At 35.8% G+C, this 130,549-nt stretch overlaps 2 protein-coding genes across 14 annotated transcripts; one reads left to right on the forward strand and one right to left on the reverse strand.

The window, feature by feature from the left end:
* Positions 1–1,668: 1,668 nt before the first annotated feature.
* On the forward strand, positions 1,669–80,015 carry FN1 (fibronectin 1). 13 transcript variants are annotated; one of them, XM_074191432.1, is made up of 46 exons: positions 1,669–2,050; positions 3,107–3,235; positions 4,245–4,382; positions 6,448–6,579; positions 6,868–7,005; positions 10,177–10,335; positions 13,417–13,608; positions 14,885–15,064; positions 16,201–16,377; positions 17,403–17,555; positions 19,145–19,273; positions 20,439–20,582; positions 28,551–28,672; positions 31,908–32,088; positions 32,299–32,475; positions 32,826–32,954; positions 33,062–33,151; positions 34,509–34,703; positions 35,283–35,555; positions 37,888–38,154; positions 42,462–42,556; positions 43,894–44,062; positions 44,510–44,596; positions 46,784–46,975; positions 48,558–48,830; positions 49,918–50,100; positions 52,998–53,087; positions 55,055–55,324; positions 56,369–56,485; positions 56,983–57,147; positions 57,585–57,740; positions 59,073–59,186; positions 60,108–60,377; positions 61,627–61,814; positions 63,103–63,190; positions 63,897–64,073; positions 65,211–65,300; positions 65,764–65,943; positions 68,058–68,147; positions 69,025–69,485; positions 71,235–71,373; positions 73,170–73,334; positions 75,823–75,948; positions 76,549–76,655; positions 78,134–78,244; positions 79,213–80,015. In XM_074191432.1, exons 1-46 carry the CDS (start codon positions 1,879–1,881, stop codon positions 79,294–79,296), a joined length of 7,464 nt encoding a protein of 2,487 aa, XP_074047533.1. In that variant the 5' UTR covers positions 1,669–1,878; the 3' UTR covers positions 79,297–80,015. The 13 variants fall into 13 exon arrangements, with proteins under 13 accessions (XP_074047533.1, XP_074047527.1, XP_074047532.1 ...); XM_074191426.1 differs by having other exon boundaries at positions 1,864–2,050; positions 69,094–69,485; XM_074191431.1 differs by having other exon boundaries at positions 1,864–2,050; positions 69,379–69,485.
* A 13,857-nt stretch (positions 80,016–93,872) lies between these two features.
* Positions 93,873–128,753, reverse strand: ATIC (5-aminoimidazole-4-carboxamide ribonucleotide formyltransferase/IMP cyclohydrolase). Its single transcript, XM_074191439.1, has 16 exons — positions 128,661–128,753; positions 128,307–128,433; positions 117,801–117,877; positions 116,736–116,802; positions 114,282–114,370; positions 113,872–114,023; positions 113,640–113,796; positions 110,679–110,804; positions 109,675–109,782; positions 108,212–108,297; positions 102,935–103,024; positions 100,860–100,988; positions 98,583–98,675; positions 97,159–97,341; positions 95,415–95,570; positions 93,873–94,943 (listed from the first exon to the last, which is right to left on the reverse strand). Exons 1-16 carry the CDS (start codon positions 128,677–128,679, stop codon positions 94,824–94,826), a joined length of 1,779 nt encoding a protein of 592 aa, XP_074047540.1. The 5' UTR covers positions 128,680–128,753; the 3' UTR covers positions 93,873–94,823.
* Positions 128,754–130,549: the final 1,796 nt, after the last annotated feature.

Here is a 130,549-nt window from a genome sequence, read left to right on the forward strand (position 1 = left end):
CTGAGAAGATGCAATGTTCTTAAACTAGCAAAAAAGAAAGAAAGAAAAAGAGAAGAGGGAGAGGACAAAAAAGGGGAATAGTCTCACTTCATACAATTTATTTTCCCATAAATACCATTTGCAGTGAGTGGCCTTTTTTTCTGCTGAGGTGATGTGATCCTTCTTAAGCTAGTGAAAGAGAGAGAGAGAGAGAGAGAGAGAGAGAGAGAGAGAGAGAGAGAGAGAAGAAGAAGAAGAAGAAGAAGAAGAAGAAGAAGAAGAAGAAGAAGAAGAAGAGGAAAAGTAGACTATTCCCACTTCACAAAAAGAAAGAAAGAAAAAGAGAGGAGGAGGGAGAGGACAAAAAAGGACTACTCTCACTTCACACACAATTTGTCTTCCCATAAATACCATTTGCAGTGAGTGGCCTTTTTTTCTGCTAAGGTGATATGATCCTTCTTAAACTAGCAGAAAGGAAAGAAAAGAAAGAAAGAAAGAAAGAAAGAAAGAAAGAAAGAAAGAAAGAAAGAAAGAAAGAAAGAAAGAAAGAAAGAAAGAAAGAAAGAAAGAAAGAAAGAAAGAGAGTAGGAAAAAGTAGACTACTCACTTCACACACAATTTGTCTTCCCATAAATACCATTTGCAGTGAGTGGCCGTTTTTTCTGCTAAGGTGATATGATCCTTCTTAAACTAGCAGAAAGAAAGAAAAGAAAGAAAGAAAGAAAGAAAGAAAGAAAGAAAGAAAGAAAGAAAGAAAGAAAGAAAGAAAGAGAAAGAGAGAGAGAAGGAAAAAGTAGACTACTCTCACTTCACACACAATTTGTCTTCCCATAAATACCATTTGCAGTGAGTGGCCTTTTTTTCTGCTAAGGTGATATGATCCTTCTTAAACTAGCAGAAAGAAAAGAAAGAAAGAAAGAAAGAAAGAAAGAAAGAAAGAAAGAAAGAAAGAAAGAAAGAAAGAAAGAAAGAGAGAGAGAAAGAGAGAGAGAGAGTAGGAAAAAGTAGACTACTCTCACTTCACAAAAAGAAAGAAAGAGAGGAGAAGGGAGAGGACAAAAAAGGTGAATATTCTCACTTCACCCCATTTGTCTTCTCAGACACCACTGGAGTCAGTAGACTTTTTTCTGCTGAACTGATGCGATGATCTTAAACTTTAAAAAGAAAAAAGGAAGAGGGAGAGGAGGGGGGAACAGCTTACTCTCACTTCACCCCATTTGTCTCCCCATAAATACCACCGCAGTGCGTGGACTTCCCCCCCCCGCTGAGGTGATGCGGTCCTTCTTAAACTAGCAAAAAAAGAAAGAAAAAGAAAAAAAGAGAGAGGAAGGGAAAGGAGGGGGGAAAATCGGGCTACTCTCCCTTCACCCAACCCCCCCTACTCTCTTTCCTGCTTCTTTCCTGGCCCCCACCTCGGAAGGGGGCAGGGGGGGTAGGGAACGGGTTGAGGAAAAAACTTTGGAGACAGTTAAAGGAAACAAAAAAGTTGTCGAGTGGCCGCAGCCTGGCCCGGGATCAGCATCTCTTTTGTTAGCGGGCCGGCACAGCCTTCCCTCCCTGACGTCACGGAGCCCCTGGCCCAATCGGGGGCCGGCTGGCTCCGGCTCGGGCATCGGGCGGGTCCCACCTCCCCCCGGGTCGCCAGTGGCCTGGCGGGGGTCGGGAGCGCAGGGTCCCATATAAACCCCCGCGCGCTGGGGCTCTGGCGCTGGAGCAGGCTGCGGGGTCCGAGGGGGGCTCGCTGCATCGGGGGCGCACAGGGACCTTCGTCCTCCCCTTCCCCACAAAGTCCGGGGCGAGCCGGCGCTCCACCAACTCGTGCCCCCCGCGGCTTGCCAAGTCAAGCAGCAAGTTGGGGCGGGGGCGCAGCGGGTCTCTCTCCCTCCCGCTTTTGCAAAGATGCGCGGGGTCTCGGACCCGGTCCCGGGCCGGCGGCGGCGGCTGCTGCTGCCGCTGCTGCTCGCGCTGTGTCTCGGGGCATCGGGGCAGGCAGCAAAGTCGACCAAGCACCGGCGGCAGACCCAGCAAATGATCCAGCCCCCGTCTCCGGTGGCTGTCAGCCAGAGCAAAAGTGAGTGAGTAGTGTCCCGGGCTGGCACAGATCGCCCAAAGCGGCTGCAGGAAACTTTCCTGGGTCCGACCGGGCCCAGTCCGCTTCGGGGGTTGCTGCTTTCTAAGCCTGGGCGCCCCTCTCTAAGGGACCTAACAATTCACCGGGAATAGGAGAAGGTGGGGTAGGGTCTGTTTCCCTGGAAAACCCATCAGTCCTGCAGGGTGCATGCCTTTTCCATCTAGTTCGGTACTGAATCTGAGCAATGGGCGTTTTCTCAGACAGTCCCACTCAGGATTTGGGTGACCCTTACAGATAAACGCTGCCTTTTCTTCCTTTCTGTACTTTGAACTTCCAAGATGGTAGGGGGTGGAAAGAGGGATGGCCTGCAAAATCTGCTACTGTTCTTGAGCCAAGTCTAAAACTCCGACATTTGGTTCAAATTGCCTTCAGCCCCTGGAGATACTTCACCGTGTAAAGAAGATGGAATTTCTTTTTCCAGCTTTGAGGGTGAACAGTTTTTCAATGGCCTAATGGAAAGCACTAAAACTTGCTGAGTGGGACATGTTTCTGTCATTAATCACTGCTCCATTTACCTCCACAATAGCAATGTGGCTTAAGGAAACTTTTTTTTTTCTTTTTAGTCCAGCCTCTGTCTGCTTTTTGAAAAACGTTTTCATTTCTGATCAGTTGGAAATCATTTCGCCAAGTCACAATTAAAATCCATCCCAGCTCCCTAAATATTGATTTCTCCAAAGATGATTGGTAGACAACTTTTAAAACTTTTTTCCGCCGCTCTTAAATAATCTTCTCTCTCTCTCTCTCTCTCTCTCTCTCTCTCTCTCTCTCTCTCTCTCTCTCTCTCTCTTTCTCTCCCCACTTTTGTGCTCTAAAGGCTGGAGATCACTTCTCCTATTTCCTTTTTCATTCATCATTGTTGATTTAGTGTCTTATTAACCCTATTTAGTTTCTTTATTTCATTATTGTCACTTTAGTTCAGTAGAAATGTTTCCCTTTCCAGACATGAAATGGAAAGTTAGTAATAGTTAATATTTTTTCCCTATGAATTCATTGCAGCTGGCTGTTATGACAATGGAAAACACTATCAGATCAACCAACAATGGGAACGAATTTACCTGGGCAATGCACTGGTTTGTACCTGCTATGGAGGCAGCAGAGGTTTTAACTGTGAGAGCAAACCTGAACGTAAGTGAGAAAAATAATTATTCACTTTCTGTTAGAGTTTGTTCATTGACTTAGATGGAGAAATTTCACATTGAAATTCTAAAGGATTTTCCTTAGTTCAGAGTATTTTTAGTGTTACAATCTATAATTTTAACATCTAAAACCATTTAAGTACATATCTTTGACATGGAGATGACAGCTAATGTCAAAAGTAATTTTTACTTTTGTAAAAATTTCTACTTTGAAAAAGAATAAAATATATTGCTTCCTAGGCCTCCTTTTATTCCTTATTGAAAAAAATAAACATTATTTGCCTTGAGAGTGACAGCAAATTTTAAATATGTAAGCGATAGGGACTGGACCTATGAATTCAGGTGAGAAAACTCCCTCAACCATGCAGGTTGGCACCTTCTTGCAAACTTAAAGTCTTAAAGTTGTAAATGTTTAAACTGCATAGAAGTAATTTTTGAGGACAAGAAACCACATTAAGAGGATCAAATATCCTTATATATGGAAAGCAATTTGTCAATTAAAGTTTTAAATCTGACCTTTCAAACAAAATTTTCCCCTATGTAATCACTGATTTTTTTCCTTGTAAAAAATCACCAAAAAAAGGAAGCATTAGCATATATTGGAAATAGTATTAAATAATATGTTTGGTTGCCCCTGGGGGGAAGGGGTGGGGCAGGCATCAATAAACTGTAGACTTGTTTCTGGCACTCCAGTTTGACTTCCTGAGTCAAGCATCTATACCTCAAATCTCTTTCATATTAGAATAGTCTGTCAAAAGCATAATATCTTTTAAAGGCATTTAATTTTAACAATGAAAATCAAATCATTAAAAAAAAACCTTGAGGATCTAAGGCCATAGACGTACTATCTGGACCAAGGGGAGAATGTGCTCCTCCTTAATCCATGTCTTGGCTTTTCTTCATCCATTCTGTCATGTTTTCCTTTAGAATGGGAAATGGGTCTTGTACAGATGGGATTCTGTGAATGGAAAAGTTATTCCTTTTATCTTCTCTCTCAGCTGAAGAAACATGCTTCGACAAATATACCGGAAACACCTACCGGGTTGGGGAAACTTATGAGCGCCCAAAGGATTCAATGATTTGGGACTGTACCTGTATTGGGGCAGGTCGTGGGAGAATCAGCTGCACTATTGCAAGTAAGGAACACTCCTTTATGACTTCTTTCTCTTTAACACCCAATGCTTTCTGGACAAAGTGTGGTCAGACAGAGTGTGGTATTCCCTACAACTATGAACTTGGTTCCTATCATAGACTACTTTCTACTATTGGTTAAGTAGATGATTCATTTTGTGAATATCCATGAACATCCTGGGCTTCTTTTACATAGCTACCCAGCTAGGAGATGGGCTTCTGAACACAAAGTGGGCTGGATGTGTATGTGTGTATGTGTGTGTGTACATACCTGTGTCTGCATCTTTGTCTCCATTTCAGAAGATAAATTAATTGAAAAATGATCTAGTACTTCTCTACCTAGAACAGATAAGTCAGTTGTCTCTGTGCATCTTAGATTTAAGAGAAAAATGTTTATTTTAGTAACTTTATATATCACAGATTAACCTAATCACTACTGTGATTGAGCCATACATTTGTCTTTTGTCAAAATCCAAATTGCTTATGATACTCAGAAGTTGTTAAACTTCATTAAAAAATACATTCCTTCATAGATTCCTTTTGTTTTCAATTACTATAGCTCATGAATACACTCTATTTCCTTACTGCTTAATACGTTACTCTGAAAATTGAATTTTTTGTATTTATGAAGGGAAAAATATAATCGCATGTCCCAAAGTGTCTAATAGTGAGGATACTTTGAAGACTGCTACTTCTCATTAGTTCTTAAAGTCAAGGAATCCATTTTAGTTTGATCTGCTACTTCTTAATTGCTGGCTCAATGAGGTTATATATGTATACATTTATATCTTTATCAATTTAAAAGTCTAAGATACCATATTCAAGCATTCATTTATGATTAAGACAAGCCAGTTTTCTTAATACTTCAATTTGAGGATGTACAAATTTAAGGCTTTAAGGTTTTCTCTAAAATTTCTCCCCCTTCACTCCATCTCTTTCTCTGTCCTCTTTCTATTCATCATTATCTCTGCCTCTCTCTGTCTGTCTCTCTCTCTCTCTGTCTCTGTCTCTCTCTTTCTCTCTCTCTCTATCTCTCTGTCTCTCTAATGAATATTTCATATTTATTATTGTTTCTTGATTTAGGATCATCAACTTAGACATAGAAGATTCCATCAATACCCTCTAGTCTAACCCCCTCATTTTACTGTTGAGCCTCAGAGAAATTAAGTGATTTACACAAGATAATATTGTCTATAAGCTTATGATTTGCACACAGGATTCCAAATACAGTGAACTTTCTGCTACATCAGTAATGTTCTGAGAAAGTAAGAACCTATTATACTGTTAGGGTTAGCTTTTTATATTATAATTATAATTTTTATACTATAATTATAATTCTATTTCCAAGCTTGCTAGACTAAGATAAGTTGAAAAATAACTCCCTAGTCTTGTTTCTGTTCACTCTAGAAAAGAGGAGTAATATATGTGTGAACATCAGAATTAGAATTAGGATCAGTCTAACTGTGCTATGCTTATGGGGGAGGGGATTCACCCCATCCAACTCATTCTTTTTTTCTCACTTCAATCTGATCTTAGCAATTAGATTATCTGTTATCTTCCCAAGGAAGGTCAGATTGGAGATATATTTTAGGACTAGGGCCCCTACTAACAATTCAGATTTTCTAGGCAGAATTCTATTGTGAAATGACTAGAAGAATTAAAGACAATTCATGCTTTTCAGCATCTCTAACAGGGATGCTCAGATTTCTGGAGCAGTTCATAATCTCACATAAGAACTTCATCATAACTCCATGAGATAGAGTAGAAATTTCATTATCTCCATCTTACAGTGAAGAAGTTGAATTTCAAAGTTAGGTGACTTACCCAAGGTCTCACATCTTATAAATAGATGTATATTCAATTCAAGGAATTTAGTTTTCAAGTCCAAAACTGTTTCCATGTCATACTGCTTTGCTGTCTATAAATTAACATGTTTATGTGTTATGTCATATGTTTTCAGACTACATTTCTACTTACATAGAAAATGATCCTGAAGAGTACCTTTACTTCTTCTCCTCTTCATAACAAGAAATTAATTGAATTTTCTTTTTAAACCAAAAAAAAAAACAGATCGTTGTCATGAAGGGGGCCAGTCCTACAAAATAGGTGACACCTGGCGCCGTCCACATGAGACAGGAGGCTACATGCTTGAGTGTGTTTGTCTTGGGAATGGAAAAGGAGAATGGACCTGCAAACCTGTAGGTATGTGATTCTTTTTAAAAAGGAATGGTTTTCAAGGAGAGATGGACAGAAATTTATTCAAATGGACCAAACTAATAGGACAAAGACTTATGTCCAGTTGGAAAAAAAATGGAAAAAAAATTGAGCTCCCAACTTTCTGTTATCTCTATTTTGCTGGGTAAAATTGATGAAATGGTGATTGGAATCATAAGTGTATAGAATTGGAAGAATCTACAGAGACCATCTAATCCAATTAACTCATTTTACAATTGCACAATTCCAAATAACCCTTTTCTATTTGTTCCTTAGCTGAAAGGTGCTATGACAACACTGGTGGGACCTCCTACGTTGTTGGAGAGACTTGGGAGAAGCCATATCAAGGCTGGATGATGGTGGATTGTACCTGTTTAGGAGAAGGCAGTGGACGTATCACCTGTACCTCTAGAAGTATGTTTGTTTGTTTTTAGAACCTTCAAGTATAGTAATAGATATCTGATCAATGCTCAAAATGCTTAAATGTTTACTATGAACCAGAGGTCAGACACTAAGGTAAAAGATCTGCATGAAGAAGAATGCATCCAGAATTACTTTAACCAGTCCAGTAACGATAGCGTGAAGAATGAACAATGAGCAGAGATGTTTTTTGCCAGGTTAAACTGGTTGTACCTGGACACAGTTTCAAGTCAGTAATTTAAAAAAATTCCGTACAGTCCACAAACCTAGTGTCTCCCCAGTTTTGGAAAGGAATAAGTAAGGCAGGAGAAAAGAAAAATATGGGTATTTAATTCAGAATTTGGTTCAGAACAAAAGTTGAACTTGATATCCCAGATGTTCAGACAAAGATGTGGATAGCAACTCAATATCACTAGTCTCCTTCCTCTCCTCTCTTTAGGGAGCCATTCTGACTTCTTTAGATCCATTTCATATGCTTAGCAGCCAGTCTCCCCATTCCTGCCCTATCCTTCTTCATATTGCCCTTTTTGAAAATCCAAACTCTGTGACTCAAGAGTTGAAAAAATAGTCCAAGAAAAAAATGCAATCTGATATAATTCTTAAAACTCAAAAAGACTTCCACAGATTTTCAGAAGCAAGGTTTTAGTTGCAAGAAGCATCTATCACCTGGTCCCATGGTTTGCAGTAAAGCAAAACAAACACGATATTCAGAGAATAATGAACTAATCATCCATTAAAAGGGAGCGGAAAAGGGGGGGCCTCAATATTTATTCAAATGTCCTGATAACTTGAGTTGGAAATTATCAATGATCTTCTCCCTCTTTTAACAATGTGGGACATTTTAAGTTTAGCAAATAGAAGCAAAGCTCTAAAATGTGAGTCTTCTTGGTAGGGATTTGAACTTTGAATGGTGTCTATCTCTTGACTGAATTGTTGGGAGAAAAATTAACCTGGAAGTCAAAACAAGTTGTTTGAAGTGGTTGACTTCAGTGAGGCATGACTTCTCTTCTTTGGGGCCTTAAATAGACTTGAAAACAAGTCGTAAAATATCCAATCTCCCAAATCTTTGTCATTCAACTTCCCTACAACTTCCTTGTGAGATCATTTGTTGCATTAGGGATTCAAGGTTTTGAACTAATGAAAACTGTATGGTTTTGCAGAATTGATCTTAAGCCTCACAGGGCAACTTGTAAATATAAATCTGGATTTAAGAATTCATTGCTGATTACTCCAACCTCATTTTTTTTAAATCTTGGATGATGTAGTTAGTTACCTTTTGAGCAGCTTTGGCCTTCTAAATTTGATTTTTTGATACATGTAAGCAAAAAAAAGGCTTAAATTATGACACATATTCAGAGAAGAATGTTGCATTTGAAGTCAAAAGGATTTGGGTTAAAATTATGGCCTTGATACTACCCATATCACTTGGACAAAACATTTCATCTCTTTCTGCCTCAGTTTCCTCATGTATAAAATGAGAACCTTGAACTAGCTGCTTTCTATTGAGTGCTAACCCTTGAGCCTACTTGCTGAAGAAACATTATATAGCATGACAAATTGTAAACTGTACAATATTTGTTCTCTTCTGGTTGGTTCTTTTAACTGTAATTGAACCATGTCATAGTTCAGGACCATATTAATCCTTTGTAATTATATAATATTTAGAATTTCCATACCTTATTGAGATGTTCTAGCTTTAGAGTAAATGGTATGTTCTAGAAAGAAAAAAGAAACCCAATTCCAATGCTAATTTTTTAATCTTCTAAACTTATAAAAGGGAAGGAAATGTAGAGAGAGAAAAACTATTTGACAAATAGCCTTATTTTGTGTGGCAGATGTGGAAATTAATAAGACACATCTAGTAGAGGAGATGAGACACCAAAAAAAGGTTATTATAAAAGTGAGAATATAGTAAGTGCCACAAAAAAGATGCCACAAAGTACTATAGGAACTCATGATATCATAAGTTTAAAGATGGAAAGGATTTTAGAGACCATCCATTTTAGTCCAATTCTCACATTTTACAGATAAAGAAGTTGAAATCTAGAAAAGAATATTCTTCTAGAAAAGAGTATTTTTCTACTTGAGGAGAAAGCTGTGGAGTCAGAGCTCAGACTCAAGTCTTCTAACTTCAAATCTTTTACTCATCCAACTCATCCCCAAATGGAAGTGAGGGAGAGGTGGAAGATAGATATCAGTTCCTAGAGAGTAGGGATTGTTTTATTCTTTGTGTTGGAACCCCCAGCCCTGAATACAGTGCCTATCATACTTGGCAGGGGCTTAATAAATGCTTGCTGATTGATTGATTTGAACTTTTACCTCATTCTGGGGATTTTTCCAAGTCAGGATCTAATCTCTAAATACATAAGGACACCATGCATCAAACAGGCTGAACTCGTTTTTTACCTAAACCCAACAGTTTTCCATAAAATCTGGGCTAGCAGTGTCAGCAAATTGTACTACATAATGAAAGCTCTATTCCTTTATATTTAAACTTCTCTTTTAAGCTGAGGTGCTTGTTCATTTCCACCTTTTCAAGATTGGTGGTTGCTTTGTTACCTGCTGCTAATATGCAATAATGATCCTGATCTTTCTTTGGCCTAAGCAGAGAGAACATTTGACCCCCATCTTTAACTCTTAGTCTCTGAATAGAGATGGCTTTTCTGGGATTTGGAAGATATTTTCGGTGGGGGGGGGGAGGCAATTGCTGCCTATACAATTGTTGGTCCCCTGTGGTTTTTACATAAAAATGGGAAATGAATCTCTTCTATCTTTTGAATCTGCTTCCTTTGGGTTTAGAGAAAACCTGCTGTCTTCATTGTTTCTAATTCCTCAAACAAAGGTTCTTTAGAGAAAGATCAGGCTGTAAAGAACAGTTAAGACCTGACAGAGTATTTGCAAGAAAGACCAGTCTGAGAAAGATAACAAGTTACTACATGAACAGGAAAAAAAGCTTTTGTTTTTTCCAGCCTCTGAAGAGAATCCAATCCTATTGCTCTCCTCTCTCACCAGGAGACTTTTAGGAGGCTAAAGCTGGAGGCTGTAATTCTTACAGAGTTATGCTGAGCTTGTGGAGCTATTGTTGGAACTTTCCTGTGTGCTCATCATTTCCCAGTGGGTAGGCTGGTCTAGTCATTGAAATACCCTCTTGCTTTTCATATGCAGATAGATGTAATGATCAGGACACTAAGACATCCTACCGAATTGGAGATACCTGGAGCAAGAAAGACAATCGGGGAAATCTGCTTCAGTGTATTTGTACTGGTAATGGGAGGGGAGAATGGAAATGTGAAAGACATTCATCTTTGCAAACAACTGCTACAGGTAAGAGGCACCTTCCAATGTCATGAAAACTTGAATTACAGGAACATTTTGGGGAAGATGCATGAAAATTATCCTTGCCACTGCATTTACCCACTCACAAAGTGTGACTTTTCCATACAGTTCATTGGAACATCTGAGTGGATGTGCAGATTGACTGGGCTTGTTTTTAAATACCAATTTTTCATTTCTAACAGTAAAAGTTTATATTTATATGATGCATTAAGGTTTACAAAGTGCTACCTACTTGAACCTTACCCTCCCTCCAAATAAAAGTTTGTAAGAGTACGGAGTGCACTAGACTATCTCAGTATTGGTTTCCTTTGTAATTCAAATTATTTTATTCTACTCAGGTTAAAAAAACAAGATTATTTTGAGAAAGTATCAATAGGTTTCAAGAATCCCTATCCTAGAAGGATGGGATACTCTCAAGGAAAAAAATCTGAGAATACAATCACACACAAAAAATCTCAGTAGTAAAGGTGAGATATTTAAAACACTGGTGTAACTTCATTAAATGATGCTCCTCTAAACTTAAATTTTTTAACAAATTCAGGACTTAAAGTTGGAAGGGACCTTCAAGATCCAACTTTTTCATGCTATAGAGGAGAAAACTGGAGGTCAAAAAAGTCCTCATGACATCCAGCCTCTTTGGGTTGTGAGGATGGAGAAAAGCTAGGTGGACAGTTCCATTCATAGATGATGAGCCATCAGTGTCAACCCAAAGGATGGCTGCCATTAGTGTCGAGGAGGGATCTGTTCTCAGCCCCAATCTGCTTTCATTGATCATTAAGATAAAACTATCAAAAGCATGCTTAGAAATCTTGTGGAGAACATAAAGGAGAGGGCTAGCTAATACCATTATTGACATGGTTCAATAATACATAGCGAATACACTAAGACTCCAAAAGATCTAAAATGGAAAGAACGTTGGGTCAAATCTAACAAGGCAAAATTGAAAAGAGATCAACTGCTGCACAAGTAAAGAATGAGGGAGATCAGTTAAGAGTAGTTCATTTGGAAAAAAATATTTTTACAGTTGACTGCAAGTTCAGTTGTGATTAGCAAGGCTGCTTTAAATGTAAACCCTAGTTTACCTTCATTCATAAAATCAAGATAGTATCTAGATGGGGGGGGGGGGGAGTGCCACTATGTTTTGTGCAAACCTGAAGCATTGCATTCCAATCTTGGAGTCATATTTTAAAAGAAGAATTTTAGTTACTATCATATGAAGATTGGCTAAAAGAACTTGGGTGCTATTTAGTTTGAAGATTTAAGGGTGACGTGACAGTTAGGCAGATATTTGAAGGATCTGTGGAAAAGAAATTAATTGTATTCTAATTCATTCAAGAGGTCAGAACCAGAACAAATGGGTGGAAATTAGAAGACAGAATAAGGACAAATGGTCAAAATAACAGGAAGGTAGACTTCAGTTTATAACTAGAACTTCCTAACAATTTGAGATATATGAAAATGAAATGAATTGACTAATGAACTAATGATCCCCGGAAGAGTTCAAGGAAATTCCAAATGATATCTTGGTTTGTTAGAGATATTGTTGAAGAGATCCTTGCATCAGAAGAAGGCTTGAGTAGATAAACAATCCTTTCTGTTACTTTTTCTCTTCTTAACTAATGTGTTTCTCAAATCCCTTGACACTAGGCTCAAGGATTTCTTCCATGTATATATTGTTGTCACGTAGTGTGACCTTTTAGCACTTACATATTTCAAGCTGCCTAGAACATAAAATGTGATAGAGATAAAAATTCATTACACTAGTCAAGAGTGCTGTATTTTTAAGCTCAGTGTTGTTACCTATTAATATGACATTGAACAAATCTCCAGGTACTCCAAGTTCCCCAGATTTCTCATCTCCATAGTAAGGGATTGGTATTTGTTTTGCTTGACTATTCATATTTGTTACAAAAGTTCCTGTTTTCTTTTTCTTTTTCTTTTTGGTTTTTGGGGTTAAGTGACTTGCCCAAGGTCATACAGCTAGGGAATTATTAAGTGTCTGTGGTCAAATTTGAACTCAGGTCCTCCTGACTCCAGGGTCAGTGCTCTATCTAATGTGACACCTAGCCACTCCTTTTTTCTTACTGGGAGTGGAGGTTATAAAAATAAATTTTATTAATTTAATAATTAATTTACTAGTAAAAAGTAAGGAAGTAAACTTGGTCTCCCCCCAACTCTTATAGTTCTCCAGTTTTGTGATACATTGAATATTTTTTCAGCTGTTTCATTAGGGATCTTCTTATCTCTCCAGTGAGACTATAAAATCCCTCAGGCAAAGTGTTTTTTTTCACACAATTTCCTGATAGCTTCTACTTCAGAAGTCTGCACTCAGTTTGTGCTTGTGAATTTTTAATCTCAGAAATATTATGATTTTAAAGTCCCTCAGGGCTATTGAAAAAATTCCTATTGTTTTAAGTAATCACTGGCTTCTATAGGACAAGAAAGGTATTGTAAAGTTTTTCAGATATTGTAGTTGTTACCACATTTGATCTTTTACTAATAAGGCTGGATTGTTATCTACATTTTAGCTTTGAAGAAGCTAAAAGTCAGAGAAATTAAAGGATTGACAGCCTTAGTAGGTACAAAATGGAAAACATTTAGCCCTCAGACTTACTTTTTTTATAAAGACACTCTTTACATTCAACCTTGCTTCCTCTTACTCTATAGTAAATGGTTAAAACTTTTCACTGAGGAAAGAAAAAAAGAAAAAAACAAATTTACATGACAACTTTATTATATATTTAAAAGGAATATAAAGTTGTTATATAATATAGTAGATTTTCAACTTCATGTATAATATTTTTATTATACTATATTATGGAAAACGTTTTATTCCATAAATTAAAAATTAATTTTTTAAAAATCAAATATAAACCTCTAAAGCATTATTTAAATGCTAGATATTATTTAACATTTTATAGTTATCATTAAGATCCATAATGTTAATAATTTATAGTAGTAAAAATAATTATAATAATTATATCATTTATAACTATAATAATAATAATTATTATTATTATTATTATCATCATTGCTATCATTGTTAACTTTCCTCTACTTTCCTCTTAGGGCCCGGCTCTGTCACAAATGTTCAAACAGCACTGTACCAACCCCAGCCTCAGCCCCAGCCTGCTCCATATGGCCATTGCATCACTGATAGTGGTGTGGTCTACTCTCTGGGGATGCAGTGGCTCAAGACCCAAGGAAACAAGCAAATGTTATGCACGTGTCTGGGCAATGGAGTCAGCTGCCAGGAGACCTGTAAGTATGACTAGTCATAACCCTTTGCAGTGGATAAATAGTGGATAAATAGAATTATTAGATTTTCCTTTAAATAATAGCTAATGATTAATATATATATATAGTATATTATATATATATGTATATAAATGTATATGTATAATATATATGTATATTTAAGTATGTAGCTTATATATTTTCTAATACCTAATTTGGGATAGCTGATGATGTGAACTTTTCTGATTGTTCCAACATGACTATGTGTGGTAGTTTGTTTTTTCATTAGTTTGTCACAGGGACCCCAACTATGGAAGGTTATGGATACCATATGAAGCATAGAATGAATAAGCATAGATGAGTTCTGATCTGAATTATTGGGGGGAAATGAATGAGATCACAGATCCCTGAGTGTATATGTGTGTGTGTGTGTGTATGTATATATATATATATATATGTATATGTATGTATATATATATATATATATATGTTTGTTTTTTAGTCATGACTTGTCAAAAATTATATGTTTATGTGGATGATGCATGTTTTAACCTTAAGGCTAAAAGCCAGTGGTTACCAAAGAGGAATGCATGACCACATCAGATACAGATTTTTCCCTTCTTGACATTATTATAAAATGTGCCTTACTGGCCCACCCCCATCACATTGTCTTCTATACAGTGAGCAGGGACATATCAACAATTAGTTTGAAATTAGTGATGCAAACAGGAACATATCAGCAATCTGTTTGAGATTAGTGATGTGACAATCCATTGTGGGTCAAACATTGGAAGTTTAGTTCAATGTCATGGTTTGGACAATATTGATTAACATCTGAAAGTTGTAAACATCTCTTTTCTTTTTGATTCCCAAATTAATTTAAAATCAATTATTTTAAAATGTTCAATCTGCTGTTTTTTTTTTCTCTTTTATTATTGGGAAATGTACAAACATGTATTTTGTGTTTTTTCTAATGAAAAAGCTTATAAAAAGAATTTCCCTCTCCACTAAAATCTTTTGCAGGGTGCTCTTGCAGACACTAGGATAGATCCTCCAAAAACCTTATGAGGGACATTCAGGAAGCAATTAGCATTCATTTAACAAAGAAAGGCATAGCAAGTCTGCAGAATCTAAAGCAAAATTCTACATTGCCTAGTAAAATAATGTTATATGCAAAATGAAGCAGATGAGCACTTAAACTCAGTCTTAATGCTTTAAACTGAAGGGCAGTGACTTGTCTCATTACTTTTTTGTGGTAAAATGCAACTCTTTTTTTTGTTTGTTTTTGCTTTCTTTGCAGCTGTAACTCAAACCTATGGTGGGAATTCCAATGGAGAACCATGTGTCCTGCCATTCACATACAATGGCAGAACATTCTATTCCTGTACAACTGAAGGTCGTCAGGATGGACATCTTTGGTGTAGTACCACTTCAAATTATGAAGAAGATCAAAAATACTCTTTCTGTACAGATCAGACAGGTAAGTTTCCCCCAAAAAGTAGAGGGGTATGCTCAGAAAAACATAAGCAAGCTTTGAATTCTCCATTTCTCATATGGAATTAATAGTGTTTTATATTCAAATTATATAGATTCATAGAAACTCATAGACACTTCAGAAATTTTGTTTTGATAAATAGATGTCTTCTTTGCAACATTTCTGACAAGTGATCATCCAACTGCTTATTGAAGACATTCACTGGAAAGTAGAACCAGATGGGTAATCCATTTTCACTAAACAACCCATTCCACTTTTAGGAAAATTAATTGCTAAGAACACCAAGCCTAAATTGATCTCTTGATTACTTTTACCCATTACTCCTTAACAGAACAAGTCCTTCTACAGAGGAGACTTGCAAATACTTAAAGACAACTCTCTTATATCTTGCCCAAGTCTACTTTCATTAAGGCAAAAAAAAAATCCCTAGGTCCTTCAGCTGGTCTCCAGATGGCATGCTCTCATGCTCCTTTTACCATCCTTACTAAGTTATTGAACATTAATTCAGCTTGTAGTGTAGGTCAGATAGGTATTGGGTCTCAGTATACTCCAGCTGATGGATGTCCTTCTGTATAAAATGTAGTACCTAAAATCAAGCCTAATGCTCACCTTTTTGCTTTCAATCTATCCATTGGTTTTTAGTACCAATTTTATTCAGACATCTGGACTCCTTAACAACTCTAAAGCCAAAAGTTTAAAGAACTAGCTGTGAGACCAAACTGTATTTTCAGATCCCCCAGCTCTCTTGAGAGAATAGCATCTACAAGAAAAATCTTTTCTGATTTATTTAGTTTGGCAATGCTATTTATTATGATTGCAGAACCGTTAAAGATATTTGTAGTGTTATCCATAGACGATCCCACAAAGTTGAAGAATACTCCAGATAGAATGTCTGCCTCTCTTGGCTCATTTTCTGTTTATAATAATGAATTTCTTGAAAGTTAGAGCTTTGTTCAAAACTATTATTTTAATTTTCTTTGCTTAGTAGTTAAGAGTGACAGTGAAATTTAAATCTAATTTGAAGGTTAAGATGGATATATATAGAGAAAATGAGCTCCATATCATCTCTGTGATCTAAAATCATTATCTTTTTTTTTCTATCATTACATTGTTCTCAATAGTTTTGGTTCAGACTCGAGGTGGCAACTCCAACGGTGCCTTGTGTCACTTCCCATTCTTGTACAACAACCGTAATTACACTGACTGTACCTCAGAGGGACGGCGAGACAATATGAAATGGTGTGGAACCACTGTCAACTATGATGCTGATCAGAAGTTTGGATTCTGTCCTATGGCTGGTAAGATGAATTCCTCAGCTTGGAAACTGATGGTGGGTATGGTGTCCATCCTTATTACCTACCTCAATTGAGATGTTAAGAGGTTCATATGAGATATACTATGAAAACTTTAAAGCACTATGCTAAAGTTCATTATTAATACTAAATGTATGCATAAGTACACATCTTAGGTCATTCTTAATTTATATCTTTTAAGATATGTTTCAAGATTTTTCTTATAGTAATAAAGTAAAAATATTTAGAAATAAAAATCTAGAATCAGAATTCTTATATTATTTTCTCCTTTGAATATTTTGCACATATATAGACTATTATAACTATCATTATGATTACAGACACCCTGCCTACTTTACTGTGTTGAAGACTGTAGTAATCACTTTGTCCAATATTAGTATTCTGTTCCTTATTTTTACAATAACGAATTGGAAGACACAAATTTGGTTGGCATGAAGGAAGATACATGTACTGAAGCCCTTTATTATAATGCTAATGCAGTAAAACATTTTATTTAGGGCTCATCCTTCGATATGCATTCAGTATAAAAAGAAAGCTAATTCTATTCAACTCCAATCTACCACTTGGGTCCATAAAAATGGCAGTCATGAGTTCTTCTAGATATGGTAGTCATGAGTCATCCTATAAAATTTCCTTTTGGGGTTGAATGAATTAAGTTAGAATGCATTAATACAGAAGGAACAATGCTAACGGTAGTACTCTCAATGCAGGCTATATAGGTAGTCAGAAGGTCTATACCTATCCTTTATCCTTTTGCCTTCCTCTAGCCATAGCCTTAATTGAATTCTGGGATCTGTACCAGGTCATTCATTGACTTACAGATATGAAGTAGAAATCCCACTTAGTTTATATCTGTTTCTATTCTTAGAGAGCTATATAAGGTTCTTATTCTACTTGTCTCTTCCATTTTGTCCACAATAGAGACAACCACTTTTATTTCTAATATAAAAGTTCTTGTTTTCAGATTATAGTCTTTCTCAGTTTGTCATTATTCACTTTTTACCAAATAGCCCATGAAGAGATCTGCACTACCAATGAAGGGGTCATGTACCGCATTGGAGATCAGTGGGACAAACAACATGACATGGGACACATGATGAGGTGCACATGTGTGGGAAATGGTCGGGGAGAATGGACCTGTGTGGCGTACTCACAGCTCAGAGGTACGTGGACCAGCCAACGGGATCTTGGTCATTCTGCTATACTGAAATACCCTTCCTCTGGTTTACATTGAAATGCCCTACCTCTGGTCCACATTGAAATGCCATTCATCTGTTCTATGGCTCTGGGTGAACAGATTGGGGCAGACAGCCAATACCATAGCTGCTTCAGCAATTCCGGGACACCCTGGTGTGTGAGCATTTCGGTAGAGCCAAAAAATGACTTGAAAGGGCAGAATACAGACATTTGATCATCCTCCTGCTAGTTTTTACCATTGGAGTCATGTCTAGAAAAGGGGTAGAGTTACTATGAAGGCTAAAAGAGAAGGAAAAAACAAAAGGCTATGCTGTTGCTATGAGTACACTGATGAATATCCAGTTTCAAAAAGATAAATGAAAAGGAATATAGATGAGGAATCTATTGCTTAGAAAAACAACCTTAACCATTTGGTGCTTCAAGACAGAGGATCAGTATTGTGCCACTAATCCACTGTCTCTTGTTTTTATCCATGACCACCTGACAAAAGGGGCTTTGGACTGAGCATTATCCTTTATATATCCATTCCATACATTAATATGGTCCTGTTGGCATTAACATCGGACTTTAGAACTTCACACTTCAAGGGGTCTGACTGTATACTACAAAAATCCTACTACATATGCAAACTCTGTATAATAGAGGCACTCACATACTTTTTAAAAAAATGGTCTCTTTTACTATCACATTGTGGGAAAGAATTAAAGAAAACAGTCAAATGGAAGAGATCTTTTTTCATAAAATAAGTAATATATTTGTGAAAGAATAAGTAAGCACACATTATTTCAAGTTTCTCAAGTATGCATATTATCTTGATTCTAAATCCCCTATATTTCCATGGTTCTAAGGAAAATAGTATATTTTGCATAGGTATTATGGTTTTTTGTTTGTTTATTTCTGTTTTTATTAAAGTGTTCATTTAATATCCTTTTCATGTTCATCACATACCAGTAAAAAAAAAAAACACCATGTGGATTGGGAACCTGAATAAGAGGGAGGAATTATTTACTCTAAGAAAGAGTAACTTTATTGATTCTTTGTGAACATTTTATTTTTAATAATATCCTTCATTGATCCAGACCTATAGTTTTATCTTTGCAGTAAACTCTTATATAAACTTTATTATTATATTAATAATAGGCTTCTGGGGCGGCTAGGTGGCATAGTGGATAAAGCACCGGCCCTGAAGTCAGGAGTACCTGGGTTCAAATCCGGTCTCAGACACTTAATAATTACCTAGCTGTGTGGCCTTGGGCAAGCCACTTAACCCCGTTTGCCTTGCAAAAACCTAAAAAATAAAATAAAATAATAATAGGCTTCCTATTCCAAAAGTTCCAAGACATTAGAATAGTGGAAGTTCCCAAATCAGACATAGATTAGTAAACAATGCAAAAATTTCTTAGTGACTCGGAGATTAAGTGACTTAATCAGAGTCATATAAACAAGATATGTCAGTGGAAGGATTTGAATCTAGTCCTCCTGACCTTAGACTGCTTTTCTCATCATAATGCTATTCTGACTCCAGATCAAATCATTTCTGATATTTCCTCAACAGATCAGTGTATTGTTGATGGCATCACCTATAATGTGAATGATACATTCCACAAGCGTCATGAAGAAGGTCACATGCTGAATTGCACATGTTTTGGTCAGGGTCGTGGAAGATGGAAATGTGATCCTATTGGTAAGTTAAACACTAACTGATTTACATATTATATATATACATATATATGTATATATTAAAAGGACCCATGGTAATAAAATACTCCCCACCTTCCAAATAAATTTGGAAAGATTACATGGATTGCTTGATGTGACATGACTCAAGTTGATTGAAGCCATTAGTAGATGATTGAAAACTCATGGACTTAAATGGGCCAGTGGTCAGTAGGAATTAAATACACTTTTACATGTCAAGGTCCTGTTGTGTGAGTCGTAGAATTGTCTAGATGGGGTAATAGAGATGTGTGACTTCCATTATGCTTTCTTTCCTTAAATGATTATTTGAAAATTTCTGAATGAGAGGGGAAAAAAACAAAAATTATGCCAAACAACCTTTCTCTTTAGGGAAAAAAAAAACATTTTTTATTTGTCCATTTTAATTCTTTGCACAGAGTTATAAAGGAATTTTTAAAAATATAAATATTTTCTTGAAGTTTTTTTTTTTATTTTTTTGTATATCATCCCCAAAATGTTTTTGCGGAGAAAAGACTGAAAATAGAACAATTGTGTTCATTGGTTTCTTAAACCATAGACCCATATTTCTTTAGTGGAAGAGGTAGCCCTCAATGTTTTCTCACTAACAAAACAAACTTTGAACTGATGATAAGATCAGTTTGTTTAATCTAAGATTGCTAAACCCCAAAAAGGTGCTTATAAGGTATTCTGGGAAGTTGTTTGGCAAGCACTATGGAGTTAATAAACTTAAGTCATTCAGTTTACCTTATGGAGAGGCCAATGTTGGGGGGGGAGAGTGGAAAAAAGATACTATTTGAAATTATTGCAAGCTTTTACTTCTAATTTACCAACTGCAAGCATATTGTGATGAAGGGATAAAATTCATTTCCATATAAAGTCAAAATAAAAATGAGTTACTTGCATAAGCTAAGGGGATTATGTTTAGTAATATATAACCACCAAAAAATACAAGTAACAAGAAAGACTTTTATGTATTTTGAGGGAGAAAGTTTTAATTTAAAGAAAAGATGAATTAAGATAGAAAATGCCATTTTTAAATTCAAAATTTGAATATATAATACCATATGTTCAAAGTTTAACACTAATCTTTGATCTTGAAAAACATGAGCAAATACATGTTATTTTGATTCTATTCACTGTACGTATTTTAGACCAATGTCAGGATTCAGAAACCCGTACATTCTACCAGATTGGGGATTCATGGGAGAAATACGTTCATGCTGTTAGATATCAGTGCTACTGTTATGGTCGGGGAATTGGAGAGTGGCATTGTCAACCTTTGCAGAGCTATCCAGGTAAGACTCATTAATAACAGCTATATTATCACCAATGTCAATACCTGCAATTAAAAGGAAACTACCTATCATGTAATATATTTTCATAGATTGAGAGCCTGAAGGGACATCAGAAGTCATATGGTATAATTTACCTATTTTATATCTGAAGAAATTGAGGCTCAGATAATTTAATGTCTTTCCTAGGGATATAAAAGGCAATAAAGGTAGTAAATAGAAAATCTGAATCCAGAAAGCCAACACTTTTCTATTATATCACTGTTACTCAGACTTTTAAGTAAACTTCTTAATCTTAAAAATCATGAAATAAGGGTAGAGCCATAAAAATCAATCAATTATGAACATTGGAGACCATTTTAGAGATCAGGAAACTGGACCCCCTAAGAGGTTCAATTTCTTATCAAAGATTATATAGTTAACAATAGGTGAACTATGGTCCTCTAAGTTTATACTCAACACTTTTTATGCAAAACCATAGGGTTCCTTTTTACTTCACAAAATAACTAATTATCAACCAGCATGTTTCCAGAGTGATTTTTCCCTGGTTATTGAAAGCTACAGAAATGTGTCTCTCTATAGTTTAGGTATGAACCTTGGAGAAAATTCCATTTGAATCAATCATTTCTGTTGTATTTTAAAGCAGAATCTTTATTGCTCTAAAGGCATCTAGATAGATTACTCAAATGAACATTTCTCAGAAATTAAGGGTCAATAGGGTCAATTTTCTAAATAGGTTAATTACAATTAAATAAACAGCAGGTAGTCTTTGACAGCCAGATTTCTGACTTAAGTTCCTACCTATTTCTCCTCTAAGAGACATTTCTCAGTTTGACCTGATGAAATCTAGGTCAAAGGGTTCATGATCACTCGGTATTTGAGTAACCTTGGCAGTTCAAACTGCCCTCAAATGATTTACTAGAGTCAATTTGGGATCTTTTTGAGAGAGAGAGAGAGAGAGAGACATAAGGTACATCCATCCTTATTAGTTGATTTCTCTAAAATTTGAACCATCTTTTGCTCCTTAGTGATTAATAATGAATTATAGTAAAAACTTGTGAAGTATGGCATCAAGACCAAAATTTCTCATTCCCATTTAAATTCACTTTGATGTTCAAACAATGGAGTTTGAACAAGAGTATTTTTGAGGATTTTATGTTGAACAAGCATAGTCATAGGAAATTTTGGAGGAGATGAAATCCATGAGGAAAAGGAGATTGAATTAATTAGAAACCCTCCATGATGATGATGAATTAAGTATGCTGTAAAATATGAAGTGGACAATATAGAATTGAATCAAAAAAGTCATATCCTACTCTCAGCTTTGGCTATGTGACTTCTGAATAAATTGCTCATGTTTTTGAGTCACTTTTTCTCACATGGAAAAATCTGAGTTCTGAAATTCAATGACTTATTTTTTTAATTTAACAATCATTCATTAAAACACAACTTTATGGAAAACATTGGGATTCTAAATAGTAACTATGTGGTATTTCCTTCACTGTGCAAGGAGGCAAGGAGTCCCTCTCTTTTTCTAGACCCCCAAGTACTTCAGAGACTGTTAAATTTATGCTTTTTAAGACATAGCATGAGGGCAGTTAGGTGGCGCAGTGGATAGAGCACAGACCCTGGAGTCAGGAGTACCTGAGTTCAAATCCAGTCTCAGACACTTAATAATTACCTAGCTGTGTGGCCTTGGGCAAGCCACTTAACCCCATTTGCCTTGCAAAAAAACCTAAAAATAAATAAATTTTTAAAAAAAGACATAGCATGAGATAAGGCCAGTCTTAACTCCAGGGTCTGGGTTTAATCATAGCAACAGATAAGTAAAGTGGATAATTGAAGGTTTATTCTCTTCTTAACTTGCTAAATGTAAAATCTGATGGACAGATCTCCTAAAATATAGTCTTTATTCATGTTAAAAACATGCCCAGGGGGTAGCTAGGTGGCACAGTGGATAGAGCATCAGCCCTGGAGTCAGGAGTACCTGAGTTCAAATCCAACCTCAGACACTTGATAATTACCTAGCTGTGTGACCTTTGGCAAGTCACTTAACCTCATTTGTCTTGCAAAACCTTTAAAAAAAATACCCAAATATATTCATATAATTTTCAAAGTATATATATATGTGTGTGTGTGTGTGTGTGTTTGTGTGTGTGCATGTGTGTATGTGTATGTGTATGTGTATATATGTGTGTGTGTATATATTTATATATTTATATATATATATATATATATATGCCATGAAAAGATTGTTGAATTTGGTAGGTACTAGATCAAAATTTCTACTTATTGTTTTGTTCGAGTTATTTAACCTTTTCTCAATCTTAATCTTAATTTGCTTATCTGCAAAATAAAAGGGTGGGCTAGATGATCTCCAAAGGCTTTTTTCAATCTCTTCAATCCTTTTTTTTTGTAGAGTACTCTTTTAGACTGTTAGGATTGTAATAAGTGCTTTATAGGTCATTCATTCATGATAGTATAGATTTAAAGTTGACTGAGACCTCAGGGATCAAATAGATCAGTTCCCTCATTCACACATAGTAACCATAGAGATTAAGTAATTTGCCAAAGATTGCTTCCAAACCCATCATTTTACAAATGAGGAAACTGTGGCTCAGGGATATAAGGAAAATTAACCAAAGGTCACACAGCAAAGTAGTGGGAGAGTCATGACTAGAATTCAGATCTCTTGAGGTCTAGCAATGCTCTGGCCTCAATATCATGTTCAGCCTCAGAAGGAAACTGTATGTTTGTTTATTTTCACACAAAACATAAAATAAAAGTTGTTAGTAATATAGCTCTACAATCTTAATATGGTTTTCTAAACAGAGGTGGGAAAATGAACTTTTCCCATAGTTGCCCATAAGTTTACATAGATTGAAGTAAAAACGTCGAAGACCTAGAACCACAGATGAGGAAGAAATCACTGTCTTGGAGACCCAAGAGAATGACATTTCTCCCTTCTAGATTCTAAAATCTAGAAGAAAGCACCAAGCATCCTATGAACCATAAAAGATATAGATATGTGATCTTTTGCCCTTTGCTGTGCTGCTGAGTAAATAGACATATAGGTAATCAGTTTTTCTCTCTGTTTTAAGATAACTCAATATATTAAACCATATCTGGTTTCAATGGGAAAAAAGATGAACAGATAGATGAGTAATAGGTAGATAGAAAGAGATGTAGCTATCATATATATATATATATATATATATATATATATATATATATATATATATATATATATATATATATTGCACTCTATAATAGTCACAGAGAACAGCGATAAAGATCATGACCCCAAGGAACTTCCATTCTTCTCAGAGAGGTCTGTTAGGGTAGCAGAAGGAAAGAATAGCAAACAAAAGTACAAATTCCTGTAACAAATTATCTCTAAGCTTGCTCTGTTTGAAGAATTTTGTTTGACCCTCTGTATGAACAAACCAAAGGAAGATAAGGGACATTTGGTGTGTAAATAAGCAAATAGGAAAACACAAAGTTCAGCAAAATAAAGGGGAAGATTTTGTAATGGGGAAAAAACCTGGATAGAAGACTCATGAATGTTTAACTTCTCCTGGATTACCTCTGTGGGTTTTTTATTTGAACAATTTGTAAAAATGTACAGATTTCACATATCTTAATAGTTTTGCTGATCAGGACCAAAAAGGTCAGTAGAATCCATGAAAGGGTTTTTTTTAATTATATGGATTACAATGGAGAGACTTGACCAATGACTGGACCAAAAGTCCAGTCATTTAGCAGAATGCAAGTAATAGCAAAGGCAAGATAGGTCAGTAGACTGACATTCATCTTTAAATACTTTACAGCAAATAACACATCTTATGAGGCTTACCATAACAAACTTACATGGTTCAGCTCTCCATCTACTCTGGGTATCCCACACCCTAGATCTTGCACAATATAAAACACAGAGAAGTCTTAAAGCATTACTTTGCTTTAATTTAAGAAAATTTAGTTGACTTTGGGGGTAACCCTTGACTTGAATTTTAGATAATCATGATTGCACCAGTGTGGTTCCCACTTTTCATTGAGATAGTCTGTAACTGTCTTAGTAAATTTTGTGACATCTTAGTAAATGAAGTGATGTGGTCAAAAGAAACAAATCATTCCTTAGTAGCCAACCTTCTGGTTATGAGCCTGTCTGAGCATAGATAGCTAGACTCGTCCTTAAATGATAGCTGTGCAGTGTGACATTGGATTTATGGGAGGAGCCTTTCTAAATGGTCAGACTTACTAGAGCTTGGTCTGTCTTGTATAAGCTGGAAGAAATTCAGAGCCATCCCCATATGATGAGGAATGTCAAAGAAGGAGATAATTTGGATAATCAAGAATTCAGTTCTTCCTTAATTTTCTAGTCATGAAATCTGACTTAAATATAGATTTTTTTTGTTTTTTAGGGTTTTTTTCAAGGCAATGTGGATAAGTGGCTTGCCCAAGGCCACACAATTAGGCAATTATTAAATGTCTGAGGCTGGATTTGAACTCAGGTATTCCTGACTCTAGGGCCAATGCTCTATGCACTGTGCCACCTAGTTGCCCCCTTAAATATTAGATTTAGACTTTCTATTGTTTTTAAAGGTATAACATCTGACTCTAAGGTCCATTTGCCCATGTAATTGAGAATAAAATAAAATTGAGGCCAATGTGGAAAGTAGAAAGAGCAAATCTTGGGTGGTTGCAGTTCTAATTCCTCACTTTGGAGTAGTTATTAATCATTTGAGAGCCCTTTTCTAATTAAATCCAATTCAATAAAATCATACCATGTGTGGGAAACAATGATATGTGCTAGCAAAAATAAATACCAAAAATAAAACAAGGTAACAAGCCAAGAAAAAAACCCATAGCTCTCAGGGTGCTTACATTCTCCTGGAGACATAACATGTATAAACATAGGCAAATCTATGATTATTTGAAATGGGAGATATCAGGAAAATCTTCCTATAGGAGGTGATAAATGGGATTATTCTTGAAGAATGGCAGGGAATAGAGTTGAGAAGGAAATGTTCCAGGACAGCCTGTACAAAGGTACAGTAGTGAGAGAAAGAATACTTGGTTCACAGAATAAGTAAACCAGTGTGGCTAGAGCTCCATCGGGGAGCCTGGAAAAATGAGAATGGGGCCAGCATGTAAAATAAGTTTTCAGTGGGAAGGTAACTAGAGGGTACAGTGCATAGAACACTGATCCTGGATTCAGGAGGACCTGAGTTCAAATCCATCTCAGATACTTATCAACTGTATGACTCTGGGCAAGTCACTTAAACCCCGTTGCCTCAAAAAATAAATTTAAAAAAAAAGTTTTAAATGCCAATTGTGGGGTTTGATTTTTAATTTTAGAGGAAATAAGAAGCCCCTGGAGATTCTGGAGTAATGGAATGGCATGTTCAGACTTGTGATCTTAAAAAAGTTATTCAGAAGTATTGAAAAGGAGAAAGGCTAGAAGCCAGGAATCTAAAACTACTCCTTGATCCTCTTTCTCTTCTCAAAGCCTGAATTTGGCCACAGTGGTTGGGTCAAGTTTGACTGAGGGTAGGGAAGCAGAAGGGGAAATATCACTGGAGGAAACCATTCTGGTTACTTTCTTTTCCCTTGTTAAATCCCAAAGCAAATACACATGGCAGGAATGCCAACCATTTGCTTCATAGTTGAAAGAGAGTCAGTCATACTGAATTTCAGTGGTAAGAAGGCAACTAGAAATCCACTAAAATTCTTAACATTTAAACAACATGGGTGCCAAACACAAGTAATGTGTTGGCTTTCTGTGTTTGATTCCCAGATATGAGAGTAATGTTATATTAAAACATTCCTAGTCTTCACATCTTTACCATTCTACACAAAAAGTCTGTTCTTCCTTGAATTTTTTGTTACATTCCTTCATTCAACAAACATGTATACAGTATTGACATCCTTCCTTAATTATCAGTTCTGATAAATCTGCTTTGTGAACAAGGAAGCTCAACTGAATTCTTGCTTGAGGTTTTTTGCCCGGTATCCCTTAGGGCTACTGCTTGGCTCCACTAATATCTTTCAAATGACTTAAGAAAGCATTTAGGGCAGTTAGGTGGCATAATGGATAAAGCGCTGGTCCTGGGGTCAGAAGGACCTGAGTTCAAATCTAGCTTCAGACACTTAATAATTACCTAGCTGTGTCACCTTAGGCAAGTCACGTAATTCCATTGCCTTGTGGGGGAAAAAAAAAAGAAAAGAAGGTCCACTATGATACTATCTGCCTATTATGCTGGGAAACAAAGGATTTTGCTGTCCCATTTTTGGTAGTTGAATGGTTAGGAAGTATGTGAATAAAATGAAATACAGATGAGAGCACTGCAGCTTTTTGATCTACCAGACTGGAATTCTTTCCAAATTGGGGGTGGATATGTTTTTGTGGATTTCTGAGTTCATACAGGTATGCAAGTTGGATGTTTGTTCTGACAGGGAATTAAAGGAAACTTTGAGTCTAAAAAGACCATAAAAGCTAAAACAACAATTAAGATTGAAAATGAAGACTCTCTTTTTTGGTGTTTTCAGATAACCTGTCATTAAGCTAGCAAAGTTCTTCATTTAACAGCTCTACTTTTTCTTTATTTGACTAAGGAAGGGAAAAGCCTACCTTCTGGAAATGGTTAAAGAAATAGGGTTTTTCAGTTGTGTCTTAATGAGTTTTAGATACACTAGTGCTGGAACCTGAAAAAAAAGATTTCATGTTGAATTCTGATTTGTAAGAATGTATGTTCCAGATAGTCTCTCTTTCTTCATTTAGGGACATAAACACTCTTAAAAAGTCGACTTATCCTCCCTTAATTCAGATTTCTTCAAATGGGATCCTTAGGGTTTTTCTCATTTGTTTTACTAGCCGTGTCTAACAAGATTTAAAGGCTGTCATATTTGCCATGTATTTTATAGTATGAATTAGAGACTTTTAATTGCTTTCTAGATTGGGGGAGGTGGGGGGAGGGAGTCAGGGAGATGTCTCTTCTCCCTTCATTATTTGAACAATGAAACGGTGCAATTTGAGAATGTGTTTTCTAGGAAGAAAAATGAGACCTGGCTTTTTTCCAACAAGTATTGTAAACTGCTTAGAAGGTTTAGAAGTAAGGCTAGTTCCTTAATTCTTTTGCTATTCTTCTTGTTCAAGATTCAACCACATCCAGAAATGTATTAATGTATATGTTTTGGGATAGAGCTTGTGCTAGAATTACTTGATAATGTTTCCCTAGTTTCTTACAAACTTTTTTTCATGGTATATTTGGCTAAACAACTACATATCTGTAGAAATAAAATTAGGCAATAATATATACCTATGCATACATTATAGGGAATAATGATTAACAAATTAACAGACTATTATTTTGGCTATATTTCTTAGGCTGAGAATCATCCTTTGCTGACTAAAGCAAGACTGACTTGATTTAAAGACTTAATATTTTTAAAGCATTTACCAAATTGATGTAAAATACAAGACTTTGAAAATTCAAAGACAAATGCACAAATATCACTTATTTAGATGCAAAATTTTGGTTCAATTCATAAAAGTTTATTGTCTAGTCCTGACCTAGGATATGCTTTAAGCCATCTGTGATTTCATAAATGTGGACACTCCTTCACTGAGACAAATCACAGTCTATTGCATCCCTGATCAGATAATTTCATGAATTATTATTCCTCAAAAATCTGACTGGTGGTCAACCTCCTGGAAATAAACCTCTCCAAATTTAGGTAGGTTGATTCCTGAATGAAAAGATGCTTATAATCCATCATTTCACCCAAACTTTTCTGACTTGGTAGAAGCTTCCAAAGCTGGAACATTGCTGACATAATCTTTAAAATTCCAGAATCACCTTTATCTATTAATGAGATATCAGATTAGAACTCGAGTGTAGAAATCACATCATACCTATTATATTTGAGGCTATGAATTCTGAATTCTGAATGCCAAATGTTCATTTTCAGGCACAACTGGTCCAGTTCAAGTAATCATCACTGAAAGCCCCAGTCAGCCCAATTCTCATCCTATCCAATGGAATGCACCTGAGCCATCTCACATTTCCAAGTACATTCTCAGATGGAAGCCCGTAAGTACCAGACCCAGGAACCTGGAACCATATTTATCTAGTACCAATAAATGAACCAGTTAAAAAGTTTGCACTATCATCATTGTGCTTCATGAATTGATGGTGGAATACTTACTATATTCATTTTAATGTATTCTAGCTACATTAATTACTTGGATTGTCAACCAACTTGGATTGACCTTTTATGATCCACTTAATTTTTTAGCAATCAATCTAGAAATGAACTACCAGACCTAACATGAAATTGAGAATTCTAGACTAGATAGTTTTTTCTCTATTTTCTCTATTTATGACACTTTATAAAATTGGTAAGAAGGGGGTTATTAATAGTGATGCTGAGAGAGACAGAAAGAGGGAGAGTCACCTATTCCTTATTATAAACAGAAGAAGAATAATTTTCCTAGATTCATAGAATTTAGAGCTAGTAAGGCTTTTGACATTGAACAAAACTCTTCATTTTTTATGAAGGGAAACTGAGACTCATTGATGTTAACTGGTGCCCAAGTTTATAAATCTTGCTTGTGATAGAAGGGAAGCTAACTGTCCTTTTTCATTCTGGAATCTCATGAATCCATAAAAGTAAAAAAAAGGGTATATTAGTTTCTCCATGCTTTGATAAAAGGAGTTCATCCTTTATTTAGGTAATCAGCTGGTCACCAAGGATTTACTAAGCAATTATTATGTGCCAGATATTGTCCCAAATTCTAAAGATGTAAAGAAAGATGAATATAGTCCTTCATTCAAGGAACTCACATTGTAAATGGAAGATTCTTTTAGAGGGAAGGCATTAGCAGAAGGGTGAAAGGAAATTAAGAAATGCCACATCTAAAAAAAGTCTGCTGAAAAGAAGACATAAACTTTGGGCTCCAGATCTCTCTTAGTACCCTAATTTCTATGCCTTCCAAGGGTCATGTTTCCATTTCAAATTGTAGCTTTAAACCAGTAGGTAGGAAGTCATAGAGGTCAAAGATATAGTCTTTGCTTTCAGTTCCAACATCCTAAAACATTCAGATGGCAAAATTTTACTTTATCCTCACATTATATTTAACCCTTTTAGAGAAAATTAAAAGGATTTATTGAATACATATCTTTTCTTCACTTATCCAAACATCTCAGTGTCTGAAACCTCTTAGAATTTGGAACTTGAAAGAACTTTGAAAATCATAGAATATTAGAGACAGAATCTTAAAGATTACCTAGCTCCAACATGTTCATTACATACATGAGGAAACTGAAGTTTGGTATCATAACTAAGAAATTAAGGAGCAGGTACCAGAGTCCAGGATTCTTAATTCACCAACCCATACTCTGGAGCAATTTATTGTTTCATTTTTTTATGGTGTCATTTCTGTATGTTCTAGTCTATGTATTCCCACATTTGGACTTTTGGCTATGACAGTTTAACAGAGATTAAAATCCTGAATTGAATTAAATAGATATAAAAGTGAGCAACTTTTAGGGCAATTTTTAAAATTGAAAGGTTTTTCAAAGTACTTCAATCTTAGAAACTTTGAAATAGGTTTTGAATAAGAAGGAAAAGGTGAATGTTTCTATCCTTGAACCAACTGAAAGCTCATTTTTCAATCTATTCTCCCTACACTCACCAGCAAAGATACAAATTTTTAGAAGAGATCTTTGAATTTAAGATATAACATTGATGGGAGAAATGTTTGAATTAAGGTGATAAAAGTTATACTGTAAAAATGCTTGGTTTAAGGTATGTTTTTTTTCCTTTTGAAAATATGAGCTATACTTTAAGATTGAAGAAGGTTATGATAATTTCCATTTATTCAACTAATTTTGATATTTGAATATTTGAGGTATTTATATGCTGACTGATTTGATCAGAATTCTTAAGATATTAGGCATTTCAAGAAATATTTTGGCCTCTCAGTTTTGGTCTATTTACAAATATTCAAATGTCTTCCTGTTTTAAGTAAGGTTGGTTCCACATTCCACATTTATCTCCCGACTCTGATTTGTGTGGTCAATACCACATGAATGAAACTGGGCAGAATATGAATGTGTAATCATCAGTAAAGAACTGAATAAACAGGAATTGCTTACTTTCTACAGACATGTCCAAAGTTGACTAACCACTTTTTGCTGGGACTGCTCATTTTCTTTGAACTAGTTCAAATAAACCTGGTTTGTGATGACCCCAGAAGCAGGTCTCATAAAGACAAAAACTCTTCTAAGCTAGGTAGACCCTCTATTTTTCTTCCCCTTTTCCCTTCAAAGTAAGAACTTCAATGGATCTTGTCATCTTAAAAAAATAAATTGGAATATTTTGGTCACTTTAATCTCAAAAATAAAAGATTTCTCCTTTAGTGGTGTTGATATTAAGCATGAGTTCATGTCAAACTGAAGATTGTTCATCTTCAGTTTGCAAATTAAAATACTCTAGCAAAAATGAAGGTACCCTTATTGAAACTGCCCACTCTCTCTTCATCTCCTAAGGATCATTTTGGTAATAATCTTCATAAAAGGGCCTAGTCCTGATGCTTGTCATCAGATAGTTTAAAATATACTCTCATGGCCATATCCCTGTATATTTTGTATGTATTCAATTGGTTAATCAATAACTATATATTAAGCTCCTATAATATACTATCACTATGGTGGATACTCAAGATAAAAAAAAACAAAAATAAAATAAATGAGAGGAAAGAAGCAAGGGAGGAAGGAAGGAAGGAAGGAAGGAAGGAAGGAAGGAAGGAAGGAAGGAAGGAAGGAAGGAATGGAGGGAGGAATGGAGGGAGGGAGGGAGGGGAAGGAAGGAAGGATAAATATTTATTAAATGTTTGCTGAGTGTGAAGCACTACAAACACAAAAACAAAAAGTGTGAGTCCTAAATTGGGACTGATAAATGAAGATAGACTCTGGCAACATTGGATGATGGTAACTAGAAACAGGCAAGGTGAGTCTGGGTCTGATGTAAATAAGAGAATTTTCACCAGTCAGCAACCCAGGACCACAAGGTAGGAGCTGGAATGTCTCAATGAAGGAGGAGGCTACAAATGTGATAAAAGCCATAGAAAATAAAATTATTTTTGCACTCAAGCAAATTATATTCTAACAGGAGCAATACCATGTCCTCAATGCTGAGGCTAAACATAATTTTTAAGGAGGAAGATCACCAATAGCTGGGGAGATCAAGAAAGACAATGTAGAAGATGTCACCTTAGCAGAATTTTGAATTACCAATATTTATCAAACTTTTTTTGTTTTAAAGAAAAATTCTCCAGGTCAGTGGAAAGAGGTTACTGTTCCTGGTCACTTAAATTCTTATACAATCAAAGGTCTACGGCCAGGTGTGATTTATGAGGGACAGCTTATCAGTGTCCAACAATATGGTCACAAGGAAGTCACTCGCTTTGACTTCACTACCACCAGTACCAGCCCTGCTGTATCCAGTAAGTAACTCCCAAATCTCTGTGATTTCTGCCCAAAACTTTGAGAAATGAGCTCTTGCTAAAGATACTCTTCCTTTTGCTGCCCAAATCCCTCCAGAGATAATCTTCGGCATTGTTTTCCCTGGGGATGCAGAGGGAGGAAAATGTTCTGGGGAAGCCAAGGATAGTTCCTATTTTATGCATAACCTGTTTGTTCCCTTTGCAATCTAGCCAACACAGTCACAGGAGAGACAACACCATTTTCACCTGTTGTTGCGACTTCGGAGTCTGTTACCGAAATTACAGCCAGCAGCTTTGTGGTCTCCTGGGTCTCAGCCTCTGACACTGTTTCTGGATTCCGGGTAGAGTATGAGCTGAGTGAAGAGGGTGATGAGCCACAATACCTTGGTAAGTTTACTTTTGACTCATTCTGTAATTTAAGGGTCCCCTAAAGAACTTAGGAGAGAAAGAATTTTTACCTGCGAAGATACCACAGGTATGATTTGCTATTTTGCACAGAAATTGGAGGCATAGGCTTCATCCCATAGTGACACTGAGGGAATCTGGTATATATGTAATTTTCCTAATCCTCCTTATGATCAATGACATTCATTTGCAAGAAGTCAAAGAACTTTTTTATAATTGTAGGGGCCTCCTTCCCACATGTTGAAGCTTCTTGGAATCCTATTCTTGTAATCTGTGGAATTAAAAAGTTTTTTTGATCTTTGAACTATTTCAATACATTTTTCTTTTCAAAGATCTTCCAAGCACAGCCACCTCTGTTAACATCCCTGACTTGCTTCCTGGACGCAAATATATTGTAAATGTCTATCAGATATCTGAAGAAGGAGAACAGAATCTGATCCTGTCTACCTCACAGACAACAGGTGTGTTTGAACTTCACAATAACCCAAGACTTTTTTCTGTAAAACATAATCTCTGATTTTTTTCAGGACATGTTTCTTATTTCTTCATTATTCCTTTCACTTATCAGCACCTGATGCTCCTCCTGACCATGCAGTGGATAGAGTAGATGACACCTCAATTGTCATTCGCTGGAGCAGACCACAGGCCCCCATCACAGGTCAGTTTACCCTTATTTCTCTTGGCTGAAAGGGTTTCTTCTGAAATTGTAGTGAAAGGGGAGAAGAAATTTTGAACCAAGATCAAGTAGTTATTTTAACAACTCAGGATTTAGCTGAAAATGTGGTTATCTGCATCAACAGAAAAGTGATCAGAACCGTGTGTTACAACATTGGTTCTTCTTAAACAGAATAACCAGAAGACCCAGAGGTGAACAAAAAAGAGTTTATTTGCTCAAGGAGAGAGCACAACCTCTGTAACACAAGTTCCAACTCTAGGAGGAGTGCAGTGTTGAGAAGTGCAAGCCCCTCTAGAACCTAACACAGTCCCAAACTATTGGCTAGATAGCTGGGCTCACAATATTTCCACAAATATCTAGTCAATCATTTTCAAGTCTAGTTGCATAATTATTCAAATTCAGTTTTACCCTATCAAAGGAAGATAATTCATTTTACCCTATCAGAGAGATAATTCTGTATCCTTCCATATATGGGGTCAGTCAGCACACAGTGCAGTATAATCTTTATTACCACCTGACCTTGGGGAAGTGAAAAACTTTGCAACTCTTGTTGATGTGGTTTTGGGAAAAAGGAAGACTCATTGAAACCATATGGGAGGCTTCATTCAATTATAGTCCCAGTCACAGCCCATGATCAACGAGCATTTTTTACCTCCTGTATGTAAGGGCTGAGATATAATACCTAACCTAAAGAGCCTTACAGTTACTCTCCTTTCATAAAGCAACCAATTATTCCAAGTTCAAAAATTTTTAACCCTACTATTAAGCATTCATGATTGTCTATAAACCTTTATATGGTATATTTTGAGTTATTGCTGTGTAAAGAAAATTAGTCTCAATACCAGGATGATTTGGGGTCATGTCCCACCCTGACACATGTTGACTGTAACCTGGGCAAGAAATTTCACATCTCAGTACCCCAATCTACAGGCTTCAAGCTCCCTATTGCAGAGAAATTGCACTGACATAGGGAATTTCTTATCCCAATGAAATTTCATGTCTAAGAAAAAGTATATTTTATAATTCTTTAATGTCTTTCCTTTAGAATTCTCTCCTTTTTGGTTTCTGATTTATCCCTATGTTAAAATATAGGATCGGGTGGTCATTTTTGACAAATGACATCATTATATGCATTCAGTTCAATTTAGCAAATTTAAGCTCTTATTATGTCCACAGTAAGGTACTAAACAATACATTTTGAAATGCAGTCCCTGCTCACTAGAAGCCTAATAATAAAAGAAGGGCTATGACCTTTTCATTTAGGAAAAAAATTATCCAATGTGTTATTGTTGCTTTTTAAGGAAAAGTACCTTACTTTCTCTTTTTTTTGGTCTTGCAGGTTATAGAATAGTCTATTCCCCATCAGTTGAAGGAAGCAGCACAGAACTCAATCTCCCAGAAACTGCTAATTCTGTAACCCTTAGTGACTTGCAACCTGGGGTTCAATATAACATCACTATTTATGCTGTGGAAGAAAATCAAGAGAGTGTCCCTGTCTTCATTCAACAAGAAACTACTGGAGTCCAGCGTCCAGGTAACATTCAAACTGTGATCTGCAATAACATTATCTAACATGTTCTATTCATTCGGTAAGCTTTTGTGTTATTCAAAAGAAAGAAACAGCATTGTCCCTGTCTGTCAATACTTTATATGTGCAAGTAGTCTTGGTGACAATTTAGCTAAAATGGCCACTTTGTGGTTTCATGTAACCAAAGGGTTACAGGTGAGCCTGATTAAGTGCTCTTAAAATTGTATCCCATGGCTTAGTAAAAGCAGAAAGCACAATGCATGTAATAATGAATTTGTTTTGCTTAGAAAATATTACATGTTCTAGAAAAAGATAAAAAATTAAACTATATTGGCAAACTGAAAAAAGTATTTAGTAGAACTTTTTAATGGAAAAATGTCATATTCAATTCAATTTAACAAATTTTGTTTTAAGCACCAACCACGTACAAGGGCTGAGGATACAAAGATGTAATCCTTGGCTTTAAGAAACTTAAAGTCATTTATCCCTTTCTTCCTTTCCTTAGATCATTTATTTTTTTTAAAATAGCAATTTCACCATTGATTTTAAATGACAGTTTATTGATCTCTCATTTCATATATTTAGACAAGGTTCCTCCCCCCAAGGACTTGCAGTTTGTGGAAGTAACAGATGTCAAAGTCACCATCATGTGGACCCCCCCTGAAAGTTCAGTTACTGGTTACAGAGTGGATGTGGTCCCTGTCAATCTCCCTGGGGAGCACGGGCAGAGGCTGCCAGTCAGCAGGAATACTTTTGCTGAGATCTCTGGGCTCTCCCCTGGAGTCACCTACTATTTCAAGGTCTTTGCAGTGAACCATGGAAAGGAGAGCAAGCCGTTGACAGGAGAACAGACCACCAGTAAGTTTTGTACCCAAATTACTCTTTCTTTTTTATTAACTCTTTTTTTATTTTTTCCAATTACATACAAAGAATTATTCTTTCTTAAAGTACAATATGAAACACAAAGTCATTTGGTTCAATAAAGAGTATGTCAAATTTGAAGTCAGATCAAATCTGAATTGGATTCTTAACACTGCCATCTGACTTTGGTTGGTTGGTTAATTGGTTGTTGTTATTAATTATTAATTGTTATTCTCAAAGAGAATCAAAATGACATCACTATATTGTGGTCAAAGTATAATGTGTCCCTCTTTAACTGATCAGATCAGTACAAGCTCAGAAGGTTCTACCACGGGTTGTGCACAAATGGGTCGCATGAACATTTGGAATGGAGATGTCTCTAAATTGATGCATCTCATGTTTCTTTTGAGCTCCTGCCATTCTTTGCTTTTATAGCACAGAACCTTCTTGGATGCAGGTCTGTCATACTGGGTGCTCCTTTGCCAGTGTCTCACTTTGGATAAATCACTTGGTAGAAGAGGGAACTAGTTGTCCTCTAGCATCCCTTTTAGTTAATCTATCTGCAAAGCATTTTGCACACCTTAATTATTACTGTCATCCTCTGCTGCTATATGCATCATGATCAGATGCCCAACCCTAGGAGTCATCCCAGACTCCTCTCTATCTTTGATCCCCCATGCCAAGGCCTGTTGGTTTCACCTTTGTAGTATTTCTGGACTACAATTCCCCAACATCCTTCTGCCACCACTCTGATGGTATCCCTTATGGCCTCACCCTTGGACTATTGTAATAGCCTGTTGGTGGCGGATCAGTCCAGCTCAAGTCTCTCCCTATCCTCCAATTTAGTCACTAAAGTGATTTTCCTAAAGTACAAGTCTGATAATGTCACCTCTACTCATTAAACTCCAGTGGCTCCCTATTGTCCCTAGGATCAAATGCAAAATGCTGGGTTTGGCATTCAAAGTCCTTCACAACCTAGCTCCGTCCAATTCCATGAATTCTGCATAGAGCTCATTTTGTAAACATCTATTTGCAAGTTGCAAGTTTTCCATTAGATGGTAAGGTCCTTGAGGGTATAGACTATCTTGTCACTATTTCTATTCCCAAAGTTTAGTGCAATGCAGAGAGAGATACTCAATAAATATTTATTTTGACTGATTGAAGAGATTTATCCAAAGTAATACAGATTTAGTATTAGATTCCCATATCTTGTGATTCTAAAGCCAGGACATTTTCTAATCAACCAGAAAATTTTAACTTGGGTTTTGTGAATTTTTAAAAATATTTTAATAACTGTTTCAAAATATTGTGGTTTCTCTCATAATTTTATATATTTAATTTTATGATTTGAAGACATTATTCTAAGGAGTCTGTAGGTTTCACCAGACTGCCAGAGGTGACTCTTACCCACACACACACACCCACACACCCACACAAAACTTCTGGGATAAATCATGGAGTAAAATAAGCAATAAATTTTATCATTAATAGTTCTTAACTCTGAAGGCAGATGCTGGTTATATTGCCACAAATGAAAAGCCATAGTTTCTGACTATGTAATTATAGGTTTAAGCATATGCTATTATTATAGCTGGCTTTGTTTTAAATTGGAAGCAATATCTTATTTGAGTCACATGAAGAAAATATTTAATTTCCCCAAATGATATGATTGTAAAAAGAAATGTAATAAAAAGTTTCTAACGTAGATTTTTATTTTTATTTATTTTGGATATACAATGACAGGAAAATTATACTTTAAAATAAATGCAATAGAAAGTATTATTGGTCAGCAATTCTATAAGATGCGAGTGAAACTTAGCAAAACTGTTTCAATCAATAAATCAAACAGCTGTTTATTAACCCCTTGCTACTGTGTGCTAGACACTGGCTAAACGCTTAGAATACAAAGGAAAAACAAAGACTGTCTCGGCCATCATGGAGCGTATAGTGTAACATGAGAGATGGATGGATATACACAAGATAATAATAACAATAATATCTAGTATTTATGAAGATTTTTAAGATTTGAAAAATATTTTACAAATCACTTATTTTATCTTCACATCCACACTGGGAGGTTGGGTTATGTTATCCCCATTTCGAAAATGAAGGAACTAAGACTGAGGGAAATCAAGCCCAGGGTTTTATCCTCTGAGTTAAATTTGTCTAAATCAACAAAGAATTGCTGGGTTTTTTTTCCTTTTTTGGTTTGCACACAAAAATTTAGGCTTTCTTGGGACACATAAATTAGGTATATGTACTTATCTTTAATTAATTGCTCATATAAATACTGCCTAAAACCCTATTATTCCTTTGTCTTCTTTCTTAGAACTGGATGCTCCTACTAACTTAAGGTTTGTCAATGAGACTGACACCACAGTCTTGGTTACGTGGACTCCACCTCGTGCCAGGATAGCAGGATATCGACTGACTGTGAGCCCTACTAGGGGAAACCAACCCAAGCAGTATAATGTGGGTCCATCTGCCACCCAGTATCCATTGAGGAATCTGCAGCCAGGATCTGAGTACACTGCTTCCTTGGTGGCTGTCAAAGGCAATCAACAGAGTCCTAAGCAAACTGGAATCTTCACTACCTGTAAGCCAAACCTCTATAAAAGTGACATTGAATTGGTCATATTCCAATATGTAGATCTCTCCTATTTGTAAAGTCATCTTTCTTTTCTCTTTCTTTTTTCACTTTTTTTACAAAGTCATTTTTTCTACACACACAAAAAAAAACAACCAAGATCATCAATAATGCATTTTATATTGGGATACAATTTATGGCACAGATGGTTATATGACTGGTTAAAAATTGAATCGAGTTCAAATAGATGACCTCTAGTTAGTTTTGTCATAGGAAGAATTCCTTTCATGTATGCCTTGGGTTAGATGGCTGCTGAGGTCACTCCCATCTCTCAAATCCTATGATCCCTTTGTAACCAAACACGTCCTCAAAGACTAGTAAGAGCAGGATATGGAGGAATAAAAGGGGGGAAAAACAGAATTCATGCCTTTCCATGAATAGTTTGGAGGTATTGGATACTACCCAATGGATATAAGGCAGAGACTAACAGCTACATTGAAGAATAAAAAAAGATTAAAAATATTCAAAGTTTAATTTAGCATTTACAAAGCACTTTCCTTGTAAGAATACTTTAAGTAATACAAGGAATATTATTATCTTGATTTAAAAGATGTGAAATTTAGGCACAGAGAGGTTAAAGGACTTGCCCAAAGTCATGTAAGGTACAGGCAACATCAGAGTAACCAAAGCAAAAGGCAATCCATTTTTTTTAAAATTAGGGTGGCATTATCTGGAGCAGATTCTAAGAAACATCAGATATTTTTTAAAAGGCTCTTAAATTCCCTAGCAATAAAAAAGGTGACAATAAATTGTGAGCATATGCATAGCTGCTCTTATCTTGAAATTGTTTTATAGAAAATGGTCTTAAATCTCCACCCTAAATGCAAGGACATTATAATAAAGGGACTTATTCACTAAGTGATTTCTATTAAGTACCTTCCCTTTGACATTACAAAGGGGAGTGCACACCTTCATTTCTAGCTAAATACTATGTGTTTCATTGAGATGGATATCTTGAAATATAGCTGCCTATACACCCACACTTTTTCTAGGGCAAATTGAAACTCACTGATCTGCATGAATGATGTATATTGTCTGCCAAATGCTTTCAACAGATCATGTTCATTGAAGGGAATTAAATGGATGAGGATGACAGGCAGCCTTCATTAAGCATGTGTTGTTTTTAGTCAATAACATTCATTTTTGACCTAATGAAAATAGATTCCCTAGGATAAGGGCCTTTGAGTTTCCTAACTGCAGCCCACTGATTTCTATTGATTGCATCTGGAATTGGAGATAGGTTTGTACGTGAGTATATACTATATAAGACCTGACTTAAATTTTCTTGAAATCATTGCAAGTGTGAACTGGTTCCCATCCACCCCTCCTGGGAATTTCTGATGTGATTCAAAATTTATTCCAAATTTAAATTTGATGTATGAGATTTGGTTAGGGAGTTTACCTTCACCCCTAGTTATTGTACCTTCACCTAATGTAAAGGACATTTCCATTTAATCATGTTAAATGGTGCCTTATTATAAGAGAAAGTCAATGAGTCCATATACCTAGACATACTGTAGTAATTTATCACCAGAGGATCAATTCCTCTCTTGTGATGACCTATAGGAACTATACCATTAAGAGAACAGATTCCTCTACAGAAGGAGCAGCTAGCATTGATTCCTAAAATATTTTTTAGAAGTTAATTTTAAAAATGCTCAGAGAACTATCATACTTATTTCTGAGAACTCTATTACAGAAATTTTTGTAAACTTTCCTTATTAGATACAGCCCCCATTAAAGGAAATTTATTTTCAGTTATGATAAAACAGACAATATTTTCAATTATGAATGTTCATCTCAATTTGTAGAGTATATTTTAGACCTCTCACAAATGTGAAGTAATGGTGACTTGTTCAGAAATTGAAAGCATAGTCAAAAGCAAAGGCACTTGTTTGAGAGATGTTAAGTGATTCAGAAGCTTAAGGGGAAGGAAGTCCTAGGTTAAGGTAGAGTAGTCCCAGATTATGAAGGGTCATGAAGTCTAAAAATATTAAACTATACTCAAAAGTTAATAGTGAGCCATTGAAGGGTTTTGAGCAAAGGAGTGATATGACCAGAAAATTTACCATAGAATAATTCTGTCATCAATGTGAAGATTGGTTTAGGGTAGGAGAGAGTGGAAGAAAAGGAATGAAAATTCCTGCAAGAGGCTATGAAGATTGTAATAGAGACTTCAAATTGGGCAGAAGCAGTAGGACTAGAAAGAAGATGCTAGATATGAGATGTTTTTTGTAAGTGGAATCTACTTCATGCTGAGTTAGAGCTGTTGGTGGGATAGATTAATACAGGTAAGATTCTGATTTCCTTGGTATGGGTAGACACCAGTGAGGCAGCACTTAACTCTGACTTTGTCAATAAACTCTAGAAAGTAGCAGAGCAGTTAAGTGACTTCCTCAGGTCCACAAAGCCCATGATCAGAAATTGTATTAGAATCCACAGATTTCTGATTCTAAGTCTGTACTCCTAGGAGTACTCCTTTAGGCAGCAACTAGCATTAATTACTAATTAATAATTAGGCAGTAAGCTCCTAGAATCCATAATATATTGTTCAAGTCAAAACTTTTGTTTGACATCAAAAGTTTTGACTTGGACAACATGGTAGAAGTTTGTAATTTGGGATTTGTTTCCCATGAATTACCTTTTTCACAGAAGTTTCTCATCAAATCACAGTTTGAAACTTTACAAGTAGGTAGACCAGGTTTCTATAAAGATATCCAATGTTAGAACCTTGGCCACATGAGGAGGAGGTCACAACAAAAAGTTATCATTCTTGACTTAGATGTTTTTTGGCAATTATTCTTGCAATTATTAGATGGTATTAGTATCTAAAAGGAATTCACCAAAGCTGACTGAAGTTGTGTTAAACCAAATGGTCCCTATCTGTAGGCAGACAAGGTTTCCTGAGATGTGATTTGAAGAGCAGCATCAATTCTGCAATTAGAGGTGTTTTTTTCCCCCTTTAAGATGGTGGCTTTAGTCCTTTTTAAGATGCAAATGCCTTTAAGAAGGTCAATATTTAAAGCCTTTAACAGACATTTGTGCTTGAGTGGGAATGGATTTATCACATTTTCATAGGAGACAGTTTTTATATGAGAAACAGTAAGAGCCTAGGAAAAAACACACTTGCGCCAATGTTAAGGGGTTTCCCCAAATAGGATGGAGAGTGCTGAAGACAAGTTTTGTCTGGTTAACAATTTTCCTTCAGAACTGCCCAGTTAACAGATTGGATATTCTTCCAATTGGCTAGTACTCCCTCTGAGAACCTAGGAACTTCCTCACTGAGTCCAAGAATATTTCTCTCTAGGTTAGAGATGAGTTGCCTTTCCTCCCTGAGATGGAAAGGATGAGTCACTGGAGAGCCTGCCCTCTTCATTAAAAACCTCCTTCTACCATTTTATCCACATCTTTTCCTAAGTTCTAAATGTGGGGTGATATTTTTAAGAGTGTTGGAAATGTCTACCTCAAGTCATCCTTCTACAAAGCCCCTTTCTGTTCTTATTGTAAACAGCAGGTCTCCACAAAAGCAAATAGGCATGTGGTCAAGATTCTGGTAGACTCAAATAACAAACTTCTGCTCTGTTCCCTAATTTTAGGGTGATCATATAGATGCTATTTCTAAACAAGATGTGGCTCTAAGGGAGACGTGATGATGATAATAATAGAGATGTAAATACTTGCATGACATAGGCAGAAAATGTCCTATTAAAAAAATGTCCCATGTTATCATCATCTTCATCATCATGACTGACATTTATATAACAGGGGAAAGGGAATAAACATATAGATAATGTTTCCTATGTTCTAGTCATCATGCTAAGTGTTTTTATAAATATTCTCTCATTTATTTTCAATTCACATATGTTAGCAAATAAGAGTTTCGTAATATAAAGACACAGACAACAGGAAAAAGGTAGCTAAAAATGTTATTTAAAAAATCTCAATCTGCAAAGTAACAGGCTTATTATTTTTTAGTTGTTCATTGAAAGTGTAAACTCTAAAATTATAATCATCATTTGTTGTAGCAGACTTGACTTAGAAAAGGTTGTTTATTTAAGTGAAGCCTATAGAAGAAGAAAATATACTGCTGCCTAAACTATTAGCTTGGCCATTAAGAAATCAAGAGAAATGGAATATTTAAGTGAGGTTGTAAAATTTCAACAGAGGTTTAAAACATTTATGTAGTTTATGTTGTGTTTTTGAAAGTCCAAAGTGACTGGACTGACCATGGTTCATCCACTGATTTCACTCCACAGTGCAACCTACCAGTTCCATTCCTCATTACAACACTGAGGTGACTGAAACGACGATTGTCATCACCTGGATCCCTGCTCCAAGAATTGGTTTTAAGGCAAGTTGAGCCAGATTATAACCTGAAAGAGCTCTGGGTTACTAATATTTTAAGCTTTTAGAAAATAGAAAAGTGTATCTTTGATAATTTAACATGAGTATCATCCCTAAGTTCAAGAAAAATCCACTTAGAACTTCTTTGACAATAAAATTTTCACCGATTTAAGATTTTCTTCACTAGGTGATTCTTGTTCATAGTACCAAAAAATTGAGATCCTCTATGTAAATAGATGATTAAATGTTTTGGCTTATTTTTTTAAGAAGATGGAGAGGGGAGAGCTGAATACCAATGAATACTATCATCATCATCATCATCATCATCATCATCATCATCATCATCATTAAATTCTTGGCTTAGAATAAAAATGTATTAGGGATGGTAGAAATCTTTTAAGTTGACTAAATCAGGACTGAATGCATCTATGTAGTATTTGGGGGCTTGAGGGATATTTTATTTGGAATATTTACAGTCATGAAAATGTTATATCTAGCTAGGTATCCAGAGAAAACTGTCATATGTTGCCAATGTACCATCTGAGTCCTTTCTCCATAATGACTTCCAGAAACCTTTTTTATATTAAAAAAAAACCATGTTCATAATTAACACTAAAAAAGATAACATGCTAAAATCAGTATTTAAAAGGACTTTTATTCCATAAAATTCCAAAACAGTATAGGATTTTTCACTTATTATACATCTTTCTATAATGGAAGGAATTGGGGTGGCTAGGTGGTGCAGTCAAGGTGGCTAGGTGGTGCAGTAGATAGAACACCAGCCTTGGAGTCAGGAGTAACTGAGTTCAAATCTGGCCTCAGATACTTAATAATTACCTCGGTGTGTGGCCTTGGGTAAGCCACTTAACCTCTCATTGCCTTGCAAAATACCTAAAAATAAAAAATATAATGGAAGAAATATTCATAGCTTCAAAGTGTTTGGGGCCAGGTATGATGGGATACATATGTATCAGGGCTTATCATGCCTGTCATACATATGAAAAAACTGAGCTAAAGAGGAAGTTGATGATTTTCCTATGCTTATACCACTACTACGTATTGCAAGTGACATTCAAGCTATGTCTTCCAGATTCAATATTCAGTCCTCTTTCCACTGTACCATGTTGTCTCTTTAGTCTCATTTTGATCTTTCTAGTCATTAGCTTCCTAACAGACAAATAAGCTAATTATCTGTACTTTTAGGATTTCCCAGTGGAATTATATTACATGAAGTTATATGACTTTAAATCTTCATAGCTGTAGAGGGATTTTCTTGACATTGGTCAATCAAAAACTAGATAAATTAACCACTATCTTCTTTTTAACTTGCTTATTTTCTTTCAGTTGGGTGTACGACCAAGTCAAGGTGGAGAAGCTCCCCGTGAGGTGACTTCAGAGTCTGGAAGCATTGTTGTGTCTGGCCTGACTCCAGGGGTGGAATACGTATACTCAATTTCAGTTTTACGAGATGGCAAAGAGAAAGAGGCTCCAATTGTAAAGAAAGTGGTTACACGTAAGGAGATTTTATTTTTTAGTATTGTATTTCCTAAATGGTAACATGTATTTCTTTACATCTAGTTTATTAACATAAACAATTCTCTTTGCCTTAGTCTCCCATTTTATAGATGGAACACTAACATTTGTTTTATCCCCAATGATGAGCAGCCAGATAAAGTCATCTTACCTATTTTATGGCTTCAAGAAATGGTCATTCCTTGCCTAGACAGAATTTTAGTCAAAAACACAAAGAGAACTGCTGCTCACAAGAAATATTAGAGTTTCTATAATATTAGATTCTTAGAATTTTATAATGTTAGATTTTCTATAACTTTTCCCAGTGGTCAAGTTCTGGAATTATTTGTTAATTCGGTGATCATGTGCCAGGTTTTCCTAAAAACTAGTTAATAACTGAATGACATGCTAATTTTCAACATCAATTTAACTTCCTTGTTTTGTATAGCACTATCTCCACCAACCAACCTCCACTTGGATGCAAACCCTGATACTGGAATCCTAACTGTTTCTTGGGAAAGAAGCACCACCCCAGGTAAAAAGATACTGAAAACAGTAGTACAAATAGTCTCCTGTGACAAAAGTTTCATTCATTGCTTTTATTTCATAGAAAGTGGGTTCAGAATTTTAAATATTCATTTCTTTATAGAAACAGGGGAGTTAAGATAAAGCAAACTCCAAAAGAATAATAATGCTCTATTAGAATATTTAAGAGTATATTTTCAGGGGCAGCTGGGTGGTGCAGTGGATAGAGCACCGGCCCTGGAGTCAGGAGTACCTGAGTTCAAATCTGACCTCAGACAATAATTACCTAGCTGTGTGGCCTTGGGCAAGCCACTTAACCTAAAAACAAAAAACAAAAAAAAAGTATATTTTCTATAGCAGTGAAATGAAGCTCAAATCTAGGAGAAGTACTAAACTATACAAATTGATAAAAAAATGCATGTATTAATATTATCTACATTCTATTGCATTTTTATTTATTTTATTAAATATAGTCTAATTACATTTAAATCTGGTTTGACCCACACTCTGGAATGGAGCGTGTATTTTGACAATTCTGGTGTAAATCTATGATCATGTTTTAGATGGGGGCTATTAGCAGAAACAGAGTCACACATAGAATACTATCTGAGGATATGGAAAAGAGGGAGAGAAAAAGATGCAGAGAATCATGATCAGAACTACTATGGTTCATTTCTTTTTTCCTTAATTCAAAGTACTCACAAGGGCTGAGAAAAGTCAAGAGAGTTATGCTTTTCAGCTTGATGGCATCCACAAAGGGAAAATGTTTTTTGAGTTCCATAACTGAATAGGTTCCACTTTTCCTTGATTCTGAGTGTTTTGCACAGATCCTTGATACAATTCCATCTGAAAGGTTCCCTGGCACTTTCTAAAACTTGATGAAATGGCTCTGAACAGTTTCCTTTTTCTATTTTCTCTTGAAGCTAAGTATTATTGCAAGCATAATGGAAATGTAACTTGACATATGAAGATAAGAGCAAATTTGCAGATAATCATCTCAAATTGAAATGATTTATATATGGTTTTTATTCATCACTGAAAAATTGGTCAAGGGAATACACACAAGTGACTCTTAATGTGACTACACACACACACACACACACACACACACACACATGCACAGACACGTAAATTATTGAGAATTAACTAACCCATTCCCTTTAACCATTCTGAAAATTTTTCCTTAAATTATCTTCTAGAATAGGACGTTGTCTTCTATAATGAGATAATGGAAAGTCTATTTTTTGTTTTTAAATATATATGAGATGAGAAAAATTCAAAGATAATTATACATTTAATTAATTTTAATCTGCTTTATATTATATTTCTAAAATTTTACTTTCCATATAAGGAACCCCTAGGACACCAAATCAAATTTAAAAATTATTCTATTTCTAAAAAATAGAAAAATAATGATCAGTCTTAATATTAACAATAAGATGTACTCTGACATACTTTATAAAATTATGGATATTTTTGTTTCAAATCTCATTCACAAAACACAAAGAAAAGAATAACATTGTTACTTAATGCTTCAACTGTTGGGCAAATCAAGCTAAAACAAGAAAAAATGCTTTCATGAGAATTATTGGCATATTTAATGTTCCCTGCCTCACTGATATGATGGTAAGAATGATGATACTGATACACTTTAAAGTTTGCAAAGTACTTGATTTAGATCAATCTCATTTGAGGTATGATTATGACTCTCATTTTGCAAAAGTAATACTACTTATATTTCTGGGGCTTGAAAATCCAAAAGTTAGAACTGAAAAAGTCCTCAGAAACCATGTTGTCCAAATCCCTCATTTTACTGATGAGGAAACTGAGTCCCAGAGAGGTTGAATGACTTACCTTATATCATGCTAGTAAAGAACCAGAAGCAGTATGTGAATCTGTTTATGATTTCATTCATATGAGAGGACTTCCCTCATTGAAAGGGACCATGATCGTTTCATGGTTTAGCAGATGGTTTCATGAACTGTTGTGGCCAAGATTCATTCCATGGAGGAGCCAGTCTTGTGCTGAGAAATGTTTGTAGACTGGTTCTCAGGTAATAGGCACACTGTCTCTCTGCAGGGCTTTACAGAATGCCCTTCCAACCTGGTAGGACACTCCAGAATTTAGACTCGGCTTGTAGAACTTCTGAGAATATATTTCTCCAATTATTGACTATTCCATTTTGGTTTGTATTTAGACATCTCTGGGTACAGAATAACCACAACACCCACAAATGGCCGAGAGGGTTATTCTCTGGAAGAAGTGGTCCATGGAGATCAGAGTTCCTGCACTTTTGAAAACCTGAGTCCTGGTCTGGAGTACAATGTTAGTGTGTACACTGTCAAAGGTGACAAGGAAAGTGTCCCCATCTCCGATACCATCATCCCAGGTAATGGCAAAACAAGTTGTAGTCAAGGCTCTTGATTGCAGATGAGCAGTTTCAATAGCAGTGGGGATTTGGCCCTTAATCCCAGAGGGGTTCTGTATATCTGGTATGTTTGGGCTTCGACTTTTTTGTCTCTTCACCAAGCCAAGAAATTACACCAGCTGTTTGGACAAATGCTTGCTGATAACGCAGCTTTAAATGTCTGTGCTTTCCTGGGACCCCTATTTGCTCCTCCAGATACCTGATGCAGTGGCATAATTACAGCAGATACTGCCATTAACCCTGCACTATTCTCTAAAGTGGAAATTTTACTAAAATGTTGTTATTTGTGCATATTCAATATTCACTCAAAGTAATATGGTAAATGCATCCTATTTATAGTTTTCTTTTACAGATAACTCTTATTTCTCATGTTTTATAAAAAATATAATTGTTCCCAAAACTAAGCCCCAACTTGAGCTCAGTTATTAAACAAACAAGTATCTTGTAACTTCTCAGCCTATATAATTTTTTTCACTTAAAAATATCATGTTGGGTATAGAAAACACCTTCAGGGTATGATATGACAGCTAGCATGACTTTCTTGGTCAAAGAATCAAACAGAAGATCTATCCAACATGAAGTTGTTACAGAGTGCTACGCACTAGACAGGTAGGCATAGAATGTTGTCTTCCATAGTTTTTAGAGTATTACTTGCTGATTATAATTGATTTTGATGACTATGTTAAACATAGAGGCAGCATGTGGTATTGGCTGGAGTGTGGACTTGGCTCTAGAAGACCTTGTTTCACCTCTCACTTGTAAGGCTGTCTAGATGTGTGGCAAGTTATTTAACCTGTTTATAGCTTGGACAATTCCCTAGTTCTTCTCTAGGGAGTTAAAGAAGGATTGAAAGCAATACTGATGAAGGGAATTCCCACACCAAGAATTCCCCCACAGTGGCAAAACCACAAATTCTGAGAATATTCATATTATTTGATAAAACAAACTGGTGTTGAAGACCTATAATACAGATCCATCTATTCTATACTTACATTCATCTTTGGATGGCAGGTTTGATATATAAATTAGAGTATTCTGAGTATAGTGTTACTTTGAGTTTTCTATAGAAAACCTGTCATCCAGACAACTTCTTACAACAACAAACAAGTTTTTTTCCAAGCAAGTTTCTTGTAACTACTCTGAAAGAATTTGGATTTCACTTCCAATTTTCTCTCTCTTTTTTTTAGTAAGTAATACATGTTGAAGATGTGATATTGGGATTCCTGGAATAAGTTTGGCTTCCTAAAGAGTTTTATTGTTTCCTATGTGGCTCAAACTGTACAGTTGGGGTGGGGAACATTTTTAAAATCCATAAGACTTTAAAACAGCATGCTTTTAATATGTTTTGTGCTGGAAAGAAGCCAAAAAAAATGTTGATCTGGAAATCATTTTTATATAATTTTGACAAGAAAAGTTTGCATATTACCATCATTGCTTTAGTATTCCATCAATTTTACTACTTGTCACCTGATAAACACTGCTTTATTTTTCCTCTTTTTTGCCTCTATTTTCTTTTTGCCCTTTTTGCTTTATAACCCAATAGAGGTACCCCAACTCACTGACCTAAGCTTTGTTGATATAACCGATTCAAGCATCGGCCTGAGGTGGACCCCGCTAAACGCCTCCACCATTATTGGGTACCGCATCACAGTAGTTGCGGCAGGAGAAGGGATCCCTATTTTTGAAGATTTTGTGGACTCCTCAGTAGGATACTACACAGTTACAGGGCTGGAGCCTGGCATTGACTATGACATCAGCGTTATCACTCTCATTAATGGCGGAGAGAGTGCCCCTACCACTCTGACACAACAAACGGGTGAATTTTGAAAACTTCTGTGTTTAAGACATGGATGGTGTTGCATGTTGGTACCAGCTGCTTTGGTCAAAGATGTGGCAGTTTCAAAGGAGAGCCAAATAATTTGCCAAAGTTGAAAAGAAGGAAAATATGCCTTCATTAAGATGGATTAAAAAGGGAAGGGAGGCAGAAGATAGTGGCATTTTAAATGCATATTTAAAAAGAATGTGAAGCTACCTCTAAAATTTGATTTCATTTGAAGCTTTGTAGAACAAGAAAATCCATCTGATGCCTTTTATATTTATGTCTGAGTAACATAATTAGTTATATTTGCATATTGCTATGCTGCTCATTATAAACCTGGGCCCTGAGGTCCCAGATGAGCTTTACTAAGAAATCTAAACCTGCTTCCAGAAGACTGTTTTTTAAATATATTGGTCTGTTTTCCTCTCTGCTTCCCAGCAAGTTTCTATGATCTCTCCTTTCATACTGGCTGAGTCAAAGAACACATATAGTACCTCTTTTGAAAGAAAACCACTCTTTAACCAAAGGCTAGTGACAGGCATGCAACACTGTAAAGGTTCTCTGCTATGCATGGTTTAAAAAAAAAAACATGCTGAGAACCTCTTTGCATGAGTAGAACCCACTGACTCAGAAAATATAGTCATACCTGTAGCTGTAGATGGACCGGTCATGGGCACATATAGGATACTTTTCTCTTTTTTTCTGTGTGCATGCATTTGTATTTGGAAGTCTTGCTCTGTCTCTCTTTGCTGTGTGGCGACTTAAGCCTCTCTTAGCCTTGGGTTCAAAAGTGTCTCCAATGGCACTGATAATGTATTTGAAATTTGTTATTGTGTTTACAAAATAGGTAAAAGTCATGTTCTAAATATCAAAGATGGCAGAAAGGTTAAAGGAGCCTAACAGTATTCTGTGTGTGATTTTTTTTTTAATAATAGTAGTGAATAATATGTAGATTAGAAAAGTGTTTGCATGATTGTCGTTTTTCCTTTTTTGCATGAAATGTTTTTTGTAATTTCCATGTAATTTCATTTTAAATAAATTCCATTCTTCAATTTAACTCATTGCTGTTCTTATCTGAACTTAGCTGTCCCTCCCCCCACTGACCTGAGATTCACCAATGTTGGCCCAGACACCATGCGTGTGACCTGGGCTCCACCACCATCTATTGAACTTACCAATCTATTGGTACGATATTCACCAGTGAAAAATGAGGAAGATGTTGCAGAGTTGAGCATTTCTCCTTCAGATAATATGGTGGTTCTAACAAGTAAGTGATTCAATTAAGTCTCCCAGTAAAACCTGGTCCAGAGCATACTGAATATGTTATTAGCATCCCAATATAATTGTAATTAAAATCAAGAAATTTGTTGGAATACTTACAAATTCAACTTTTATATTCCAAGCAGATTTTTTGTCTTCATAATCTTTATAAGTATATTTAGCTTTCTTTGTATGACTTTGATTATATTGGCAGAGCTTCTTTGTGGCTTGAAAACGTTGGTGGTCAGGACCTAAAATATAAACCAAGGAAACACTTGCAACTCAAGCTAATATGGGAAGGCATTACATAAGATTTGAGTCAAATATTTTGGGGAGAAAGGAATATATCTAAACTATTGTCACTATATCCATTTTATTAAAGTAAAAGTGTGTCATTGAGTCAAATGTTTAGCACTTGAAAACTCAGAATGAACTTTTTAGAAAGACGAAATGAGTGATTGTAGAATGTGTCTTTGCTTATTTTAAAGAAAGAGAATAGACATTTAAATTCAGACAGCAGTGAGCAGCTGTTAGCTGGAAATTTCAGGAGAATAGGAACTCAGAGAAATCACTTTGCAAAACTGACTTCTAGAGGCAGTATGTTTTTCTCGCCTAAACCCTTACAAAATAAAAACAAACACAACTTACTATAAAACAAGGAGTTATAAGAATATTTAACTAAAATTATATGGATTCTTAATAAAATTTAAAGAGCTAGAAGATGTATACCTATATATATATATATATATATATATATATATATATATATACACACACATATATATACCTCCCATATATATGTATACCCCATATATATATATATATATATATATATATATACACCTATATATTGCTTTTATAATTACACATGCACATGTACATATATACATATGTCTTTTTGTTGTTCTCTTATTTCAGTCATGTCCCCATTTGGAGTTTTCTTGGCAAAGATACTGGAATGGTTTGCCATTTCCTTCTCCAGCTCATCTGATAGATGAGGAAACTGAGGCAAACAGGGTTAATCATACATGTGTGTATGTGTATATCTAATTATTACTGAAACTATCACATGAGTCAAAGAAAGTTTAACTTCTAGGCAAGTAACCTAGATAATAGCCTTCTCTATTTCCAACATATTTAGAGATTGGCAGTTTCTCTTCCATTCCCCATCATGGTCCTTTGACACTGGCTGAGTTGAAGAACCAGTTAGTATTTCTTGGGGGGTGTTGCTTTAGGGAACAAAGGATCATTGAAGAGCACTCTGGTCTTATTTGCCTTCATATGGTTAAGATGCATCACTCTGTAATTTAATCACAGGCTAAGGATGCCACACCATATGAGCTCTATATCATCCGTGGTAAGCAATATGCTGGAAAAACCTGTTTGGCATTATTATTATTATAAAAACAGTCTCAGGTTTTCTGTGTGTAAAAGGAAAAATATGTGTTCATGTATATGTGGCTTTTTCCTCTCATTAACCTAGTTGTGGTACTTTTAAGCACACTGCAAAGGTACTTTGTAAGTCAGCACATTGCCACCAAATGACCTCTTCCTAATTGATATTTTATAATAAACACCTAGAATAAGTGAAAGATGCACATAGATCTTAGATCTCAGAAGTAGGCAAAATTTCAAAATATCTTGCCTTCTTTAAACACATATGGTATTATTAGCCTACATTTTGCACTTGAGGCCCAATGATATTAAATGTGGCTTAGAGAGTTGAGGATTAATCATAGAGTCCTCAGACTGGGAGAAGGAAGGTCCATGGAGGTCAATCCAGCCTTGGGAATGGGAAATGGTAAAACCATGTATGAGGCATTTTCAGTCTTAACTAGCTAGCTTCCTTAGAAGTTATTAAAATTAAAAGTTATCTACTAATACTATATATATATATATATTCTACATCTATTTAAACATATGGTCTTTCCCAGTGGAACATAAGCTCCTTGAGGGTAGGAACAGTTTATTTTTGTCTTTGTATGAATAATGTCTAGTACAGTGACTGGTACAGAGTAGCCTTAAATAAATCCTTATTTGATTAAACATTTGTCTAATTGAAATCAATGTGATTAATTTATCCAAAGACTTGATCTGAGTAAGTAACAAGAGTCAGGAATCCCTGCCTCCTCATCTGGCATCTGTCATAACATGCAGGATCCATCTAGGAACATATTAATCCAAGAGGCTGTAAAAATTCAAAAAAGAGAGTGAAGATCTAATGATTTCTGGATCTATTCCTTAGCCCCCACTTAGATATGTTCAAAACAAAAACAAACAAAACCCAGAAAAGGAGACATCACTGAATATACAAGTGACTTCAAATACAGTAGGATCTGGATTCAGGTCCTGCCTCTGATACATACTGACCAAGTCACCCTGGAAAATCACTGAACTTCTTAGTACCTTATATTACACTATAAATTGGAAAGTGTCAACCTTTATTGATAAAGGAGAGTACCTTCATCTAGGAGTTGCCTATTCCAATGAAAACCCATTTTCAACATAATATAAGATCTATCCTTTGTCCCTTTCATTTTTTTCCCTGTGCAGTGGCCAAAAACAGGGAAATCCAAACTAATGACAGTGGCCTACCAAGTCTGGGATTAGTCTCAATTCCCTTCAGAGTAAGGTTTCTTCTCAAAAAGATCTTCTTGTGACTTAGATACTGGGTGAACAGATGTTGGGCTTTGCTTGAACAGATCTGCCTTCCCATGACACCTGGCTATAGACACCACAACATGGCACCGGGGAGATAAGCTTCCCCTCTCCCAAATACTTCCAAAGTCAATGTCCAATCAGAAATGGGAAAATGGGTCAAGGATTTGTTCTCTCCTCCACTGAAATGATCAGGGAATGTTTATGATGTCTATGAAAATGGTCTTTTTTTCTTCAACTTTTCAGATCTCCTTCCTGGTACTGAATATTTGGTCAGTGTTTCCAGTGTTTATGAACAACATGAGAGCATACCTCTTAAAGGAAGACAAAAAACAGGTGGGTCACACTGGCAAGGTTTGAACAGATTCCTTTTGCCAGGTTGCCACCAATTGCAGACAACAAAACCAATTGAGTAAGTCCAGAATGGTTCAGGAAGTTAACTAATTATTTATCTTTTCCTCTTAAGATCTCCAGAAAAGATCTTTTACACTTCTCCTTACTGACCCAATCAGCATTTATAATTCTCTTTATCAGAAAGTTCTTCCCAATGACTAAACTAACTCTCTCCCATTGGTATCCCTCTTATTATCTCTTTAGTAAAAACAATGAGCTCTTTATTTCCCTTGATTTGTCTGAAGATTTAACATCCTTCTCTTCAGTTTGTCATGACCGAGTTCAATGACTATATATCTTCCTAAAAATTAACTCTTCTTTCATTACTTTTAACTACAAAATACAGTACATAGTTTGGTTTAGGTAAAATGTTTCACATGAATATTATCATAAACTATTAGTGCTAGGAAGGGTCTTTTGAGATCCCCCCCCCTTGAGTTCATAGAAAAGAAAATTGATGTCCAGAGGATTTTGAAGATGAACTTATGAAGGTTGGTAGACTTTGCAACAGTTTTGAACTCAAAAATTATAAGATTTTAGAACTACAAGGGATCAGGAAATGGAGAGTAAAGAAGCTTAACAACTACATGCCTATATAGAGACAAGACAAGAACTCAAGTTTCCAAATCCAGTATTCTTTCCAACGTACTGTATTTCTCCTGTCAGTTGTTTGCAGTGGATAGGAGCATGGACATCAGGGTGAAGACCTTGGGTAACACTTCACTTCTTCCTAAATTAGTGTTTGCTAGTAGAAGTTCATTGTTTACATTTTGAAGGGAATTTCCACCATTTCAGACACACTCATACTCAACTGTGAATCAATAAATATATCCCAGAGTATGTTGAAATAATTTTGGAGTTATTTACAATTCCAATGGTGTGATTACTTTAGAGTTGTCTGTATAAAAACTAAGGCTTTGAAGTTTATATATTATATTTTACATGCTATCTTTCCCCCTAGAGTCTTCCCTTCCTCCTCCCTTTTCTATTATCGTAGAGGGCAATGTCCTTCAGGCTAGCAACCTGGGAGTTGTCTTTGGCTCCTCTCTACCTCTCTCATTCCCCATCGCAGTATCCAAGGGATAAATATCTAATAGCTCCCCCTTTTCTCCTTTGTTACTACCACTTCTCTTGTGCAGACCCTCATCTATTCACACCTGGACAACAGTAATAGCTGCTAGTAGGTCAGCCTTTTTCCAGACCCTCCCTTCTAGTCCATTCTCCATTCAGTCAATAAAGTGATTTTTCTAAGCACAGGTCCAGTCATATCACTCCCATACTCAATAAATGCCAGTGGTTCTTTATTGCCTCTCTGACAAACATAAAATGCTCTTTTTTGACCTTCAAAGCCTTTCATAACCTAGGCCACCTCCTAATCTTTCCTGTCTTCTTATACCTTTCTTCCTACCTAGTACTCTTCAGTCCAGACTTCTGGCTGTTTCATGAGCAAAACACTCCATCTCCCAGTTCTGGACATTTTCTCCCAAGCCCAAAATGTTCTCCCTCCCCCCACACTGACCACTGACCTTCTTGGCTTCTTTTAAATCTCAATTAAAATCCCCCCTTCCACAGAAAGCCTTCTCTAAACCCCTTTTAATTCTAGTGCTTTTCCTATTAATTGTTTGTTATTTTTTCTGTACAAAGCTCACTTAGTTTCCATGTTGTCTCCCCATTAGATTGTAAGCTCCTCAAGGGCAGGGGTTGTCTTTTATTTTCTTTCATATCTCCAGTATTTAATCTAGAGCCTGCTAAATAGGTCTTTAATAAATGTTGATTGATTAATACACCATTTTAGTTCAGTAAATCATAATTGGAATATCATTACAGTGCTAATGAGGTTAGTTGGTTGAATTTCCCTTTGCAATCCTTTTCCCTTCCTGAGTATTTTCTTTGTCTTGGGGGAAAAACAGGTCTTGACTCCCCAACTGGAATTGACTTTTCTGACATAACTGCCAACTCCTTCACTGTCCATTGGATGTCTCCACGAGCCCCCAACACTGGCTACAAGATTCGCCACCATCCTGAACATGCTAGTGGAAGACCTCGTGAGGACCGGGTTCCCCCATCAAGAAACTCCATCACACTTACTAACCTAAATCCAGGCACTGAATATGTGATCAGCATTGTATCTGTAAATGGCAGAGAGGAAAGTGCCCCTTTGGTTGGCCAGCAGTCAACAGGTAAACTCAGAGGGTTGTATTTTCTATTATGTAGTTTCTTCTATGAAATGGATTTTTGTCTTATCTGCCTCAACTATTTGACAAAGAGAAGAGATGAATAGATATTAGAAACTGTTTTAACCCAAGAAGTCTATAGAGTGGATTTTTTATAAATTTATTTTTCCAACTGCATGCAAAGATAATTTTCAACATTCATTTTTTGTAAGATTTTGAGTTGTATATTTTCCTTTATCTCTCTCATCCCTCTTCCTTCCCCTTGACCTGATATAAATTATACATATTTACTGTGTTAAACATAACTCCATATTAGTCATGTTGTAAAAGAATCAGAAAAGAAGTGGGAGAAATCAACTAAAAACACCATAAAGCAAAAACATTTTAAAAATGGAAAATAGTATGCTTTGGTCTGCATTCAGACTCCATTGTTCTTTCTCTGGATGTGGATGATATTTTTCATCTCAAGTCCTTTAGTATTGTCTTTGATCATTGTACTCCTGAGATGAGCTAAGTCTATCATAGTTAATCATCATACAATGTTGCTGTTAATATATATGATGTTCTCCTGTTCTGCTCACTTCACTCACAGAAAAATAGTACTCCATCACATTCCTATACCACAATTTGTTCAGCCATTCATCAACTGATGGACTTCACCTCAATTTCCAATTCTTTATCACTGCAAAAAGAACTGCTATAAATATTTCTGTACATGTTGGTCTTTTTCCCTTCTACATGATTAGAATGGATTTTATGTAGGTATTTATGCATATAAATAAGACCTGTAATTGTATTCAAAATTGAAATCCAAATGGAAAATTTGCTGTGTTTTAAAGTTGCCCGTAGGAATAGTTCTCATAGATTCAAATTCTGTGATAGTTCACACATTTGGTTTACCACACTTAGAGTAGATCAACTGACCCTGAATTCATTTTTACTCATTCATCCATGTGTAAGATTTGTGAAAAATGTATGTTGGGATTGTCATTAAAGCATTTGGAACTATGGAACTAATGGAAATGGAACTTTTTTTCTATTATTTCTTAGTTTCTGATGTTCCAAGGGACCTTGAAGTTATTGCTACTACCCCAACTAGCCTGCTTATTAATTGGGATGCCCCTGCAGTTACCGTCAGATATTATAGAATTACCTATGGTGAAACAGGTAAGACAATAAATAATATCCACTTCATTCACACTGTACTTAAGACAAATGATAAGAATTCTGATGCAAGACTCTTCCACCCCCTAACCCAAGCCCAATGGTAGAGATGTAAAACTTAAAACCCTTGCCATCTTCCTTAGTTTCTCCATTAGTTTGAATGAACTATAATTACTTGGGCAACTAAGTGGTGCAGTAAGCAAGGCTCTGGACTTGAGTCAGGAATATCTGGATTAAAATCTGGCCTCAGACACTGTCTGTATGAGCCAGGGCAATTCAAATAACCTCTGTTTGCCTTAATTTCCTCATCTGTAAGATGAGCTGTGAAAGGAAATGACAAACCACCTCAATATCTTTGCTAAGAAAACCCAAAGTAGGTCAAATACAATAACAATAACAATAAAAATATTCACCTACTCTTTTTTTCTCTTTAAAATATTTGTCCACCAGGTTTTATCCCCTAACCTGTCCCATTTTATTCTACCATTTTGTTTCTACAGGAGGTCAAAGCCCTGTGCAGGAATTCACTGTTCCTGGTACTAAAAATACAGCCACCATCTCTGGTCTCAAGCCTGGAGTAGATTACACCATCACTGTGTATGCAGTAACTGGCCGTGGAGACAGTCCAGCTAGCAGCAAACCTGTGACTATTTCATACCGAACAGGTACAAACCATTTTGGAACTAATACAGACTTATTTCTATTGATGATAGCTCCAATTTTTCTTTCAACTTCATTCTCCTAAGCCATTGAGCTCTGTTGGCTTTCTTGAGACGTAATGCTAAGCAATAGTCCCAATAGCACTAAAACCAAATAAAGCAGGAAAACATCTGTTCTGAGGAGGGTTGTGTGTTTATCACATTTTCACTAGGAAATACAATTAGGGTTTAACTGCAATGATTTCTTGATCTCCAAAGTCAGCTGTTCACAAAGAGAGTGGAATTCTTGCCATCTTTTTCCCCCATGTGGCCTGAAGAAAGGAAATGTCTCACAACTGAGCAAGTATCATCAGATTGTCATTCCGAGGATTATGGCGCCATGGTACAAATTCATCTTGTCCTTTGACAGGTTTTCCTGACTTTTCTTTGATTTTTTTTTCTAGAAATTGATAAACCATCCCAAATGCAAGTGACTGATGTGCAAGACAACAGTATTAGTGTGAGGTGGCTGCCTTCAAATTCCCCAGTTACTGGTTACAGAGTGACCACTGCTCCCAAAAATGGCCCTGGACCATCTAAAACAAAAACTGCAGGCCCAGGTAAGAGCAGTCTCAATTTCTCATTCAGTAAGACAAAGATAGGGGAGTTATTCCTTAGTATTTTCTTAAAATAAATGACTCATTAATTCAATTAAATTAGACATACATTTATTGGGCATTTTCCTTACACACAGTATTGTGGTGGAAACTGAAAAATATAAAGATACAATCTCTTCTTTCTAGATAATAGGATTATAAAACTTGGATTTGAAGGGAACCTTAGGGCTTATTCTGGTCAACCCCCTTATTTTTCAGTTAAATAAACTAAAATCTAACAAGGAGATGTTCAACATCACACAGTTGGGAGGTAGCAGAACTGGGATTAGAACTAGATTTTCAGGCTCTAAATCCATTATTGTTCCCACTGGCGCGTGTTATCCTTTAACTGAATATGCTCCTTCATGAACATAAAATTCATACTTCTTCCCATCCAACTCCTCAGTGGCAATGTGAGGATGCTATAGGTATTGCTCTATAATTCATTTAAGGAATATAAATATCTTTAATATTATAAAGTCTGCTTGGTAGATTGACAAGACCTCCACACCAAGAGCAAAGGGAAGTATATCTAAGGAAAATAAAAGATTTTCCCCCTAATAAAATGTACATTTGTGGGCTGGGGGGAAAGGACTTCTTTACCTTGTCTTTGTGCCTCCAGCACATAATAAGTATTTAAGCCTAATTAGATTGGATTATCAAATTTGTGGTTGTTCACCAGAATATCCCCTGCCTATATGTATGTGCTCTGGATGGCTCAATGGTTAGAGAGTCAAGAAGAACTAAGTTCAAATTCAACCTCATGTACTAGCTATGTGACCCTGGGCAAGGCACTTAACCCTATTTGCCTTGCTTTTCTTTTCTGTTAAATGAGACAGAGAAAGAAATGGTAAATCACTATCTGCTAATAATACCCTAAATTGGGTTATAAAGAGTCAGATACAATTAAACAACACATCAGGACCTGAAAAGACCATTTGGAAAGTTCAATCAATGCTCATTTAAAAAGTCAAGTAGATTTTCACCTTCATCAACTGGTTTAGCAATTAACTATTAGACATAATTCTTTAATAATATATACATATGACAATGGAGTTAAGAAATGAAAATGCTTATTCTGGGAAGAACAGTGCCAAACTGCCACTGGATAACAAGGTCACATAGGACAATTCGACCACTATTCCCCCTTTTTTCATTTTAATATCAGATTCTCCAGTTCTGTCAGTTCGGGGTAGGTATTTGTCAATATTTTAATGACCAATGAAACCACTTATATTACTGATTTACACAGTACATTACTTACATAGGAATCTTATATTAACTTTTTTTTTCCAGATCAAACTGAAATGACCATTGAGGGGCTGCAGCCCACAGTGGAGTATGTGGTTAGCGTCTATGCTCAGAACCAAAATGGAGAGAGTCAACCTCTGGTTCAGACAGCAGTCACTAGTATGTATCTTACTTGTTTTTCAATATCAAAGGTAAAATTCTGTCTTTAGGTATCCAAAAGCCCCTTGTAAATCTCTTCTGCTGGAACAGCCAAGTCTGCTGGTTCACATCTTCAGCCAATCCCTCAGCAGAGTATTTTCCTTTTCAGTGGCATCATAATGCATTTGTAGAGGGAGAGTTCACCAATCCATCATACTTAGGTGCTATGCTTCAGATTCCTTTGGCTATGATGGCTTTGGCAGAATGTGATTTGGCTTTAGCAAATCTATAAAATGTTGGGTTTAGGGGTTTTTTTGTTTTTTATTTTTATTTTTTTTTTTTGGCCAGGACCTCATTTTCTATGTCTGGATGGTAAAATTGAATTTATGTTCTCCTCTCTCCATTTAGCAGCAAAATATAGCGAATTTAGTAGTAAAATATGAAGTATATATTAGATGATGTCTTTGAAAATGGCTGATAGAGGGAGGTAAAGAACAGTTGTTGGAGAAATATATTTAAAAGTCTAAAACTCATTTTGGAAATCATCTTTACCATTCTCAAGGCCTAGAAAATGTTGGTCTGTAAAACTAACATCACATTGCAAAAAGAAAAAGGAAGAAAGAAAACAAATTATTATTTTTGAATTAAGTAGATATATAAAATCCCAATTGTGGGTACAATCTTTTCATTATGCCTGGGTTTTTCACCCATGTGCAACTGGTTTTTGTTATTCTTTATAAAGATGACAATTTTTTGAAATCAGAAAAAAATTAATCATTTTAGAAACTGTCTAGTAATATTCCATTTAATTAATAGTGATTTGTTTGATTGGAGATAATTTGTAAAAGGAAATGGTATCTGCAAAACTGCTTTGCATGTTATAAAATGCTTATTTCCCTACTTGCTTTTCCCATAACTTCTCACCATTAATTTGCCTAACAGACATTGATCGCCCTAAAGGACTGGCATTCACTGATGTGGATGTCGATTCCATCAAAATTGCTTGGGAAAGCCCACAGGGGCAAGTTTCCAGGTATAGGGTGACCTACTCAAGCCCTGAGGATGGAATCCATGAGCTATTTCCCGCCCCTGATGGTGAAGAAGACACAGCAGAACTGCAGGGCCTCAGGCCGGGGTCTGAGTACACAGTCAGTGTTGTTGCCTTGCACGATGATATGGAGAGCCAGCCCCTGATTGGAACCCAGTCCACAGGTATACCTTTCATTGTACCACTCAGGTGGTCATGGGAACAGTGGCTTTATGCCCTGCTAAGTGAAAGATACTGCCTTAAATAAATTCCCATCTCAGGAATTTAAGAAAAGCAAAATTAAAAAAAAAAACTTCCTGCAAAAACAGTAATTGAATGTTCCTCTTTGAAGGAGGAAATGGTGGTCTGTTAGGATGCTTAGGTGAGGTCAAAGACAAATAGGCCTAAAACAAGGAAATCTCAGAAATGCATGGCTTGTGCACAAGATCAAGAGCTAAAAAGAAATTGATGCTTTGCTTCAAACTAAAATATGTGGATTATTTCCTAAATCATGTTTCCTTGTGGTTTGCCTTCACTGTGTTTATAAAGGCCTGGCATCATATCTGCTTACTGTTTTCTTTTTTAAAAAATGACACTTGACAGCAGCATCTTTCTGAGACAGAAATGGTAAGTTTGGGGTTTGTTTTTCAATCAGTAATCTGTTGGATGTTTGATCACTTAATCTCTTTAAAGAAACAATGATTATTTACATACAGAATAAAAACATATGAAGTTAAAATTTTCTGGAAGTTGTTAGAAACATAATTATTCTCCACCAACAACTTGATCCTTCCTGCTTTGTGAATAAAGAAACAGAGAAGGCTTGTAGGTATGGTCTTGAGGTACTTTTAAGCTGCATTAAATTGGCCCCTGAGACTCCCTGACTGAAATCATTCTAACCAGCTTAGATTGCACCATAGATGATGCCCCTAACTTAGCTGAGAACTCTCCATAAGAAATGGAAATTTTAAATGTTCCTATATATTTAAAAATATGGGTAATGACTCCATCATTTAGTCATTATTATCTATGAATGCTAATGGCAAAAAGAGAGATATTGGCCCCTAAACCAATTTGACTTGACAGATATATGGACTGTAGGATATATCTAGTCTGAGAAATAAAACCCAGTGATCAGTATCAAAGACTTTTTTTCAGGGAGCTAACAGGAATCCTTGATGTTAAGATTCAGTGGAGATGGAAAGAAAAGTCACTTATGCTGCAAACCACTCTTTTCTCATGGTCTGTCTCATCCACAAAATTTACACATCCTTCCCTGGCAAAATCCCCAACAATTTCACAAAAATGATCTGGTACTTCAGGGTTGCTTTATACTTTTCACAGATCAATCCATTTTGCTTCCTTGAATGCTTATGACTCTTCCCATTCCCTGGTTTCCACAAGGTAACCTCTAACTAATAACCATCTTGACAGCTATTCCTTCACCAACCAACCTGAAGTTCACTCAGGTCACTCCAACAAGTTTGACAGCACAATGGACAGCACCCAATGTTCACCTCACTGGATACAGAGTGCGAGTGACACCCAAGGAGAAAACCGGACCAATGAAGGAAATCAACCTTTCTCCAGATAGCACCTCAGTAGTGGTATCCGGACTGATGGTAACTCATGTTGTTATCTCTTCTTGAGAGTTGAAAAAAAATTAAAGACCTATTCTTAATCCAGTTCAGATCATGCCAAAGAAGTAGCGATTAAATTTTGTGATAAAGCTAAAACTGCATTACATGCTTTCTTCAGATGAGGATATTTTCTATATATGTTCATTCTTTTTCATTGATTTGCTATATTTTAATACCAGACACTTCCCAATATACCAATCACCTTTGAACCTCTTCTCATTTCATCAAATAATTCAAGCAAAATTCACTTATCTCTAATCAGTACATATGATAGCTATTCAAGATTCCATATGCATCATCTCCCTGTCCTTACCCAGTTTGGGGAAGTATTATACATATTCTTAACTGCAGTTCAGAGGCAGTAGGATTATTTCAGGGGAACATTAGTTTTTCCAACCTTATCTGAGATATCAAACTGAAAGTAATAGAGAATCTTGAATTATTGGCTTTCCAATTCAGCTGATTCTCTTCCCCATCTAGTCCCTCACCTACATTATTTCTAAAAAAGATGGGAGAACTAGTTTTAATTATATTCGTGAGTTTAATGCAGATATTCTGATGCAGATATTCTGACCTTTGCATCATTGACTTTTAAGAACTTTGCCTCAAAAAAAAAAAAAACAGACTTTAGGATGACTAGGGTATAGCCATATGCTACAATGGCAGAGTGAGTGATGAGCTATTGGCACTCACTTCCTTCTACCTCATCCCCATTACAACTTTCTCTAGCTAAAGAAACTGCCACTATTTGCCAGTAGCAATCGCAGAATTCTAAGAAAAGTGTGTTCTTCTGGAACCTGACTTTAATCATTTCAAGAAGGGTATGGAGGAAAAACAGGCAGGAGAAGGTAGCTTCCCTACCTTACCCAGGTCCATCCACTGCTGGTATCCTCCGGATCACAAAACAATCAACTGTGTATTATCACATTACTTTATGGCCAACACTTCAAGTGTATGCCCCAAATATTTAATTTTTTTAATTGGCTGAGTTCAATAGTTGCTATTCATTTGTGCATAACCCCAGGGATATTTCTTTAGATAAGTTGTAGAGAAATTGCCTTGATCATCATTATAGGACTAAAAACAAAGCCAATGATGAGAGTTTGCATTATAAAGCTCTCCTAACATTATTTCTCTGCTTACTGGGATCATAGTCTAAATTTAGTCATGTCTTCAAAGACCATCTAGATTTTTATTTGTTTTACCTTATTTTCCAGAGATTATATTGGACTACTGACTGTTAATGTTCCTCTGGTTTCCTTATTTATAGGTGGCAACTAAATATGAAGTCAGCGTCTATGCTCTTAAGGATACTCTGACTAGCAGGCCAGCACAGGGTGTAGTTACAACTTTGGAGAGTAAGTAAATTCAAACTTTCCTGTATCCATAACCATGTAGGAAGTAAAACAAAGAGATGAAAAATAGTACCTAAGACTGTAGGGACATGATACTGATTCAGGTTTACTTTAAAAATAAATTTATTTTGAGTATACTATTTTTTTCCTAATAACTACCCCCCCAAAAAAGAACTCATTGACAATATACAGTAAAGTCTCTTGATTATGCTGTGGAATAACATCAAAACTTATCTGATAGGATGTTTATTATAAGAGACTTTTGTTTTAGTAATAAAATGGGAGGTTTTATAACAATGGGAATGGAGAAGAGAAATGTTTTAAATTATTGGCATATTCAAAAATACAAGAAGATGATTTGGTTTCTATTGATAGCTCTGAAAAGAGCTAGCTTTGAGACCTTAAGTACAAGTAATTGGACCGCTTTTAAAGTTACATGTTTTCATCTGTATAAGGAATGTAAGGAGAATTAAAATGAGTTAAAAGTTCTGTGGTATATCCCAAATTATTGCTCATTTTCCTTTTAGAATGACTATGTGTTAAAATCACAATCATAAGAGACCAACTTTATGCTCCTAAGAATCTAGTCTTTGTAATACTTATAATTTTTTTATAGTAAGGAATAATAACAGATGTTTAAAAAACTTCCAAATCTTTATTTCTGTGGACATGATAGCTACTAACATCTTATATATTTCATAACATATAGATGTCAGTCCTCCAAGAAGGGCCCGTGTGACTGATGCCACAGAGACCACCATCACCATCAACTGGAGAACCAAGACAGAGACTATCACTGGTTTCCAGATTGATGCTATCCCTTCCAATGGTCAGAATCCTGTACAGAGAACCATCAGCCCTGAAATCAGAAGCTATACCATCACTGGTGAGAACTGAGGGTTCATGCCTTTCAAAAAAATAACCTAAAAAAATTCATTTGGGAAAACAGAAAAGACTTTATGTATTTTTCTGTTTCTAGATTTAATCTGCAAGATGGAATTTCCTAGGTAGCCAAGTATATGTGAAACTGGGAAAGAAGGAAAGATGGTTTTAGTCTCTAGTTTTATCTAATCAATAAGGCATTGGCATTTTTATTAACCAATACAATTCTGAGAGGCAGGCTAATATAGTGGATAAAGAGTCAGTCATGGAATCAGGAAGACCTAGATTCATGTATCTCTTGAGACACTGGCTGTGTAACCCTCCACAAATCACTTAACCTCTAAATGTCTAAGATAACTTTCTAATACTGTGAGTTGCAAAGCAATTGATGGCCTTTGCATCAATGAAAATCATAATTCTGGACCAAAAGAAAACACAATCCTGCCATTGTTGTCTTTAGAATAATTAGCTCATAATTCAAATTATTTTCTTTATTATGGACTGCTTCTCTACCCTGACCATAAAATCACATCCTCCAAAAGACTGGTCTCTTGCAATATTGATCAGAAGAATGGAACTAAACTCAAGTTTGGGATGTTTTTCTCTCATAATTTCCTTCTAAGGCACTAGCATGGCACTACTATAACAGAAAGGAGGTAATTGGTGGCATGTAGTTCTTAATTCTACATTTGATGGTCATAATGAACAGAATCAGCACTATAAATAAAGACATGAAACTAAACAAGAGAACAAACATTTGTGCAGAGAAAGCTGAAGAAATGAGGTCACTTCCAGCTCTAAAATTCTGATTGTTTCTGTGAGAAAAAAAGGTACTTAAAATATTAACCCTTTAGGATCTCCTAAAGAGAGAATTTGGTTTTTATTTTTCCTGTTTGGAAAAGATTATCAACTTATATCTCCAATGAACTTCTTTGCATTTATAATTTTCTTTTGTGATATAGAAAATTTTTTAGCCCCTATTAATTTATCTAAATAGTGCTATCCAGGTCCCCAAAGTGGACCTGCCGTATGATTATTTACATGCTTAAGAGAAAGAATGGCAGAATCAATAGAATCGAAGGAAGTTTTGTTTTTCATTATAATGTATTAACAGAGACATTTTTAAACATTCCACTTCTAGGTTTACAGCCAGGCACTGATTACAAGATCTACATCTATACCCTAAATGACAATGCCCGAAGCTCACCTGTTATTATTGATGCTTCAACTGGTAAGTGGCTTTTTTGAAATAAAATTGAATGAGCCCATATTTTCTATTGAATTTTGAATAATGAAATAGAAATGCATACATGTATAGTTATCCACATGCAAAATTAATTATGTCCATAATACCTTGTTACTACTTATATATAACCTTCTGATCTTTGACCATTCATCCATCTCTGCCTAGTAAATGTTTTCTTTTTTTATATTCATAGTTAGCATGCAAATTGTTCTTCTGGTTCAAAACTTTTAAAAGTTTTTCCTTTTGCTTTTTATACCAAATAAAGTGAACTTTGATTTTGGTGGTACTGAGAGAATGGATTTTTCTGTATTTTTTATTGTGTATATTTCATTTTCTTAATTATTTATGGAAAACTACAATATTAATGCTTTGATTAGATGTGGGAAGGTGAAATTAATTTTGATTCAATGGTTATTCATTTTTTTAATTCAACTTTTATTACTTTCAGCCATTGATGCACCTTCCAACCTGCGGTTCCTCACAACCACACCTAACTCACTGCTAGTTTCATGGCAGCCACCCCGAGCTCGTATCACCGGCTACATCATCAGGTATGAGAAGCCTGGGTCACCTCCTCGAGAGGTGGTCCCCCGACCTCGTCCTGGAGTCACAGAGGCTACTATCACTGGTATGTTTTTCTCTAGCAGACATTTTCTGCCTTACTCCCCAAGACCCTTCATTATAGCAACTTTTAAGCATTTCTTTGCAAAATATGCTAGGGAAGGAATTTCAATACATTATTCTTCTGGGATATTGATGATAGAAATTACAAAAGTCACTATCTGATGTCTTTTTACCATGCTCCACATCTAATCCCCTAGAGACTAAGGTCACTTTTCTGTACATATAGTGATGAATTAAGTAAAAAGCTTACAAGTTACTTTCATCAAAATTGCAACAATTGAATTTTTTCAAAGCAAATTTTATTTAAAGTAACTTAAAACCAGTCTTTTTAATCCCAGATGAAAGGATTTTCAAGTTCAAATGACTTAATATTTTCATATTGTAATATGAAGTTGGTTTCTAAATGATCCTTATGATTCCTTCAATTTTGAAAGTTCCATGGATAATTATGGTAAAACAGATACTGTACCCAGAAAATTATTTCAGTATCAATCCACAAAACAATTTTCCTCCTTGACCTGTTGATCTAATATGAGTACTGAAAGATAGATGTCAGTGCCATCACTATACTTTCACAATATAGGCATTTGTTCCATCTACTTACTTTATATATATATATATATATATATATATATATATATATATATATATATATAGTATATACCCAGTTGTTTACTTATTGTTTCCCCCATTAGGATGTGCATGCCTTTAGGACAGAGTTTGTATGGAAAAAGGGGTTTCTTTCTTTGTATCCCCAGAGCTTATAATATGACTAGTATATAGTAAGCATTTAATAAATAAATGCTTGTGGACAAACTAACTGGTTCTCAAGAATTAAGGTGTAATGGCCCACACAAAGATCAATTTCTGTTCATGATGAAAAGGGTTTTTTGGATGCCCAATGAGCTCCATTCTCTCAGCAAACTGAAATATAGAGAAGTAGTATATTACATCTTCTCTCCATCAGTATTAAGTTTTGACCTCTCAAATAATATACTTTTTTGAGGTATTGAAGTTCTTATTACATTATGATCTGAGCATCAATTTTGATAAAGATCATTAGGTATTAATCAATAGAACTAAAAATTGAGGCCCTGAACATTGCAAACAAGCAGTTGAATATTTAGAGTAGCATTGCATTGAATTCTTCCCATATTCCAAACACCAAAGTTGAGAAATAGTCTGATGTAAATTAATCTGGTCTTTTGTTAAATGTAAAATCCTAGATTTAAGGCTAGAAGTAAGCTTAGAAGTCATGTAGTTCAACCCTCTTATTTTTTTCCCTTTATATGTGAAGAAAAGGATACCAAGGGAAATTAAGTGACTTGCCCAAGATGTAATTGGAAGCAGTCACATTTGAACTAATGAAAGGTCCAGTATTCACTTAATTGTACCATACATTTTTGACAAACCAAAAACTAATGGTCCCATTAGAATCCCTTATATTTATTTATAATTAAGTCTTCTCATTTCTACAGAGATTATTCAAAAATTTCTTGTGAACAAGTACTATTTTTTTTCCTGAATTCATGTCTTATGGAAAAGAAATATATAAATATGCCTTGATAGTCCTCCAAGTAGGAACATTAAATTAAGGCTTCACTATCTAGTATTTATAGCAGCGTCTTTTTGTAGAACATTCATTATGCCAGGTGTTTTTATTTTTAAAAATTAGTTATTCCTGGGGTGGCTAGGTGGCATAGTGGATAAAGAACTGGCCTTGGGGTCAGGAGTACCTGGGTTCAAATCTGGTCTCAGACACTTAATAATTGCCTAGCTGTGTGGCCTTAGGCAAGCCACTTAACCCCATTTGCCTTGCAAAAACCTAATTAAAAAAATTAGTTATTCCTTGTCATTGAGGAATTAACAGGATTATCATCTAACTAGGTAAGTCTAGCCTTTCCCATAATGTCATGATCAAATTCAAAAATATATACAGAGTTTTGCAAACTTAACCCCCAATAACTGTTATTATTATCATTACTGTGTGTCATTGAATACATAAAACCTAACTCCATTTGAAAATCCTATAGTAAAGCAGATATAACACTGGAAATTTTGTGTTCATGAAAACTTTTTTTTTGAGAAGATAATTTGATCATTTTATTCTTTGACCAGGTCTGGAACCAGGTGTTGAGTACACTATCTATGTCATTGCCTTGAAGAACAATCAAAAGAGTGAGCCACTGATTGGAAGAAAAAAGACAGGTAAAGAATGCATTGGTTGTCAAGAGAAATTCTAACCAAGACTAAAAGTGAATGATCATGTTGGCAATATTAAAAAAAAAATGTCTAACTTACTATAACTTACTATTTTTTTTAACAGCATAACCTTGATCTCGTTTTTCCCTCTCAGTAACAATAATTGTTAAACTTACATTACAGGTCTTTTTTTTCCTTTTGTAGCAAGAATTATAAAAGAAGTTGATATTGACTGTAAAAACAAATTCCAATAAAATCTCTAAATAGCTAGGCTCTTCAAAGCCTAGTATCAAATTTTAAAATGTTAAAGAAATGGATAAAGATACTGCCAAATCTTTATTCTTTTTTCCCTCTTTAAAGCCTTGGTGTTGAAAAATGTTTGATAATCAAGTTTGTTTATGTTTAACTGAGTTTTTTTTTTCTAATTGACTTAAACATATATTTATCTAGTTTAAAACTATTGGATTCAATAAGTTCAACCTACCTAATTTTCATCCATCATATATTGAATAGCCTGAAATTACATCTTTTCAGATGTACTTCTCAAATGGAAAAAAAAATATGATGCATGTCATATTCTCATTCTCATTATGTTTCTAAATTTGAGAAGAGGGAGCTTTTGGAGGGTGCAGGGGCTCAGAGCTTTGTCTAAGTGGTATGAAGAATTCATACTATCGCTTTTTCTTTCTAAGCTATAAACTTCTGGGGAAATCATAAAGAATTCTCCTTGGAAAAGTGTGCTGTGATTCTTAAAGTTGCTAATTTATGGGTGGCTTTGATTAGATTGGAAAAGAGTTGATAATTATTGCTTGGTTTGATAATGATTAATGCTGCTTATTTTCGGGAGCTTGATATGCTTTGCTTCTAACCTCTCTTTGGCTAGATGAGCTTCCCCAACTGGTAACCCTTCCACACCCTAATGGACCAGAGATCTTGGATGTTCCCTCCACAGTTCAAAAGACCCCTTTCATCACAAATCCTGGGTATGACAATGGAAATGGTATACAGCTTCCAGGCACTACCGGCCAGCAACCTAGTGTTGGGCAACAAATGATCTTTGAGGAACATGGCTTTAGGCGGACTACACCACCCACAGCAGCAACCCCCATAAGGCATAGGCCAAGACCATACCCACCGAATGTAGATGAGGAGATTCAGATTGGTAACATCCCCAGGGGGGATGCAGATCATCTTCCATATCCTCATGTTCTTGGGCTCAATCCAAATGCCTCTACAGGACAAGAAGCTCTCTCTCAGACTACCATCTCTTGGACACCATTCCAGGAAAGTTCTGAATATATCATTTCATGCAATCCCATTGGCATTGATGAAGAACCTTTACAGGTAATTGCTTATTCTCTTGTCATTTGCACTGTGAGACTAAAGAAGGTATAAGACAAGTGATTTGACCATAGCTTAGTTGAATTCATGTCATGAGATCCAATTCTAAATGGCTTCATTCCCAGAAGCTATGGGAAGGTGGCATAGTTAGAACCTGGCACTTCCCCCAAGTCTGATTCCATTGTGCCTTCCCAGCATTGGATCATTAATCTTCAATGAAGAGAGGGAATAAAGCCATGATGAACTGGGAAAGCTCAAAAAGTGAAATTTGTATAATTCTTCTATATTAAGGGGTCTTGATTGCCAGATTATTTAAAACCCTATGATTCTGCCTGAATTTGCATTTATTCAAGAATGAGTAAAATATAATCTCTGAACTAAGCCCATGAAGATTTCCAATGAGATATATGTGAGAAAGAAATAATAAATCCTGACATTGTTCCCATGTATATTATCAAGGTTGTAATGCAAAAACATTTTGCAGAGGCGGCAGCTAGGTAGCACAGTGGATAGAGCACCAGCCCTAGAGTCAAGAGGACCTGAGTTCAAATCCAGCCTCAGATACTTAATAATTACCTAACTGTGTAACCTTCGGCAAGTCACTTAACCCTATTGCCCTGCAAAAAAAAAAAGCAGTTTGAGAAGTTTTTACCAAAAACTTCCCTTGCCTATATTTAGTCATTCTGGCATCCAGTTTCATCTTACTCATGTCCCTTGCCCCAGCAGGAAGGATAGTTTCTTTCTTCAATTTTTCCTAGAATACTTTATCTCCTTCGCTTGATCACACTCTGCTTTGCATTATATTTGTTGATGGGCATGTCCTCTCTCCCTAACAGACTATAAGTCCTAAATGAGCAGGATTATGATTTTTTTTTTATCTTCATACTCTTGTTTCTCCTCCATGCTGTTCTTAGTACAGTGCTTTGGACACAGGAGAGGTTTAATAACTTTTTGTTCAATGTTATTGACTTATTTGCCCAAAGTTTTGATAGAGTTACTTTGATATCAAAGTTAATTTGATAGAGTTAAGGTTGTGAGGAGTGGACTTGTGAGGACACCCAGAAATATTATAACTTCTAATTCAATATCAGTAGCTGATAGCCATTATAACCACTCTATGACCTGGAGGCTTGGAGCTGTGCTACTGGGTTCTGTGCCAAAGAAATTGGTCCTTGCTTCTCCTTTTGTTAAACTATGCTTTGGTAGCAAGATCAAGGACCCTACTGTCTCTGATATTTTGAAGAGCGAAGGTTTAATTTCAAGTAACTATTTAGCTCAAGAACAGAGCTGTCTTTTGCCTTTCTTTATATTCCCAACACTTAGTACAGTGTCTGGGACACTTAATAAATGTTTACTGATTGACTGACTGATTAAGAACTGTCGAAAGAATCCTGGCAAGACAAAAGGGAGAGAGACTTGATAGGATGCTGGCTCAAAAGACAGCAGATTCCAGTAGAGTGACTACTAATTCTCAGTTCAAATTCTGCTTCCGATGTTTATTATCTAAGTGACCATAGGCTAGTCACTTAACTTTCCTGAGACCCAGTTTCCTCATCTGTAAAATAAGCGTGTTGAACTAACTAGCCTTCAGAATCCCTCTAGAAATGTGTGATTGCCCCATCCCTAGTCCTTCCATTCCCCTTCTTCCTTTGTTTATGTTGTAAAGACCGAGCAGCTATTCCATTAGGAAAGGACATGTCTATTCCTTACTATAATGCTTTTCCCCTGCCTTGGATTTACTGATGATTACAGTTCAGAGTTCCTGGAACTTCAGCTAGCGCCACATTGACTGGTCTTACCAGAGGTGCTACCTACAACATCATAGTGGAGGCACTGAAAAATCAGAGGAGACACAAAGTTCGGGAAGAGATGGTCACAGTGGGCAATTCTGGTATGTTCAAATTTACAGCATGCAGTCAAGGTTCTTTCCTTTGATCAGTTCCAAAGAGGTTCTTTCCAAACACTTAAAAAAACCTTTTAAGTGTCAATATTCACATAAATTAGGTTGAATTGAGGTGAAGAATTTTACCTTTCAAGCAGATAAATCAACTTTAGTTTTATGATTTTCCCCTGCAAATGTCCTCTTTAAGAATACAAAAATATATCAAACATCATTTCTAAGATGCCTTCTATTTAGATGGCCTTAGTTTACCTGTGGGATGATTTCTTTATTTTCAGAAGTGATGTTCCATCCTCTTTAGGAATACATAAATATATCAAATATCAATTCTAAGATACCTTCCATTTAGGTGGTGTTAAATTTCCTTTGGGATGCTTTTCTCATTTTCAGAAGTGAGATTCTAAAGTTTTCTGTGTGACTGGAACAATATGCAGCTCATTCCTTTCTAAAAGTGTGCTGTTATCTTTAGGAATTTTTTTTCTGTTATGATCATATCAGCAAGACTATCCCAGTTAGCTGCTGATGGGCTTAGCCCTTCTCTGAATTACACCCCTAATCTCTCTTTTAACAAACTGGTTATATCAAAGCCTCTCAGCAGCAGAATGAGGCCAGACAGAATGGGGAATCCTGAATCTTCTAACCATTAGGGTTTTTTCTATTATACAACTGAGAATATTAAGTAACAGATCCCTCGAGGAGTTATGGTTTACTGAAGGCCAGTTTAGTTTCTAAACTCTATTCAATTTCCTCATCTAATGAATGAAAATGCTGCTTTAGGAGTCATCCATACTCCCCATCAATTAAATTGTAGAATATGTCTAAAAAACAAATTATAAAATTTATGTGTTTAATTTATCTGAAGAGTATGCATAATATTTTTCTAATGCCTAAATTTATTCCCATTAGGATTATCATTAGAAAGGAGTTTCCAGCAATATAAAAGCCTCTTGAATACCATGATGGGCCTATCATTTTCTGAGATTTGTTACCCCAACTATGAAAATGAGAGATTATTATCTCCTCGCTGTTTTCAGAAAATTGGAGCCATTGTTGATATTCTCAGCTTACTTCAGTTCCTTTTCCAATTTCTTCAGCCTAATAGCTGCAGTCTGGGTCCTAGCCAACTCTCCCTGGCTTTGAGAACTTTCAGACTTTCTAGTTTAATGCCAAAAACTCAATTTTTTCCAGGGTGAGGTCCTTTTAAATACTAGGCAATAACTATTGCCTTTTATTTCATTTCTTATGAAAAGAACCATAGAGGATCCAATATGTGTCTAAATTCATATTTAGGTAAGAATAAGATAGAACATATTTTCGTTTGCATCTATCACTTTAGCTTAAGTTTTTAAGAAGGTTCAAGACCTGACTAAGAACCAAACTTAATGTTATTTTTTTTTTGCTTGCATCTCTTAGATTCTATTTCCTTTTATTTGGGATAGTTTCTTTTGTTAGCCACCAGAGCATTAAAGATCTCATGATTTATCATGAGACTTGTCATGCTAGGGATGTGATTTTACCAAAATATGCCCTGTATTCTATATTTTCTAATCTGCTCATTCAAAGTTGTGGTCACTGGAAATAGAAAGGTTGTATGTATTCTTTAGAAAAACTGTCAGTGCTTATCTTAGCCAATTCCAAAGAACATGACTGGAAGTTAATATTGCATTAGAAGTTAGAATAAAATCTAATAGATACTATTCAGATTGCGGTGCTTGATTAAGCATTTTCAGTGGTTTGAAAAATGCCCATTACTCATTTCTTTTTATCCCCCTTTTCTCCCTAAACAGTTAATGAAGGATTGAACCAACCTACAGATGACACTTGTTTTGATCCATTCACTGTCACTCACTATTCCATCGGAGAGGAATGGGAGCGATTATCTGACTCTGGCTTTAAACTCTGGTGCCAATGCTTAGGTTTTGGCAGCGGTCATTTCAGATGTGATTCATCTAGTGAGTAGCCTGCTTTGTCTATCCATTCATCCATCTCTCTTTCCATTCATCCATTCCTACAGGTTTCCTGCATTAGCACTAATAGGCCAAGTAAGCATGTTTGGCAAACACTGGTAGTTCCAAACATGAGGCAAACAAATTAGCTCAAAGCAATGTTTTGCATCATTAAAGTATGATGGGAAATGCTGCTTGTTGAATACTGCAATAAAGCAAGGGATCTCATGTGGATGCCATTATTTATCAGAAATTAGTTGGTAAAGATCATAACAATTTTTTTCTCCTCCTGATACACAAACAATTAAAGGACTTCACCTCTTGATTAACAACACTAATGGAAGAGAGGATAATTTATAGAGTTGCGTATTACAATAAATTTATTTAGTTGGGCTCATTTGATTCTCACAATAACCTTGTGGAGTAGTACAAGTCTGAAGGTTGAGAGAGATACAGAGATAAAACCAGCACTTAAGAATTGCATCAGAACCATTGGAGGTGGGCATCAGTTTCTCAGGACATTACTGCAACTTGGATTTTTAGAAGATCTTATCAAGGCTAATGAATATTGAATTTTTATACTTGCTACTATATTTGAAAGATTACTCTAGGGACGGCTAGGTGGCGTAGTGGATAAAGCACTGGCCTTGGAGTCAGGAGTACCTGGGTTCAAATCCAGTCTCAGACACTTAATAATTACCTAGCTGTGTGGCCTTGGGCAAGCCACTTAACCCCATTTGCCTTGCAAAAACCTAAAAAAAAATGATTACTCTAATCATTTAATAAATGGTCTTTGAGAGTTGCGGTTATCAAAAACTTCATTTTTCAGTAATCAGTCAGTTCATGTTCTTTTAAAACTTAGATAATCTAATTTTAGGAATCCATCATACCAATCATCTATCACCTCATATGTAAAATCTCGCTATCTTAGTGTAGTACCTGTAAGAGTTAATATTTCACAGTCATGGTCTTACAGGTCCCAGGGTCATCACATAATGGTACCTCTGCCATGAAGGCATTGGAAGAGGATTGTAATAAAGGGTCAATTTTGTGATTATTAATTACAAAACAGAGTGAGCAAGCTTCTGTGGATTGATAACAATATTTGGATGAAATATACTTTTTCTATGTTTTTAAAATTGTAAAAATGGTACTAATATATCTTTCACTACATATACAGCTAAAATATATTTGAGCCAGCTAAGTTTTTTAAATTATTTGTCATAGCATTTTACTTTAATATATAAGATGATTTAATACAATTTATCATGATATACCAAAAAGCAAAAAGTAACATCTACAAGTGTTTTATTTTATATAGATATGGAAAAAATCTCTGGAATGCAAAAGCAACTAATTATTTTCTAAAGTTTTTTTTAATGCTGTAAATGTTGTATGTTTAAGTTTTGCCAAGCCCTAGGACTAATGATAACACATTCTATATATTCTCAGATCATCCTTTAGCTCACCTTAAATATTACGTGATCAAACTGTTCATCCTCTTAAAATTTTGAGGATCATCACAAAGAACATGGAGTCAAGAGGAACTGAATTTAAATTTGACCTCAGACACATGTTAACTGTATGACCCTGGGCAAGCCACTTAACTCTATTTGACTCAGTTTCCTCATCTGTAAAATGAGCTGAGAAGAATAAGGCAAACCACTCCAATATCTTTGTCAAGAAAATCAAATCTCAAATGAAGTCACAGAGTCAGCCATGACTGAAACAACTCAACAGCAACAAAAGTTTTAAGGATTAGTAGGGATGACTTATGAGAGTTAAATAAACTAACTTGACTATAGTTCTATACTATATATGAACGTGGTTTGGTATAATATAAGCTTCACGGATAAAATAGCAACTTATATGTCTTATAATGAAATATGTATAAGGGTGGTTCTAAGCATACAGTTTTCTGAACAAGATTTTTTAATTTACAGGTTTTTGCACTTGGATTTTATGTTTCTGTTACATAGATTTTAAATGTTTTTCTTTCCTTTCATAAATGTGAAATAGATTTTAACTTATTAACTTTAATGTAATCTCTGGGATTCCTAGAAGAAATGTTCATCTATAAGCTATTCCTTGAACCCTATAAGTAGGCACTCTAATAACAATCACTGATTAATGCTTCATTTTTTTGAACTGTTGATAAAGGAGTAAAAATGGATCTTACAAATTAAAATTTTATATATTTTTAAATCTCACAAAATGATGACTTTAGTTCCTGATTAATGTAGATAATGAATCCCCTTGAAGTGATGCATATCTTTGAATTCACACTATTTGAAATTATAATTATGTAAGATATAGTCTTTGATTCCAGTCCAATGGATATATGAATTAGAATAATGAGACCACTTCACAGTGGTCCATAGTATTTGGACCAAACCATTTCTTTATGCTTTCTTATGACTCTCTTCTTCCCTGTGATTTTTCCTTTTCTGAGAATCAATAACAAATAATACTTTTGTTGTTCACATCTATTCAGAATGGTGCCATGACAATGGCGTGAACTACAAGATTGGTGACAAGTGGGATCGTCAAGGAGAGAATGGACAGATGATGAGCTGTACCTGTCTTGGAAATGGAAAAGGAGAATTCAAGTGTGATCCTCGTATGTAGGAATAGATCATTTTCAGCAACATGTTAAGCATTTCCTAACCCTAGGAAGGGCTCAGAGATGAGAGGAGTTTAGATTGAACAGGATATCCAATATCCATATGTTTAGTCATGACTGCTGTCAGAGTTGGGCTATAATTGCCACCACTCTCACATTCATTAGCAAGTTTGGGGACTTTAGGTCCCTTTGGAGAGTCTCCTTTGCTTGTTAATCTTATAATTTAAGAAGGAACAGACAAGTCTCAGAAATAAGAAGTGATTTGTGGTTATTATGAGGCTTTTTAACCCTTTTTAGCACTAAGTGCTTTGAGCATTTTATAAGTATAGTGCAATGGAAGCCATGTAGTTTTATTGATCTTTGGATTCATCTTTTTAAAATGACTTTCATATTCTCAGCTATTTAATCTCATTTAATAAGAAGATTCATTTTTGGAAGGTTGTAGTCTGTAAAGCACTTAGCCTCATACAACCTATAGAGAATCACATGGAGGCCCCACTTTCTGGTGGCAAGAAGTTCCAGTGCCACTGATTAAATGAAAATCTCTGAACTAGGTCTTGCTTATGCCTCTGCATTGTTGTTTTTTTTTTTAAACAGATGAGGCCACATGTTATGATGATGGTAAGACATACAATGTAGGAGAACAGTGGCAAAAGGAGTACCTTGGAGCCATCTGCTCTTGCACATGTTTTGGTGGACAGCAGGTATGTCTAAGCATTATGTTTCTTATAATTCAAATAAGAGCTAAGGGAGTATATTTAAGGGCAAATGATGATGGAGGCAAGAAAATGCTTTCTCTCTCAATTACAAAGTATTTAATGAATAGCAATCACATCTGTCCCTGTCTTTAAAGCTATGAAGAATCAAAAAATTGTATTAAATATGATCCAGTTATAGTGAACAAAAAGAAATGCAGGAAATAGGATGAAATTTAAGAGTAAGAGGTCAATTGTATGAACTTGATTAGAAGTACAAGAAGAGTTCATAGATGGAGAGACAAATATGGATTGGACCGAATAGCCATTATCCATATGTCTAGTCACAGTTACCGAGTCTTATATAATAACATCCCCCTCTTCAAACAGCCACCAGTCTCACTAAAGTCCTCACTACCCTTATAGCAATAGCCTTCTATTTAGTCTTCCTGTCTTCCTGCCTTCCTCCCTATCTCTGCACTCCAGTCCATCCTCCAAACTGCTACCGGGGATTTTCCTAAGGCCAAATCTGGTCATGTTACTCTAACCTCTTTCTTAATAGACCCAAGTGGCTCCCTATTCCCTCCAGGATCAAATAGAAAACTCCAATTTTAAGACATTTAAAGCTCTCTACAACTGACCACTTGCTGACTTTCCAATCTTCTTACATATTACTCCCCTCTTCTCAAACAGCCCTACTGGCCTATTTACTATTTGGAATACCCAGTTCTCTATGTCCTATCTTGCTGTCTTTGGACTGGCTATCCCTTTATATTACTATGTTCTTGATCCTCTTCTCCCCTTCTTGGACTCTGTTATTTCCTCCTGGATTCCTCTTCTACATGATGCCTTTCCTGTCCCTAAGCTCCTTTATAATCATTTTGCATATATTGTGTCTATATTTAGATATGGGCATGGACATATGGATATATCTCTCATATTAGAATGGAAACTTCTTGAGAATAGGGTCTGTTTTGCATTTGGTTTTATATTCTCAAGGTTTAGCCCAATGTCTTGATCATAAGCAAACAAATTTTTCTTGAATTGATTTAGATTGAATTGCCAAAATTATTAAGTTATTAACCAATCTGGTTCTGGCCTGGGCTCTGCTGCTAATTTGCTCTTAAGCAAGATACATCACTTCTCTAGGCCTCAGTTTCTTTGTTTAAAAAATAAAAATAAGATGAAACCTCAAAAGTTCTTTCTGTGTGGGGCAGCTAGGTGTCACAGTGGATAGAGCACCGGTCCTGGAGTCAGGAGGATCTGAGTTCAAATCAGACCTCAGACACTTAATAATTACCTAGCTGTGTGGCCTTGGGCAAGTCACTCAACCCCATTGCCTTGCCAAAAAAAAAGTTCTTTCTGTGACCTAGTTGTGAGTTTCTTGAAGGAGGTGAGACTTGAATTGGAACCTAAAAATTGGATAGAATTTGAATAGGGAGATCTTGGCTTCTGTTATCTTCATGTTGTTGTCTCTATTTGAATAGGGTTGGCGCTGTGACAACTGCAGAAGGCCTGGTGGGGAGACACCACCAGAAGGCTCAACAGGCCACTCCTACACACAGTATTCTCAGAGATATCACCAAAGAACCAATACTGTGAGTATATGCAATTCTCCAGTCTTTTCCCCTAGGAGTTTTTGTTTGGATGATTCTTCCTTAGAATAATTATTTTTTATTTTTATTGTTATTATTATTAGATTACTATTATACACTTATTACCATTATTTATTATATACTATTTTTATATTTTATTACTATCATATATACTATTATGACTATTATATATACTATATTATTATTTTTATATAATTATGTTATTTGCTATTTTATTTATTAATATATTACTAGTATGTTTAATATATTATTGCTATTTAAATTACATATTACTATTAATTTTATGATATATGATAGCTATTTTATTTCTATTACATATTACTATTATATACTATTATTACAATTACTTATTATTTTACTATCATATGTGATATTTATTCTTATATTACTATTATCTATACTATTATATTATTACTACTGTTACTAAGCAAATTCTGTGTTGAAAGGGGAAGGAGTAGAGAAAAGTAGAATGAGAAAAGTTTTAGAGCTTAAAGTTTTAGGTTTAATCCCTGCGTATAAAACTTATTAGTTCCATGACCATGGGAAAATCACTCATGCTCCCTCTCAGCTTTTGTTGTACATGTGTGACATGGGATGCTTAGCTTCACTGCTTAAATCACAGAGTAGCTCTAGGAAAGTGCTTTGTAAACCTGAACTTCAGAATGTGAGTTATCTATTCCATGACCACTGTCCCTGCCTATATAGACCACAGAGCTGTCCCCTAGGAGTTTGGGTTTGTATGATTCTTCCTTATAAGAGTCATTCTCTCCATAAATGAATAAAACACCTTCAATTTTAGTAGTAGGTCTGGATGATTGTTCCATAGTTGCAACACAAATTCAAAGAAATTATAATTCAGTTCAGTTGTTGATTGCCCATTGCGCATTCTCTTCTTTTGCTGCTTTTAGTATTTGTTACTAAGCTTTTATCCCCCCTCCTTCTTTGAACAGAATGTCAACTGCCCAATAGAGTGTTTCATGCCTTTGGATGTACAGGCAGACACAGAAAATTCACGAGATTCTCTAGAAAAATAATATTCTACAGCCCTGAAGAGCAAGCAACTTTCCGCTGAGACACCGTCCAAACTGGAGTGATGCTAGCAAACCCATCTTTCAGGGTAAACGTTAAAAAGCCTTCTGCTCTGGAGCAACTTCCCCGGCTTAAGCTCAGCTCACAGCTTCTACAAGCATCACCCTGGGAGTGTTTTTAAGACTTTTCTCATCCATGATTGGCAGCAGGGCATTGTCCACTCTGCCCTATAGTATTATGTACCGCTCAGTATTTTAAATGCATTGATTTTGGCTCCAAATTTGATTGAAGACGAATAGGTCAATTAGAGGGAAGCATCTGGAACCAGCCAAAAAGCTGTGAATGGAAATGACACAACGAAATTTAGAAATAGGAAAGTCACCAAACACTTCTGCTGTCACTTAACTGTGCAGCCCGTGACCCTGGAGGCCCCGCATCTCCTTGTCACTGTGATATTTAAAATATGCACAGTCCTAATTTTTGTTTCCTAAATGATTCTAGTAATTTCCTAGCAATAGCTCTATCTTACCTGTTATTTATCAATTTCCCCTCCAGGGTTTTTTTTTAATATGGAAAAAGAAAATTGTATTGGAGACACTTAGTACGCAGTTGACAAGAGGAATTTGGTGTAATGATGGTTGGTGATTATTTTTTTATACTGTAAGTGCCAAAGCTTTACTACTGTGGAAAGACAACTCTTTTAATAAAAGATTTACAAACCAGAGCTGTGTTTCCAGGTTCTTTTTTTCTACAAGGAAATTAAGGGGAAAGCATGAATATTCCTCTTTCCACTAAGATGTCTTAAAAATAACTTCAATAGACAATCATAGAATAATAGATTTCTGTGGTCAGAGGCTGGATCTGGGGTCAGAATAGAAAGATATTTTAGTCTTATTTCCTGGAGTCACCTAGCTAACATGTATTGAAAGCCAAATTTTTACTTGGGTCTTTCCAGCTCCAAGGCTTGTTTCTATTCACTACACGATGCTGCCTGTCCCCTGAAATAAAAACTTAATATTTGTGAATATTATTTAAATCAAGCAAATATTTATTAAATGCTCACTAAATACCAAAAATTTTAAGAGGAGTAGTGCAAGGCTTGACAAGTGCCTGCTGGCTATGATATTTTCAAATAAAATTTTTAAATGAATATATTTCAAATACATTTCTAGCTCTTTCATCTTTCTCTTGGTCACTCAATCTCTCTTCAATGATGTAATCTCCAAATCATCTCAACATGTTACTCCTTCATGCTGATTATAATCAACTATAATTGCAAAATGTTAATTGCCACTCAAATCTAAATATTTACCAAGCCAAGTTCAAGGGCCATCTTTAGAAGTATAGAGGCCATTTAAAGGGATCATAAGAATCAGAGTCAGAGAGATTAGTTCATCCAACTCTTCTGTTTTATTATGAGGATCTTTGAGAACCTAGAGAAGTTAAAGAAGGAAACAAGAATTAATTATTATGCCAGTCACATTGCTAAGTGCAAAACAAATTTTATCTTATTTGATCCTCACAACATCTGAGGGAGATAGATGTAATTACTCTCATTTTACAGTTGAGGAAATGAAGGCAAACCTATTAAGGGACTTAGTCAAAGACATAGGATTGTAAGTATATGAGGTCACATTTGAGTCCAGACCCCAGGATCTATGTATTGCACCACTAATTTCCTCCAAGGAGGTGTCCAAGGTCATATAAATAGTAACTGAGCAAGATGTCAGGGCAAGTCCTCTGATTATTTCCACTACACCATAGTCCCATTCTCTGTGTCTCTAGTGATAGGAAGGTGGAACATTTCTTCTTCTAACCATTGTAGTAAGAACTGTGGAGTAACTGGGTAGTTAGGTGGCATGGTGGATAAAGTCTCTGACCTGGAGTTAGCAAGACTCATCTTCCTGAGTTCAAATGTGGCCTGAGGTACTGTGACCCTGGGCAAGTCATTTCACCCTGCTTGCCTCAGTTTCTTCATCTGTAAAATGAGTTGGAGATGGAAATGGGAAACAACTCCAGAATCTGCTAAGCAAACTCCAAATGGAGTCATGAAGAGTCAGACACAAGTGAAATGACTAAATAATAACAACAAAATGGTGTATCTTTACTCACTTAAATTCAAACCCTATTACTCCTAAGGTAAAATATAAAATCCTTTGCTTGGCATGTAAAGCTCTTTGTAACCTGGTCCCTTCCTACCTTTGCAGTCTGCTTACAGCTTAGTCTCCTCTAAGCGTGGCTGCATCCCACCAATACTAGGCCACTTGCAGTTGCTCAAAGCAGGATGCCATTTCTCCTTCTCTCTCTGTACAAAAGCTATGCTCTGGCCTTCAGCTCTGTTTCCTCAAAATACTGATTTTACCATTGAAGTTTTAGGATAAGTTACTGACTTCAAGAGGAAGCTAGGTGGTGCAACTTAAAAGTTGATGAAATTTCTTAATCATTGAAATTGAGATGTTAAGACTATGGGTTTCAGATGCATTTCCTGTGCCTATAGTAGAGGGTGGTGGTGAGAGTGGAGGGAAAGGAATATCAGGAAACTACAGTGATTTAAAAACAAAAGACTCCAAGATATATATTTTCTAAGTGAGGCCAGAGAGACAACAATGCCAAGAGGAGAAGAAAACTTTGCCCTCTTGGCCTACAGTTGGAGAAAAGTGATAAAATATATGTAAAAAATTAGCTGAAATAGAAAAAGATCCATAAGTAGATGAAAGACATGTAAAGAAAGCACTACATGAGGTGTGAGGGAAGGAGGATTATTAATATCTGGGAGGAAACTTGGCATAGTGAAAAATTCACAGGTTCTGGAATCAGGGGACCTGAATTCAAATCTTACTGCTGACATCTGCAACCTATGGTCACCATGAGCAAATCACTTGTCTTTACTGAGTCTCAGATTCTATTATAAAATGAGAGAACTAGACAAGATGGCCTAAAGAGCCCCCCCCCCCCAGTTTTATGATCCGAATGTGAAAGGATAAGAGAGAGTTTTATCAGATTGCCACCTGTGCGTCTTTTATATTTACAAATTAAGCTTTTCCTAAATTACTGGGTTGACTTTTGACATTCAGAAGTAGTGAACAGAAAACAAACAAGAAATCAAACAAATTTATAAACTGCTATTCTGAGATGGGTGGAACACAATGGCCAATACATTTTGTATATACTATTGTGTAACAATGCCTTCCCCCAACCAATACTCTAAACAAGAATATAATCTAAGGATAGATGGGGTAACCATTCATATACTGCATGATGGTCACTAGAAGAAGAAATATTCTTTGGGTGGGAAAGAGAGACTTTGCTAGGGAAGGAGAAGATATCTGGATCTCTGATTTCATCAGTGTAGGAACTGGTGAAAACCCTTCCTCCGAGGATGCAGATGTGTAGAAGGGTGGTTCATATAGACAGTTGTTGCCTAGACAGTAGTGCAGGACTAAAACCAAGGTCTTCAGGACTCCACGACATGACTTTCTGTTCACTCTGTTCTGCTGCCTCTCCATACTTAATCCTTCATGATTCATAAATAGTACAATGCTTCATAAAAATTACAGAGAACTAATTGGTGTGATCTAACAAAGCTTTAAATTTGAGGTCTGTGACTGCAAGGACCCACGCTTCAAGTGTTCGGTTCTTTGAGTGTTCGAGCCAGTTAGCTTTCCTTTTCTAGATATCCCCTTTAAATCCAGTCAGCAGGTTTACAAATATGTCAATGGTCACAAGGGAGACCAGACTGACTTTGTGCAAACACTTTTACTTACAACTAGGAAAAACAGTTCGAAGAATATATTCTGTGATATGGTGGTGAAAGGTAAGCTGCATCAACTCTGTCTTTGAAGAGAAAGTCCATTCCCCTTAGAGTTAAAAAGATACACCTCTACTCCACCCTGTTTAAAAAAATATATATAATTTTTTTGAATAAACTTAATGAAAGAGCAGCTTTGGATTGAGGTTGTGTTCCTCTCAAACAGCCTTACCACAAAACTAAAAATATCCCTAAAGAGTACTTTGGATCAAGCTGGTTAGATTGTAATGCATTAAACAGGATGAGAGACTTCTGCCTCTGCAGTCCAAACCACAAACTTGTTCCCCATTTCAGAAAACGACATAGGCTGTCTTTCCAGAGTGCCAATCTGTTTTATTTCTTTCCTTCTTTTTAATGAGTGAAAATGAATGATTTCCAATGAAAGGTCTGTAACTATATTTAAATAATCAGAGTACAGACCAAATTAAAATGGCCTTTTAAAGGCCCCTACTAAAGTAAAATCTGTTTTTATGGACTAGTTCTTGGAGAAATCATTTGGCCAGAAGAAATCAGAATGAATTTCCAAACACCATTTCACATTTCTCTCAGCATGTCTAACTAATCCATTTTCTGGAAGATTTTTTCATCAACAAATCAATCTGAAAGCCACAGCTACTCAGTGGCACACAAGAAGACTTTGCCATTGGGATGTTGCTTTAATGTCAAATAAAGATTTCCAGAACATAAAGAAATTTCCAATACAAAGCAATACTTTCCTGGGCTGACTATGGGTAAAAAAAAAAAATAGAATCTCATAATTCTAAGGACATTTTTTTTTTTGCCACAGTGCAGGTTTGATTTAGGCTGAGGTTCTTCATTTAATAGGCAGGCACTCATGAGACTGCTGCAATGACCTTAGTGAATTGTGCAAATTAATTTCAATAATAATAATATCACTGGAAGCCCATGGTACACACTTTCAGAGGAGTTTAAAAAAAACAGAAAGAAATGATCAGGTGAAAATTTCAAGTATAGGAGATTACTTTTCCATTTAATTATGTTTCCATTGAAAACTTCATTCCACTTCTATTTGTATGAAACTCATTAAAGTGATTAAGAAACATCCCATCAGCACATTTAAGTGCTAAAATTGCTTCTCATTCACTAAGTTCCCATTACTACGTTGAGGGAAGAAGCAAGCAACAATTATAAAATCCCATTTTCAGGGGATACAAGTGAACCATTAAAAAAACCCTCCCTCTTGGGACTTCTCATGTTTGAGGACATTTAAAGATCAAGTATAAGCACAAAGATGACCTTGATCTGCTCCAGACTTTTCTCATAAACTCAGAGAGAATTCATATACATTTTGAACATTATAAAGAACTCAAATGCAAAAAAGGGAATTTTCATGGTCATATATTCTCCCTATCCTAATTTAAATTATGTGACTCCTTTTTGGATTGTAGACAAAAACTATATTTAATACAAACTAATTAGAAGAAGGAAATACTACAAGAAAAGGGATGAAAGACTGGGTTTGAGTCCAAAAGGCACAATCAATAAATGCTTTTGTTAGTGTTGCTCAATGTTCTTAAGAATTGAATATTTGGAGAGGTTTTATATTTGCCTAAACTCATTTTTTATTTTCTTTTTGTCAAAGGAATGTAGCATTTCCATGTAATCTCAAATATTAGGTTCATCATCACTTTCAAAAAACTTCAAATTAGAATCCTTTTGAAGTTTCAAGGATTCTCAGAATATTACAGAGTAGCCATGTGGGACTAACAATGTAGAAAATGCTCTGTATCTGGTGTCTTAGGTATAACTAGGTGGCACAGCAGTTAAAACTCTGGGTCTGGCGTCAGAAAAGATCCAAGTTCAAATCTGATCTCAGATCCTCAGCAGCTGCATGAGCTTGGATAAATCATTGGATCCTGTTTGCCTCAGTTTTTCATATGTAAATTGAACCAGAGAAGAAAATGGCAAACCACACAGTATCTTTGCCAAGAAAACCCCTAAAGGGATCATGAAGAGTCAGATGTGACTGAAATGACTGATCATCAGCATCAATATGATGTTTTGCCATAACTGAGCACATAAATTTCCTGACTCAAGTTATATGCTTTAGGTAAGAATCTCTATTAAGTATCATTTCCATCACACTGTTATTTGGAAACTTCTTTTGGGCCAAAATGAAGCAAAGCATGTGCCAAAAGCAGGATGGAAATTTTATTTTCCCCAAGGCAATGAGTTTAAGTGACTTGCCCAATGCTACTCAGCTAGGTAATTATTAAGTGTCTGAGGCCAGATTTGAACTCAGGTCCTCCTGACTCCAGGGCCAGTGCTCTATCCACTGTGCCACCTAGCCACCCCCCAGGATGGAACTTTGAAACAAACCTGATTTATAGAACTGAACATTCATAGAAGGAGGGAAGTCAAGTCCTTTAAGTTCTTCCAACAAAAAGCCACTTACAGCTCTGAACTCATAGGATCATAGATTTAGAGTTAGAAGGGCCCCTAAAGGTCCCTCTGAGAGGCCTCCCTCTAATCAAAATCCCAGGAGTCCAATTTTGTCATTTGGTAGAGAGGGAAATTGAGGCTGAGAAAGTGAGTAAATATGGGATATAGGGTTCAAACACTCATCTTCCCAACTCTCTACCCAGTTCTCTATCATTTGTACCACTTATCTGCCTTCTTGCCTACTAAAGTAAGGTTCAGGGATAAGGAAAAAAAGGGAAGAATTGGAGCAAGAGTTGAAAGAATTCAGTTATTTATGAAACTACTAATCTAAATATAATGAATAATAGCTTGAGTGAGCACTTTATAGTTTATGCTTAGCATATTCAATTTAACACACATTTGTTATTTAGTTCATTGTAGTAGGTACTGAAAATATTAAGATTAAAAAATCAAATTGTCCAAGATTGGCTAGCTAATCAAGACTCTTACTTATTCTAAGTTTATAGTTAGGAAAACATCAAATCAGTCTGATATCTTATCATGACTGACAGAATAAATATCCTGACTCTTAAACTATGTTTTAGGTTGAATCTCTGTAATACAACTTTTCCAGCGTTCTTTCTGTGTCTGATCAAAGTCACAATTAGTTAATGACAGACTCCGATATGGATCCAGTTCTAACTAGATTAACTTTAATGTCCCTTCCACTATGATATCCTATGACCCTGTGATTTCTAGCCTTAAGACAGTGTTCTTTCCAACACATAACAAAATCTTATCATTGAGTTTCAATTTTTTAAATGACTCCTGCAACATCCTTTGAGATTCTCTTTTGGGGTCTTTTTTTTTTAGGTTTTTGCAAGGCAAATGGGGTTAAGTGGCTCGTCCAAGGCCACACAGCTAGGTAATTATTAAGTGTCTGAGACCGGATTTGAACCCAGGTACTCCCGACTCCAGGGCCGGTGCTCTATCCACTGCGCCACCTAGCCACCCCTCTTTTGGGGTCTTAAATAAAATCACTCTATAATATTAGTCTCAATTCCACCATCAAATAATAATTATCATCACAAAATGACAATACTTTAAAAATCATCTACAGGCTGACTACCTATTTGATGAGAAGTTATCCAGTTCATTTTAACAGCAATCCTTAGACAACTACTAATATCAGGCCTTGTGCTGGCAGGATACAAAGACTTACAGTGGATAGTCCTTAACATTAAGAAGTTTATATTCAGGGCAGCTAGGTGGCGCAGTGGATAGAGCACCGGCCCTGGAGTCGGGAGTACCTGGGTTCAAATCCGGTCTCAGACACTTAATAATTACCTAGCTGTGTGGCCTTGGGCGAGCCACTTAACCCCATTGCCTTGAAAAAAATCTAAAAAAAAGTTTACATTCTATCGGGCTGATTAAGAATCAACCATTAGCATTAAAGCAGCTATCATTGGAAGATGGAGCAGACAATCAATGGCAGTGGAATATGGCACTTGTCCATTTCCTTCAAAGACTCCATCTCAATTAGTGAATTAACCCAACTTTCCACTTTCCACTTTCCTTCATCCTTAATCCCTTTGGGTCTCACCCCCTTGTCCTATTGACCATTGTTCTTGGGCAAGTCCTAACTCTGTCTTACTCCTACCACCTCCCATTTTCAGTCCTATTGACCTACAGCTGAAAAGAGCTAGTGGAATCATGCTGTAAGCCCACAACTACAAATTTATGTTATGTTGTCTCAACTGGGACCTTGCAGCATTCTTTCCACCTAATTGATTTGCCAGTCTACCCTCCATAATATTGTTCCAAATCTTGTTTTTCATCAAGCCTCCCTCCCTCTCAAAGACCTCACCTCACACTTAACTCTAAAATTCAGTCTTTGCCAAGAGCACCCTTTTCTCCTCATTTATGTCCCTTTTATTTCCTTCTTCCCTGGCTCACCTACATTTAATGGCCCATCTTCCTGACAAGGCAAACCCCCTTTACATATACCTTTCCTCCAATCCATCTCATCTTTTCCAGATTGCGTATTCTCACAAATCTCCTTCCTGTTTCCTTCCCTATGTCATGTACATATCTCTCTCATATCTAAAATAACTCACTTGATCTCTATTCTTTTCCTATGTAAGCTTCCAATTTCTGACTAAAAACCTTGAAAAAGTAGTCTCTAACTGGTACCTTAATTTCCTTTCCTCTCATTCTCTTAATCCTCTTCAACCTGGATTTTGACTTGAATTATTCTCTCCAAAAAAACCAATGATCTGGTTTGCCAAACTGCTGGAACTTTTCTCAGTCCTCATTTTATCGTCTCTTAGAAAATTTGACACTTTTGATCACAATTTCCTTCTAGATACTCTTCTCATGGTTTTTGTGACCTGCTCTCTTGGTTCTTCATCCTCTTATTTCTCCAGTTACTCATTTTCAATTTCCTTGTTCTATCAACCATACATGTCCCCTAAGACTGCTTTGAAGTGCCTTTTTTCATTCTATATCAAAAAACTCACTTGGTGATTTTATCAGCTCTCTTCTGGGTTCACTTTTATATAGATGATTCTTAAATCTGTATTTAGAGTCCTGTTTTTTTTTTTTTTTCTGAGTTTCCAACCCCACATCACCAACTACTTCTTAGACACCTCAAACTGTATGGCAACATTGAACTCTGTGTGTTTAAAACAATTCAATATTTTTCACCAGATTTACATCTCTTAAATTTCACCATTATTATTGAAGGCACTATTTTCATAGTGACTTTAGACTCAGTATTATTCTCAACTCCTCACTGTAAGTCACTCCATATATCCAATCCATTGGCAATCCTTGTCATTTCTACCTTCACAATGTCTCAGGTACACGTGCCCTTTTTAAAACTCAAATAGCCACCATTGTAATTCAAGCCCTATCACTTCTCCCTGTACCAGTACAGTAGCTTTCTGAATGGACTGTTGCTCAAGTCTCTCACTATAATCCGACCTCCATTCAACTATCAAAGGTGATTTTCTTTTACCCAATAGAGTAATTCGCTTTTTTATATAAAGTCCTTCGGATGAGATTTAAAAATCAGGGCTATATTAAAGTTGTGAACCTGTGTAGGAGAGCAGGACCTTGAATAATAATAGAGAAGTTTGGGAGATATGTACTTTGGGAAGAGATGAATTCGGTTATGGACATTTTGAGTTTGTGAAGTCCCTGGGACATCCAGTTCAAAATGTTTAATAGCCATTTCATGATGTGGAATGTTCAGGAGCGAATAGGCAAATTTCGGAATCTATATAGAAATCATTTAAATTATGGAAAGAGATTTCTTAAGTGCCAGATTCAATAGCTTTTTCTCAGTCTCTATACTAGTTGATGGATCTGCTGTTTATTTCAACCTGTCTTCCGGGTTAGTTCTCTATCTTGATCTCCAACATGATAGCTCCTCTTTAGTTTCACATATTGGGTCATCATTATCTGTTTCTATCTGAGTCATATTCAACTCTTCATGACACAATTTGGGGTTCCTTTGGCAAAGAAATTGGAGTGGTTTCCAGTTCATTTTACTGAGCTGAGGAAACTGAAGCAAACAGGGTTAAGGGACTTGACCAGGGTCACATTGCTAGTGACTGAAACCAGATTTGAACTCAAAGATGAAATCTTCCTGATTCCAAGTGTAATGTTCTATCCACCGTACTACCCCCATCATTTATCAACCACCCTCTAAATGTCTGTCCTAGATCCTCTTCTCACATGGTGACTTCATTAAATGTGTTAGGTTTAATGATCATGTTCAGGCAGCTAATTCCCAAATCTATATATCCAATCCCAGTCTCTTAAAGTACCACACTGCCAATTCCAAGCTCCACATACAAATTCTCCAAATATTGACACAAATGAAAATCATAATTTCTTTAAAACCTATCCTTTCTTTATTACTTTTCCTACCAAAGGTTCCACCATCCTTCAAGTTACCCAAGTTTGCAATTTGAGTTATTCTTTTCCTTCTAATCCCAAGTATCCAATCCGTTGCCAAGTCCTATCAATTCTACATTGACACACTTTGTCATTCCCCTTTTTACTAGTTGATACTGGAGTGGTTCAGACTACCTCATTTTTCTCATCTATAAAATGACGATAATAGCATCTGATTCCTAGGCTATTGTAAGGACTAAATATATTTGTGAAATGCTTTATTTTTAAGTGCTATATAATTATTTAGCTTATAATTTAGTCAAACCCAGTGAAAGCTCCTATCACTTCTCTCTTTGCACAGCAAACAAAATAATATCAAAGAACAGTTCTGACCACGTCATTATTCTTATTAAAAATCTTCAGTAGCCCATAGCATGACACAAACTCAGCCTGGCATTTATAAATTTTCCACAACATAGTTCCCTCTTGTCTTTTCAAGTGTACCATGTTGCACTTTACTTGCCAGCTGATGGAACTACTTGCTGTTTCCCAAATTTGACCTCCTATTCTTACACCTAATAACTTTGGCACAGATTGTCCCAAGCTGTATCTGGAATATATTCTCTTCGTACTTTGACCTTCAAAAATCAGTAACTGGCTACTGATTGATTTCCTTCAGGAAACCTCTCCTGAATTCCAGATAATAGTACTTTTAAGTTACATAATTTTACATAATACTTAAAGCTTACATAATTAAGTTAGATGTTTCAACTAACTCACCTTTCAGCACTTTGCAACCTGGCTCCCCTTCTCCGTCATCAGTGATTTGTCTGATGCTAAATTTAGTGGTCTTTTCTACATTTTCATCCTTTGTGATCTCTGTAGTCTTTGACAATGTTGACCACTTTACATAAGTTGCTCTTCCCAGTTAATAGCCTATTCTTTCCTGTTCTTTTCCTATCCAGCCACTCATTCTGCCTCCTTTGAATTGTCCAATCCCACTCAATACCTATACCTCATGGTGGCCTTTAGTCCATCCTCTCTAGACTTCTGGCAAATTGATCAATTTCCACGGATCCAACTGTTTCTATGATTCTCAAATCTATGTATTCAGTCATTTCTTTCTCAAGTCTGTTTTAGATTCCACAACTGCTTAGATGTATACAACTTAGATGTATAAACATCAAAATTATTTTCTTACTTCTTAAACTTATCTCTTAACTTCTTAATGATTAGTTTTTTTTCAGTCAAGGTTTTCAACTCTGGAGTAATTTTCAGGCTTTCACTTCCTCACCCCCATTAAATCGATCAGCTCCAAGCTTGTTGATTTTACTTCCATAAAATTGCTTGCATCTGTCCCCAACTCTTCATTTACATGGATATCCTTTGTCACAGTACTGAAAGCTCTTATGACCTCTTGCCTTGCATATTGTAGTAGCTTTCTATTTCTTTGCATCTTCTTTTCCCTCTTCAACTCTTCACAATTCTTACCAAATTCATAGTCCTGAAACAGAGGCCTAACTATATCCTGCTGAAGCTCTAATGCTTTGCTATTGTCCCCACAATAAAACAGAAACTTCTGTTTATAATTTGACAGAAACTAAGTTTGGACTAACACATCATACCATATAAAAAGATAAGGTCCAAACAGGAACATGACTTAAACATAAAGCATATCAGGGAGCATGGAATATATGGATCTATGGGAAAAGGAAGAAACTGACCAAACAAGATAGAGGATTATAGGATGTAAAATACATAAATTTGGCTAGTTTCTGCAAAAAACCAATGAGATCAAGATTAGAAGTAAAGCAAGAAACTGGGGAGAAATTTTTACAAGTTCCACTACAAAGGCCTCATTTCTCAAATAGAACTTAGTCAAACTGATAAGAATTTAAATTATTCTCTATAAAAGGTCAAAGGCTATGATAGGCAATTTCCAGATGAAGAAATCAAATCTATTTTAAAGTCTAAAGTCTATAGTGATGAAAAAATACTCTTAAATCACTATTTATTAGAGAAATGCAAATTAAAATAAATACTTCAGACCTATCATATTGGCCAATATGACAGAAAAGGAAAATGACAGATGTTGGAAGGGATATGGGAAAACTGGAATACTAAAAGCACCATTTAGTAGAATTGTAAACTGACACCATTCTGGAGAATCTTTTGAAACTATGTCCAAAAGGTTATAAAACTATATATCTTTTGATTCAGCAATAGCACTACTAGGTTCATATTCCAGAGATCAAGAAACAAAAGAAAAGGACCTATCTCTTCAAATATATTTATAGTAGATTTTTGAAATGGCAAAAAAAAAAAAACCTGGAAATTGAGGGAATGTCCATCAACTCTGAAGAACAGCTGAAAAAATTGTAGAGTTTGATTGTGATGGAATACAATTGTGCTTTAAGAAATGAGAAGCAGCGGGCAGCTAGGTGGTACAGTGGATAGAGCACTGACCCTGAAGTCAGGAGTACCTGAGTTCAAATCCAGCCACTTAATAATTACCTAGCTGTGTGGCCTTGGGCAAGCCACTTGACCCCACTGCCTTGCAAAAACCCTAAAAAAATAAAAAAAATGAGAAGCAGGATGCTTTCATAAAACCTGGACTTACATGAACAGATATAAACTAGAGCATCGTATACAGTAACAATATTGTACAATGATGAACTGTGAATGATTTATTCTCAACAATACAAGTCAATTCCAAAAGACTCATGATGAAAAATGGTATCCACCAAGAATTGATGGAGCCTGAATGCACATCAAAAAATACTTCTTAAAACTCATTTTTCTTGAGTTATTTTTTTCTTTCACAAACTATTATGCATATATTTTGCATGATTATACATGCATGACCTCTATCAAATTGATTGCATTGTCAATGTAGGGGGGGGCAGAGGGAAGAAGAACCTGAAACTCAAAATAATGTTTTTATTCTAATTGGAAAAAGACAAAATTAAAAACTCCTGTGTGGCAATTAAATACCTCCACAAACTGGGTTGGCTCACTTTTCTATATCACATTTCCTTTCCCCTCACATCACCTCCTTCAAATTCTACCTTTAAAATCTCTGTATATAAACCATTCCTTCTTTTGTATTCCTTTTGCTTTTATCTTATAATTACTTAAACCATACATATATATATATGTATGTATATTTATGTGTATATATATATGTGTGTATATATATATATATATATATATATATATAAATAAAATGCCACTCTTCCCCAGTTTTCAGGTGAATAAGAACCCCTTGAGAACAATAAAGACTAATATACATTTGTATTCCTAGCGATTAACAAATTAACTAGTATATAAAGGATGTTTTACTAAGAAATGCTCATTGCTGTATATGTTTGTACTTTTTGGGGGGTGGGGGGTATGGAAACAGGTGCTTTTTTACTACAATGAAATATCTTTTTAAGCATTGCAAAGCTAACCAAAACAAGCTGTCATATTTTCTTAACACTAAAGAGGAATGCTAAATTGGCCTGCTTTAGAAACAACTAATCACAAAAGTACAGTTTAACAGATTATGACTCTGGGTTAAAGGAAAGCAGTTGAGTGTCTTAAAAAACAAATGAAAATTAAGACCAATGAGTTCACAAACAAGTTGTGAAGAATGGTGTCTCTAAGAAGCAAATTTTTGTGCTTTAGGAAAAAACTATGTAACAGGAGCACTTCCTTTAATTCATAGCTCACAAATCAAATATAAAAAATTGAAAGGAACTGCAGGGTTAAGGGAATTAAGAGATTTTAAAATGTGAAAAGCAAATATGCTGAACATTCACACACCCTTCACAGAAGGAAAAATAGAACCAAGAAGAGACCACTGAAGTCCAATTTCATTTCTATTAGATCAAATTCAAATTCTTGTTGCAAGGTTCAGTCCAAAGAATGTTTTATGTGATATTCATAAATCTCAATATATTAATGTTTGAAAACTGGGAAAATGAATAGACCAATTGAAAGTTGATCAATTTACTTAACTGTTGAGGATTTAAGCTGAATCAATATAAAACAAAAAAAAGAAAGCAACTTCTAAGGTTTCTTCTTGACACCAGCGAACTTAAGATTTTTTAAGGATAATTTGAAGAAGCAGTTATTAAATGTTTTGGGCACAGCAGATGTCATGAGAGGGGCCTCCAAGTTATAGACAATAATTCAAGTCCCACTTTGAGCACACTGGGTATGTCACTTGTTTTTTTATACCTCAATAATATTGTAACACTCTTTAGTTGCAAGACAATTGCCTTTTGCATTGGCAGAATTTTTTCACCAATCTTCAATGCAAGTTTTCTACATCAATGAAATCAAAGGTCTTCCTTTAAAAAGAAACACACAAAACTATTATTAATTTCATCATGTTTTATGAAAAAAAACTCATGTTGTTTTCTTTTTGCTTGTACTCCTGAAGTTCACTTTAAGCAAACTATTTGTACAGCTTTAAGCTAGTCAAAAAAAAATTGTTTAAGGTTTAAAAAAAGCAAAAAAAAAATCACACACACACACACACATAGAAGCAGAAACTTCTTATTGTCACCACACATTTGTAGGTATTAGTACAAAGTCTAGATAGAGGGTCCAAAAGGGCTAACCTAAAGTTCCAGTGAAACTTTTACAAGAAACAGTACACCTGGAGCAGCATTGGGATGCTTATTAAGGTCTACCTTTCCTTTAAATACATAACTATGTTATCGCTCTTTAGCTATTATTAGTTTTATTCTTTATTTTGGAGTGAATATACAATCACTCTTCAGGGATTCTTCAATTTCAGCTTAAGCCACATTTTTCTGCCTTTAAAATAAAAGGGGGAGGGTTTGTGGAGATGCTAACTGGATTTCAGCAGACCAGAACTGGCTACCAAAATGGCAACTATTCTGAGTGGAAAGCTGAAATACCTCTTTAAGATTGATTCTAATTTGTTTTTTCAAATTTTGGGTGAGTTTAGAAATCAAATGACCAGATCTGTTAGATGTTAGATCTGTTATTGTTTGTACACACAAACATGTAATAAGTTAGAATATAAAGAATGAATGAATTCTGAGTAAGGGTCTGAAAGGAAAATAAATCTTTTTGCTGCTCAGTCCTTTATTGCTTGCTTATTGGCTGTGTTCAGATAAGTATATTTAAATGGCTTTCCAAATAGCCGAGTTATACTGTACTCTTACATAAAGATGTACAGTAGAAATCAAATACAGGAGTTGTTCAATCCTCAAAGATGAAACTATATATATCAAACTTACTCCCATGACTAAATTTCTTTGATAAAACTTTCTTAATTTTTTCAAAGTTTCAAAGAATGAAAAAAATATTTAAAGTTTCTTTTTAAAAGATCTCCATTCAAGTTTTTCATATATTATCACGATTGTCCACAATTATGCATGATACATTTCTGCAAATCATTCAGAAAAGTATGCATCAGAATCAATGATGAAACAGTCGAAGATTTGTATGAATGAGTGTCATTCCAAGTTCATCACAAGCCTCAATCACAATCTGATCAGCAGCTGAACCTGAGGGAGCCACGATGAACTCTACACCACTCTAAAAGATAAAAAAAAAATTGTTACAAGGAATCAACTGAATTTTCTCAAATAATTCAGCCTAGTCATTGACCCCATAACAAAATCCTATAAAGATTATACATTTTTGAGTTCTCCAGCTCAAGGTAACCTGGAAAAGAGCTGAAAGGCTCAGCTCCACGGGGTCGGAGGGGTGGTCCACCAGAGGGGTGGCCTGCCAGAGCAAAGGAATTTCAGCCTCCCCAAGGCAGCCCCAGAGTGCTGGAAGCCGGAGCTCACAGCAGCAGGGGAGTTTCCTGACCGATACCCCAGGTAGCACCAGGCACAACTTGGGGGATCAGCGGGGGGACCTCTGCTAGAGTGAGCACGTGAAGCCCAGCCCTCAGGGCACACAGCTAGCAGCAGCAGCCCAGATCTAGATCCAGGAAACATTAAGAATAGTATTTTAAAAATAATTACATTATGACAGTGTTCCCTCATCCACCAAACTTACCCTCTTAGCCCTGTCTACATTATCCCTAAAAGGGAAAAAGGCATCAGAGCTGAGACACACATGTTTCAATGAATCAATCCATTCCTTCTTTTCTACCTCAGTTAAAAGTTTAGGAATTTCTTCAAACAATCCTTCCCATTTGGCTAAATCATCACCCTACAAAAAATAAAAAAAATTATAAGCATTAAAATAACTTGTAGGAATTATCTTCTTGGTATTTTTTATTTTATTAATTTTTAAAGGATTTTATTTAGGAATTTATTTATTAAGGAAAGTCCCGTGAACAATACAGATTACTCTTTACTATATACTCTCAAACTAAACTGCAAAAACGAGAATTTAAGACTCATGAGAATTTAAGACTCATCCAGACTTCTACCACTAGTGTGTGACACAAGTAGGATGTGGAGGTAGTTAGGTCTTTCTAAAACCAAGACCTGTCTTTTATCTGTGAAGTCAAACTGCCTCATTGTTAATAGAAACCACACTTTTTTCACAACCCAATTTATATGTGTTATAGTCCTTTTACATCTGATGTTATCAAGGTTTTATATGGAACAGGTATTAATTTAATAATGGAATTCCAGGTTATAATCAAATGTAGTTGTAACTGTAACATTTCTAATCTACATATTATTCACAAATTTTATTTAAACACTGCTTGTTTAGGTGATGTGGATGCATTTATTATATGTATTAAACCAGAATTTTATGTTTTAAAGAATTTTCAAGAATTATGAGAACTGATAAGCAGGAATTCTAATTGCAATTCATTTTAATGAACTATGTTTATAAACCAATTTCTTAAGCAGTTTCAAGATAGTTAACTATATTGTGATTCACAGTATTTTTCTTTTTTTAAGAGTTTGTATTTTAGACAATGTTTTTCAACTTTAAACAATTTCACTGGCACTTATACTGAAACTATATCTATCTATCTATCTATCTATCTATCTATCTATCTATCTATCTATCTATATAGAATGACAAGAGGGCATCATTATTCTCTAACCTCATTAATGACCATTATTCAGAGTGTCCTTATTAAACAGGAATAGAGAGAGAAATGTTAAACTCAAGAGTACAACTCTAAATGAATTATTCAGGAGTCATCTAAAGTCCATATCAGATAAACACTTGGTTCTTTTTCTTTTTTTCCTGAGTTCATTTGGCATGTCAATGACTATTAATACCTCAGAAGCACAGAAGGCATTCAAATAGTTGAATGTAAATTACAGAACTGCTTTAGTTATTAGTAGTAGATTTTGTTGTAAGATAGGCTCAAACTAGAGATTATACTAAAATTTATATTACTTTATCAAATGTACACAATATCTCCATAATAAGAAAAACATAGTCTCATAATTATTACTAATTATTAGGTGTACTATCTTGTGAATTATTCAAGGAAAAGACAAAAAGGATTATGAAGAAATGACAAGAATACATGACTAAAGTCATTTTTTTCCCATTTGTTTTTGCTATTAGTCAACAGTTGTGTCCAAGTCTTCATGATTTCATTTGGGGTTTACTTGGCAGAGATACTGAAGTGCCTTTCTTCTGGGCAGAAATACTGAAGTGATTTACCATTTCCTTCTCCAGTTCATTTCACAGATGAAGAACTGAGGCACACAGGCTTCATGCAGGATTCACATGTAAGGCCAGACAAACTAAGGCTGGTCCTCTATCCACTACCCCATCCATTAGAAACATGGAATTTCATGGAGAGATGCCCTGTACATACCTCACCAATGCTGCCAGTCACATATTGATCAATAGCATTAGAGATTTCTGCTCTCTTTACTCCAGTTTTAAATTTCATTGAAAGCACCCGGGGGTGATGTCTAAGCCACCAATTGTTTGCCTTCTCTCCTGCAAGGCGTGTACAGTGTATTCGGGATTGCTGACCTGCTCCAATACCAATTACCTGAAAAATATATAAGTTGGTTAAAATGAACAACATAATTTTAAAAATCTGATCTTTTTTCAAAAGCCTTCTTTCATCCTCTTATAGCCAAATAATTTTTTAAAGTAACTGTATACTATGCAAATCAGAAATACATAAAATACAGACATAAAGATATACTATAGACATAAAGTTTGGATTTAAATGATAAATTTTTAGTCTTGATGACCAGCAAGTTGGTCTTCCCTCATTTACTACTTACAATTTTTTAAAAAAGTATTACTCAGATTTACTTTGGCAATGAAAATAAAAATAGCAAAATGTCAGATATTTCAGATTTTCCAAGCAAGCTATTGAGCAACAGATGTTAAAACCATAAACTAGGAAAATAGCAAAACAATAGAATCACTTGGCATCTTATTAAGTTTAACCTTGTAGAACAACCGAACAAAATGCAGCAGCATGTCCCTTAATTAAATGAAAGGCTATCATAGTTAAATGATTAATGTCCACAACTATGTTCAATTCATAATTAAGAAAAACTTAATTTTCCTTTTTTTATGAAGATAAAGACCATGGTTTCTCTAGCTAATTCCATTTAAAAAAAATAAGTTTATTTACATATATGCCAGAATTCTGACAATGAATTTTTGCATTCTCTGAACAACGTGAGAAAACTGCCATGTTTCCAAATTATCCCAGTATTAATATAACCTAGAGGCCTCAAATTTTCACTGTAAAGTTGCAGCAATGTTTTATCACAAAACAAATGATCACATGCAATGGACAGCAGGATATTCTGTTTATAGGCAAATAATAATTAAAATACATTGTGAGAAGAAAATGTAAATATGTAAATATGTCATTATTAAATGGATTTGGACAATAAAATACTAAAGAAGCAAACAGCCTCTGGGACTCAATTGCATTTCAATTATTTATGGCACATTAAAAAGGTTCCACTTTTGAAAATTTAAGAAAGGTATGTCATATCTGCTCAGAATTAAGTTTATGTCTAAAATCAGAACACAATTCCAAATACAATGAACTTAGGGTTTCAACAGTGATCACTGAATGCTTTGTGGAAAGGGATGATGGCAGACTGTACTTATTTAAAAGACTTTGCATCATTATTTCAACAACAGCTAGGCAAAATAAAGTACAGAATAAATCTTATTTGCTTAGGAGGAAAACTGAGTTTTACACATTGCCCCCCCCCCCAAAAAAAAACTGACATGTTTGCTATTCTTTAAACAATTTACCTGACCATTCTTAGCATAGCACACTGAATTGGACTGAGTGTACTTGACAGCAATCGTAGCTACAATGAGGTCTCTGATAGCAAACTCAGGTAACTGGAAAAAAAAAATTTCAATTTTACACTTTACAAATGCATTAAAGTTCTTTGTCTCTTTTTTTATGTGACAATAAAAGTAAATTAAATCAATGATACACACTAATAGTTTTGTTTTTTGTAGCTGAAGCAGTAGAATGCTATTAGATTACTTGTAGTAAGCCCTTAATTGACCATTAAAAAATATATCTGGCTTAAGAAAATGTATGGCTTTAAGAACTCAATAAATGTGGTTTAATATGTAGAACCTGTTTGTAAATGTTAAAACACTTAATCTATGTTATATTGTGATGTCCTAAATGATCAAACTCGTGTTGGCATTCTGCCACATCCTGTCTTCAGAGAATTCATTTTCATATAATATTTTCCACACCAAGGCACATCTATACTTAACCACATGTAAGGAATACAGGACTTAAGCTGAACAGAAAAGGGAAGACACACTACCAATCTGTCTCTAGTTTTAAAAAATGATCATCAGTGCAATCAATATCTTTGTCACAGACTTAAGAGATGCAGTAAAGAGAATCTCTAATTTATTATCATGGCAAAGAGATTTAGCTGTATTTTATTCCACAAAATCTGAAGCACAAACAATTTCAGAGAGCTGCCAAGTCATTTAGAAAATGAATAAAGAAGCAAAGACTTGGTTTTCCTTATCCCATAGTCACTGAAAAGTAATAAAACCATCTATAATTGAAAATGCATACCATGAAAACCCAGCCCATGGAAGAACTTTTTACTTGATTGTGCCTGAAATTGTCACATGACATCATCATCCAGACTATAAACAAGAATTGTATTGGGCCTGATATTAAGCTGGCTTTTGTACTATAAAGGCAATAAAAAAGAAAAGTAAAAATATTTGATATTTTGGTACTGGTGGTGGAAATAAACATATTTAACTTTGATACTCTAAATGTGCAATTTTTGACCAAAGTTAAACAAATACATTCATTTTTATTTGTATTCCCAGTCCTAGCACAATAAGTACCTGGTATAAATTAGGTGCTTGATAAATGAATGTAAAGGGACTGAAATGAAATTTTTTTTAACTTTTTTATTTAAAGCAATGGGGTTAAGCGACTTGCTCAGGGTCACACAGCTAGGCAATTATGTGTCTGAGGCCAAATTTGAACTCAGGTCATCCTGACTCCAGGGTCAGTGTTCTATCCACTGAGCCAACTACCTGCCCCTGAAATAACATACTTTTGAAGAAAATGAAACTATAAATGACATCCTAGCAATAAAAGAAATTAGAAGACATAAGAAAATGCAAATAAATGGCTAGCAAGTTGAAAGAATTGGTTTCATCATGCACTCAAAGGAATAAGAAACATTTGGGGTACACTTGGTCACTGTGCCTTTTTGTGCTCATAATAACAATAATAGTAATAATTTAAAATAGGATATGAATAATGATTTAAAAGTTTGCAAAGCACTTTTTGAATGCTATCTCATTTCACTTTCACAGCTCTGTAAGGCAGAAGAGATCACATTAACTTAGCCAGGGCCAGGGTCTGAAGGATCTGACCTGAGAGTTTCTAAGCCAAACACTTAGGACAACGCAGCACCTGACTGAACAGAAACAGATAAAAAATACTACAAAACAAGTATTTCAAAGGATAAGAATGAGAAACTCTACTGTCTTTGAAAAACTATCCCTCAACAAGGCAACACACACAAACACACACACAAACACACACACACACACACACACACACACACACACACACACACACACACACCAAAACCAAGAGTTCATACCTGATGATGGGCATGAGAACATGATACAAATAATATGGTTCAGGATTAAGAAATCAGAGAAACTACTCACATGATTTTCAGTCACACCTGTACTACACCCTTACATATGAATATTTTGAGATTTGTAAATCAATGGACACAATAAACACCGAATAATATCACAAAAAATTCAGGACCTATTTCTGAGATATTTTTTGTGTGTTTAAACAAGAGAATCGAGTTAAAGTCAGACAAAGTGGCTAGTTTCTAGAGCACCCCTCAAGTTTCTAGGGTGTGGCCTAAAAACTTAACCACTGCACAGAGAACACAGAAACCAAGAGAATGATTTTTTCCACAGAAACAAATAAAATTCTTACCAGTTAATCTTTAACATCAGTGATAAAATATTTAATACTAATGAAACAAATTTTAAACTTACATCTTTATGCTTTGTAACAATGTTGCTAAATAATGACTTGTCAACCACACCGTTATTCCTCTTCTGACTTAGATATAATCCAAAAAGTGTTCGAATTTCATTCTCATCTGGTTTGTAACATGGATCCATCTAAAAAAATAAAAATTTAAAATTTTCTTCTTATATGATTTTAAGAAAATAAAAGGAAATATGCAGTGCTCAAAACAATTCTTTCCTAGCAGGATAAATCCAATATAGTAGGAGTATAATAGAAAATGATTGGGCCCTATTGCTTAAAACAATAACTGTGCATTTTATATTTCTTTAAATTGTATGTCTTTCAAGACTTGAAAAGGAAAAGTTACACTAAACACAGTAAGCTACCAGAAACATCTCAGCTTGCCAAGCATTTGCAGAAAGCTGATAATATCTAACTTGAAGAGCAAGTGAACAGGACTTACCACTAGTCAAAATGAAATAAGGACACAAAAAGTAAGACAAATTTCTTGTCATCTATTTGCACAAAATACCTAGTAAATATTTAATGATGATTAGTTAGTAATCTGTGCTTCTAAAATTTAGAATGCAAAATTTAATTATTTTGGCATTTGTTCTATTTTTTCCCCATGAACATCTGTTTTTTAGCTTAATAGGAAAAAAGGACTTTAAATGGAATATAGGACTTAAAGTAAGTACTTCTGAAGAAAAGGCTAAAGCAAAAAAGAAACAATGAAATATAAACATAAGAGTCAAGAGAAACCCTAGAAAGGTAAACTTATTTCAACTAGAAGAAGCTAGTTGATGATATAGTGCCAATATTCTAACAAAGGAGAAGGAAAATGCATCCCTTCAAACTCTTAATATGATCAAAGAGTTGTGAGAGAATTAAATAAGAAAAACAAAGATTCTAGAGATGGATTGGTTCTGTTCCAATGAAGAAGAGGGAAAAGGAAGGAAGGATAAGAGGGAAACAGTGGAGGAAGGAAAAAGAAAGAACTTACTAGTTCTCAGAATTGGGGTCAGGGAGAAGTACACACAGAGGGGTGGAGGAATGAGCATCAGATAAAGCTCTTATCTGAAATGGACAAAGAATGATTCAACACACACATCTACTGTCTGTGTGTATAAAATACATCAGATTCAACAAGGAAATGAATGAGGAAAAAGAGGAGATAGGTAACAGGCAAAACAATCCCAGGAAGAAAATAGTCATAAGAAAATATATGTATGTATGTATGTGTGTGTGTGTGTGTATATATATATATATATCTCCTGATTCTGAAGAGGGGACTCAAAAGGGAAGAAGGGGAGTAGGAGGGAATTAAAGGGGGTTTTATATTGCATCTTAAGAGCACTGAAAAATAGTTAAACAACTGAAATGTGAATATGGCAAAATGTTGCTGGAAGGTAAAAAAATGAAAAAGTAAAAGATGTTTAGAGAATTCTAGGTAGTACAAGTTAAAAAAAATGAAATGAGTAGAATCAGGAAAATAATTTATACAGAGACTAATATTAGAAAGAAAAAAAAATCAAACTTAAGAATTCTAGTCAATGCCAACCTCATCTCCAGGATTCCTAATGAAGAAGCATGCTGCCCAGTCCCTGAGAGATTACAGTAAATAAGGGGTCAAAAGAAATTTGGAATATGTGGATTCCTTTTGTTGGAAGATGCTCATTTGTTACAAAGTTTTTCCCCACCTTATTCTTAATTTTTAACTGGGGTAGGGGAAGAGAGATTAGTATGATATCCATATAAGAGGTCACTAACATTTTAAAAGTAATGTAAAATAGCATCATGTAGAATTCTTTGTTTTCTGAAAAGTCTCTTTTTTGGGATATTTAAGAATTTTTAAAATATTTTAAAATAAGAACATTATAGATTAAAACTAAGAGGAAAAAGGGTGTGTGCCTGCATATATGTAAAAATAGAAAACCATAAAAAGGCAAGAAGGTTGTCAATTTTTTAAAGGAAAACAAAAATCATATCCCAAGAGACATAGTAATAAAAGGAAGATTCACAAGAATGGAGGGAAGGAGGGAGAGGGGAACGAGAGTAACAAAATATGATTTAAAAAAAAATACATTTCTGCACTAACCTGAAGTACACAGTAATTTCCATTTTTTTTTTTGGAGAGGATTTTCAATGCCTCCTCTTCATATCCAGGTGCAATAATACCATCAGATACCTGTTAAGATACAAAAAAAAAGACTGTTTCGCTTAGAAAAATAAGGAAACCACTTTGGTTACCATATGGCTTTTTAATTACTTTCTACATATAAATTGTCAATCATAAAATAAGAAAACAAAGTCTATCCTGCATCTGCCTCCTGCAATGGATCTATTTTTTTCCAACTTGGTACTAGAGTTGAGAATTTCTCTCATTTGACCACTTCCTCACTCTCTTTTATCTGATTTCAATGCTCATTCTTATACATGGAGCTACTGAATTGATAAACCCAGCTCCAATTCTTCATCCAAACTCCTAGTCTGTTTCCAACTGCTAATTAGACATTTATCCTTAGAAATATCTCACTAGCACTTCTTCTCAACACCTATCTACTCTACTTGTCTATGATTAATATCATAAATTGCTCTTTCATAAACTAGTCAATAAAAAATACCCCATACTAAAAAAAAACAAACCTGCCTTACCTGATATCAATCTCTCTATTGATCCTCCAAGTCAAAGAACAGTAAATTTAGAGGTAGAAGGTACCTTATGGCCATCTAGACCAGTTCCTTTATTTTACAAGTAAGAAACTGAGGCCCCGAGAGAATAAGTGACTTGCTTATTCATATTTATATATCCTAGTCGAACCAGGATTGAAATTGAAGTCCTCTGACTCTAAAACAATTTTGTTTTACGCTATATATCACATTGTCTCTAGAAGTCTATTTTTCCCTCCACGCCCCATCAGTTGCCGAATCTGATTGACTCGAACCCCACAACATATTTTGTTGTCTTCTCCTTTCAAAGCACACTAAAACTACCTTAGTTCAATCCATGTTACTTCTTGGTTTAACTTCTGAAAAACTCTCCCCCATTCTCAAATCCACCCTTCACAATTAACCTTTTGACCTGTGAATTCCTTTAGCTGCTCTCTTGTTGCAATAGGATAAAATAAAGACAATAATCTTGCATTAAGGACATTTTATCATCTGCTTCTGAACTATCCTTCCAGTCCTATATCACAATGCTCCCTCCATCACAAAAACTATTCCAAACAAATTGGGCTACTAATTGTTCTTTAGTCTTATCACAATAAATTTAAACTATTAGAAAAATGAACATTTGAAAAATAATTATTAATATCTACTATGTGTAAAGTATTCTTCCTACAATGTAACCAGTTAAAATCCTCCTCATTTGTGCTATTCTAACTGCTCAGTTCAATCCATGAAGTCCAGAGTCCCCCAAAAAGTGACCTTTCTCTGGCTGTACTTCATTCACACTTCAGGCCTTCCATTTCACTTTATACTTGCAGTTCCCAATTATACTCTTAGTGTTGTTCATGGAAACTTGCACACATGGAAGCTAACCATATTTTTTAATTAAATTGTTTCATAAGTATATAAAAGGGGTCCTATCCTCTCCAATCTATTTCCAGTTAATTCAGAAAAGAAGTTAATCAAACAGATTAAGTATGAAGAATTATTTGATCTTCCTTCTAAAAAGACATATATCACCTGACCCCCAACACAAAGCCTGATACACTACATTTAAATCAATCCTGTATTTAAAATGACACCAAAATATTACTCACAAAAATTGAACAATAACTCGAAGCCTAATAATATTTTGATATCTCATGTCAAAAAAATATTCAAGATGTGTATTTACAATGTGTTCTACAATGAAGCATCCTGCTGGAGAAATGGCATCATCATTCTTTGATTAAAGGACAAAGACTAAATTCTAGTTAAATATTTTAATTTGTGTACTATCCACATAATATTAGACTCTTAATTACCACCCCCTCAATAGCAATAAAAGCAAAAGCCAAAACCTATCTTCCATCTTTTAAATACTTAATTTCTGTTTAGTTCCTATGAAAGCTCATGATGATGTTGAAGAAGACCACAACAAAGGGGAAATGATGCTATGACAAGCACATGAACTGGATTTGAATGGGGGGCGGGGTGCTGTGCTAAGTCACTAGCTTCACTTTCTCCTCCAAATCATCTAGATCCAGTGACCAGATATGAATCGGGACAACTGGAGATGGCCCTGGATGAAAGATCATCAGGGTTAAGTGACTTGCTGAAGGTCACACAGCTAGGTAATTAAGTGCCTGAGACTGGATTTGAACTCAGGTCCTCCTGACTCCAGGGCCAGTGTTCTACTCACTGTACCACCCAGCTGCCCTTAATTCAAATGTAACCCTGAAAGATACAGAGATTATTAATGTTCCATTCATGGATAATTTTGATTACATTAAATTGAAAAGTTTTCGCACAAATAAAAACCAATGAAACCCAAATTAAAAAGGAAGGTAGTAAGTTGGGAAACAATTTTTTCCAACTAGTGTTTTTGACAAAGAACTCATTTCTAAAATATATAGAGAAACGAGTCAAATTTATAAGAATATAAATCATTCCCAAATTGGTAAATGGACAAAGGTTATGAACAGGCAATTTTCAGATGAAAAGATTAAAGCACTCTAGTCATATGAAAAAATGCTCTAAAAATTATTATTGGATATATACTGCATAGAGAAATGCAAATTAAAACGACTCTAAAGTACCACCTCATACCTATCAGATTGGCCAGTATCACTAAAAAGGAAAATGATCAATGTAGAAGAGGATGTGAGAAAACTGGAACACTAATATATTGGTAGAGTTGTGAACTTATCCAACCATTCTGGAGAGTAATTTGGAACTATGCCCAAAGGGGGAGGGAAAAAAACTCATGCATACCCTCTGATCCAGCAATATTATTCCTAAGTCTGTATCTCAAAGAGATCATGAAAAAATCCACATGAACAAAAATATTTATAGCAGTTCTTTTAGTAGTGGCGAAGAATTGGAATTTGAGGGGATGCCCATCAATTGGGAAATGGTTTAACAAATTGTGATGTATGAATGTGATGGAATACTATTGTTCTATAAGAAATCATGAGGGATGGGATTTTAGAACAGACTGAAAAGACTTGCATGAACTAATGCTGACTGAAGTGAACGGAGCAACATTGGTTGATGAACCAAACTATGATGAATGCAGCTCCTCTCAGCAGCACAAATAAACAAGGCAATTCTAAAAGACTTGTAATAGAAAATACCATCCAAAACCAGAGAAGGAACTGTGGAATTTAAAGGGATACTAAAGCTTATCTTCAATTTTTACAAGTTGTCTTAGATATTATGGGATTTTTTTCCATTTTGATTTGATTCTTGTTTCACAACATTATTTAATATGGATTTAGATTTAGCATAATTATACATAGCCTTTATCAGATGCTTTCTGTCAGGGGAGGATAGGAAGGGAAGAGAAGGAAGAGGAAAGATGTAACTCAAAACTCTGCAAAAAAAAAAAAAGATTGTGAAAACTACCAATGCATGTACTTGGAAAAAATAAGTAAATAAATATTCTATTTATGGAAACTATTCCACTAGTGAGTGGTACTAGATCTATTTCAAGGTCTCTCACTGCATCCAGCTATCTCCAGTCATCCTGATTTATATTTGGTCACAGGACCCAGCTGACAAAAGAGGGAAAAGTGAGGCTGCTGACTTTGTACAGCACTCCCTCAGTTGAATCCAATTCACTTGCATATCATGGCATCACCTCCCTGATGTCTGATTCTTCAAAAACAAAGGACCCAACAGCAAGATGATCTATTTCCAACTGGATTGTTTCTCCCCTTCTTAGGAAGTCTGGTGGCCTGACTGTCCCACCTGAACCGGTATTAACCTAAGTGTTGACACTTGAACAACTTAGGCCACTAGAGATCAGAATCCCAAGGCCAAGCATTCTACCAGTCTCAGCCTCCCCAGCAGCAATTATAGGAGAGCACTACCCAACTAACTGCCAATAAAGCATTAAGAAAGAACAAGATAATTAAACCTTTTGAAAAGTTGAGGCTGTTATTACAAACATCAATTATTTTAATGGTAGTTGCTGGATCATTAATGTACCAAGCTGTAACTCAGCAAAGTGCCCAAGGACTTTTAAAATACCTAAATCTATTTGCTGTCTCATGTGTTCTAGCTCTCACTTTCCACTTTCTAATAGCCCTACTCCTTTATAGCTGATAATTAGTAGACACAATTATGGTTTTTTAATAAAATACCAAACCCCTCAAAACCAAGGTATGAGGAAGAATGCAAGAGGCTTATAAGAGCTCTTTTGTGCAAGTCAATTTTTTCATCAACAGAAATTACGGGAATACTGAACTATTTTCTCAGTCACCCAGGCTTAAATGTAAATATCCTCTTTGATTCCTCCCTTGAATTCACCCACTACCCAATCCACTGACAAACTTTTCTGTCCCTACCTTCACAACATTTCTTCCATATGTGCCAGTGTTCATCACCTCTAACAATAAGTCCTACTATGTGTTTGGCCCTCTGCAGCAATAGCTTTCTAACTGGTCATCTTTCTTAAGTGGTCCCTTGTTCCAATTCATCCTCCACACAGGCACCAGAATGATTTTTACTATACTGTGAATCTGATCATGTCCCTCTCCTATTCTACATATTCCAATGACATTCTATCACCCCAAAAATAAACTATCAACTCCTCTTAGTAAGCTGAGGTTCTTTCAGTCTCAGATACTTAGCCCAGTCCCTGGCACATTTTTTTTTTTTTTAGTTTTTTGCAAGGCAATAGGGTTAAATGGCTTGCCCAAGGCCACACAGCTGGGTAATTATTAAGTGTCTGAGGCCAGATTTGAACTCAGGTAACCCTAACTCTAGGGCCAATGCTCTATCCATGTGCCATCTAGCTGCGCCCCCCGGCCCTGCACATTTAACAGATGCTTTTTAAATCAGTGCTTTTTGGATTGATACTTGGTCTGCTACTCAAATATGTATTCAAATTCTATAGAGGGTTAATCCGCATTTTAGGTCAAAATTATTAAATAGTTGTGGCATACATTCAGTCTAGGAAAAGTCAATCTATGAAAGTTTTCAACAGTACTATTAGCACTGGAAATAATTCATTACTGATTTTTCAAAACCTTCTGCAAGGTACATGTTAATGTTAAGAATAAATCTTAACTACCTAAAAACTCTGTATTAATGACAAAACATATCACTGATTTGTAAATGGTGAAGGGGTGTTGTTTATGTATGTATGTATGTATGTCTGTTTTATTTTTAAAAACATTTGTCAATACTATTGAAGAAATGGCCAAAATCTTTTACTAACCTCTCTGGAGATGATTTTAGCAGTGGTGACATCACAAATATCAGATACAGCAACAAAATCACCAAATGAGGACATTCTATCAGATCCTGAAAATAAAATACAAAATACCATTTACAAAATACTAAAAGCTATGCTATGCTAAAAAAAAAAATCTATGCTAAAATTTATCCTATGCTTCTTTGGCACAAAGTCTGTAGGTCATATGATAACACAAGTTCTTGGAATCAAAATAAGAATTACAAAATATCATTTGGAGAGGATAAACTTTACCTTAACTGTAATGAATAAATTCAAAGCTCATATTCATAATGCAAATCCCTAAACCTTCTCTACTGATAGTAATTTCGTATTTCTTGTTTTTAATAAATAAATCTAGTAACACCAAGATTTCAAACTGCAGAGTGATCTACGATTTCTAGATTTGAATTCAAGTTCTGCCCCTTGAACAAGTCATGTAATCTTTCTGGGTCTCGGTTTCCTCAAGTGAAAAATGAAGGTGTTGGCTAAAATAACTTGTCACCCTGTCTGTGATCTCACCCTCGCAATCCTACTTACATACATTCTTCCCTTTTCACCCTTGTCTTGACTATGCTAAGTTTTCTCACTGGTCTCCCTCCCTCTAAGCTCCTCTCTATTCCATCTTTCATATTGTGCTTGTCTTGCCTACAGCATGAAATACAAACTTCTTATTCTGGTTCCAGGACTCTTGACAACATAGTTACTTTTCCATTTTTTTACTCTCTGACTCATTCTTCTTAGTATTCCCTTGACTAACTTTTATCTTTTTTCAACCTATACTCATTTGTTCCCATTATCTCATTTTCCCTTCTAGTCATTTATAGCAGATTCTATCTATCATTACTGAAGCAACAAATATGACTGACCATTCATTCCCCTACTTACCTGATAAAAAGCTTTTCAAATTATTCAAATCCCAGAAAAAGTACTGCTAAGTTACCAAACTAGAACATAACATAAAAGACATTCCCCATTTCATTCTATAAACAGAGCATCTAAACCATTACAAGGGACTGTTAAGATTTCATAAGAATGAGATCATAAATGGGTGATTAACCACATGAAACTTGAGTTTCAAGATCACATAAGAACAGATATTTAGACCTAAGCTAGAAACTGTCTAGTCCAACTTCTCTCCTTTTAACAACTGATGAAAACAAAACCCAGAAAAGTTAGCAACTCATCCATTGTCATGCAGGCAGTAAAATCCTTTGACTCTGTGACCCAACGTCAATAGTTTTTTCTATAGTATCAGGATACTTCATCAAGATCTTAACATAAGACCTGGAAATAAATCTACAAACGATATTTGCCTAAATAACATTTGCCTGACAAACTTAAAAAATAACAACTGAAATAATTTTCTAAGAAAACACCATTAATTTCTTATCACACTATTCAAGATAAGTAGTACTATTCATTTCCAGATTTATTATTTTTTCTACCTCTTGCTCTGGCATATGCCATTGACAATGGAGTAAGGTTCTTGTAGAGATCGTGAACCATGCAAACTTTAGCCTCGTCCTCACTAAGTGGTATTCCAACAGCAGCACCTGGTGGACAAAACCATAAAACCATTCAAAAATTCAACTTATAATTACAAAATCTAAACATTCATACTCAACAACTTACAAATTGTATAGTCCAATTAATGGAAACCAGCTGACCAGCATGTGAATAAATAGGGAAAACTAATCAGTAGTTTTAGTGGGTTTGATTGGGTGCTAACGATTAGCTGTAGTCCTTGGATTACAGGGATAAATAAACTCACTGCCATACAGTCTCATGGGAACCTTTTAGTTTTCTCAGAATATTAAGTGGTAAACAATCATCTCTCATTTACACATCTCCCTTTCCCAATCTCTGACAAACATACTACTCCCATTAGGCTCCAGCTATGTTGTGCATAATAAGATGAAGTTCCTCCTTCTACTATGTCTTTATATTTAACCAATTGGTTCTGATTGGTGAGAAGGAAACCTGTGTGAATCTGTACTTAGTTTCACATTTTTCCTACATAATCTTTAATTACTTGTTTCATGACGTGTTCATTTCAGTCCTTCTAAAAATACAAAATGCAAATTTGACTTCCAATAAACTATCACCTCAGTGTCATCTCATTTCAATTTCCTGTCCCAGAACCTGATCTATAAGAGAGTTATGTCTCCTACCCTTTCTATGTCATAGAGGCACTTTAACAGTAAATTCAATAATATTTGAGATACTTTGTATGACTCAGGAAAAAAAAACAGCATATAAACTGATCAGTATAACTCACACAGGTAACAAAGGCATGGGCAAAGATGGCTTCAGGCATCACAGAATTTAATAGTAGTTAAATTCTTAAAATGTTAAGGACAGAAACTAAAATAAGAATGAAAAGATAAAAACTAAAATATATTAAGCATCTTTGGGGTAAAATATTTTGGCTAAAAATAAGATATATTACCTGCTGGACTGACATGCTTGAAGGAGGCAGCTGCTGGAATGTCTAGAGCTTCTTGGAGTTCTTTTACTAGCTGCCAAGCATTCAAGGCATCACAAAGGTTTATAAACCCAGGGGATCCATTCAGAACTGCATATGAGACATATAGACACATTAGAGCATTAGACCACAAAGTTCAAATAGAGAGCCTATTTCTTTTAATATCTTCGTCCTGAGTATATACACATACACTTGGAACAAAACTGTAGGAGGAGTTGCATTTTCTATGATTAGTTACTAGTCTCCTGGTTTATTGCCTCCAGTAGTTTGGTTTGAGAGAGTAATGCTTGTCCTTCATTCTTGAAGAAGACCACAACATCGGGGAGTCAATGCTAGGGCAAGCACTGGAATTGGATTTGAGTGAGGGAGGCTATGCTAAGTCATCAGTCTTACTTTCTCCTCCAGCAAGAAAATGACAGCTAGGTGGCACAGTAGATAGAGCACTGGCCCTAAAGTTAGGAAGACCTGGGTTTAAATCCAGTCTTAGACATCCAACATTTACCAGCTGTGTGATCCTGAGCAAGTCACTTAACTCAGGTTGGCTTGAATCCAGGGCCACCTCCAGTCATCCTGATTCATACCTGGCCACTAGACCCAGATGGCTCTGGTGGAAAAAGTGAGGTTGGTGACTTAGCACAGTTCCCCCCTCATTCAAATATGATTCACATCCATATCATGGCATCACCTACCTGATTGTCATGGTTTTCTTTGAGAATAAAGGACAAACAACAACAAAAATACATGCAGTTACACAAATATGCATAAAAATAATTGATATATATATATATATATGTTAAAGCTATACTAAAACACTGCTCAATTGTTAGTTTAACAAGAGAACATACCACTGATCTTACAAATAAACTGCAAGTCATTTAATCTAATTAAAAATAACAATAACAAAGGATACATAATATGAAAACCAATAAAGGATGCGATAATCTCTCACATGATACTACCCCCTTTCTTTTCAAAGTTATTTTACTAATAAATGGAAAGGTAGGGAAGAAATATATAATACTGCCAAAAAGATTACATAGCTAATATTCTTAGTCTAGCTCTTAGCTAACACGAATTTAAATTTCCCAAACAATCATTTAAAATGTAGTATGGATAATAAGATATTCAAGGCTGTTTAATTCTCAAATCACTGCCAAACTAGAAAAGTAGAAATTTTATTCTTATTGAGATTTAAAAAAACCCCAACTCTTTCCCCCAAGAAAAATCTCTTCAAATACATTTTCTTTCTTTCTCAATTTTGAGGTTGAGTACTATCAGATGTAATCACTGAGGTAGGTGGTGCTATATGCACATTATGTGATGAAACACATAGCAAACTAAGATTTAAAGAATACAAACGATGGTGCTGACAGTAAGGAATTGCTCAGATATTTATTTTTGCATACACATATAGAACCAAAATAGCAATTAGAGAAATAAAAGACTGGATTATCATTAAAGAACTAGATGACAACTCACTGATTTTTCCAAATCTAGATGGATAAGCAAATTTATAAATAATGATCAATAGAATTATGAGGAATGCTTTCCCTTTTTCACTTTTTTAAAAAAGCAACAACTGTAAAATACAAACATGTCCCCCAGATAATATTGGTAGAAGCAAAAAAATAAATTAAACATAGAATAGAACTTCTAAGTTATATGAAGTTATAAGTTTTTAATTTGCTTTCTTCTAAATCAGACCAATATTCAAATCTTGAAGCACTTAAAATACATTTTTCTTCCCACTAATGGCATAACGTCTGCCAAGGCAAATTTCCAGAGGTCATGTAGAAATAACCTTGATTCCAACTCCCAAGGGTTAGGCTGTACAAAATGCTAGAAATATAAAACATGAAATAGAAAAATCAACTTCCCAAATTTACCTTTCCTATCTTCCACTTAAGTCCTATCCCAAGCATTCATCACTCACATAGTCTCCTTGCATCCCCAATCTATGCCAGTATGATATAACTCAACGATGGCACAAACAACCAAGCAGCTGAAGCCTGAGAATTGTGTCAATGGCATATTGTGTAAATGTACAAAAATTTCTGCTGAGGACTAGTTCACATCATTAGTGAAGAATTGTTTTGTCCATAGTTGCTAGGGGTCATCTACTGAAGTACAAGTGAGTTCCTATCCCCATGAAACAGAGGGAATGACTAAAATGAAATCACATAATGATTATAAGAATAAAAAGCCTGACAATCTGAATTAGAACAAATACACTACCAATAATTTTTTGGGGGGTAGGGAAGATGGGGAAGAAGAGATCTATATCTTGCTACAATTTATTTATTTCCCCCCCCCATTAAATGCACTTTGGAATATGGTAATCAAGGAGCAACACATATCAGTCCATAATGAGAAATATTAAATGAGGATAAAAATCTGTTATTATACAGTAATTGTAGATAATTGGAAATTAACTGATCTCTACTCAACTTTTCATTGATTTAACACAAACCCATGAATACTAAATATAGAATTTATTAAAAAAAATTTTATTTCCAAATTCTATCATTATTAACCAAAATAGATATTTTCCCCTAGGCAACCCATCCTACCTCTTTGCTTAGGTAAGGTTACAAATAACTGTACATTGTAAAAATTTTCAGATTTTTTCAATGTATTAATAAATGACATTGACTTTTTTCTCTTTTCTTTGGACTTTATAAAAAACTATTTCTCCCCTCTAGAGAGAGAGAAACACTGGGGAAAAGTAAGGTCATATAAATAAAAGTTATTGACAAAAAATCTTTTTTTTTTAAAAAAATAAAATTCATCATGAATGAAAAAATTCTTGAGTTTCTCATAAAAGACTACTTACTATAAAGTCAAAACATTACCATTTAAAAAAGCAAAACAACTTCAGATGTTTCTGGACACACAAAACAAACAAACACAAAATTAGAACTTTACCTGTAAGAGGAAGTTTGGGCTTCACTGTATATAACTGGGCAGGGCTTTGATGAGGGTTCATTCCATATCTTAAAGGAATCTGACATATTCCTTTGCCATATTCCATTCTGAAATAATCTGATATTGCTTGATCATATTGAGCAGTATGAGTAAAGGCCTACAAACAACACAATAGACATTTATATAATAATACAACTATTTGACTTTTCAAAACATTTTTTACCTTTCATACCTTTAATGCTAGTTGACGTCTAGTTTCCATAGTAGTATCTTTAGAATCAGAGTTGAGCATCTCAGTTGACACCACTTCATAATCTCCTGGGTCACACACAACTGTAACTCGAGCATGGTTTTTTGCAGCAGCTCTAAGTAAGGTTACTCCACCTGCAATAAAGTATCAAGTCAATTTACTTCTTTTCAAAATAAACTCTCAAGTCATTTAAATGATATATTTCAATTTCATCTCTTGGAATGAAGACCTAAACGTTAAAAGCTATTCATTAAAAATTAAAGAATTGTAATACTTTTGCATCTTTACAAGAACAGACTAAGATGGGTAGAAATATTTAACTTTATTCAATAATAATGGATGCCAAAATCAAATCTCATCACATACTCTACTAAAAATCATCCTCAACTTACCAATATCAATTTGTTCAACAGCTTCCTCGATAGTTACATTTGGAGAAGCCACAGTCTTCACAAAAGGATATAGATTACAAACAACAACCCTGAAGATGGAAGAAAATTAGAATTTACTTAAAATGGAAAGTTTCAAATTTCTCACAACTTAAAAAAACATTATAATCTTCTTAAAAAAATGAAAGTAATTCACCCAAAATAGATTGAATAGTCTGAAATTGGCATTAAAATCAGAAAGTCTTAAGAATTTGGTGCATTTTATCATCATGACTTCTACTTTTAGGCCTACAGATGATGATGGGACTCTAATGAGCACCCAGCTGACAGTCACTTAAAGAAGCTAAGTGGCAAGGCCTCTGAAAACATTAAAGAGCTACATATACATTAGCTGTTATTAAATGCTTTATATTCTAAAACTCTGTCCTCTCCAAAAAGTATAAAGCTTGAGGGGATGAGAACAAAAAAGCATGAAACGAAAGAAAAAAAAATCAAAAAATGCCTTTCTTGCTATCTCAGAACCTTGGGTTTAGCCAGTGTGATCACTGATAAAGACTCCTGGGCTTTGTCAATGCTCTTGGACCTGGACAGCCCATCCGCTGCTTTTCATTTTTACTCCTCACCCCCCCCCCCCCGCCATGAAACAAGAAGAAGGTGGGGGGGGATGGGAAAACGAGATGACTCCTATGTTACCTTCAGGTCACATTTATAACATTTTAGCAATAAATTCCAAGGGTGCAAATAACCTAAATATAAAAAAGACTATCTAATAAAATGAGGAGAAAAGGTTATGATTTTCATTAATTAATGGAAAGGTCAATTCATAATTGGAAGAAATTAAAAAAAGAAAAAGTAGCATTCCTGGTTTTGTGAAATCAAAAAACTTTTGCCCCAAATAAGAAACAATCCAGATAAAACAAAAAGATATGGATTTGAAGGGGAAATCTTTGTATAATCTTATGAAAAACATGGTATTAAAAATTCAGCATCATAAAAAAGACATTAAAAGATAGCCTTCAACAAACAAATGGTCTGAATGATTTAAAGCTGTCAATAACCACCAGAAAAAAATATCCAAAATTATTAAATATAAAAAAATGCAAATTAAAGCACTCCTAAGTTTCCTATTAAACTAGTGCTAAAAGAAGACAAAACTAATTGTTGGAGGGGCTATAAAAAAACAAATTGGTTAATTAATAATAGTTTATTATAATATTATAATTACATTAAATATTATAACTAATGAGTTAATTGGCTAATGGAGCTGTCAATGGATTCAACCCTTTTGAAAAAAAAATTGGGAATTATGCAACACATCTAAGAAAGTTAGTGTTGGTTCACTATGTACCACTTTCCCTCACAGATGTTAACAACTTAAAAAAGTCCTAAAAGAAACAAAGGTGAAGAGCTGTATTCCAGGCCAGATCACGAGAGAATATAGAAACAAAGGAAAAGGAAGTCCAAATGGTTTTGAATTGTGAAGTACATAGCTTAGATTTGAGAAGCTTCTGGAAAGCCTGACATGGCCTGTGTTCTAGTCACATCAATGCAGCAGCTAATAAAGAATTATCAACCAGCCACAGACACTAACTACCTGTGTGACCTTGGGAAAATCACTTAACCGTGAACGCCTCACATCCAGGGCCATCTCCATAGTACAGATTCATATCTGGCCCCTGGATCCAGATAACTCTAGAGGAGAACATGAAATTGATAACTTAGCACAGCACCCCAGACTCAAACCCAATTCACTTGTCATGACATCATCTTCCTGATGCTGTCTGTGGTCCTCTTTGAGAACAAAGGACAAACATTATTATTACCAACTGTAGGAAAAGATGCACACCTACAAATTGTCCATAGCAAAAAAATTTGAGATAATAAACAGATGTCTAACTGGGACTTAGTTAAATAAGCTGTGGTTTATAAATATTATTGTGCCATATGAAATGCCAAGTATGAATAAACATAAGTACAGGAAAACTTGCTGTGAAAGAAAGCAGTGTAAAAAGAATAACATGCACAATCACTACAACATAGCTGAAGTTAGAGAGTGGCAACAAAATTGAGCCCAAAGAATCATTGCTATCCAAGTTCAAGAATACAGTTCTTTGTTTAATCAAAAAGTATTGTTTTTCAGAGAAAGTAAAGGTATGTTATTAAGAACATATTCTTTTGGCAATCAAACTGTTTCAAAATTAAATGTCAATTCAGAAAGTAATAACGTAATTAAAATGATCTCTCAGCTAATTATAAATTCTGAGATTTCTAGTTTCTAATCAAGATTTTACCCACATAACAAAAGTTTATCCTGGTATTATATACATATAAATCTGTTTAAATGATCACTCAGAAATAAGAGCAATTGAGTTTTAGAATTCTGTGAGGAAGAGGCCTTTTCATATTTATCATTTTTCTAGCTGATCTTGTAAAATTACTAATTACTTAAAAGGTTACCTTATAAGACTGAAATCAAGTCTGGTCATGTCTGCTTGATCTTCTGGAGAATTACGAGCCAAGATTCCTGATTTATCAAGGTTAGAGAGACATTTAAAAATAAAATTAACAAAAAATTGCTTGTTCCAGTTTTACCTTGTTTTAAAAAAAAATCAGTTTACAGCCCTCACCATTTAGTCACAATCAAAGCAAGTGGGTAAATAAGATTGTGGAAAATGTCATCTTACTGGTTCAAGTCACAAATCTACAAGTGAATTCTGACAGTTTTATATAGAGAGAGAAAGTAGGTAAGATAAATATGTTCTGGTAGCTTATGGGGTCCTTTGTCACCGTTGCTATTGAGGGAAGATATTGGTTCACTGTGCACCCAAAGCCTTCCCACAGGAAGAAGTGGCACACCAGATTTAAGCTTGGAAGTTAAGGTGAAGGAGTACAATACAGGATTTTGCAAAACATAGAAGATAAGAAATGAAAAAGAAAGTAGCCCAGTAAGTGGAGAAATATGAAATAAGATTAGAAAGAAAAGCAAGGAACCATTCTATGAAGAGCTTTAAATGGTAAACTTAGTAGCTTGTATTTTATCCTAAAGTCAATATAGGAAGTCAGTGAACCTGTGTTTTAAGAATATAAATGTTGCAGAAACATGAAAGGGAAGAAACTGAGTAAAAGAAGACCAATTAGAAGACAAATGAAGAAGCGAGGGCTTGAAGGAGAGGCGAGCTACAGGAAGGAATCAAGAGATATTCTGAGCGGGGTGGCTAGGTGGAGCAGTGGGTAGAGCACTGGCCTTGGAGTCAGGAGTACCTGAGTTCAAATCTGGCCTCAGACGTATAATAATGACCTAGCTGTGTGGCCTTGGACAAGCCACTTAACCCCATTGCCTTGAAAATATCTAAAAAAAAAAAAAAAAGATGTTCTGAACAACTAACAAAACTTGAAACTAATAGTTAAGAGAGTATAGGAGTTGAAAACTCCTATTCACTAATGCTTTCAAGTAAGCCATCTGAGAATATTCTAGGAAACCACATGCATTTCAAGTTGTAAATACACCAAGCAAATACTTACCAGCATGTACTGCAGGATGCAGTGTTTTTACACGCCCTCCCAACATTTCTGGGAATCCTGTCAGCTCAGAAACATCTCTAGAAAAAAAACAAAAAAAGAATAATAAATGATTTCTATTCAATGAATCATACAATTGACAGTTCCCAAAGATTTAAGTTTCATCATGGATAATTAAAAATGGCCACTTTCATTTTTGAAATAGCTTTTTATCGATGGCTTTTATTTTCACATCAGCTAAACTTCCCTGTCTCCTTCCCTTTTGCTCTTGTAGTCACCTATTATAGAAAAGAAGTTATTTTAAGAGAAAGAAAAATTTCGGCCAAACTTCTCAATACGTTAAAAAAAAAAAAAAAACCCAACCTGATCTTATTATTTACTCTTCCACAGCTGTGTGTCCCTTCCTCACCCTTGCAGAGAAGCAGGATGGGGTATGCCTTCCCATATTTTTTTGGTGAAGTCAATCATGTTCAGTACGATTCCACCATATTTTCCAGCATTATGTGGTTGTTCTACTGTTGTAGTCTTTTTGTCGATTATTTTCCTGGTTCTGCTTCTTGTACTTTGTACCAGTCCCCTAAGTCTCTTCATGTTTCTTTGTATATATCATCCTTATCCTTTCTTATACCATAGTAATATCCAATTATATTCCACATTCAATTCAAATATATGTATCATAAAATTGAAAGGTAAGTACTTTGCTTCTAGTTCTTTGCTAACACTAAAGTGTTCCTATGAAATATTTTGGCAAATAAGTCTTTTTTGGGGGGCACTGACCTTCGCCTTCCATAAGGGTTTTTGGGGGGTAGGCAGGTGATACAGTGGAGAGCACCAGCCCTGGAGTCAGACCTGAGTTCAAATTCAGTCTCTGACACTTTATACTTACTTAGTTGTGTGACCCTAGGCAAGTCACTTTGGTTTGCAAAAAAACAACAAAAAAATATTGGGGGCTATCATTTGACTCTCTGGACCAAAGATTATGATTCTTTGATTCCCTTAATTTGACTAATTTCAAATTTTCCAAAAATGATTCAAACAACCAACTAGTGTATCTATCTTCCCACATATACTAATTATTTCTATCTTTGACCATATTTGCCAATTTGTTGGAGATGAGGTGAAAGCTAATTATTGTTGATTTGGGACGTTCTTTCATTGTGGTTTTTGATTGTTTGCATTGTTCTTTTTCAGTAGTTTGTTCATATCTTTTGCTGTTTTCTTTATTTTGGGTAACAATCCTTTTCAGAAATATTTAATATAAAAATATTTTCCCACTCAAGTTCCAGATGCATTCTTTTTTTTGCTGCTCAGAAGCTTTTTTAAATTTCATGCAACCAAAGTGATCTTTTATAACTTTTTTATTCCTTGTTGGAATTAGGAGTTCATATCTTACTTCTAATTGCATAGATACAAGATTTATTGCTCTCATTTTTTAAGGAACACAGTAATCTTTTAATTTTCAGATCACATCCATTTTGATTTTATTGTGGAACAGGAGTTGAGACTAGTCTAAACCTAATTTCTACAAGAACACTGTATATTTTTCTTTTTTTTAATCAAAAATGGAGTTTCATCCCAAGGAATTTAAATTGTGAAGTTGATCAAATTCTGGATTAGTGAGTTCCATTTATCTATTTTTCTATCCTTTACAACAGTAACAAATGTTTTTAATTAGAGCTTTATGAACATGGTTTAAAAGGCTAAAAGTGTTATTCCTCTACTCAGTCCTACCTTTTTTTCATTACTTCCTTTGATATACTAGATCATTTGTTCCTCCAAATGAATTGTTTTAATTTGACTCTATAAAATTTTATTTCGATAATTTGACTGGAATAGTATTAAAAAGGAAAAATTAACTTCGGTAGTATTGTCATTGTCATTATACTGACACAGACTCACCATGAGCAATAAATATTTCTCCAGAGACTTAAGTTCTTTATTTCTTTAAGGAGAATTTTTCACTGAACCTTTACAAGCATAGTGTAGCCTCAGATACCCATCTTTTATTTTATTTGAATGAAATTTACTTTTCTATTATTGCTTAAATTGCTTATTTTGTAGCCATCAATTTTGTTATCCTCAATTTTTTTAAATAAATGCCTAAGCTTTAAATGCCAAATCAACATCAAACAGGAGTTCTGTCTCCATGTCTTTAATTTTTTTCTTTCAACTTTGAATTTTTTTATTCTTATTTTTGTAGAAATGATGATTTTATACATTACTAAAATATTCTTGTTCAAGAGTAAACTTAATATACCCTCCCACCAAAAAATATAGAATGGCATATGCAATAAAGAGAAAACATTAAAATTAATAATAATAATAATAATGATGATAGGGGCACCCAGGTGCTGCAGTGTACAGAACACCAACCCTGGAGCCAGGAGCACCCGGGTCCAAATCTGGCCTCAGACACCCAACAATCACCCAGGTGTGCGGCCTTGGGCAAGCCACCCAACCCCATTTTCCTGCAACCCCCAAAAACAATATTAAAAATATGCTTCAGTCTGTTTCAACACCCCCAGCTGTCACAGGTGGATCACATTCTTTATAAGTGCATCACAAAAGCTACTTCCATATTTTCCCACTGTTGCCATTGCTGATCTGCAGATCACAACTTCCTCCATTCATATTTCCCCACTATCATATTTTTTTTTCACTCCTTTCATTCTGTTCCTCTTCTTAAATGTGCTGTAGGGTAGCTGAGTGGCACAGTAAACAGATCCCTGGCCCTGGGACCAAGAGGCCCCGAGCCCATATACCATCCCTTAGGCCCAGCATCCACCCGGCCCTATGGTTCAGGACAGGCCATCCAATCCCAGTCCCTTGCAAGAAGTAAAAATGTGTTATATCTGACCACTCTCCCCCCATGGTCCATCCTCTCCTCCATCACTCACATCCCCTCCTTCCCCCTTCTCTCCTTACTGGAGATGTCTATACCCCATTGAGTATATATATGCTGTTTCCTCTCCTAGCCACCTCTGATGAGAGCGAAGGTTCCCTCATTCCCCTTTGCCTTCTCCCCTTCCATATCATTGCAATAGCTCATTGTAATAAAGAAAAATCTTATTACATGAAATATCTTAGCCTATTCTTCCTCTACTTTCTTACTCCCAGCATATTTCCCTTTTAGTCCTTGACTCCATTTTTACACTGTATCTTCAAATTCAGCTCTTTCCTGTGCTTCATCTATAAAAGCTCCTTCTTCCTGCTCTATTAAATGATAAGTTTTGTATTAAGTATCATCAGTATCATTTTTCTATGCCAGAATACATGTAGTTCATCATCATTAAATCCCTCATAATTTACCCTTCTCATCCACTCTCTCTATGCTTCACCTGAGTCCTGTATTTGAAGATCAAACCTTCTGTTCAGTTCTGGCCATTTCAACAGGAACTTTTGAAATTCCCCTGGTTCATTGAAAGCCCATCTTTTCCCTTGGAAGAGGAGGTTCAGTTTTGCTGGGTAGTTGATTCTCTGTTGCATTCTGAGCTCTTTTGCCTTCCAGAATATTATATTCCAAGCCCTACAAGCTTTTAATTAGTTGCTGCTAAGTCATGTGTGATCCTGACTGCAGCTCCATTGATATCTGAATTGTGTCCTGGCTGCTTGCAATATTTTCTTTTTGACTTGGGATTTCTGGAACTTAGCTAGAATATTCCTGTTTTTTTCTTTTTTTTGGATATCTTTCTGGGGGAGATAGGTGGATTCTCTTCTATTTTGCCCTCTGCTTCTAGGATTTCTGGGCAATTTTCCTGTAGTAATTCTTTAAAAATGAGGTCAAGGTTCTTTTCCTGATCATGACTTTCAGGTATCCCAATAATTTTTAAATTATTTTTCCTGAATCTGTTTTCCATATCAGTTGTTTTTTTCAATGAGATGTTTCATATTTTCTTCTTTCATTCTTTTGCTTGTGTCTTGATTTCTCATAAAGTCAGCAGCTTCCCTCAGTTCCATTCTACATCTGAAGGATTTGTTTTCCTCAGAGCGCTTTCTTATTTCTTTTTCCATCTGGCCAATTCGGCTTTTTAAAGCATTCTTCTCCACAATAACTTTTTGAACTGTTTTATCCATTTGACCTAAGCTGGTTTTTAACATGTTATTTTCTTCAGCATTTTTTTGGATCTCCCTGCCTATGCTGCTGACTTTTTTGTTTTTCCTGCATCTCTCATTTCTTTTCCCAATTTTTCTTCTATCTCCCTCACTTGATTTACAAAATTTTTGAGCTGTCACAGCCTGAGCCCAATTTCCATTTTTCTTGGAGTCTTTAGATGCAGGAGTTTTTACTTCCTCATCTTCGGATGGAGTGTTTTGATCATTCTTGCGATCATAGACAATATATTTCTCAATGGTGTTTTTTTCTCTGTTTACTCATTTCCCCAGCCTGTGCCTGGTTTTGGGGTGCTTCCTGAGCTTTTGAGTATTATTAGGACACCCCTCCCCCAAACAAAGATCTTCATGTGTGAAGTTCCATCTTCCCTCCTGGCCTGTGAACAACCACAAATACACCCCACTGCCACGGGGCTGAGGTGGGGGGGCTCTGCTGTTCTATGGGGGGGCCTAGACTGGGATCAGGATCTGAATGTGGTCAGAGCCCCAGAGTCCTGTTCCAGGGACAGAGCTCAGAAGTCTCTCTCCACTCCCCTACCTAGGCCGAGTACTCAAGGCTCCCTTGCCTGGGGGGGGGGGGGGGCCCTCCTGCTTACCCAATCCACTTAGATCGGGGCTGCTCACTGAGCTCCCTGAGAGCTGGCTTCACAGGCTCACTCTGGCAGAGGTCCCCTGCTGATCTTCCAATTTAAGCCCGGTGCTCCCTGGGGTGTAGCTCAGGAAACTGGCCCCGCTGCCGAGCTACAGCTCCCAGGTGCCCTGGGGCTGCCTCTGGGAGGCTGAAGTTCCTTTGCTCTGGCGGGCCACCCCTCTAACCCTGTGGAGCGGAGCCTTTCTGCTATTTTCCAAGTTACCTTGGGTTGGAAAATTGCCTCACTGGATCCCTCTGTGGGTTCTGTCTCCCAAAAATTTAAGAGTCCTTATTTTATAAGTTTTGAAATATTAGAAAGAGAGAACACCTAAGAGAGGATCTTCTCCTGTCACCATCTTGGTTCCTCCCTTCTTTTCTTTCTTATTGCTAACATTAGCATTTCTAGAACCATAGCAAATAAGAAGGAACATTCTTTATTCCTCCATTTATTGGGAAATGAAAGTACATTATATACCTTTTTCATAGGATAATTGCTTCTTACTTTCCTCATATTAAAAAAAATCATGCCTATAATTCATAAGATTTTAGAATAGATGTTGTACTTTGTTCAAAAGGCTTTTTCTATATTTATTGAGATAATCATATAGTGTTAATTTGTTTTTAATGTGATTATATTGTTTTCCTAATGTTTAGCCATATTGGTATAAATCAAATTTTGTTATAATGAATGAATTCTTGGATAAGTTGCTATAGTCTGAAAGAAGGCAGCTGATTGGTGCAGTGATTATAGAGCACTGGCCTTGGAGTCAGGAGGACGAGAGTTCGAATCCAACCTCAGACACCTGACAATTACTAGTTGTGTTTTTGGGGAAGTTACTTCATCCTGTTTGCCTAATATTCAGGGCCACCTGCAGCCGTCCTGATTCTATCTGGCCACTGGACCTAGGTGGCTCTGGAGAAGAAACTAATTCATGGTCCTGTCATGGCATCACCTCCTTGATGTTGTGGTCTTCTTCGAAAGTCAAGGACAAACATTATAACCTGAAAGAATTTTATTTTTAAATTCTGAATGAATATTCATTAATAATATCGGTTCATATTTCTTTGCTTTATCTTTGCCAGATTAAGGGTTAGGATTAAATTTGTTACAAAAAGTGTTTGGTAGTGTTTTCTCAATTTTTGATTATCTGTGTAGTATAGATATTATTCTTTAAAAGCTTAGTAAAATTTTCCATCTGGCCCAGAAGGGTTTTTTCCCCCCCTTTAAGAACTAGTTCTATCAGCCTTTTAGAAATTAGATGATTTAAAAACTTCTATTTGGTATTGTTAGTCTGGGTATTGAATGCACATTTTTTGGATATTTTAAAGCAAAAGGGAAAGAGAGGAAGAAAACAGAAATATATAAATAAGTAATGCTTTATTTTAACACTCTTCAAAGATCTGAGGATACTGTTAAATTTAGACAGTATAACACAATAACAGGATTTTCATTGAATCATGTTTATTTTCAATAGTAGTCAATAAGATGAAATTAATTTTTTAAAAAAATTGTTATTGCTCTTTTGTGTTCACATAATGTATAATTCCCAATACAGGATATCACGATAATTTTAAGCTATAACCTTTGCCCTGACCCATTCCATATGACAAAGAATAATAAAAAGTAAAATAATCTAGCAAAAATATATAATGCATCAATCAAGTATGAGATTATATGTGGCTTTCCACACCCATAGTCCTTCCTCAGAACAATGAAGGAAGCTGAATGAGGTATAGCTCTTCTTTGGACCCAAACTTGCTAATTATAATTAGCAGTTTTGACTGTCATTCCATTTACATGGCTAAATTGCTGTGCATAATTTTTTCCTGGTTTTCTTTACTTCATCTGCATCCTGACTATCTCCCTATTCTTTTCTGTATTTTTCAATCATCCTTTCTTATGCTATATTATCTTACATTCATAATATAAGATATTGGCATTATATAAGATCCAAAAGCTAGACTCTGACCAAACACCTGAAGATGCTCTATTTTCAGTACTATATTGGAAAGTTCCTTGTAAATTTTAAGTTCTAAGGAAGCATTTCGTTTTATGAAACACAAAACATCAACCATCCTCATTCGTAATATTTCTGCATGTAAACTTACATCTGAGGTATAGGAACAAAAATTGACCTTTTTTCTTGCAAGGCAAAGGGGTTGAGTGATTTGCCCATGAGCAATTGACATTTTTTAAGCAAAATATTTTATTTCGTTTTCTTCTATACTTTTAGTCAGATGTGATCTAAAACATTTGATGAGGAAATCTAATAAGAACCTTGATGTAGACACAATGCTTGCTTAAGGAACTGGTTTTAGAATCTTCTAGTAGTTTGTATACCTTTCATGCTCTTAATTCTTTCTGTTTGTTTGTGTTTTATGTGTAATTTACCAAGACATTACTACTCAAGTCTATGAAGTTTTACTGTAGAAATTCAGAATTGTTTTCTATATCATAATGTTATTAAGAAGGACATTTAGGCCTCTGGTTAGGTACTCTACCACTAATATTTATTTAAGAATTTATAGTGCTTCCCAACTCTCTTTAGGATAAACTCCATATGGCTGCAAGCCATTCTTTTCAGTATCTTCACTCTATTTTAATGTACTTTTCCAGCCAAACTAGCATACTGTTCTCCTATACACCAATGACACCACTTTTTCAATCAAATAGTCACTATGATGTATCTACCATATCTGAGAAATGAGGATAAAACATTCAAAGCATTACTACCATGAAGAAGATCACATTCATACAGAGCAGTTAATTCTGAGGGGGAAGGTTACTGGAAGCTGGAATGAAGAAAGGTGTTATATAGAAGATAGTGGATGAGAAGTTCTGAAGAAAGCAAGGGAGGCAGGAAGTGCAAAAGCATAGTGAGAAAAGAAGCATCAAGACAAAGCAACAGAAGAAAGGGCAATTTGACTGGACGGAAGAGTAATTAATGTATAAGGGGGCAAAAAGTTTGTAAAGAGTTGTAAACCCAAAGGTAATTGCCAGGAAACAGAATTACATGACTTAGGGAGAATGGCACTTTAGGCCAGTGGTAGTGAATCTTTTTTCTGCCAAGCGTCATTTCTATATTTACACTATTATCCAAGGGCTCCATATTTAATTATATTTAATTTAATTATATCATCTAAGGGCTCTGTATTTAATTAAATTCACCCCTGAAAATCTACTAGACTTATTGAATTTTGATTCCCACTTCAGATGGCCTTGGCAAGGCCAGACCAATATGACAGCCCAAGGAAGTATTCAATCCCTGTTTTAGGTACCTGGGAAACTATGTGAGAGGAGAACTAAGGAGCGAAGATCAATTAGGCTAATGTCTTAGTTCAGGATAGGTGCAATAGGGTTCTGAAGTAAATAGAGGTAAAGGAGTATCAGAAGCACTGAGATCTCATGGAGGTAGAAATAGCAAAATTACCCAACTGACTGGATATGTGCAGTTATAGCAAATGGAGAATGCAAAACTATATTGAGGTTGTGAACTTAAAGGACAGGATGAGGGTTCCCTAAATAGAAATGTCAGGGAAAGAATTGGTTTGAGGGAAAAGTTAATGAGTAATTTTGCAACTACTGGGCTTAATGGCTCTATAATGCATCCCACAAGAGTTCTTTTCTGATTGCCCCGCTGTCAGTGCATACCTACCCCAACTCCTCCCAAAATTATACTGTCAATAAATAGTTAAGAAACATGAAAACAAGGCCCCATACTAAGCAGCAGTATTTGCTGTATCTATATTCTGTACTGGTTATCTATGCTCTTAGATTTCTCCCATCATAAAGTTTTTTTTGAGAGCAGAATACAGTTTTTTTTTTGTCATTTTTCTCCCTAGAAACTCAAGAATAGTTTTTTGGCACACACTGTCACTTAAAGACATGGGTTTTTTTTGGTTAATATTACTATTATTACAGTTGTCATTATTAATTATAATTAATATAGTCAACATTATTAATTATAACATTAGTTATTACTATTACTGTGGCTAATGTTATTGTTCATTGTTAATCTAGTTAATGTAAATTATAGGATTGGTGATTATTATTCTAAAAAGTTATGTGGTTTTAATATTAATTATATTATTGATCTTATCCACACTTTATAGTTAAAATTAATTATAACATCGGTTATTACTAATGTGGTTGATATTATTTATAACATTGTGTTATGCTCATTCATTGTAATTAATATAGTTCATATCATTATTATACTGGTTATAACTAATAACGTGGTTAATATTATTTATAACATTCTGTTATTCTTATTCATTATAATTAATATAGTTCATATTATTATAACACTGGTCATCACTAATAACATGGTTAATATTGTTTATAACATTGTTATCCTTATTCATTAGAATTAATGTAATTAACATTCATTATAACATTAGTTATTACTAATACTGTGGTTAATATTACTTATAGTATTCTGTTATTCTTATTCATTATAATAATTTATATTCATTATAACATTACTAAAAACATGGTTAATATTATTTATAACATCCTGTTACTTATTATTTATAATATAATTCATATTATTATCATAACAATGGTTATTACTAATAATAAGGATAATTTTATTTATAACATTCTGTTACTCTAATTCATTATAATTTATATTCATTGTAACATTATTACTAATAATGTAGTTAACATTATTTATAACATTCTGTTATTTACTAATTATGATTAATATAGTTCATATTATTATTATGCTGGTTATTACTAATATCATGGTTAATGTTACTATAACATTGTTATTCTTATTCATTACAATTAATATGGTTCATATCATTATTATAGCAGTGGTTATTACCAATAACATGGTATAACATTCTGTTATTCCTATTCATCATAATTAATATACATTATGACATTAGTTATTAGTAATAATGTGGTTAATATTACAACATTGTTATTTATTCATAATTAATATAGTTTGTATTATTATAACAGTGGTTATTACTAATAACATGATTAATATTATTTATGTTTGTTATTCCTATTCATCAGAATTAACATAATTAATATTAATCATAACATTAGTTTTTACTGTGTTTAATATTAATTATAACATTGTTATTCTTATTCATTATAATATAGTTTATATCATTATTATAACAGTGGTTATGACTAATAACATGACATTCTGTTATTCCTATTAACCATAATTAATGTAATTAATATTCATTAGAACATTAGTTATTACTAATAGCGGGGTTAATATCATTTCTAACATTCTGTTATTTATCTGTCATAATTCATATAGTTCATATAGTTATGACAGCAGTTATTACTAATAACATGGTTAATATTATTTATAACATTCTGTTATTCCTATAAATCATAATTAATATAACTAATACTCATTATGCCGTTAGTTATTACTAAGAGCACGGTTGATATGATTTCCCACACTGTGCTATTTGTCCGTCATAATTCCTATAGTTCACAGTAATAACAGTAGTGATTACTAATAAGGTGGTCAATACTATTTATAACACTTATTCCTAGCAGCATAACTAATGCTCATTATGCCGTTAGTTATTACTAAGCGCGGTTGACATGATTTCGCACACTCTGCGACATTCACAGCTCACAGGGTCAGACTGGGTCAGACAGCAGTGACCACTAACTGCGCGGTGGCGGGCAGTCCCAAGTCCGTCCCAGCTGCTCCGCCACTCACACTGCCCAGGCCCCGGGCGGCCCCGCCCCCCGGCGGCCCCTCCTCCCGGGGCCCCGCCCCCCGCCTCACCTGACCGCCAGGCCGGCGTCCCTCAGCGCCTGCGCAGTCCCTCCGGAAGCCACGAGGCTCAGGCCGGCGGCCCGCAGGCTGTGGGCGAAGTGCTGCAGGCCGGTCTTGTCCGAGACGCTCAGCAGGGCTGCGGACACAAAGCGCGCGGCTGTCCTCGGGGCCCCTCCGTGCCCCTCCGTGGCCCTGGCCGCCCCGGGGCGGGGGCAGCGGGAGGCCAAGGCCCGGCCTGGCGCGGGGCCACCCCGGGGGGGGCCTCGGTCTCCCGGACGCGGGGCCCCGGGCTCTGCCGCCCCTCCCCCTGCAGGGACCGCCCGGGCCGGGGGAGGGGGCGGGGGCGGGGGCGGGGGGCATTACCGAGCTGGGGGGCGGCCATGGCGCGGCGGCGGCGGCTGCGGGCGGAGAGGCTGGAGGCGCGTGCGCTACGGTGAGCGGCGAGCCGCGGGGCGCAGGGAGGCGGGGCCGGGCGCGCGCACGCTCCTTACGCACCCGAGAGAGGGCAGGGAGGCGCCTGCGCGCTCCCCGGGGCGCCCGCCCCGCCCCGCCCCGCCCCGCCCCGCCCCCCGCAGCTAGAGAGCAGCGCGCCGCGCCGCGGGGCAGGGCGGGCCGGCGGGAGGGGCCCCCGCGCCTCCCACGTGCTCGGGGCGCGCTGCTCCCGGAAGCCTGGCCCCGCCCCCGGGTTTTCCCGCCAGCCGGCCCTCTCGGATGTTTGCTGGGGGGAGGGGCGAGTGGAAAGTGCTGGTGAGAGCCAATCAGTGGCCCCGACGTACCGGGAGCGGAAGGGGGGGCGGGGGGCTCTCCTGGTCCCTTTGTACAGATCAGAACACTGAGGCTGAGCAGGATTTGATCTCAGGACTCCCAAGCAGCAGGCTCCGGCCATGGAACCCTCCCTCCCTCCCTTCCTTCCTCCCTCCCTTACTTCCTTCCTTCCTTCCTCCCTCCCTTCCTTCCTCCCTCCCTCCCTTCCTTCCTTCCTCCTTCCTTCCTTCCTTCCTTCCTTCCTTCCTCCCTTCCTTCCTTCCTCCCTTCCTTCCTTCCTCCCTCCCTTCCTTCCTTCCTTCCTCCCTCCCTTCCTCCCTTCCTTCCTTCCTTCCTCCCTCCCTCCCTTCCTCCCTTCCTCCCTCCCTTTCTCTTCCTCCCTCCCTTCCTTCCTCCCTCCCTCCCTCCCTTCTTCTCTTCCTTCCTTCCTTCCTCCCTCCCTCCCTTCCTTCCTTCCTCCCTCCCTCCCTTCCTCCTTTCCTCCCTCCCTCCCTTCCTTCCTCCAGGAGGAGGTAGCAGACTCTGCTCTAGAGCTGCAGCTGAGGAGCAGGTGACCCTGGCCAAGTCCCTGAGCCCTGCCTGCCTCAGTTTCCTCATCTGTCAAGTGAGCTGGAGGAGGGAGTGACACAAGACTCCAGTCACCAAGAGTGCCTGCAAGGACTGAACCCACTCCAAAAGGAAGCCAGCGAGGACAGCGGTCAGAGGGCAGGAGGGACGGCTAAGGAAAATGCCCCATGGAGGCCAGGGAACCCCTTCCCCATGAGGACAGGCACCTTCTCTCTAACTTAGTGCCAACGGAATGCGGACTTCTGACCCAGAGCATCAAGCGGTGGAGGGGTCCCATTGATGTTGTCCATTCTGGAAGAAGACCACCACATCAAGGAGGTGGTGCCAGTTCACGCATGTGATCTGGGGGGGGGGCTGCGCTAAGTCACCTGCCTTACCTTCTCCAGAGCATCTGGGCCCCTGTCCAAACCTGGAGGGATCAGGGTCAAGTGACTTGCCCAAGGTCCTGCAGTCAGACTTGAGCTGCTGCTCCAATCTACCTTCACTCCCCAAGTCTCCCAGCCTTAGACACCTGCCCATCTTTCAATATGGTGGGGGGATTTTCCTGCCAGTCATCTGCATAAGGATAAGTTAAATCATCAAGCATTTATTGAGTATGTCCTTTGTGTTAAAGCTCTAGAGATACAAGAAAGGAAAAACATAGCCCTGCCCTCAATCTGATCTTAGTCTGCTGGAGGAGACTGCAAACAAATATCTTTGTACAGATAAGAGAGGAAAGGGGCCAGGGGGCCGGATGTAAAACTGTCCCAGTAGCCTGCCTTAGCCAGGAGAAACCAGGTGGAGAATAGCTAACAGGCCTGGTCAGTTGGACTGAGGCAATGCCCATTCCATAATCAAGTTTAGCTAAGAGAAAGAGAGGGAGCCAAGGGGCCAAGATTGACCTTTTCAAAAAAAAGGGGGTGGGGATTGTTTGGAGGGTA

This window comes from Macrotis lagotis, chromosome 6 (assembly GCF_037893015.1).
Source record: "Macrotis lagotis isolate mMagLag1 chromosome 6, bilby.v1.9.chrom.fasta, whole genome shotgun sequence".
Lineage (NCBI taxonomy): Eukaryota > Metazoa > Chordata > Mammalia > Peramelemorphia > Peramelidae > Macrotis > Macrotis lagotis.

What these genes read in the sequence shown, in the direction of transcription:
- FN1 (XM_074191432.1), top strand. Translation starts at nt 1,879, where the DNA reads ATGCGCGGGGTCTCGGACCCGGTCCCGGGCCGGCGGCGGCGGCTGCTG. An exon ending in GGAAAGAAGCACCACCCCAG is followed by an intron (nt 44,597 to 46,783) that starts GTAAAAAGATAC and finishes GTTTGTATTTAG; the next exon opens with ACATCTCTGGGTACAGAATA. An exon ending in AATTACCTATGGTGAAACAG is followed by an intron (nt 56,486 to 56,982) that starts GTAAGACAATAA and finishes TTGTTTCTACAG; the next exon opens with GAGGTCAAAGCCCTGTGCAG.
- ATIC (XM_074191439.1), bottom strand. An exon ending in GGCATATGCCAGAGCAAGAG is followed by an intron (nt 108,298 to 109,674) that starts GTAGAAAAAATA and finishes TTTTATTTTCAG; the next exon opens with GATCTGATAGAATGTCCTCA. An exon ending in GAAATTACTGTGTACTTCAG is followed by an intron (nt 100,989 to 102,934) that starts GTTAGTGCAGAA and finishes TTATTTTTTTAG; the next exon opens with ATGGATCCATGTTACAAACC.